General features: G+C 40.8%; 4 protein-coding genes across 5 annotated transcripts; 1 reads left to right on the top strand and 3 right to left on the bottom strand.

Annotated features, from left to right (window-relative positions):
* Positions 1-36,138: 36,138 nt before the first annotated feature.
* On the bottom strand, positions 36,139-45,673 carry atg4c (autophagy related 4C, cysteine peptidase). 2 transcript variants are annotated; one of them, XM_034531747.1, is made up of 11 exons: positions 45,510-45,673; positions 45,259-45,380; positions 44,126-44,209; positions 43,402-43,632; positions 41,376-41,703; positions 40,661-40,731; positions 39,374-39,576; positions 39,059-39,137; positions 38,203-38,279; positions 37,592-37,711; positions 36,139-37,192 (listed from the first exon to the last, which is right to left on the bottom strand). In XM_034531747.1, the coding sequence occupies exons 2-11, from the start codon at positions 45,332-45,334 to the stop codon at positions 37,025-37,027; spliced, it is 1,437 nt and encodes a 478-aa protein (XP_034387638.1). In that variant the 5' UTR covers positions 45,335-45,380; positions 45,510-45,673; the 3' UTR covers positions 36,139-37,024. The 2 variants fall into 2 exon arrangements, with proteins under 2 accessions (XP_034387638.1, XP_034387639.1); XM_034531748.1 differs by having other exon boundaries at positions 37,082-37,192; positions 37,592-37,673; positions 45,510-45,662.
* Positions 45,674-46,931: 1,258 nt separating this feature from the next.
* On the top strand, positions 46,932-93,804 carry dock7 (dedicator of cytokinesis 7). Its single transcript, XM_034530180.1, is given in 54 exon segments — positions 46,932-47,008; positions 50,187-50,286; positions 51,608-51,783; positions 53,595-53,663; positions 53,796-53,925; positions 54,030-54,242; positions 54,508-54,593; positions 54,696-54,762; positions 55,275-55,424; positions 55,733-55,813; positions 56,057-56,219; positions 56,671-56,813; positions 56,952-57,045; positions 57,178-57,340; positions 67,084-67,201; positions 67,475-67,545; positions 69,127-69,265; positions 69,516-69,617; positions 70,085-70,171; positions 70,891-71,122; positions 71,852-72,016; positions 72,678-72,847; positions 75,376-75,465; positions 77,185-77,280; positions 77,397-77,537; positions 77,851-77,964; positions 78,363-78,530; positions 78,979-79,118; positions 79,461-79,630; positions 80,247-80,422; positions 80,596-80,778; positions 81,269-81,428; positions 81,726-81,822; positions 82,532-82,549; positions 83,567-83,663; positions 83,768-83,902; positions 83,995-84,147; positions 84,797-84,955; positions 85,163-85,263; positions 85,379-85,571; positions 85,701-85,844; positions 87,878-88,009; positions 88,778-88,792; positions 90,969-91,094; positions 91,201-91,290; positions 91,401-91,556; positions 91,558-91,596; positions 91,598-91,639; positions 91,897-91,953; positions 91,955-92,041; positions 92,140-92,246; positions 92,598-92,713; positions 92,716-92,761; positions 93,497-93,804. Coding segments are annotated over 54 exon segments (6,351 nt in total). The 5' UTR covers positions 46,932-46,970; the 3' UTR covers positions 93,543-93,804.
* Positions 58,531-63,074, bottom strand: angptl3 (angiopoietin-like 3). The gene is made up of 7 exons (XM_034530182.1): positions 62,544-63,074; positions 61,840-61,950; positions 61,567-61,678; positions 61,317-61,430; positions 60,735-60,830; positions 59,852-60,124; positions 58,531-59,742 (listed from the first exon to the last, which is right to left on the bottom strand). Exons 1-7 carry the CDS (start codon positions 63,072-63,074, stop codon positions 59,558-59,560), a joined length of 1,422 nt encoding a protein of 473 aa, XP_034386073.1. The 3' UTR covers positions 58,531-59,557.
* Positions 93,805-94,384: 580 nt separating the features above from the next.
* On the bottom strand, positions 94,385-102,873 carry usp1 (ubiquitin specific peptidase 1). The gene is given in 11 exon segments (XM_034530181.1): positions 94,385-95,865; positions 95,867-96,064; positions 96,066-96,504; positions 97,063-97,264; positions 97,511-97,669; positions 98,025-98,731; positions 99,242-99,411; positions 99,639-99,740; positions 101,062-101,194; positions 101,887-102,120; positions 102,584-102,873. Coding segments are annotated over 11 exon segments (2,571 nt in total). The 5' UTR covers positions 102,709-102,873; the 3' UTR covers positions 94,385-95,763.
* Between the last annotated feature and the right edge of the window lie 1,077 nt (positions 102,874-103,950).

Below are 103,950 nucleotides of genomic sequence, written 5' to 3'. Positions count from 1 at the left end.
GTTAAGGTAGCTTTACTGCAGCGTCCCAGTGGCTCGACAGCTGAAAGTGCATCACATGTTCCTGAGGCGTTCTGGATTCAACAACTTCTAATAACCTCTGTGGCTCACCTGTCCTGTCATTCTCTCATAGTTTGCCTAAAACACAGGTAATGTCATAATGTATTATTGATATAACAAGCTGGTTCACATACAAATAGACAGTGTGGCTCTGATGTCAGTGAAGGTCCAGGATGTGAGAGTTGCCAGAGGGCCCTGACCCTCCCACAGTCCAATGGAGTGCATAGATCTGAGGTTAAGTCATCTGACCTGACTGGCTGGTCAGTCGCCTGCTTTTCCCCATAATTACTGCTCAGACAACCCAACTTTTTCCTCTTTCCTGCTCTTAAATCAAAACAAATCCATCCCTCATGCCCACCATAACCTCTCTCTCACAGGGCACTGACATCACCTGTACATATTGGTCTTTCAGAATCCATCTGTCAGATTCTGTTTGATTTATCAAATATAGTTAAAAGCATTTGTCAGGGATTTTGGCAGCAACTTTTCCGAAACAAAATTAACTCTAAACACCCAAATCTTCATGTGAGAGTCGCGATGTACAAACTTCATGTTTAACACATCAACTACTTAATACTGAGGCACTGAATATATGTATTTAGCATACAGAAAACATCCAAGTATAGCTGTCTATGTCCTGTCACCGTGGTATCCAAAATGGATGCTTCATGCTGATTTTTTTTGTTTTTGTCATCTTGGTTTTATTCAGTACAAGAGAGCAAAACCAAGAAATATGAGAAGGGGAGGAACAGGATTGCTGGTAAAAACATGACAAATGCAAAGTCAACGCAAGTCAAATTTGAACTCATGACTTAATACTGTATGTGTGTTCAAGCAGGACAACACTGTCAACTGTCAGTGCACCACATTATGCATTCAAGGAAGGGCAATACAAATCCAAACAGCTTGCTTCTCTCACTTGTTTATTCCAACATCAGACATGTAACTACTGCCGCCTGTCTGATCTTAAGTGGATGCAAAGCAACCTGGGGAGAGGAGGAACAAATAAGGACCGAAGGAGCAAGAAAGAGAAAAAGAAACAAAAGATGAATTAAGAGCACACGTCAGAAGAGGAAGAGATGATGGTGAATACATTGGAAGCAAGCAAAGGAGAAAGAAATGAAGTGAAAGAGAAAGAGCAGAATGGCTGCTGTCAGCGGAGGCCCACCACAGTGAAACACTAACTGTAGCGACAGGCTGATGAGTCAGTGTCTGTTTAAATGGCAGCTTGTCAGGCCTCCAGCTCTGAGGTGGGCTGCCGACCTGTCAGGGCCCTCGCCACATTAACCAGCTGACCCTATCATCCTTAACATTGCTCCGCCACCGAACCGCCTGTCACTAACTCTGCCATTTGGCTTTCCAGAGATCTGCCAGAGAGGGCAGGCACAGCCACCTCTTAGTGTTGTTTATTGATTTCTGACCCGCCGCTTAATAGTTTTCCCAGTCCCCCTGAATGGCTTTTGTAAGCAATAGGGTTTGTACATCTCGCCGATCAATACCTTTTATATTTACAATAAAATTGAAACGGCTTCTTGGTGGGTCTCGCAGCACCTCGGCATTTGTCATCCTTCTGCAAGGGAAAACTATGTCATTATCTGAATTAAAACATTTATTTCTGATTAAGAGAGTGTCCTATCTCATTAATTTCCCCCTTTCCAATACAAGGGGAATGGAATCCTATTGATTTTTGTTCTTTTTACACGTCTCCACTACTGGGAAGATAATTGAGAAGTTAGCCAGAATAAATGAAGTTTCTAGTCTTGCAGGGCAGCCAATACCTTGGAAATGTGAGGTGTTTTTGTGGGAGCAGGCCTTTAATTTTGTGCCAGCAGAAGACAGGGGGACTGAACAAATTGGATTAAGGCTGGGGAAGAGGGGCCCGGGAGTCTCAGGGGGAGGAGGGTGGGTGGCTGGGGGTGTTTCAACCCTCTTTGTGTGTGTGTGTGTATGCGTGGAGCGAGAAAACTCAGCATTTCAGTAACAATAAGACTGAACACCCCTTTTCAATCTTAACCCCACAAAGACGCCGCAGGAAGCGCAGATTAAAGCATCTTGAATCCAATAATGATAAGTTGCCTCACCCAGTTTATTGCTGAGGAAGAATTGAAAGATAGTAATCAATGCTTGAACTAGACCTTTTAACACAGAAGGTCTCATTGATTGAGCATTATCAAATTAATGAGATTGAATTAAGCTTGGATGTTTCTTGTGTCATGCTGCAGGGGACCTTGTAGTCAGAAAATACTTTTATTTTACAAACTAAAAGTCATCTGATTTTACAAAACATTCACCATATTTTATTATCTGGAATAATTAAATTGGTGGTATTGATGTTGATCTAAGAATTTATAAAACATTTTTAAAGAAAAAATACAAACATCCATGTTATTAAAGTATTAATTGTGAATGTATTTCCATACTGAGGGAGGTAATCTTATTTTGTGACAGGTCAGGATATCCTTGTACGTACGTTTTACTTATGCTTATGGTATCATATTTCTATTTTGCTCCGAGTGACAAAGAGAAAGAGAGAAAAGTCACCGAGTTGAAATGTGGTTAAATGTTGTGGCACGGCCAGTGTGCAGATTTTGAGAAGGCAGGGCCGTGTGGTCAGTTCCAGTTTGCACAAGCCCAGCGCAGCTGATATGAGGGTCGTGAGAGGGGTGACTGAACACAGCAATTGGACCTCACAAACACTGAAAGAGGCCAGCACCAGGCTACCTCTGATGCTGCCCGATCTTGCTTCGGGGACTGAGAGAAAATGTTGTCGGACTAAGAGAGGGCATCGTCCATCATGGCCCCAGTCCGCCTGTCAGCTGGCAGATTGTGGGAGAAAAGAGAGTGAAATGAGAGAGAGAAAGAAGCCCAGGAGTCCACCAGGAAGGCAATTGTAAGAGAAACAGGAGGAGAGGGGGAAACAAGGAGAGAAAAAAGGAGAGGAAGACAAGGAGAGTTTAGTCTCTCCAGCCATCTCACCGACTCACTTCCTGGCTTTCGGCCACAGAGCCCCTGATTGGACACACTCCTCTACTTCATCCCTCCATTCTTCAACCAAATCTCTCCACTCCCTCTTCCCATCAAGAACTCATCCCTCTTTACTCTCTACCACTACATCCCTTCATTATTTGGCCCTCTAAAGCCTGATCTCTCTCACTCCCACTTCGCCCAATGATCCCTCCGTCCTTCCATCCCTCCTTCATGGACAGCTGAATGTGAGGCTGATAGGCCGTGGAGCGAGTGGGGCAGCTGCCAGCGCCCTACAGCAGAACCATCTCTGACAGGCCACTAATTCAACTGACAGAAGAGAAACCTCTACCAAGCACCCAGATTTCAGGTCCGAAGAGAGGTGATGAAAAGTTTAGAAAACAGGAAAATGAACTATAGAGACAGAGGTGGTGGGTTACGGTCTGGGGAACAACATTCTCTTGCTTTGAAGAGAAAACAAGGAAGACGAAGAACCAAGATGGGAGTTCTAATGAGAGACTGGAAGAGAACAGAGGGGAAGATGGAGCGAAATTGTGTTTTGGAAATCTGCCTACCCGACAAAGGCAGAGAGCACTCTACATAATCAGTGGAGTTGAGAAGAAAGGGGTTTAAAGTGTTCAGCCTGGCTAGAAAACTGTAAAAGTTTCTGTCCGGATATAATTCATATTGAAACACAATAACTAAACTTGGCTTTAGTTTAGATAGCCACGGCTATCTCACCAGCTAGCGTTCACTTGACATAGCCTTCTTACTTTAGCTGTTCCGTTAGCTGTCTATCTGACGAGCGCACAGATCACAGAGCCAGACGGCAGTAACTCAGTTTATTTTAAATTAATGGGCAGTATCTCCGTAAAAAAGGCTAAACATTTATTTTAAGTGGGCTGGTCATTGTTATCATTCTCGGCAGTATAAATACCATAATATAGCTTTCACAAACAATCCTGTCAACACATCTCAGTCAAAGATATAATAAATAGTTGATACATTTTGTATTCTACATTGTGTCAAAATGTATGAAACATGTAAAACATTGTTCAATAGCAGAAATACATTATTCCTCCTCTGCAGTAGACCAGGCATTAAAAACTACCACACCACCTCTTTCAATTTGTTTATCTGTATAAACGTACTCATGGCCCGGCCAGGAGCAGTGTTCAATGAACAGCTTAATTTGTGGATGCATTTCTATGCCTAGAGTAATCTAAGGAGGGATCCAGAAAGGTTGGATACATTCATCACAAACACAAGCTTAACATAAGTGAAAAATTACAGGATTCCCAATGACCTTCCAACCAATCAGGCCTGGTAATTACACTCATTCATTACGAAGGAAGGGAGAGATGGAAGAATACAGAGATGACCCTTCAGGACAACAAAAATGTTTATAGATGGGAACAAAGAGGAACATGCTAATGGATTAGCTATCTGGCTGGATGGCCCTGAGACAATACAGAATAATAATTTTAACCTCTGCAGAATTTTACATGAGAATTTCTATTTCAGCCGTGCATGGCAAACATTACTTTCTGTAGGATAGATGTTAATGTTGCTACACATCAGAAATGCCACAATACTTGTATATTTCCAAAATCATGTATTCTATGGAAATATAATAATGATATTATAACAGTCAATCTGCATTTAATGTAACGCCATAATTATAAGCATAATTGCAAGTCAGACCATGCAGATATTGTTTCAAAGCTTATACATAAGTGACTATTTTGGATTCTTTCAATACATGTGATTTTCTTCTTAGATCTTTTGGTTTTGTGTGTAATCATGGCATTGTAATACACTTATGTTTTTGTAAGCCTCAGTTATGTGCTGTGACTTTGCAGCTCTGTGTATGTGCCGCATAGGCTCTGGTATTGCAGTGTTACTATAGTTTAATGTCAACACTTAACATTTAATTTTATGTATTTTTTTTTATTTATACCAAATAACAGTTTTTAATCCTTACTCAATGTTTAAGTTCTCCAAGTTTAGGACAATTGTTTACCAATCCACATGCATAGGCTGCAATGTTCTTGCATTATAATTATTTTATAATGAATATATTCTTCAATATTTGTTTATGTATTTTGCGTTATTAAAATGTTTAAGGTAGGTCTGGAGGTAATAATAATTTGTATTCATCATTAGTCTTCCAATCTTTTTTGGATTAATTGGTTGATCTTTTTCCCCATGAAATGTCAGAAAATAGTGAATAATGGTCATAAAAATGTCTTTAAGCCCAACTTAATGTCCTCAAAGTTCTCGCTCAAGTTTTTTCTGATCAATTGCCCAAAACCCAGAAATCATCAAATGATTCTGCAAAATGTAACCAATCCAAATAGTTACTTACTGTTTGAATAATCTATTAATAAAACTTCTAATAATTTCAGCTCCAGTGAAAAGTAATCAATAGTCATGATTGGTAGCTGGTGATACGATTTTGTGGTTAGGGGTGTTTGGACTAGAAATAGTTAAAATAAAGGATAGCAGAGTCGATGGCAGTGAAGGCAAAAGTGACACTTTATGCAGCATCTAGATGTCGTTACCTTATAGATAGCTGTGTGTCATCAGTGGACAGTCTAAATAGAGTATGGTGTAATAGTTAAATAATTGCATTTGATGTGTTGTATGCTATCTTAGGTTGTGATCATGTGTCAGCTCCAGCTCTCGTACATGATTTCACGTTAACTCGATTTTCATGCACCACTAGATTGTTTTTTTCCTTGTATTTTGCTTGGCTAATAGCTAAAGCACCCATGGCCCGCTTATTTCCCGTGCACTAACAACATGGAGATTCCTCGCTGACTTTAAATCGAATCACTATCAGGCACAAATAGCAAAATGCTCTCACTGAACTTTTCGATTCATTCCATTTCGCAGACGATGGTATCTGACTGCTTTTCTCTGATTATGCAGATGATATTACTTTTTTTTTCTTTGTCGATATGTGTTTAGGTGTCATTTGCAGTGGATGATGTTCTCATTGCTCAGTTTACCGCGCCCATAATAAGATCACCTGTGGTATGAATACATTTTCCCACTCTGCTCGTGTATTTGGATTTGCAGGGTAAATGAGTTTCTCTCGGCCTCGGAGAGAGCAAGAGAGACAGAAAGAGAGAGAGAGAACACATCAAGCACGTTCTTAGATTCACTTTAGAGCTTGACACCTCAGTGCTCGGTCAGTAAATGGCTTTTCTACAGGAGCAGGTGGGGAAGGGGCTTTTATGTGTGTGCGCTTGCATCAACATCCATGGATATCTCTGTGTGAGTGGCTATGCAGCTACAAGACTACGTGTGTTTTCTCACGTTTGTGTGTGTCTTTTGTAAGTGTGTCTGCGTCAATGTGTGTGTTTGTGTGTGTGTGGAGAAGACACATTTCACAGCCACATCAACATCTATATGCCCTCTTTGTATTCCAGCCTGCCCCCCCCCCCCCCACAAGAACATGCTTCAGCTGTCATTATTCCCTGTCCATCCACAGAGAAGTTATAGTTGGCAAAAAACCCATCAGGTGGGCAGGACAATGGATAATTGAGGTGATGATCGGAGCTGTTCAAAGACAATTGATAGTGATGGAGACAGGGGTAGCGGGGAGCTCAGCCGGCTGACCGAGCTCTCTCGGGGCTCGGGGAGCGCCAGACCAGAATGTGGAATAACACACAGCAAAAGGTACTGCTCCTCTCCTATAATAAGTCAAACTTTGTTAATTAATCAACCATATTCAGCTTTCAACCAAATAAAAGGCATTTTGTTCTGTTTTTATCTTTTCTTTGACAACAGCAGTACAATATGTGCTGGCCCACCCAGGGCTTTATTAATAGCCCAAATCCCCTTCGCCGAGCCTGCCTCAATCACACTGCAACATATTGAACTAGCAGAGAAAGCCATGACCTGAACATCATATTTCCACCAGCTCCAATCCAAGTGACAAGTTGCCAAACTTCAAAATCTTCCAGAAAACCCAGTTAAGGCAAAGCAAGTTGTAAAGGCGTTTTTCATAAGCCGAGGGACAAGGGAGAACAAATGGAGGTTATTACTTTTCTCTATTCCAAATAGCCCCATGCTGTCTGGCTGAAATAGGCCTGGCAAAAAAATGTCTGTATATCTCAGATCCATACCTGACTTCATACCTCTGGATTTTTCTATTACCCGCTGGCACCTTTTTTTCCTTCTTTTTCTCCATTTCTCTTTGCCCACACGCAAATGTTATCACCTAAATTTCATCAATTGTGTACATATAAAATCAGGCCATAATCTTCACACGTCAGCTGATTGAGTACTTTCAGGAACATGTATCTCTAAAGTCCTTGGATGTCTTTGCTGAAAACTTTGGATTCTGCCAGCAAACATATCCGTGGACTTTCTGAAGAGTGACGATTTTACCTTACTTGCATGCAGGTGTTGTGTTTCTTTGAATCGATGGGTGGTTGGAGTCCAAGTGCACAATATCAATAACTCCATCACATATATGGTGACACTTCACTCACAAAATAAGTCGTAGACACACACGGTACGGATGCAGAGTATCAATAACTCTCTCATTCGTGCGATGACGCACACACGCTGTCACACACACACGCTGTCACATAAGAGACACTGTATCGATAACTCAATATTTCAGGTGTCAGCCTTGTGTGGTGTGCCATGCCCTTTGTGTGGCGGAGGGGGGAGCAGGTTGGCAGCAGAGGACAGGGAGGGACACTCGCTGACAAGGCCGTCACACCTTTCAATACCTCCACGCAGCCTGTCATTAGCTTGTCGTGTGTGTGTGTGAACTCCTGGCTTGAGCTGGCACAGTCAGCAACTATCGCGCCCATTCATTTCCACCATAGTCACAGACCTCGTCGTCTTTACATTCTGCAGACTTAAACTTAAAGCTCGCTGATCCTGGGGGGGCGACCCACTCTAAGTCCCCCTTGTGACTCCCCCTACCTCCCTCCCCACTGCATGATCCTCCACCAGCTCCTGAGTATTGACCCAAGCTGTCACCCTGGCCGGCACCCCTGACCCCCCTCGGCGGCAGGGGATCCATGGCGAGGCCGAAGGTTCAAATGATTTTCCTCCACCTCCCGCCATCCTGTTTTCCCAGTGAGCTGATTGCTAATGGCAACATTATAAAAAGGGCATAATGGAGATTCCACAAACAATTTGCCCCTTGGATTTGCGAACCTAAATATCTGCGTAAGTTACAAAAAGGCGATGGATGATTGTTTTGTTTGTGTTTGCTCACACTGTGACGAGAAAATATCTGGTGCTTAAAGACTGAGGCAAAGATAAAGTGAATAATTTAAATAGTAATGTAATGACTGCATTGTTCACAAAAAAAAAAAGAAACTGCGCTGATGGGGCACCCTGGTGGTTTCAGGAGATAACCATGTCATCACAGTGTCGTCCAGACGGAGACTTTTGTTGCCCTTCATCCTGCATTTCTCTCCCTTAGTTTAGTTATCTCACTATCCATTATACAAATGTTAAAAATGCCCAAAAGGCGATATTAACATCAGGCCTGTGCTGATGTTGAACTGCTGTACTGAGAAACTTTAGCACTGAAAGGGTCAATAAAATATACTCAGAGAATAAAAGTTTGCTTTGAAACTTCAATTTTACAAAAGGAAAATGCAGAAGTGGATACAAGAGCCTGTCTGACGATAATAAAACAGTCCCCACAGTCTTTTATCTTGCACATCGCGGATTAATGTTAATGTAAGTTTCTCTCTCAGCGCAACCAATAACATCCTGCCAAATATCCTAAAAGAATCCCCAGAGCAGCCCTGATGCTCCTCCATTACATGCCTTATAATAGCTGCCTGAGATATATGTATTTATGTGGCAGGAAATAACATCAGAGTGAATTGCCATAACAACTTTATAAATCAGGCAGGCACAGGGATGTCAGGTACGGGGGAGGGAGAGAGAGAGCGAGAGGGAGAGAGAGAGAGAGGGAGAGAGAGAGAGAGAGAGAGAGAGAGGCAGTGCCAAGGTGGCGGTAACGCTCATAAGAGGTATCTGAGATGGCATCCATCACCACTGTGCAGTCATACAAGAAAATGGGTTAAACCTTGGTTTGCCACAGTGGGAGCAACCCCTCTCCTTAAAAACACTGGCCTTTCTGCATCTAATCTGAAGTTTCAAAGCAGCCACACCATCTACGTTGAACCTACTGGTCCTGCAGGTCGTCCCGTCCCCCATCCGTCCAGAAAAACAGGGGAGATCGCCCCATAAATCAAAAGTTACAAACAGACTTTGCCATGTCATAACTCTTGCGATGGGCTTGTCCGTTGATTGATTCCTATACACACATACTGTCTGATTACCATAATGTGTTGTTGTGGCGAAAATTCTGGCGGCATGGGTGAGTGGGGGAGGGGGCTGATGGGAGGGTGGTGTTGGTAAGGGGTTTGGGGAGGGGGCGGGGGCTTTTTGTGAAGCGAGCAAGAAGTAAATAACAAATGGCCCAGACCCCACCTCATCCGGAGTGATTTCAATCCAATGTTCCATCATAGCTAGTGGAGAGAGGCGAGTGTTTGGGGTTTGGGCTATCAATTACAGATATGTGTAGGCAGGCAGACACTATCATTTCGCTGATTGTCACCAGTCCACCGCAGTGACATCAGGAAGTGATTCATCAGTCTATTTTCTGTGACACCCAGAGAAAGATGACATGCTAGGGCTTGTGGAATTATGGGGGGATCCTGAGAGAAGGGCTCTTTAAAATGCTCGGGGGGCAAACACATACTAATGCAGACATTTAACCTCTCTCCGCCAGCAATTGCTCTTGACTGGCTCGGTCCATTCATTCATTTCAGTCTGGCTGTTGATGAAACTATCCGTTCTATTTGTTCACCGACGTGTCAAAACCTGTATCTGTGGGACTGGAGAAAACACTGAAGAGTGCCTCCCAAAAAGCTTTAGAAAAAAAGTGACATTTTAACATCCATATGAAAGAAAAAATATGTATTATTATTGTAAATCTTGTATCATTAGAATAGTTTTAAAAAAATATTGTGCAAGACAAATACTCAAGCTGTTAAAGTTGACATAACCAAACTGTGATGATAGGACACTTATTTCAGAGTATTTATTATTTAAGTCAAGGTAAAGTTAAAATAATAAAATTAGGCATTATTAATTATTTATATTTACATTTCAAATTTGTCTGCCTAGAAATATATGCTTTTCTATCAGAATGAATTGAATTACTTCAGATCATCACATCATCTGCTTTTATTTTAGTACAAACTAGTTCACTCACTTTACAGTAATTATATTAAATAGCTTTAAAAAGTAATTGATTTCCATAAACTCCACCAACTGTTCTTCAAACCTTTTATATGCTTTGCCAGAAATAACGAAACCCAACAGGACATTTTTTCCGGAGCCTATGGTAACATCTCCACTAGTTTGGACAGTCAACAGTCAAAATACCCATATATATTTTGTTTACTTTCACATAAGACAAAGAAAAGCTCATTCTCACATTTGAGAAGCGGAGACAAGGGAATGTTTGGCTTTTTTGCTCCAACAATTAAAAAGAATGAATCGATTATCAAAATGAATAGATGCTTTTAGATTTTGATCAATGCTTGATGATTGCTGTCAATCGACTAATCACTCGACTCATCGTTTCAGCTCGAAAAGAGAATAATAGAGAATCATCAAGAGAATATCGGTGCGTTTGTATAGACACTCCTGTGCCTTGTTTTACTCGCAAGTCATCCTTCCTCAGAGATTCATACCGAGCTGGCAGTAAGCACAGATGATACCAGCAGGCCAAACTTTATTCCTCCCCATTGCAATTGCGTCTGTGGGCAGTGACTCTATCAATCTGCTGGCGGTTGGTAAGATTGCCTAATCCGGTAGCCAAGGGACTCTTATCATCAGTCTGCCTCTCTGTGTGTGTGTGTGTGTGTGTGTGTGTGTGTGTGTGTGTACCTTGTTGGTGGGAAATGTATGTACTGCTCCTCTGCTTAACATTGTCACCCTCATTTGTAAACACAGTCATCCATCAGGCGCCGGCCCCCCACTTATCCAAACAGATGAAGAAGGTGTATGTTCTTATAATTTGCTCTCATCTCAGCAAGAGAGGGAATAATAATAATCTCTCCCTGATGTACAGTTGCCCCCTCCTCCTTCTACTCCTTTTTTTTCCTCCACTTTCATTCTCTCCTCTTTCCCTCTTTATCGCTTGTGGATAGTGTATTAATGAAGCAGCCTAATTTGACACCCCACCGCAGCGTAATGGATTAAAATGCAACACTGCCATCCGTCTGCCAGCCACAAATAAAGCATCCAGCATAAATATTGTAATTCATACCTGTAATAAGAATCATGGTGGCTCCTCTTGCCTGTGGGATAATAATCTTAACCTGCTGATGTCTTGCAGATTGGAAAAATCTGTGTGTGTGCCTGTGTTTGTATGGGTGTTTTTGAATTCATGCAAATAATGAGAAGATGGACTTCCACCATTTATGTAAAACGATGCAAATGTTGTTGTGTTCTACTCTTTGAACCCATATTATTTGTTTGTGAGTCTTAACTAACCTGCATATAAAATATTAGTACACATATTGACTTATCTAATATTGTTATATTGTTACTATATTATATAAGTATTTTCCTCATTCTGTGTTCCATTTAAAACATGTCTTTAAATCCTAAATGTCGCTTAACATAGAAGCAAAGTAATGTAGCAATCATTAAAGTTTATGTTATGTCAGTTTTGTATGGACTAAATACTACAATACCGTGGTTGCTATTGCTATGGACACAAAACCAATCAGAGCAGTTGAAAATTTGAAATGCTAGTTCTGGGATTTTGAACAAAATACGGCTGCATAGATGTTGCACAGAATTGAAAGATAATATAAAAGTGGATTGATTGGAGCTGCAGATTGTGCATTGAATATAATTTTATTTTGGCAATTATATGTTTTCTTACTGAAATGCACCTTGTGAGTCACAAAAAATGTGTATGTACACATAATTGCACCTTGTGTCAAGAAACCAGTGTATATATATATATATATATATATATATATATATATATATATATATATATATATATATGATGTATATATATATAGGAGGTGATGATCTTTGTTAGGATAGAGTTGCTGAGGTATTTGACCTGACCTTGGTTCCCAAAATGAAATGTTCCATACATTTGGTACAGTTTGAACATTTCTATGGCTTGTTGGATATGAATATATATATATATATATATATATATATATATATATATATATATATATATATATATCCATATAACAAAGATCATCACCTCCTCCATTTCCACTTTTATTTCAATCCCACCTAATCATACTTTTCTTTTTGCTCTTTTTAAATCTCGATCATCGTGTTCATCATCAGCAGCATCATCATCATCATCATCATCATCATCATCATCGTATAGCCGTCCTCTTCACAGCAGGTGTCTTGACTTTAACAACTCTTCTTTATAAGCCGCTCAGACCGTCAGCGCTTTAGTCACGCTCTCGCAAGGCGCTTTCGTCCTCACTCCTGATAAGAGCCGTTGTGTTCCCGGCTTTGTCTGTTGCCAAACGTGGTTTACACACTGAGATAGTCATCTTTGACAACTTTATGAATAGACCTATGACACGTGGCGAGCTGCCGGGCAAAGCAGTTATGAGGGGAGATGTTGTTGCCATCTGTTCAGGCTTCTAGAGAACCTTCAAAGTACACTCTTGTATCTTTACAGCAAATATTTCTCTATTACAGTTGCTCAAAAATAATCAATCTGAAGGACTGCAATACCAACAACACTGTTAATTTTGGATCTATACATGTATTGTTCAAATGTTAAGTTATATGCATTTAGGATGAGGTGATGCAGGTGATGCTGGGTTGCAATCAATTAATGCTCAATTTCCGCTCTTGCAATACATTTTTACCACACATTACCTCATAATACAGCATATTAAATACTGTTTATAGAAGCTGTAGAATTGAGCTATGCATTAAATCTATTGAATGTAAATGACTTCTTATGTTTTGCACCACTGCCTCAAAATCAGCCTATCCCCTCAACCGCATTATGGTTGACTATTGTATTCAGAAGTGGACCTCTAAGCACTCGTACAAAGAGGGCCTATCCCAACCGATGCTTTCTGAATAGCAAACATCCCAGTGCCTCCATTTGCAATGTAGATGTGCGTGTGTGCTCTCGCTCTCTATTGAATTGTTTTCTTAATCGTTTCCTTTGTGCCAAGAAGTAAAGAAAACAGATTGTGTCTGAAGAGCATTGGAAGTGCCAATGACCCCTGGTCACGACAGCAACATTAGGACTGCCAGAACAGCAGATAAAGAGCCAGACGGGTCAACTACTCTGTCCTGCCATGATTGCTAGCACCAACATTTTCCTAAAGGGAGACCATTCGAACATTCTATGTAGTCTCTTCTTGCATTGTAAAGAATATTAACTTGTCATTTTAATTAATTGCTAGTTAGTTTCAACACCTCTGCTCCAGCTCCTGTCACACCTTTTTTCCGGTCACTCTCCCTGAATGCCCTCTGCCAAAGGGCAAGTCTTCTCTAACGTCATATCTCGTTCTCTAATGCTGTTATTCAGCATCCCATCCTGTAAACATTAGATATTATTCAAATAGGAGCCAATATTTTCCTCAGAGAAAAGGCACATCCGCTACTTATCAATGTACCGAGCACTGTAGCAATGTTGAAAAGGCCAAAACGTAGTATGATTGGAGAGAAACCTAATTGCCTTTCAAACCCCTGTACCACGTTCTATTTATTAATCTGAAAGTGGTTCCACATCTTGGGGATAATGAAAATCTCTTTTCTAAATATGTATGCAGTGAAGTCACAACATAATAGGGACCTGGTGAAAAACAGGAGGCAGCAAGGCGGCTGAAGGATGAGGCGCAGGCTCCACAGAAAAGAATCTTCCCCCAGCAGAAATTGGTTTAATTAATAGGACATTTTACATAATGATTACAGTGTAATTGCACCGACTAGCAGAGTGTCATTAAATATATCCTTGCTCCTTTACAACACCCTCCAGCTAAAAATAATGAGTTACATTGGAAATCACTATGCAACAGGTTAATAAATAACATTTAAGCCCATACAAGGCAAGTACTTATAAATAATAAATATTTGCCTTTTGTAATTGAAGAAAAAATGACTGCCTCTTTTATTTCCACCACCGCATACTGCTTTGTCCTGTTGTGGCTGTTCAAAGGAGATTTTCCCATTTTGTCCCTCTTGTAAGTGCTGAATAATTTATTTGCTGGCTAATAGTCAACACTGTCAACACCCGGTGGTTAAAATGTACCTGTGTCCAGATAAATGCAGCAGCAGGCTACAACGCGATTATTCCCTGCTTCCAGATATTTTGTTGGATGCAGTCCCTGTATACACTGCAGTAAATCACCAACTTCCAATTACCTTCCTCTATAAAACAAGGGTCGTATTCAAATCAGGCCCCAAAAGAGAGAGAACGAGACAGGGACAACTGAACCCATGCCTGGGGGTGCTGACTGAATGTGTGCATGCATGAGTGTGTGTCTGTGTCTTTGTGGAGGGGGGTTGGGGTGGGATTTGTTTCTTCATTTAATACTTATTCCATTTTACTGCAAAGTGGCACTGCTCCACTATCCCTGAAATAGCGTTATCATGCTGGCTGGGTTTTCATTGGCTTCAAAAGTTGGCTACTGAAATATTTTCATTAGTCTTCCTTCAACTGCAGAGCCAAAAGTTTCTCTTGAATAATGTCCAAGGCAGCATGAAAGAGTTAGATATGCCATGATCAAGTGCCATGTTTGCAGAATTACCAAAGCGGTGGTAATTGTTCTCAGGGGATTGTTGTGCTGTAAGTGGATCCATCAATCATTTTTATGTATTGGAGCTCGGTGGCGGATATTTGAGGCCCCGCTTAAGTCCTTGCTACTGTTGGATGATTATCTTTCTTCTTGATTTTCAGGAATTCTGAAAAATGCTTTGAAATATTTTGGAATTACACTTATGGTTATAAGAGTTTTATAGTAACATACTCAAAATATTAAACTTCCATTTGATGAAAGAAACTATTTGATTTTTTGTTTTATTATTTGGAGCGTGTATTGTTTAATGTTATTGCTAGTAGAGCTCACTGACGTCCAAAGGATTTCTGGTCATATCTCTGTATCAGTTTATCAATGGAGCAACAGGATTAACTGTGTGATTACAATTTGCTGTCTCTGTCTTTTATGAACTTTCTGAGCACATTTTAGTGTGTGTGTGTGTGTGTGTGTGTGTGTATTTAAGTGTATGTTTATTTTTGTGAGATAGATGTATGCATCAAGGACAAACATCTGTTTACAATGTAGGTAGTCTCTGTGCATTCATTTTCGTATTAAGTTGAAGGTTGTGTTGTGGGATTAAGTTTGAAGAAATATGACTTGATTGAGTGTACATTAAACAGTATTGGAGGAACTATTTACATCCTTTAAACAAAATGTAAAGGATCTAAATAGTTTGTGTTATTTTTAACTAACAATAAAAATAAGATATTAACTAAACAAGTTGAATATTTACTTGTGATATAGAGTATGCATAAAATGAAAATTGAAAATCTTACCTCAAACTGGAAATTTGTACTCAAACATTTGCACCTGAGGTAATCTCCTTTGTTACAGTACAGTACTGACATGAAGTCTTCATGTTTTTAACTCAACAGTACAATAATACAACGTTGCGTCGTCTGTTAATGTGTGTAACACCAACCCGGATTTCCAGGAGGTAAAATACTGACGTGTCATGGCCCTCTGGCCCTCTGGCATAAACCCTTCTGCCACAATATTAGACTCTCAGTGCAATTGCTCTGGATGAGGTGATGTCGTATCAAGAGCAACAAAGTCTCCATAGAGAGGAGGATGAGGTGGATGGTCACACAAACATTGGACTATCACGCAGGAGACTGCTGTTAGGGTCCTGTTTGAAACCAAAAGTCTACATTGACTTGATTTAAGTTATATAAAATACTTAACTGACAACCAAAATATTTTACTAAACCTAATCAAGTAGTTGATTAAGTGATGTTGAGGCATTAAAATGTGACGACAAGGGCTCCCGACCAAGTGGTGAGTAGAGAATGAGAATTGAGAGGGTTGGTAAAATCCATGTTGCTCTCTTTCCTATGCCTCCCACCTTCAATGACCTTCGTGTCCTCGCATCACCAATCTCTCTTGTCGTCTTGGCTCCTCTCCTCCACATCCTGCTATCCTTCTTGTACCCATTAAACTAGCACAGAGGGTCTGATGAATGTCTACCCAGGTATCATCATCACACATGCAGATTTCCCCTTGAACACGATTCCCTTTTGATCAGCGCCTCTGTACAGCGGTGGGTAAAAAACATTCAGGATGCTCTCTGTGCCGCTCGCCTCCCTGCCTCTGAGTGTATTAAATAATACCCCGTTTCCACACACACACACACACACACACACACACAACCAGCCGCCTTCCCTCCATACCTATATTCCGGCAGCAGACACCATCAATGGATTGCATTTATGCAGAATGCATCAATAACCGGAAAAACTAAGAGGCCTTGTCAGGGACGGGGAGTTGTCACAGGCACGGGCAAACGATACGCGGTGCTCATCTGAGCTGCAATCAGCCCATAATCTGAGTATACATCAGGCCTCTGTGACATGGAAATTTCCTGCTCCTCCGCTCTCATTTTCAGAGGCAGTAATCACAGGGAGAGGCGCTCAACCTCACAGAAATGTATAAATAATTTTCATTCAAACATATTAACAGTCAAAATACCAGAATCCATCATGGCGGTGCGGGGAGCTTCTTAAGAAGCAATCAGGGCCTCTGCATGTGTTCTTTGTCTTTGGCAGCTGAGAGACAGGGCGCAGATTACTTGTGCGAGTCCTGCTTTGCATAATGGCCTACCCCCTTGGTGCTTTTAAACTTTCCTGCCGATCCATTACGTTTACCAAGCCCAGTTCCCTGCCTGTCTTTAATATCATGCTTCCTTGGGAAGAAGATCTGGACGAGGGTTTAAAGACCTTTTTATTAAGGCAGGCATGTGGGCCTCCATCCATCTTCCCATACCGGCAGACACGTTTATGTTCCGTGGACGGGTTATGTACCGCCATCTTAAAAAGCAAAAACTTGCCCTTTTTACCACATTGGGTAAAAAGGAATTTTGGAGACGAGTTGGTAGTTTTCAAGGTTACCAGGCCCGAAATACCCTGAACAGCAGTGGACTAAAATGTCTCTTAAAGTGTATGTTGTGTGCCATCAAGCTGTGTCAAAGGATATTATAACAAATTTAGATGAAAGAAAACATTGGACCTGTATAGAGATCCCTTGTGCCGCCATGGATAGTGTCATAAAATGGCATAATCCAGGCATAACACCATCTCACTAAAGTACAGCAAAATATCCCTTTTTTCATGCCAGAGGAGAAAGAGGATGTTAGCGCAATTCACAAGAGGTGAAAATTAAGGCAGTTTGAGCTTGGAAGCCACCCGAGCTTGACAGGACATGGGCTGCAGTTTTATGTCACGTCGTTTATCTGCAGTTTATATTTTCTATGACCGCATTGTCTTTTTCAAGAACCTTTGGAAAATACACAGGCTGTAAAAACAGCCACCTTTTGTCTGCGGTGTACCTCACAAATGCTAATGTTTTTGTAAGTCACAGCCTCTTAATAATCCACAAACACTTTTTGCAAGATATTTCTTTCTAATATCGGTTTAAATGTCTTTCCTAAGCAGCAGATATGGGGTCAGCGGAGGTGGAAACCTTATGGAAAAATAGAAGAGTAATGAAACATTCTGAAAATGGTGTAAAGCTAGTGAGGGATGCCCTCATCGTCTACGATAAAGCACACTGAGGCAAAGCAAACACCCATGGATCACAACCCTTTTCATTACAACAGTAAGAGGATCCATACTTTCCATTTCTCACTATCAGCTTTAAAGGGTAAAACCAAAACTTTAATGTAAAGTTCCATAATAAAAAGAATAATAATGGCTCTCTGTGTGCTTACCGATTAATGGATTGTATCCTAGCTGTGTGTAGTCAGAGAACTGAATATATTCTTCTCGAGCTAGAATTAAACTGAAAAATAGACATATGTTATCTTTAAATTAAAAGATATGGTACGTGCACCCTGAACTTGAAAGTCAGGGCTAACAGTGTTTACCTGAGACGGAACAGGAGGGTGGGTGCTACGCGTCTGACAGCACGCCGTTATCAGCTGTAACCGCCATATAAGCACAATGCACAGCGATGACCGTGAGCTAGCCAGTGGAGCACGCTCACTAACATTAACATGCACTAAAAGCATGTGCTGCTGGCCCGGCTATGTCAACAAAGCAAGGAAAATCTTGTATAACAAGACACACAGAGGGAGAGTGACTTAATTCTCTGCTCAGGTAGACATTACTTAGACATCAATTTAGCAAATAGTTGTTTGTTACTATATTAATGCTCTGAATGTTAATACAGCTCCTTTAAATTGCAAATCAGGACGGCATCGTGAAAAATGTTCGCTCTTGTTACATCTGTTATTTGCGCCTCCCCCTTTTCCCCCTTTGTCCTCCCCTCTCTCTGGCCCTCTAGACTATAAGGGCAAGAAGGAATTATAGCTCAGTGAAGTGCAGTGGCAAAGCCCCAGAGATTCATAGACAGTCTCAATGATAAAGTCCAATCCGGGAGAATTGCTACTAGTGCAATAACAGCGAGAGAGGGTCACAATAAAGTTTAGTTTAATGACAAGAACAAATAACTTTAACATTTGGCTGGGGCACTGAACCCCTTCCCCTGGATCGCATCTGATATATCAGCGAGCAACTGCCCATGACTGCCGGGCGATTGTGCTCGCCTCTCTAGCACAAGTGATGCATGCTGGGTCCCGTGGCAGGTGTCCATTTTATAGACTTATTCAGTTTGAAATGTTGGACACTGGCTGCGGCTCGAGCTGGGGTGGAGAGGCCTGGCTAGATTATTGTTACTGCACAGTTGAGATGTTCCCGGCATCTGTAGTGCTATCTGGCCCTGGGACTCTACCTAACTGTTAGCCACTGAATAGCTAACAGACAGCGTTTGAGGTGATATCAAGGCTACTGCTGCAGAGCTTGGACAGAGTCCTGAGGACAGGGCCACTTAGCCTCTAATCACCACACAAACGACACAGAGCTGAAGAGAAAGTCTCAGGGACCAGCTGTTGGTCAGTTTACAGCCGTGGCAGAATGCAATGGATTTTTCATATTAAAACTAAGTATTATTTTCATTTACCCATTATGTTCTCGATGATTCATTGTGTGGGATAAAATAGTGAAGAATGACAATTACAATGTCCTTAAATCTAAGGTGACGTCTTCAAATGTCCGACCTTGTCTCACCTCCAGTCCAGTGTCCAGTTATAAGACACATCTTCACATTTGAAGAAGTGAGAGTAGGTAAAGTCTGGTAATACATAACTAACTAACATAATTAACTGATTATCAAAATAGTTGCTGAATCATTTTCTGACAATTGACTAATCAGTTCATCAACTTTTCCTTTTAAATAAGTTGTTAATTAAGTAGCAAGAGCACTTTACGATTGCAGCTATCAGCTGTAATTAAAGACAAAAAAAACTTTTTTCTCTCAAGCTGTACTGTCTTGCTTCAACATGTGAACAACACAAGCATGCACGGTGCATTGATAAGAACAATCTATATGGATCATAACAATATTCAATTTGCAGCCACAGCACCCTCTGACAGGCTACTTGGCTCGCGTGAGTGATGAGAGCCGATGGCCCTGAGGTGTCGCTGATGGCTGCATGGGGCTCCCGGACAGCTGTGGCTGTATCAGGGGGTTCAGGCCAGCAGCCATATTGTGAAAACTAGAAGGAGAGGGTGCCATGCGGAGAAGGATGGTGGAAGATAGACACCGTGCACAGGATCACTTTCCCACACCTGAAATGATGGGCTTGGATGTTGTGTTCATTTATTTGATTTGAAGGAAATATGATCAATATTAGGAGGGAAATATTTGAAGAGAAAGAAGGCAGCTTTCAGTAACTCAAACATCGTTCAGGAGAGCATTGCTTGAACTCGTCTTAATGCCGAGGTTATCTGTCTGAACTCACTCATCCCAGAAGTCCTGTTGGTAATTTGTTGCCACATTTCTAGTTTACACGGCCTGAAAAGACCCATTCAGGGCAGCTATTGTTGAATGCAGGCCTCATATGCAGATCCATTTGAAGGGCCATTATCCAAAAAGAATGTGGGAGACAAAGTGAAGACAGGCTCGTGACAAATGATCAACCTGATAATAGGCTGTAAGACACACTTACCATGCTAACAACACGCCGCACAGAACGTACGCGCCCCCCGTTGAAAACAAACAATGTGCTTCCAATCGATCATCGTTGATCCGTGTCATCATTACCCCTCGATGGCCACGCGGACATCAACATGACAATGCAACACGCAGGATCCGCTTTTAGGACGATAGATTATTAGGCCTATCATAGAGAATGTGGCACACATCTCTTGTGGAGCATTATAGCCGGTGTGGACGGTAACAAACAAACAGATTTCTGTCGTGCGCTCTCCGAGGAGGAGACCTGGCTGAGCAGAGTGTGTGTACGTGTGTGCGTGTGCGTGTGCGTGTGCATTGTGCCTATGTGGGTGTATTTGTATAAGTACATGTTGGAAAGCTTTGCGGGTGAAATGTTGTGCTAATTCTGCACAGGTTGGGCTAATGTCGAGCCCCCGGGTCCTGTTCTGTTGGCAAGCTGATTGGTGATTAGAGATATAATTAAGAGCAGCTTTGACACAGGCGCTGTCCTCCACCTCCTCATGCTCCTTTGTCAACCCCCCCCCCCCCCCCTTCTACACACATACAGACACACACTCCAACTGCCCCAGCCACCCAACCCACAAAGCCCCCCAGGCCACTTCCCATCGCTTTTTATGGTGCTTCCTCCATTATCCGACAACAAAAGGAGTCCTCTACACACAAAACCCCAGCCAGCTGTGTGCCTGACATGATGGGGAATACACAGCCTCTCTCCAGCGACAATAAAAAGAAACTTGAGTTTAAACAAAAAAAGTTATACCATATTTGCTCAGACTAACTATGATGAAAGGCAATGAAGACAAGGGCTCCTCATGTAGGTATCAATATAAATATTACTGGAAGGTCAATTAATATGTAAATTAACTCCTCCATTTAATTAGCTATTTAACTATTTTCCAAGGCATGGACATATTAAATCATGCTTAAAGACCCCTCTAACTAGCCTCCTGACAATAGTGCCAGGGAGTCGTGGGCTCATAAACTACCGGCTTGACCTATAAAGAGCCTCGAGTCTGCTAATTCCATCTCAGCCTAATTTTATGACTTGCATAAAATAACCATAGTGCAGCTTTGTAGCTGTAAAGAGGATATGGGTAATAAAACGAAGCCGGGGAAAGCATCAGAAATCTCCTCTTCACTAGTGTCCTCATTTATTATTCTATTATTCTTTGCAGGGTACCGGGCTCATGTGAAAGACAAATGACCTTATTATATTAAATAATTTGTGAGGATATTAACCGTTAATCACACATAAACAGCATTTAACAGGTATTGATTTTCCAGCGCTCTCAACAGCTTGTTAAATTTACGTCCAATAACATGATAATAGATAATCAGGTGAATGATACTCATTTTTAGGGGACAAAGGAAAGGTAATGGGCACCACTGACCCTGATTTCACCATATCTCCTTATCCCACTCTTTCATGACCTTCTAACAGGTATTTGACCTTGAGCACATCACAGTGCTCAAGGTCAACGGCTCTCTGCTGATTGTCAGTGACATGTCAGACATTGTGTCCAGCCAGGGAATCTTGTTTCGAGTCACAACATGTGCTTTTTATCCAGGGTTTGTAATAAATATGTTGCCATTGTGCAGAGATTTAAAATAAAAGGCTATTCCAAAGCAATTATTGCTGACACGATTAGACAACAGATCGATTAGTCAATCAACAGAAAATTAATGAGCAACATTTCTGATAATAAGTATTTTTTTGGTTGCATATTTTTAATTGTAATTACTTTCTGTTGTTCTCTGTTTGTATATGATAGTAACCTTTTTAGACAATAAAAACTAGTTTGAAAATGTCACCTTTAACTTTAGATTTTCTGTAATGAGCCTTTTTATATAATATACACATTAATCCCCCGAAAATCTGCAGATTAATAAGGGATGGAAATAACTATTGCAGCCCTGAATTGATCCTAATAGTTTTCATTGTGTGTTGCAATACTGAGCTATTATTCGGCTAACTTTATAAATATAATTTCTTAAATGGTATCAATTTAACTGGCTGACTTGAACCATATAAAAAGGACAGGAAAGACCAGTAGATAGAAGAGCAGACGCTATGACACAGGTTGAGTTGAAACATAGTCTTACATCCTGTATATAACATGCTTTAGCCTGCTGAGTCACAATGATGACCCCACTGCGTAGCTTTATCAGAGCCAACAAACTTTGGCTGAAAAGTTGATAACTGTTTCTTTGTTTCTGAAACAGTCGAACACTTCATCAGAGGCATCACTTTTTTGTTTGGCACCGTTGACAGCTGTATTTTGATCTCCATGATTACTTTTTGATGCAGCTCCCCCCCCCCTCTCCCCCCCCCCCCCCCCCCCCCCCCCCCCCTCCTGTGTGTGTGTGTGTGTGTCTGAGAGAGCGAGAGAGAAGCCTGTGTGTGATTTCTCTGGGTGTCCTGACCGCCCGCAGATACCATTTAGGTTTGAGAAGTCCTCTGAGTTGCTGTTGGGGAAGCTGACTTGCCACAATAATAAATTTGCGGCAGGTAGCAGAGAATAGCAAGTGGCATGCAAATCCGTCTTGGTGTCCCTCTGGGGCCCCGGTGCTCACTGCGGGAGAAAATGAAGCCATGCCGCTCCAAACACTGTGTCTCTTTCTCTCCTGGGCCTAAAGTTAATTTCAGTGGCGAGAGCCAAATAGGGTGTCGACTGGTCTCTTTGCTCCAGCCATGTAGACACACCGGAGCGTGTTCCAGAGATGGATATGTGAGAGGATAGACTCACACTACCTACCTGACACTGGCCCTCTTGATTCATTATGACAGGCCAATCTTTTATTAGCCCGAGCTTCGTATTCAAACCCTATCAAAAAAAAGTGAAGAAGCGGAATTTTCTCTAGATGAATACAGCAGATTTATTATGCAGCACCTCCTCCCCAACCCCCCATATATAGAGGCATGTAATTATTAGCCTCATGTTTTTGACAGGTCTGGTTAGCAATCTGTTATTTGATATCCATGTTAACTGACACTCCTAGATTGACAGATATAACCACACTAATTATAATTTCAAAAGAGATATACTCCGTCGGACATTTCTTAGCGTACTGACCGAAAGACGGGATAAAAAACATCCCCGTTTTTACTATCGTGCACATATTTCAGAACAATAAATGAATACAAGACTGGACAGTACAGTAATTTAATGACTGTGTGGCAGTGCAGGCCCAGTTTTATAGTCTGCCTTCAGCTCTGTGAGCACATCCACAGCTAAATGAACATGATAGGCAATGTTCATCTCCTCCTGTTGTTACAAGATAGCAGTTAGGCTGCCTCAGCAAGGATATGAACCGGGGCTTGAGTTCTCACTGTTTATGAAGCATAAAACAATATTTTAATTTGGTCAGAGGATTTCATTTTTTAATGATGTATGAGCACACATCAGCTAATGAAACTATCTCATTACACTTGTCATTATACGTCCTCTTAAAATGTGCAACTATTGTCCAGATTGCAGTCACGTGAGCAGGTCAGAAATTCAATAAATAGTCTCAGCAATGTAGAGAAACTTAAATGGCCAAGCAATTGCTGCAAGTCCACAATAAATTTAATCAGCAACTATTTAGAAAATGTATTTATTATTTATTTTAATAATAATTTCATTAATTCCAAACATTCTCTAATTTCAATACTTAGTTTTGAGGAACTGCTGCTTTATGATTGTACATTGAACATGTTTTGGTTTATGATTGTTAGTTGGACAAAACATTTGGCTTCAGGAAACTGGGTTGGGAATTTTTATACTATTTATTTTTTTTACTTTTAATAGCATAATTAGTTATAAATCAAGAAAATAACCAGTAGAATAATCGATGAAGAAAACAATCTTTAGTTGCAGCCCTAACAATACATAACAATATATGTGATTGTATTAATACTGATACTGTTGTTTATGTGGTGGTAGTAATTGTCAGATGTTGTCTCCTTGTTTTTTATGATTGTCTTTTATTTATTCATTATTAGTTTTGCAAAACGCTATAAAATATAATTTACTCTGCCTTATTTTTTCCTTAAATGAAACCATTCATACTACAATAGCAAAATGCATCATTATGACTGCACCTAGGAAGAGTAGTGTGATTGGGCCTTTTTGGTCCCTTCACTGATCACAAAATAAGAATTTCCCAGGCAAAGATATTCATCCACGGAGGTCGGCACTGTCCGCAGTTAAACAAATAAATCTGTGAATCAGCTCTGAGTCCCATCCGAGTCTTTCAAAAGGAATGCTTTTGTAAAATAGGTCCAGCCTCTGCATGACAGGGAGCTGGCTAGCCAGAGAGTCAGACTTGTAGTGCGGCTGATTCTGAGGCTTGTCTGTGATGGTGTTGGTGGATAGATGTGCCGTGGTGTTGGGCAAGAGGGGTAAACTGTATTGATCCTGATCTAGTCTCATTTTTGTAAGCAGACGGCATTTCACGCTGTGTTTGGGTACCTTTTTGATGGCCCCTGACAGCCTCTGCTGAACGCTGTCGGAGGCTATTTGACAGGCTGGACAAGGGTGGGAAGAGGGGGAGGGGGGGGAGACAGGAAGGAGGAGGAGGAGAAATGGAGGGAGGCAAAAGGAGGAGGAGGAAAGTAGCTGTTCAGCTCAGCGCCGGCTGGTTACAATCGCTTCAGCCTTGGAATCAATTCCCTCTGTTTACAGACCATTTCACAGCCCTTTACCTGTAACATCACTTGTGTCAGTCCCATTAATACCTCCAGATGTATAATGGTTGAATTAGCATAATGGCGAAAGCAAGGCCCTGGACTGTGAACACACAGCAAATGTCAACATGTTCTCTTCACTAAGCCAATTAGAGGCCATTAACAGGCCTGCTGGGCTGCAAACATCATCAAAGTTAAAGACAATTCCAGACAGCATCTCTCCGACCCCCTTTTTCACTGATGTAATAGATGGGCCATAGAAACTGAAATGTTAGTAAACAGTTGGCCGGCTTAGACCTCTGCTGGTTCATCCTCAGTCCGCCAGTGTATTCAGTGGAGGTAAATTGCTGCAGATATATTAACTCCAGTCTACCTGGTAGTATCATTGTGGTGCTTCTCAAGGCTTAGCTTACCGTTGCTTGTGATGGGTAAACTGTTTTGGATTTACAGTTTTCACAGTGTTTTTTAAAGAAGCTAAATTATTATATTTACTTGCATGAATGCAAAACATGACCTAAAATCCTATTTTTCCTAATAAAATCATAACACACAGTGTGGTAAAGACAAAAAGGTAGGCAGGCATTTGCAGATCATTGATTCCATCATGCTTGGCAACATTTTTATGAATTCAAATGCATATTTAGATTTGGCCAATTAACCTTTTTTCCATTAACTGCTTAAAACAATTAACTCAATTGTCTTTAGACAGCTGGTAGTCTTGCATATGATAGCAAATTAGTGAGATAATGAACACAGTTTTAAGATTAACACCAGATAATAAACACATTACGTAAGAAAAATGCGTCCAATTGGAGTTACCTGACAATCACCACTAAAGATTTTGAGTAATGCATACGTAGACAACAGATTTACCATGTACACATACATTTGAGCAGTGTGCTTATACTTTCACTGTATCTTCAACATATATCCATTGGCCATCATATAAAAACTAAAAGACAATAGTGCTTGTGTTAAGTAAAGGCCTTGAAAGTTTTGTCACAAAACTGCAGAGGCAAGCAAGGCCAAGAGTCGAGTGTTCGTGACCACACATCATCCTTACGACCTTCGGGAACAGTTAGCTGTGTACTGGCATGATTAAAGTTCTCATGAAAAGCTCTCAAGATGTCAACAGAATGCGTGAGCTTATCAACATTATACAGAGAGTTGGTCATGTTCCCTTAAACTGTGATATGATATTTTGAAAGTCCCCTAGAATTATCACATAATTACATTATGTTATGTGTAATGCCAAAACAATGCCAAACCATATTTTACAGTCTCCTTTGATATAGGATCAAACGTCCTATTAAACCTATTACATTTTATTTGTATAGGAAACAGTTCTTTGCTTTAAATTCTTATTCACTCGCATTATTTTAACTATGTTTATACATTCTCTTTGATTCCGGCCTGAAATGGTATAAAACCCAGTTTGCATCCCCTCTCCAAGAGATTTTTCTCCCCATCGTTCCCACGTTGACTCATGACAAATTGGTCACTGCCTGGTGGGCAGGTCACCAACAGCCCTCACCTCACGTCTGCATCAGGATGCAGCCCACTGTCTGCTGCCCCGCTCGGCTTAGCTCAGTTGAGCTCTGCGGCCAGCGCGCAATGATAAGTCACCCAGCCAGCCAGTATTGATTGGGGGTCCTCGAGGCTTATACAAAGGCAAGGAGGAAGGTGACTGATTGTGTTTTACAGAGAACATTATCACTCCACTTAACGCAGGAGGGCCGACAGAATTTCCGCGCCCAAGAAATGGAGACGACCACCTGGGCTGGGAGTATATGACTTGACTCACTGAAGCGCTAAGTCCAATTTGAAAGCCAAATTGTGAGGCTTGGAACAAAGGGGGAAGAAGAGAAATGGTTACAGTTTGTCTGGTGATTTTTCTCCCTTTAGCACTGACCAGTCCGTACAATACTACCTTTCTATTTTCTGCATTTTCTATAAATTTATAAAAGCACTGAAACAAATTGCCTTCTTTTGGACGTGCTCCGCATGCTCTCGCTTCACAAGCTGCTACAACATCAGGCTTTGTCTCATTTCTCCGCCACGCATTAGGTTCTTTTACTGCGTCGGGTGGATGTAGAAGCATAGCCCTGGATGACTTTGTCAAAAGTAGGCTACAGAGAACAAAGTTACATGTATAAATCTATTCCTTATGGGAATTTAAATAACTTTTTATCTTGTGTTTTATCGCCTATTTTTTACAAAGAGGATTTATGCTAGAGCCTTTTATCAATTCTGCTTACAGATTACATGTGGATCATTGTGAGAGCTGCTCCCTCTGAATGCCATAATACACAATAGAAGATGATCACAACTGATAAAAAAAACTGCTTCAAGATGATGTGTTGTTGAGTCTCAACCCCTTTCTTCAGATGTGTCCCTCTCTAACTCTGCATCTCCTCTCCCCTCCCCTGACTATCGTTCTTGATCATTTTCAGCCTAAATAAAGCTTGCACTCTCCCCGAGTAATCAGGCAAAAGTATCAGGATCTAATAGACTCACACAAGCTCCCTTATCAGCCAGGTGCAATCTGAGGCTGCTGCCGCTTAACAGGGAATTAAACATTTTTCCATGCTGCTGCCAGCACTTTAATTGATTGATGTTAAAAGTTTGGAAAATAAAAGCCTAGTGCGTCAAGCGCGGCACTGCTTTCCAGCCCCTACTGGACCCCGCAGAGAAAGGAGCCCTGAATTAGAAGTGGCACCTCACATTTTCAACATCAGCCGACCCTGTCATCTCAGTCCAGCCAGGATGTATGTGTGTGTGTGTGTGTGTGTGTCTGCGTGTGTGTGTGGGATGTGTGTCTGCCATTTCACATGGAGAGCAGCGGCTGAAAGACACATGTACTCGAAATAAGGGAATCAATAGAACACTTAATGAACAATTAGGAGAACAGCTGTAGGCCTGTCAGACTCCCATCTGTACACAGATCTACTCTGAGAGAGGGAGAGCGAGAGTGAGGCCTCACTACAGCACAGAGGCTATCGCTTCAGGACATGTGCAACCCCCCTTTAGCCCATCTACATCCATTTACACCCTGCTCCCTCCATCAGCTCCACGCTGTGAGACCCGGGCCCAATTTAGCCAAGCACACCTCCATCTCCTTCCATCCCTCACCTCACATTAGTAGGACAAGCTGCTAAAGATATGGAAATGGCACAGGACATCCTTCAGACGTGTGTCAGGTGAAGGGGGATCGATAAATTTGACAATCCATGGCATTTAATTAAAATTGCTGCCGCAAGCTAGGCAGTTTGTTTTTCTGTGTGGGACCCAGGCCGGCGTTTATTGCTCAAATGAATACATAAGTGTATTCATAAGCACACCGTACATTAAATCCACCTCACTCTTTGAGATGGGTTAGGGGGCCTTTCAACTTTCAACGCTGAGCGAGCACCCGGACAGATGAAATTAATATCTCCACCTCTCCCCCCAGTGATTTTTAACATATTCTTGATGCATAAAGAGATATCCTCCTCAACGAGAGCACTGACAAATGAATGTCGACCACAGTCAGCTCTCCTGATTTGCCTGTCTGTGACAGTGGCGACCTTATGTGCCAGTCAGGACGAAAAATAGTCAACAGTAAACGTACACTGACAGAGGTGTTGAATAGATAGGTTCAGCCTTCGCCTGGGCGTCTGACGTTTTTACGTGTAGATCAGCAGGCTATGACTGACGGCTATTATGGTTAACTAAGCACAGGGATCTGAGAACAGTATCAGAGGATAGGCAAAGTCTGATAATTGACCTTGTACGGCCTCTCCGTCGTTCTTTATTAAAACTTCATTTAAAGAAGAACAACCCTGGGTGGCTGCTGCTGGAAACTCTTTATCTCTCTCTCCCTCAGCAGCCGTAATGGATTACATAGGAATCCATTATGCACTCCACACAAGAAAGAAGTAGGGCCCAAGACCTGCTTAAAAATATATTTTTAGTACTGAAAATTAATGCGTTCATGCAAGCCAGTGAATCATTTTAAATGTTCTTTTTTAGTATATTAGGTATATGTGTTGAAAAGACCTATATTTCAATGAGGCTGTGGGCCCAGTGGTGTGAGATTAATGGGCATACTAATTTATTCATGATTTTAGCAGTGTCGTTATCTGTGTTTTTTCTTGTGCTTGTTGTATTGTATTGTATTGTTTAATAGCGCATACTGCATGCATTGGAGTCTGTGTCTGTTGTTGTGGAACACATCTATCACACACTTCCCTCTCTTACTGAGTTTAATAACTTACTGACTTACTGAGGAAATAATCTGCATGTGTGCTCCTCTAAAACAGTTGTCAGGCGACATGCACACACACACTCTCTATTGCAACTACCGTACTCTAGACTATATTTAGGTCTAAATCCGTATAGGTTGTACCACACACCCATTTTACCTGCTTATATCTGCTGAATCATTGCACTTCAAAGTGGGAATCTTTTCTGATTTTGTCAAATTGTGCCTGTGTTTGAAAGTGATAGTGTAGAACAAATGGAAAGAAAGAGAGTGGTACGACATGGTCCCTTATCAAAATCAAGCTGGGGAGATTAAAGTGATACGTGTGTACATTCTGGACAGGCAACATCTGCCAGTTTGAGAGCAAGAACACTGGCATTAACAGAACTTGGCTACCATTGTAAATAAAAAGCGATGCCAAAGACCAGATACGTTCCATGTCACAGCAGGAAAAGCACTGCTGTAATTAAGAGTTTCTGTCCACGGTTAATCTTGCATTCTGTAGCAAACCTCATATTATTCTGGGTGGCTGCATGCTCAATGACCTCTCGTGGTTGTTGTGACGCACACTTTCTCAAAACACCTTTTATTGCCTGTGTTATAATGCCATTGACTGCCTGCTGACTCCTTATTCACTCCTACTCTACTGAGTGCACTGTTCTAAGTAACTGTAGTTGTTCCAGTTCCTGGGCCTTGCTATTATGCATACTGGCTAGTTGTCATGGCGCATTGATACACATGAAACAGTCGTCATCGATTTTACAGCATCTGTGCTTTTCTTGCTGTTAGAAAAGTCCAAATGTCTGCTGTGATAAGGTTCTGTTGGGGATGTTTGTTGTCTGGTCGATCCAAAATGTGGCAATACTACGAGGCTCTAATCGGACAAGTTAACACAATTAATTCAAGGAAATGTTTTTGTGAATGCAAACCATGCCACATCGGTTTTTGTGGAGCAGTTTATACCCAAACTGAGGGGGATTACATTAAAGTGAGCACTGTGACAGTTAATATGACAGTTGCTCTCTTTTTTGGGTCCAAGTTCTAAGACGAAAATAAGGACAACCCAGACCGGAAAACAGCTTGGTAGCAACCTGTCAATCAAAAGGTAGCCAAGTCCTAAAGAATACCCATATATTACACTCTAAATGGGACCATCATTCACTAAATGAACGTCATGCTGTGTTGAAGAAGTCTTGAAACTAGCGATTGAGACCATAAACCCATGTTTAAAATGTTTTCTAAGGTAATAATATAAGTGGGAAGTCGGGTCATTTTCTCAAAGACTTCTATACAATCGGACTATTTGGAACCAGAGGCTGCTGGCTCGAAGAGAGAATGCATGTTTAAAGCACTACCACTTTGGATTCACTTTTCCTGCCTATTTTGTCTGACAAATGTTAAAAAAAACTAATATATTCAGTGTACAAACATAAAGACTAGTAGAACGAGTACACAAATCTAATTTAAATGGCAAAACATATTGAATTAATTTATGTAATATCAAACTGTTTGCCAATAAAATTAATCAATTAGCTTACCTATGAGTTAGTTGTGGCCTGTCATCATCCTGACATTTCTCTCTCTCTCTCACACACACACACACACACACTATGCTATGCACACTCAGCAGACTGCAGCTTTAATATTTGCCTTGGACAATGGTCCACTCATTGTCCACTCAGGAGTTTCAAAATACAGAATCATTATCAGGTGTATAATTTTTTACAATTCTAATTTCTGCAGTATTAAAAGGTTAGATTGCACCATTAGGTTGACTGTGAGCACAGGTGCTGATTAAGTTGATTCACTGAGGCAATTACAGCCAGATCCCCTTTAATTACTGTGGGTTTTATTGCAACCGTGTGGTAATGGTGCACAGGGCCTGCAGGAGTTTTAGATGGAGATGAGATTGCAAAGTATCACACATAGACACAATCTACACAGGATGGAGGATACCTTTCACTCATGTGTGCACAGACGCACGCACACACACACAAAAGGATCTCTGTTACACACTCATTCACAATCACGCATATACAATCATTTTCATTAGGCAGTCATTGGACAAAACTAACAGGCCCCAGCATTGCAGAGACTGATGTTAGTTACAATCCAGGAGTTAAGTAGAGAAATGACTTGTGTCTTTTAGTGTGGTTGTGTGTGTGTGTGTGTGTGTGCGTGTGTGTGTGTGTGTGTGTGTGTTTGTGGTGGATGATACACACTCCTAAATTCATAGCATGTCCTGCCATACACATTTACACACACAGACAGGCTGACACCCTCATAACCTCCACCCTCCCATTCACACATACACACTTGCCACCCTGCTCCACACAGGCATGCAATAAGAAACAAGTCGACAGCTACACAGCAGGCAATATCCCCTGCCTTCAGCCTCTGCGCCTGTTTCGGATGCATCTGGTTAGTAAAAGCTGACAGAGGGCCGGCCATGCCTCAGAGGACAACAGAATGAGGAATTTCTGCGTTCCTCCACATCACCCCTGAGATGCAGGAAACAGAGGAGTGCCCCCGCCCCCCAACACACACACATACACAACCTGTGATGTGCTCCTAAGATCCCCTGTCACCAGGAATGGAAATCGGAAGTGGCACACACATCCGTTATCTAAATGTTAACTCCAGTGCCCTTCTTGTTGTCACAGACGGGCAAGGTTAGCCAACACAAGAGGAGCTTTGCTTTGGGCCTCTGCCATGGTACACTCCTCTCAGTAGGAAGAGAGGAAGACTGATGCAAAATAATCACAGGGAAAAGAAAATTCAGCCCCCTCTCATGAGGCATTATTTAGGTAAAGTGAAGCAAGGAAGGAATTTCCACACTGATCTTTAATGCCACATAGTACATTTATTTGTTTTTTGATTGCCTCCCCATATTAAATTTAAATGAACAATAATTAAATTATGTTGACGTCCTCAATGACCTTGTCCGAGGAGTCATTTCAATTTGAATAATAATGATTTACATCAACAACAGGTTCTAAAGTGGCTTTTTCACAGCAGCTTGCCGTCTTTTAGTGTAGCCATTGGTTTAGGACCAGGACCATGACATTACATGTTTGATTGTGTCTTTTGTTAACTTTATTTTGTGCCTACAAAAGTCCATCCATTCTCTTCCTACTTGTCCCAGTCAGCGACCCTGTGAGCCAACATCTACAAGAGAACACTTCAGCAATGAGTTAAAGGTGCAAGAGTCGAGATTTGGAGCATTTCGATTGCCTCTCAACGTGTTGACGGTGAGCCAGCGGCTCGTACTTTGGGCTCGTAGCTGATTGGCTAACAGCACTAACTATGGCAAAAGTGCTGACAGTGTTTACCTGAGGGGGGACAGGAGGATGGGTGCTATGCTTCCATGAAGGCGTTATCAGCTGTAGCTTCTGTGTGAGAGCAATGCAGAGCAGCAGCCATGAGCTCACCAGTGGGGCCCTCTCACGTGCACTAACATGCAGTAAAAGCAGGCCCTGCCGGCCCAGCTATGTCTACAAAGCTCGGAGAAGCTGGGATTACAGCACACACACTCTGCTCAGGTTAATATTATTCCACTGTATTTGTACATAGCAAATAGTTGTTTTCTGCAATATTAATGTTCAGAATGTTATATACAGCTCCTCTGAATCTGGGTAAAAGGTTTGAATTTGCGAACACTCATACTATTAAGAATGCTTTTCCACAAATGATCCGCAAAATTACATATAAACTAATCAAATTGAAAGAATGGACCGTGTTTCACTACAACCTTTGTACATGCCTTTAGCTTTAAATTAAATAATAATTAAAGAATACATAATTTTTCAAAACAATAAAGCAACGTAACCAACCGACAACTCACACTATGAATACACTGAAAGTCAATAACTATTGAATAAGTGAAACATCTATGATGAGTCTATGGTTCATCAAAAGGTCTCGTACTTCTTGCCGCCATGTTTATTTGGAAAATGGCACTGGTGATTCCTAAAAGAATATGTTACGTGAAGCAGTTTTATGAAATATGTCTCTCATGTTTGATTCCCGCGGTGGAAAAGGTTGAAGAACCTTTGACCTTATATGTGCTGTGGGTCATGTTCACGTGGTGGTGCACCCTTCAAGCTCCTGTCCTGGGTGGTGCTGATTAATCGCAGCATTATGACATCAGCCTGGCTTCAACCCAGAAGAGATGTGTGAGGCATGCAATGCTTCAGCACTTCTCCAGGAGCTCCTGTGAACAGGATAGATAGGGGATGAGTTGGCAGAAGGAGACGGGTGGAGACGAGTGGACAGTTGGGTGGACAGACTTGAGACTCTGAATGCAGTCTGATGCAGCGCAGGCGGTATTTACGCTCCGACGGCTGCAGGATCTGGGAGACGGATATATTTAGCCGCCTAGAGATATCACGCCGAGATGAGATTTCAAAGTGAAGTACCTGTTTGAAGATGCATGGCATTCCACAAGGGTGGGCAAGGGCTACTGGGTATAAATCTAACACCCCTGCACCTGGTGTGAAGACAGAAGAAGAGAGTGTGACACCCACGATTTAGAATGACTTAAATGACGTACATATGTAAAATACACACTCATCCATATAAATGTACACACCACTCATGAATGGAAAAGACTGTACACATCACTTTTGAGCTCCTTCACGTCCACACAGCTTCACACATTCACACTCTCATACACAGACTGTGCATATTACATTTTTCTTAAATCTAATTCTTCTGGACGTTCTCAGTGTCATCCATCATGATCTGATCTTGGCTGCAGGAGATCCTGAGAACCACGAGGTTAGAGCGAATAGAAACAACACGTTCTGGTGTATCACAGTCACCTTCTTCAATACACCTAAAAGAGACCGCCTAGAGATATCATCAGAGATATATTTTAATTATATTGTCAACCGTTTTATGTGTTGACACTGTTGGCAAGAGATGCAGAAAGCTTGGCACATCCCACTCAGTACTGAGAATATGCTTATTGTCCATACACATAAATTAAGAAGCACCTTATATACATTAAAACGGTACCATTCATTTCACAGCTAAATATATGATTACTCTTGTCTTACACGCACTGATGTTTAGAGATCTGCATCCATTGTTTTTCAACCTTAATTTTAAAGAATTTTTTTCACAGGTTTGTCAAGACTTTTAAGTTGTTGACAAATGCATGAAGGTCTTTATTGACAAAGAAAATGTTCTCTTTTTTCCTTTCGTCGTTCCTCTTCCATTTTCTGTGTAATTTTGAAGATAACATCGACAAACTCAACGTTTTAACAGCTTATCATGGTAGGCTATCAAGATTCAACCAGCTGCCTCCCAGATCACATCTTTGGTTAGTGGCTAAAGTCCCAAAGGTCTCCTTGTCCTAGGGAAGCCTGTAGGACTAAATCTAATCAGGGGTTTATCTCTAATACAGGTATGATCTTAAGATATGAGAAGGCCCCTTCCCTGTTGATCCCTCTAAGGGCTGCATGCCACAAGCCATTTCCTCTTGCGGATGACATCAAAATAAAATCTTTATTGGGCGTATCTGGGTCTTTACATCCATCCATCTGTGGAACATAGGAATGACTCTCATGGACTCCCTCTTTGTGAGGAATTTGCCCGGCTGTAGATTAGATTTTCAGGAATCTGCAATGTCAATGACACTTTAGGCAGCTGTGTTAAACGCATGGTGTACGTGTCTGTGTGTGTGATCGGCTTGCTTTGTAAAGCCACCACTCGCTTATTGCATTTCCCTCGAGCCGGTGACTCATTAATCAAATATTCATACGTCCCCTGTAAATACATGGAGAACACAGACAACCCTCAGAGCGCTGTGTGCCCCCCAGCACAAATGCTCTTTCATGTTTCAGGGAAAAATCCCCAAATGTCTCGCCCCCTCCCGACGCCTCCCTCCTGTCCATTCAACCCAAAGTTGGAGAATGTCGCTGGTCCTTTGCTTCTGCATACTTGATGTTCCCTCACTGTCCACACAGCCGCTCGACCGTCCATAAAAGAACAAATCGAAATGGACGAGCACACAGATCAGACGGGGGATCTAAATGATGCCTTTATGTGTTTTGCCGTTGCTTCTCCGTGGTGGAGAAGAGAACAGATGAAGGATTCTTCTTTGTTTCTGTCCATCCATCTTCACCCTTGCCCTTCTCACATAAGGGACAGTTCCTTCCTTTAAAAAGCAAGGCTCATCATAATACAAGAATTTGTATTGTACAGGAAAACAGTCCGGCATAGCTCAAACTAAGGGGGAAACACAGATTATCCATGGTAACAGAGCTTTGCACACAAGGATATTTTCTTTTCCTCTGCAGAGGAACACAATTGCTGCCAGTGTCACTGGGTCACATTTTTTCCGGTCCCTGGTTAATGGTCTGTAGAGATGGTTAGCACGTACGATTAGTTTTAATCTATTACATTTGACCGGGAGGGAAAGGGATTGAATGCATTTCAACACGCCACTTTTGCATGTAGCGCTGAAAATGAAGCAACATATTTTTTTTTACTCTACAAGAGTAAAAATGCTCTTGTAGAAAATTAAATGCTTCAAGTGGACCCAAAAGAAAAGTCAAATATTTTAACTTCATTCAACTTTTTTTGCCTACAATGTTAAAAGAACAACAACATTAGACACTTTATTAAACATATTATACAATTAATTTATTCAAACAGAAATGCATGGCTTGTAATGCAGGAAAACACCTGAAAAAAAAGCAACCTAACTGTTAGTGTACTTCGTCATTTCTATTTTGTTAAGGTGTAGATACTGTAAAGGTGTTTTGTAAGAACAGCAACGGATAAGGTAGTCACACACTGCTGATGGCTGGAATGGAGGGCGAAAGAATCCAAAGTAAGATGACACAATATTAAATGTTAGAAAAACAATTTTTTATTACTTATTGCATTACAAAAGTGAAGGTTTGAAATGATAAAAATTAAATAATTGGCCAAATGTGTTAATTGCACACAATATTGATTTGGAAAGTTGATCCTAGTATGTCTGTCTCTCTGATGACGACATATTTTCCAATTCCCTAAATCAATTTTATGTTTTCACTTCAATGTGTGTTAGAATAATATGTTAAATACTTTAACATATTTTAAATATTATATTGTAACAGGTAATTTGGAAAACTTACTTGGCACCATCAAGAGCCCTTGGCCCATATTGCTTATATAGCTTTTACAATACTCCTCTTAGCTCAGTGCTAAACACAGAAATGTTTCTCTAAATACTGCAGATGTATCCCCGTGAAAGGATTTTGAAGTGGACCAACACCATATGACACCATTACGTTGATGTGGTGTCGTGCTGAACTGGACCTTATGGACATTATAAGCCATTGAGACTTCTTCAACATTATGCACCGTGTAAAGCATTTCGACCCCAATATCTCACAAAAGTGGACGCGTTGATATAACCGCTTTCAACAGCTTGCCTCAAGCTCATATAACAAGTACATGGTGCAAAATGAAGAGTATTCCTCTTCTACAGATGACGATGCAAAACATCTTAAGTCATTGAATTAAGCAGAGGACCAGAAGCTTCCTGACTAAATGTTCAGCAAGCTCACATTTACAGGCAACAAATACCATAATAAGTTTCCAGGTCGTGTTCACCAAGTTACTCTACTTTTAGAAAGTTCCATAACCTTCGGTGTCACAACAGGCTCAGACACGAGGCTTTGGATATCAGCAGGACGATTCATTAAAAGAAGAAGTTCCCCGTCAGTAGTCCTTTAAACAGCGCCGTCAAAGCAGCACAAAGTCCCCGGTCGTGGTGGCCGTCCTGCGCGGGTCACGGATGAAGGGCCATTCTCTCTTCTCCGGGGTCAGGCCTGCAGACAGGTCGTAATCTCTGCCATGACCTTGCATGAAAGTGAACGCGGGGTATTTGTCCCTTGCTGACGGCTGCAGCACCTGGAACAACAACAGACCAGTGTTTCAGAGGAGTGCTCGTGTTGCACCGTCCTGTGCACTTCATAACAGTTTGCTTTGAATTTCATCACTTAACCTAACGAGTGGCATCTTATTGCACCTCAATTATTCCCTTTTAGACATCAGTATATTCATTCTAATATAATTTCTTTAGAGTCTGGTTTACAGCATCGACCCAACATGTTGACGGCTAAGGGAAGCAAAGTAAGAAAAGATTCATGGCTAAATGGTGCCACCTAGTGGTCACCTTTTATCACACTGATCACACATTTGCAGTGCACGAAACAGAATTAATATAGCATCACGATAGTAATAATTATTGTGAAATGTTGGTGGCAGTGAAGGGATTTTAAGGAGTCCTGTGTTAAGGCCCTTCCCTACCTTAGACAGCTCCTGGCTGATTCTCTCATAGTCTTGAGCACTTCTAGAGTAGAAACCGATGGTGCAGCTCGGGTCCATCTTGCTGAAAGGCATCTTCTTTGGTGAGGGGCAATGATATGACTACATAAAAATAGACCAAATACATCAGAAAATATTCATCAAGCTGAAGGGCCAGATAATGTGTTACAACTGCGGGGCATACATACACTACATGGCAGCGACAACAGCGAATAAGATGTATTCTGCATCATTTGATGAATGAAATCCTATTTATCTGCTGTCACAGCATCCATAAATGTACAACTCTGGTGTGTTGTCACATTGTATGCCACTGAATGCAAACGCATAAAACTAAGTTACTATACAGCCCTGTGCGCAGATTTTTATTTATGGGTCCTGAAATATTCAGGCTCACAATACCTGATCTGGTATTTGCCGTATTTCTCTTAAGTGGCAGCTTCACACATCTGAGCAGCAAATAAATCAGCAGATAGGGACTTGGTAATTGGGCCGTGGGCTGCTTTAAGATTCATACCCTTAAGTACTAACAGAAACTATTAAATTCACATTACTGGGGCCCCAGTCAGCTCGTCTGTGTAATTTCACATTACCTGGAGAGGGAAATCGCTGGTGCTGACATCCACAAAAGACTGACAGTAATGAGGGTCCATGTAAATCAAGCTGTCATCTGCAAGGACAAAACAAAAGACAAGTTATTCAAAAACATCGGATTATTACAAAAATGCGCTTCTCTTCAATTTCTATGCAGAGTAGCTCAAAGTCACCCGCTTGGCCTACTGTTAGGCTTGTGTGCGTCAAATATGCCTCCCAGAAGGTTGTTGCTTTTTAATATCCACCACGGTGGATTAAATTCTGCATAATCAGATGCGTTTGTTCAAGCACATTCTTTACACCCACAAAAAAAGAGGTTGTCATTTAATTTTTGTGTGGGGAAATTACTTTTACAAACACGCAATTATACTCGGCCATTTGCATATGATAAATGCTGCGCTGTGCCGCGCCTTGGCAGGGAGAATGTATTGCTTGTCATTTAGACATCATCCACCACTGTATTTCAAATTGGTAAAATGTAAATGCGTAAATATTGACTGCCAAGATGTACAACTGAAGGTTCCTCCTGGCTGCTGAAGGTGATGAAGAGTGGCTCACTTTGGGGCCCGGAGGAAATGTAATGCATGCCTCCTATGGAAATCAATTACAGCTCACAACTTGGGAGGTTTACTTGTGATAAATGGGTGAGGCTTTGATGGGTCAGAGAGAATAAAGTAAGCCCTGCTTCACTTGCTTCCATCTCCACTCCTCTCCGTTTTCCTCACGCAAACAGGAATACATTAACTTACTTTGTCTCTGCACATAGGAAGGGTATATTATGGAAAATAATCTGTTATTCACACCAACCTCTCTCTGTGTGTGTCTTTCTCCGTTTTGAATTAAGCTAAGACTAACCTTGAAATCCTACAAAGTAGCAGGCCTGTTTGGGCTTCCCTCCGATGATGCCAATGCAGTACTCCAGACTCAGTATGCTCTAAATGCAGAGAAATACAAAGTACATCTGACTGGGAGCCTAAATACTTTCATCGTTTCCCCACATGCTGCATTTCAAGTACAACAGACATTTAAAACTCATCAACCCCCACAGTAACCTATTCACAAAACAATTACTCTGACTTACTTTTTACCCCTGTGAGTGTACTGTACTGTACATGTGATCAAACACCAAAAGAGTTCAACAAACTACTCTGACCTACATGTATTCCTCACCTTTGCAAAGTTAAAATAGTCCGGATTTGTCTTCTCCCCTCCCAGCCGCACAGGGATGAGGATGATGACAGCTCGGCTGTCCGACAGGGCGGAGGCCGACACTGGTTGGTCGCTGTGTTGGGATGGAGGGGCGTCGGATCTCTCAGCGGAGACCTGCCCAGCTCTTGGTGCCCTGTGGCTATCGATGACATCAGCACTGTACACTGGAGGATCAATGACACAAAGGTCACTTGTATGTTTCCATGTCTGCCCCATCAGTCAGTCAATCTATCTGAAATTAAAAATAGTTAATGAACAGAAGACTATTTATATTATTTTGTATGCGATAGACAGCTCTTATTTCTCATACAAGTGTGTCTCATAAATGTCACTGTTTTTTAAAATCTTGAAATATTTCACAGTATGTCTTTAAATGTCTGAATGAACAGCAAACACTTTTACTTACTCATTACCCAATCACAAATATTTAAAAGCATATTCTTCTTTTCCCTCTGAAAAAATGCTTTCATTCTGTTTTGGCTCTGTCTGAACACACTCTAATTGCCACACCTAGGATACTCGTTAATTACATTAAGGCTGCAACTGGCGATTATATTTTATCACAAGTTAATATATCAGTTACTTTTTTTTCAATTCAATGTGTAATTGCCTAATCTCTAATGAGTCAGAAAAGTGTGTAAAATGTCCATCAAAGATTCTCACAGTTCAAGATAATGTCTCCAAAGAGATTCAATTTGTATTCTTATAAAACAGAAACAAGCAGCAAATCCTTCCATTCTGAGAAGCAGAAAATAGTGCATGTTCAGCATATTTGACTGATGAATGACTTTAAAACAGAACAACAGATTTTCTAAATTATTAACTTTGAATTTGATTGACATTTGATTAAATCCATTTTGTACAGACGGTCAGGGTGTCGAAAGCGCACAAGTTGAACTCACTCCCATTTTCTCTCTGTGACTCTCTAATATCAAACTCGTAACACGCCGAGACACTCGCTCTCACACCAGCTTTCTTCTGCTCTGGCTATTGAGAAGACAAACATGAATCAAAAAACAAGTTATTGGGGTTAAGAAGAGGTTGGAGGGGGACGTTATAGATTTGGAGTTGATGTATTTGTTGGGTAATAGACACAGTGAGCCTCCTGTCACCCTTCTAAGCTGCTCTGTGGTCTCCCAGCGGCAGAGAGAGAGAGAGAGAGAGAGAGAGATGGTGGAAAAAGAAGGGTCAGTTTGGGCGTTTTGCCCAGTATCCTGATTTTATAAACAGCAGGCTCATCTTTCATACCTGTGCAGTCCTGGGAGACATAAGCGGTTATACCCGCCAAGCCAGGGTCCGTCGCCTCCTCGACAGCCTTCCTAAGAGAGAGACAGAGGAGAGAAGGAGAGAGGAGACAGAGAGAGTGAGGGGATAAAAATGCTCACATGCCGGGTTTATGCTAAGGTAACATCAGGAGTATATACTTGATATTACCATAAAATTAATTGTAAGAGTTATACAGTAGCAAGTTCCACAAGGATTTATAACAATCCTGCTGGCTCTTAGTAACATCTGTACATATGGATTTGTTTTACACCTTAAAGTGTGTCAAAGAATACTTCTATTTTATTTAATCCAATGTTTTGCCTTTTCATCTTTACTAAAATACTTAATATAAATGCCCCCAAATTCTGGCTGAAATAAAAGGACATTAACATTAATAGTGTGATTTAAATAATGTATCTAGTAAAAATAACTGGTTTTCTCCAATATAAATGTCTGCTTGTTTCATTTTATACCTCTTTAAAATGCAACACTTTTACAATCAATACTTTTTTAATGAATGAATTACATTACTAAATGATGGTTAAAATAAACATAAATAAAACATTGTGTGTATTAATCAATAAACAAAAATGATTGTTAATGTTGTAAGCAGCAAAACATCTATACGTGACAGCCAGAAGTTGGGTGCATGTGAAATGTGAACTGCAATGTTTAAAATAATAGTTACTCGACTTACTTGAGGATGTGTGCCACCACAGCAGGCCCATACCAGTCCCCTGCCTGTTTCCCCATCGTCAGACCCATGCGAACCAGCCTGTGGAGGCCCAAGTGAGCCGAGGGGCTGTCCCCGAACCAGGACACCAGAGTGCGGTGGTACATCTCTTTCAAATGTGCATCTGCCTCCTCTGCGGATCCCCGGGCCTGGGCCTGGTGCATGGGCGGTGATCCTTGATCGGAGGGCCTGGGGGAACCTTGCAGAGAGGCCACCAGACGCTTGGCTGCAGTGGTAGTCCACGTCTCTGTGTCCAAAGGCTGGAGCGTCATCGCCTCCGACCAGGTCCAGTCTGTGGAGGAATAAATCAAGTCAAGTTTAAAAGTTCCCGATGGATACAAATGTTATGAGGCTAAAGAGCTGTACTTCTTAGCCTATGGATGGTCCATGGGGAGACCAATATCCTATACTGCATTTCTGTGGATGCAAATTTCCACATGATTATTTGTCCTGTTGTGCTAGAAATCACTAATCAAGACTGCAATAAATTATGAATTATACATTTGAAGGTCATACATAATACAAATCCCCATTTAAGAATGTATCAATGTTTGAGAAAAATAGTCTGCCAAATAGTTCTAGAGATGAGATTTAACACACAATATTGAAGGAAAATAAAAAAAGATAGAATAGCATAGGTTCAAAACAACTGTAACATGACAACATAGAAAAGAGATTAACAATACATAGGTGCAATGCAGGTTTTATTTGTAGTGCAGGAAAAGCTTACAGGTTTTTAATGGAATATACGATTTGACCAGATATCTCTGAACCTGATTATTCAACACATCAAAGTTCAATTTAGAGCAAGCAAAAAGTATTTCAGAACTTGTGAAATGTAAGGTTTTTGCCTTAAACAGACAGAGCCTTGCGCAGTAACAGAATAGGTGTCATTCTGTTCAATTATAAGTTTGAGTGTCCCAGTATTTCACTTTAACAGTGCCTTAGCCTTACAAACAGGGTGGGAGCCAAAAGGCGGAGAGAAGGGGAGTGGCCCAGGCTATAAAATGGGCCAGAGTGGAGTCTAAGGCATTAACAAAATGACCTTGATCCAAAGTGAATCAAAGTGAAATTGATCAATAAATATCCTTAAGTAGCCATTAGTCATTTTATAGAGAAATATTTCATTAGTGACATATTTTAGATTGGACAGAAGAACAAGTTTTAAATATTGTTTTCTAAATGACTGCATTAAACTGGCAGTCATTTCATTATGTGGACCGGTAAAGTCTAGGACACTTCAGAGACAATAGATCTGACAAAGATATGAGGAATTCACTCATCTTAAATGCTTCGCATCAACGAAATTAAACTTTCTCTTTTAGATTGAGGATGAGGAAACCGTCTAGACTGGCTACAAGTTTAGCTTCCTGCTTAGAAAAGTGACACTGAACTGAAAGGAAATAAAGAAAATGAACATTGGATGCAATTGCAGTGCATTTCAAAAATACCTACAATGATCTGTAGTCGGATTTACTTTTGCAATTTCTTCATAACTAGGACAAACCATAGATTGATGTTGCCCACATCTCCAGCCACTGTAGTTACCATGTAGGATCAATCTCTGTATCTTTAGAAAAATGCTTTTGTAAAGTAGTTAAAAAAAATTAAGACCCGGGAGCTTAAACGGTGTAAGCAATCTCCAAATATCTACATTGGAAGCTTTTTTTTTTTTCACAACCAAATTGTCCATCTAGCCTGAGGATTCAAATCAGCTTCCTTCCAGCCACAAGCCCTCTTCCGTCACCTTTTGAGCAAGGGTTCCCAAACACGTTGGCTTGTGAAACAAAGAAATGTCTCTGTGTGACCCCTGGTGAGGTGTTTAATAAGCGTGGACGTGAGGAGCAATTTAACCAATTTGCCAAATAAATGATTTAATTTGAAATTTGAAATTAGTAAAGTAAAGTCAGGAAAGAATAAATATATTTTGCATTCCCGCCTGTCCCTTTGATCATCAAGGGTTTGACCATAACTCCATCACTCTACTCACCTCTGCCCAAGAAGTGCAGAATAAGTGCCTGAGCCAGCATCATCTGCCCGGCTCTCAGCATGCAGCCCCAGCCGCAGTCAGAGGTCAGGGTGGAGCTGGGCAGAGGAGGCAGCTCCTCCCTGTAGGTGAGCCACACTCGGGACGCAAAATCCTTGCGGAAAGCCTCGGCGTTCCCCATGACCGAGTCTTCATTGGAGCCTTCATAGCAAGCTTCTGTAACACTGTCGTCATCTGGAGGCAAACAAATGACATGTGACCCACTGAGAATGTACAGATAACTATTTTCATCTCGTGACCTATGAAGATAATAAATCTACTTGCTCAAGTTAATCACGTATTCATTTGAAGAATCCTATTACTTTCTCTGTTTCGGACCTAATGTGAAAGCTTGTGTCTCATGTGAAATCAGATAAGTGCACAGTGGACATTTTTTAATTTCTGCGAAAGGGCTGTGCACCAATAAACAATTATGACCCAGGTAATATTTTCCCACTCTTATATCCTGGTTAACGGCCTGAATGGCGATGCCTTGATACTGGTTTTACACTGCTCTGTCACAATTTGTGATCCCTGCATATTAATCTGAAATGTGTGTCTTTATGTCCTCACCAGACCCCACATGGCTGTTACAGTACCATGTCAAACCTTTGGATATTTAGAAATTATAGAGAATGCAGTCCTTGTGTAAGTTGGTATTTTATCATTGTATGCGTGTGCACCATACCTTCGACCTTAAAATGGTAACATTTTCCGAGGAGAAGCACCGGGGAATTTCTACTGAAGGAGGTCTTTGATTTCAGAGCCCAACCTAAGATACACAATAAAGAAGATAATATGTTACGATTAAGTTGATGGTTAAAAACAAAACAAAAACAATTGTTCTATTGTGACGACTCTTTTAGCTGCTGAGCTGGCTGTGTCTCTGTGTCTTGTGTTGCAGATGACAGTAAATGTGGTTGGGTCATTGTTACGGTGAATTGGGAACACCTGTGCCCAGTGTTTCCAGTCCTATAGCAGCTCACCTTACCTGTTCCATGGTGTATTTCCTTTTACCACTATATTGGTCTCCTCTTGTTATTTGCCATGGCACTATTTATGCAGTTGGCTGGCGCACCTCCTCTACAGCACCCATTATTCAGAGATCTGGGTCAATCCCAAGATTTCTACCTACTTACTCTTCTTATACAACTTACTACCCATTTTGCTTTTCTTCCTGTTACTTGAAAAGGTAGATAATAACCATGGTGTTTTATAAAAACAAATGTAGTCTTACTGAAAGAATCACAAACTGGAATATACAGAATGACATCGAGCTATTTTAAGGGCTGACTCAACAGCAGTATGTTGTTGTCTCATTGAATTATGATGCTTGTTTTTATTTGTGCCGACTCTTGTGTCTGCAGTACATGTTGTTGATCTCTCTCTGTATCTACTTTGACTTGTGTATATATATACACACATGGCATGTTGTTGTACATAGTATTTATTTCTTTATGTTTAAATGTCTTAGTTCAGCTGTGTTGTCCCTGTTTTAGCTGTATGTCTATTTCCCTGTAAATTTGTATTGGAACTTGCACTTACTTATACTTACACTTGTTGCGTAGGTATAATGAAGGCAACAAAAGGTCAAATGTATTTTATGTGTAGACATACTTGGTCAATAAAGCTGATTCTGATTTCACTTGTACATGCCTGTTCCATTTTAAGTAAAGTAACTCAAGTCAAGAACATAAGATTGAAAGTTATGTGGACGGTTTGAAACAGCAGAGCAGTAATGCATGAGAAATAAAGTGGAGACAGTGAGTGAGTGTGTGTGTGTGTGTGTGTGTGTGTGTTGGCCTGAAGCAAATTACTTACTGTATTTCACATTGTGCCACGCAGACAAGAACTTTGTCTTCAATGTTTCCACCTCGTCGCTCCCTTTATTCTCCATTCGGACCAGCAAGGAATGCAACCCATTCCCACACTGCGCACGAACCCTAGTGCACAACACACATAAGCGCGCACAGAAGAAAGTGGGGATGGTTGGCTGTACCTGTATCACTTCATAAAGGAAGATTACATTAAATCACAGGTCGCAGTGAGCAAGTCGTTACCTTGGAACTTACCTTTGAACTTCCAGGTTTTTCTTTCCACTTCCTGCCACCTCGTGGCTGTGCAGAAACGTTACAACGTTGTATATTGTTGTAATGTCAATAGTTTAACGTGGTGTATCGCCCATGACTTGCAGCTTAACTTGAACCTGCCCTGCGGTCTCCAATGTTTACACATTGAGGAAGTAGAAGTGAAAAAAACGTGATCTCGCGGTGTTTCCGCCAGAGGACGCTCGATGTTGAAATTGAGGTGTCCCGAGCGGGCGGAGTTAAAACAGTTTGCCGAGGAACGTTCCGCTCGTTTGAGTTATTCCTTGTGACAAAACATGCTTTATTGTGTAAAGACCCAGTCTGTGATAAAGACCGGCGGACGAATGAAGAGCTGGAGGCGTCTATCTCATCCAAACACATTCATCACGTCACTTCTAATTAACTCCACCATTCTAATCATTAACCCGTGAATGAATAACCCATCATTCAACATGCGCGGTCACATCACACACCAAAATAAACATAGGCATTTTACCATGGCGATATTTATTTTAACTGATCACTTACAATTACATTGTTTTGATTATTTTTCTTTCTTTAAAAAAAGGTCCTATTACTGATAGTTTTATTACTGAGCATTATACCAGTTGCCATTCATAACTTGTTATACTGTGGAATAGATATGTGTGAATTGTGTTTTTTTACGGGACTTTACATTTTAAACATGTTTTGGTTAAATAATTACTAGATAAGGAACATCTGATATTATGTATCTATTGAAGAGTGCTAGGCGAATAAGGCTGATATTGATTGCTTGCTAAGTGAATAAAGTAAATATAAAAACCCTTTGACAACAAATAAAAACATTACTGAAAGTATACATCTATTATAATCTGGCGAATGCAAACTAATTAGATTTGTAAAAACTAATTTGAGAATAGGAAAAAAAACGGTTCAGATAAAACATATTACAACGGTATCCTCTATGTGGTGGCCACATACACGTCCACTTTGTATTGCCTAGATCGGACACATGGCTCTCATATTCCTCTTGTAATAATATACAATATTATATCATATTTGTCTAATCTCTCAGGTAAAATCACAAGGTTAGAAATGAAAAATGACAACATAGAAGTGCGGTCTGTCATAAAATGGATGTCTACGGTGGCCAGATTTCAAGAAGAAATATTTTTTTTTAAAACAATGAAAAAAACAAATGACATTTGTAAGGGTGACATTTATGTGAAATCGATGAACATCTGTAACAGCTGTCCCGCTGTCGTCGCTATATTCCTCACATTACGGTGCGCAACGGCTTTTCTTTGGGTGTGTTCCGTTGCGAACCGTTACTGCCTTTACGGTAACGCTCCCGTTCTCCCGTTCTCCCGTTCTCCCTGTGGCTGTGGCGAGTGATTGGAAAGCGGAGTCTCCCTCCTGCAAGCCTGCCTGGGAATTTTTTTAAGCACATCAGCGGCCACTGCCATGGCTGAACGCCGCGCCTTCGCCCAAAAAATCAGCAGGTAAAACGACTCGAGACCCGGAGACGAGCTCGTCAGAGGCCCGCCGAGCACTTCGTCGCCTTTACGGCGGTCGCCCTGAGACCACCGAGCCCCGTGAAGGAGGCCCTGCTCCCAGCTAGCGAGCTAAAGATGCTCAGACCCACCCAGACAGACGGCGTCGCCGCTAGCCGCTCGCCTCTCTCCCTCCCCCTGAATGCTAACAAAGGGGGGAGGTGTTACATTGTTTAAATACACGTATGTTGTCAAAACGACACGCGGGGTTTCGCTCATTTCCAGCAAAGAAAGGGACTGTAAAACCCGTTAATTTGAGACAGCTAGCTATCTTTCTCGCCCCCCCAGTAACGTCAGCTAACGATGGGGAGCTAGTGGGCACCAACGGTGGAGATGAGACTGAACTTTTAAGTTGTGTTTTAAGCGAGAAGATGATTGTAACGCAGTAAGGCTGGGAACAAAAGCCTCCATCAACAGCTCATACAGATAGCGATGTATTAATCTCCTCCCTCGGACAGATCAGAGTCCGTTAATCTCTTTAACAAAGGTCTTTGTGCCAGCTGTCAAACACCAGCTTCCCAGGTGATTAGTAGACAGCCACCCCACCAGCATGTTTAGCTGATCATTGTATTTACACTCAAGTCAATCTAGTCTCTTGGTTCGGGGTTTTCTCTGAATCAGTGTCGGACATCTTTACTGGATGGAATAAATCGACACCCTTCTGGAGAGATTATCATATGGTGATATTCAGTTTTTTGGAGAGGAGGAATATCTGTTGTCACTTTTGTTTTCTGTATGGAAAAAAAGGTATATGCATGATCTCTGTTTTCCTCTCGTAGGCATGTTAATCTAGTTGAGCCCAGGTCATTTTTCAACACATATTTATGGGTTGGATTCTGAAGTTGTGTCTGCTGTGGTCGTGCAGGATGTCCACCTTTTGAGAGTTTCGTATTGACTTATGTGGATTGAGAATGCCTCATCTCAAGGCAGGTTGTTGACACAGGATGAGGCTGAGATGTCGACTTTTAGTCGGAAAACTTTCTATAACATAACTTTGCTCGCGGTCTTTATTTACATATTGGAAAGAAGTGCCTCAATTCTAAATTTTTTTTTGCTGAATTTTTAGGAATGGAAGTTAGTTAGCTTCTATGACATGTTAAGTGACATTAAGTGACTAAAATGGCCAGTGACTTTGTCCAGAAGTTTACATCACATGTCTCAGTTGACTGGTTCTCTTATATTCTGATCTTCAAATTCCACCATTTAATACTTATTTACTGGGAGTTATTGGTGTTATTACCATCTCCTAGATAGAGAGGGCTGTTTGTTTAATCAAGTTATTCGTCCGTGTGGTAGCCAGTGCTGAGCAAAGGTTTGGTGAGAGGCATTGGGAAGGACTGTGGAATGTGTTTGTCGGTTCGGTGCTTTTGCCTTTCTCCATTTATGACAGCGCTGCTCTGCAGAGGCCACTGGATCTCTACTTCAGTACGTTATCATGTTATTCAAAATGAAGTTGGGCCATGCAGCTGCCATTGTACCTTCCTTCTGAAGGAGATAAGCTTAAACCTCCTCTATTTTGCAACCTTGTATTTGTGATGATGGAACAGTGATGAACGCAGCACTATCGTGGCTTTAGGGAAACCAGACTCTAGTCGGACATTTGTGTTTTTGCAACATTGCTGACTGGATGACACCTAATCCTTGCTCACCACCATTACTGTAAACTAGTTATTGTGATATTGCTTTCAGGATACTTTCAGAGAGATGAAGACAGGCAGATTGTTGGTTATGACGCAAAGTGTATACACATAGTTAATCATAGTTGTTGTAGCCTGTGTGTAGCCTGTCTAACATCACCATGTGTCTTCAGTGTCTAGCCCTTGTCCTTGGTTCAAATGTGTTATTTGTTTGTGTCACTTTGGGCTACTTGCTGCGTTGTTGTTTTGTTCAAGGCAAAGGTCTGAGTGGTTTTGGTGGTTGCGGTGATTTAAAGGACCTGTGTATGAGCGTGAAAACCGTAGTTGTTGAACAGCAAGAACTATGTGCTGACCACTGGGGTCCAGAGGTTTTTATTTGTGTCTTTCCTCCCTGTCTCGGTGTAATATATGATTTTGTCCGCAGCGACACATTAAGACTATGAGACACAGAGAGAAAATCCTAATTGCGTGTACAAAAAGTTTCATCTTGAAGTTAGGTAGCCTAATCTTTAAAAACTTAATGTATTTGAGGTGTGAAGGAGGGCTTTCAATATGTTAATTTATTTCAGTTGAATAACAGTAATAAGTCTCACAAGACATCAAGTGTCACTTTGGATTGAAACCATGAAATATCTCACAATACAATATTCTTTCAAAATATTCGCCACTTTGTTTTAACATTGCACTTCTTCGTGTTCTCCAGGAATAACAGTTTGATACTGAAATGAAGGAATATTCCAATCTATTACTCTTTTTCCTTTTTTAATGCCCTTTTTGCAGCAAAATGCTCAATATCACTTATTCTTAGGACTGAAAGTATTCGATTGAATTTGAAGGTAACATTTGCTGTGAAGCTCTTCTGTTAGCTTTAAGTTTTCTGTTTATTCTCAGCCATAGGGGTGCAACAAATAACACAACTGATAGTGTGGTGTAACTTGTATAACTGTGGATACAGTGGCCCCAGAGCTGCGATTGTTTTCTCTTTTGATACGCACACAGGTGGGTTTCTTTCTTTTTCTGCACACATTTTAAATATTAACTTTTTGTTTTGTCGTTAGTTTTGTCTTTTTTTAAAAAAAAGTTCACAGTGTAGAAAGAGACAGGAAACAAGGTCAGAGATTGAGGTACGACATGCCTGTCTTGATTTTGCTTAATTAAGCCTTTTTAGGTGTGTATTTCCCTCTTCAGTTACACAGGTAAATATTCTATTATGGCTGTGTAATAGAATATTACCTTGCTGTATCAATCATAATGTATCATAGCTGAGTGTCTTTCAGCATTGTGTTTTGCAGAATCACCTGTATTCTCCCATTATTCTTATGGCCAAACATTGTTACAGTATTGCTTTGTTGTGATTCTCAGTCCTAATAACGAGCCCTAATTATGCCAACGATGTCTAGTTTGTGAATCATTTCAAAGACTTTTAGATGCAGTATTCCCCCTCTCTCTTCTTCCCTCCCTAAACCCTCCTATCGCTCCTCTGTTTGCAGGACTGTGGCAGCAGAGGTCAGAAAGCAGATAGCTGGCCAATATGGGGGGTCCCCACAACTATTCAAAAACCTCAATGTTGGGACCGCAACAAGCAACACAGTGAGTAGTCTCAAAGCCCATTGAAAGGCCATAGCCCAATATTGATATCATGTCTTTGATCATCAGACGAGTGTGACAGCTGCTGCTACTGCATACTCTGAAAACAAAGCATAAATTACAACGACAGTGTCTCAGCTGTCAACAATTGAGACACTGTTGATTTTTCACATTTTCCCAAATACAATTCTGGTGTCTGCTATGTGGTACAAACACACACACACATGCCTTGTCTTTGTTTGGGTCTAAAGAAACCACATACTGGGCGGGTTGGAAAACAATGTCCTGTGCCCAACTCGATAATATATGCTTTTTAGTTTGACCATTCTTCAGATGTTTTTATTTCTCACTGCTATTGCTCAGTGTGTAGCTCTAGAGTGCAGATTTTAGTTAAATGATAATATTTTGAAGATTTACAAGGGTTGAAATGTAGGTTAAATGTTCGACATGCATCATCACATATTGATTACTCAATTCAGCTCCTTGGTCCTTTTATCATATCCAGCCTTTTCAAATGTGTGTATTTGAACAGTAGTGATACCTGCTGACATTGGTCTCACCACAGTAGTACAACCTAAGACAAGAATGCCAATTTCTTCTTACTAAAAGGGCTGCACATCTGTTGTTTATGTTATGTCAAATACCACGAGGGTTAACCATTGATTGCCCTGCTCCCCACATCCACTTTCTGCTGCAGTGTTTGCTACAGCCCTGAGCCACAACACCAGCAAATACTCCCCCTCTCCTCCCTAATTAGGGCTACAGTTGGCTTTTAATTAAACATCTAAAAGGTATTTGTGTGAAAGAAAGCCGGAGACAAACATACACACACATAAACTGAACCCGCCGAAACAGAGATTCCCCATGGTTCGTCATTTTAGAAACAGAGTAAGACCAGCGAAACCCTTAGTCTAAGCGTGTAGCACACTTGCTAATCTGGTTACTTGTATCACCATGATGGCATTTTAAAACATTTCCAAAGCACAAACATTTCTTTTTTAGAATGGATTTTCCTAATTGGAGGTTTGGAAAGATGACCCTTAAGCCAGAACTGTTCTCTCAACAAAAATAAAAGAAATCCCCCTAATATTTTGGACCTGTTAGTGGTGCAGATTCATAGAATTACTAATATTACACAATTCTGTTTCTTTCCTCAGATGTTGTATGGGGAATCAATCCCCTAAAACCTTAAGACTTTGACAAGACATTTATGTACATTAAAAATAAGAAGAGGTGCAGACAGGAGAACTGAATAGCTGACAATGTCTTCACAGCTAATTCACTTTTCCCATCCCTCTGATTTCCCCCTCTCATCGCTCACCAGGTTCCCCTCACAGAGGCAGTGGAGCCAGTGGATTTTGAGGAGTACCTCATTACTCACCCTCCCATCGTTGAGTCGGGTCCTCTGAGAGATCTGATTGAGTTTCCCCCAGATGATATTGAGGTCATCCACACACCCAGGGAGTGTCGCACAGTTGCGCAAGCTGTCCCGGAGGAAGGGTAAGGGTGCTGTGCGGGTGAAACCCTGAATGTGGTAGTGGCAGTTGTGGAGTTAAAGCAACTATATGTACTATCATTTTGTGGTGACTTTGGTGGCCCCTGTGGACAAGGCCGGTAGTGTTTTCCATGAGCACCACAACCTCGAATCGTAAAGACCTTGATCACGTGCACATTTGTTTTGGAAGCGAGTGAAAGAAAGAAGAAAGGTGGTCATGAATCGCTTTACTCACTTCATTAGACTCGGCTCTTATTACCTGGTGCAAGTTGGTCATCATGCTCATAATCACACAAAGCTTTGCAGTGACAAGTGCAACTAATGTTAGCTTATTTTTAGCCACCAACGTAAAATGGCGATGTAAAACCACATCTCACAATCATACATTTTGTGAATTTAATGTTAATCACACCCCAAATGAAGAAAGCATTAACTAGCTATCACCCTAGCGGTCATCTTCGCCACCAGGAGACTACTTCGCCAAAAGGAGAGCGGATTGCAGCTCCAGAGACATAGCTTCAATTAGTGGCAGTTGCTGCGCCTGGGTCTTAAGGGTCTTTTACACAGAACGCAACAAACCCATTATTTCCAAAGGCGTGTGTTAAGCGCCATGGCGTCTTTTTTCTGTGTTGAGCAGGGCAAAGCGTGTTGCTCGTCGAGCACTAACTGTGTCCTATGTACAAGGTGCACAAACTGAATGACGGCAGATACAGACAGTTTGCTGGTCCCGGACTGCACCGACTCCCCGCTGCACACAGTAAACAATCTGTTGCTGCTGTTACACAGTAAACCCAGTAAACCCTGATGACCACCATGATACTAAAGCTACAACAAAACACTTTGCCCACGCTACTAAAAAAAATCCTACTGGAAACACTGCCAAAGTTTTTCATAAATGCGGGCACGGGAGAACCAGAACCAGGACTGCCTGGGGCAAACTGTTAGACCCTGCTTTAGTTTTTTAAAGGGACTCTGGTACTCCATAACACTACCACTTTAATCTGCAGGGACCACCAAAATCACCACCAAATGAAAGTTCCTTGTAGGAGCTTTAAATGTATATACTCTTTAAAATAAATACACTCAGTAACTTGAATTCATAAATATTCAGCAAATAAATTAAAGATAATAAATACCTGATTCTGAATTTGAACTGGAATATTGCAATTTTTAAATATATTATGAGCTGTCTTTAGATGTACAAATTTAGAGCGTGATAATTGCTCTATTTCCCTTTTCATTTACCATGTGGTTCCACTTTTCATCTCTATTAACATTTATATGATAAAAACGTCATAATTTGCCACGTTGCCCTCTTCAAATTATATGCCACAGTATGCCACATGGCCATGAGGGTTTTTTACCTCCACTTTCGACTCCATGCTGCACAGTGCTCACAGGGAGTTTCATTCGTAAAGTAACTTAATCATAACAATCACCTTCTATCGAAAGAAATGAAAGAATGGTGTTTCTGTGTAGGCTATTATCGTTTTATTTTTTTTTATTTTGACGTTATTGCTTTTGAACTTTTGGAGGTTATAGTGACTTCAGGAAGAGGCGGACATTTTTCAAAAGTTTGCAAAATAGTGTTGTTCAGTCACGTCACTGCTGAAGATGAAAGGCTTAATGTCATTACTTACTGTAACTTTGGCTCTTGCTATGACAGAAGAGGCGACTCAAACAATGCAAGAAGATTAAATAACATCAGCCTGATAGCCTGTCATCTTTGTTCACTGAGACTAATGTGTTTAAAGTCTGACTCTCGCTGTGAACAAAGAACTTGTTTGTTTGATTGATTGAGTCTGTCTGGCTTCAGGGACACTGATGCTCATGTCAGAGACTGTGTGAGATCCTACACAGAAGATTGGGCCGTCGTCAACAGAAAGTAAGGCTTCACTGTGTGGAAGTATTTTGTTTTTTAAAATCCAATTTCACTATTTAACTCTTTAAAATTGACATTATAGCTGTAAAAAGTTATGACTACATTGAGCATTAATAGGACTGTTTTCTCGGTTAGATACCACAAGCTTGGTACAGGCTTCAACCCCAACACTCTGGACAAGCAGAAGGAGCGTCAGAAAGGCCTGCCCAAACAAGTGTTTGAGGCTGATGAGATGCCAGACAGCAGCAGCTACCATGATGACCAGGTACTTAATCATTCAGTGGTTCAAATGTTTTTTTCTCCATTTGTCTGATCTCTATTTCAGATTGATGATAGAAAAATATGTTGTTGTTGTTGTTTGCCCTGTAGGATGACCTGAAGCGGCGGTCGATGTCTATAGACGACACCCCGCGTGGCAGCTGGGCCTGCAGCATCTTTGACTTGAAGAACTCCCTTCCCGATGCCCTCCTCCCTCACCTCCTCGACCGTGCCCCCAATGAGGAGATTGACAGACACAACGAAGAGCATCGCAAGGCCAACCGCCACCGCGAACTCTTCGCTCTGCACCCGGCCCTTGATGAGGTAGACTTTACCCGTTTCATTTGGCTGGAACCCTTTTCTGCTACTATGTACATTTTGTAATTGTATGTAAAAGTTCTGTAAGTTACTCCAGGTAAGGCAATACATTCAATATTCTGTGTTTTAAACCAGGATGTCAGTAATCTTCTTTGTAATTAAGGACATTTTTTGTTTTTCCACACAGCATGAACTTTCACAGTCGTGTTGAAAAATAATTGACTTATATTTGTACTTTTTTTGTATGTGATCTACCTCTGTGAATGTATAGGAGGAGCCCATTGAACGCCACTGTGTGCCTGAAGTACCCAAAGAACACTTTGGCCAGAGGCTACTCGTCAAGTGCTTGTCCTTGAAGTAAGTGGCGGACAGCCCTTTTCAGGGCGAAAAAATGCCTTTAACTCTTTTATTTAACTGCTGCTTTCTGCTGACCCACTCTTTTGTCCTCTCCCCTTGAAGGTTTGAGATCGAAATTGAACCGATATTTGCTAGTTTGGCCTTATACGATGTCAAGGAAAAGAAAAAGGTAAGCTGCTATGCTTTCCTCAGTGCCTTCTCAGCCCTGATTTGTTGTGTCACTTCTCCAAAGCATTAACATGGTTGGGAGGCCAACATGAATTTGATGAGTGGACTATAAAACTTTATGTTGTGGCCCTGTTATGCTTGTAGGAATGCAGTTAAATCATAAACTGTAACCATGTATCTATCTGAAGAAGATCACCCGCCGCTGGTTCTCTCCACTTCCCTTTAACTGACAAACACTAGAGGGTAGCAGTTGCCTTGATAAATAAATCTCTCGTATATATTGCTCTGCACAGGAGCTCCATTACTTTAACAAGTGGGTCATTTGTTACTGATGTGTTATCATGTTTGTCAGCCACTACAAGAAAGAAATCAGGTTGCTGTAACACAGCCAGTCACTCAAAAATGATGATTGAATACAAATGGCTGTCATGGTATGGACAATGGATTACATTGAACATGTATGTTATGATTGTGTTATAACCACCTGTCTGTCGGTTTGGATGTGTCCCTCAGATATCGGAGACCTTTTTCTTTGACTTAAACTCTGAGCAGACGAAGGGGATGCTTCGTCCGCACATTCAGACTGCAGCCATCTCCACGCTGGCCCGTTCTGCCATATTTTCCATCTCCTACCCTTCTCAAGATGTCTTCCTTGTCATCAAGGTCAGACAGTTATGATTTATCTTCCTTTGTCTAATTTGGGCGAATATATAGATAATATGTCTCAGTGTGTAAGACGTAAGAATTTGTGAAGATACAAAACACTTGCAGGCTAGATTAGTTGGGAAAGTTTTCCCAAGAATCTCGCCTACAATGAGGGGGTACTCTCCACTGTGGGAAACAAAATATAGAAAAGGATCTTGGACCAAAAGTTGAGTCGAGCCAAACTTTATAGTGGAAATTAGGCAGAAGTTTGATCATTGGTTTCTGTGTGTGAGGGAGGTAACTGCATGTATGTCCTTTGTCTGCAGCTGGAAAAGGTACTGCAGCAAGGTGATATTGGAGAGTGTGCCGAGCCTTACATGGTCTTCAAAGAGTCAGATGCTGCCAAGGTATGATCAATGTGAATGAGACGTTAAATGCCACATAAAAGCTTTTGAGGCATGTCTCAGGTGAATTATTATAATACTTATACAGATAAAAAGAATGTTCTATTTTATCCATTATATTAGGCAAATGTTCATGTTTTAAAATGACATCGCTGTTCCAGTCAATGCAAACCTAAATGTTGTACAATTAATATTCAAGTTTTATGAATGAGTGGATACGTAAACTGCATGTTTTTTTTCTTGTAGAATAAAGAGAAGTTAGAGAAGCTTCGTGGCCAATCAGAGCAGTTCTGCCAACGTCTTGGCCGCTACCGCATGCCATTCGCCTGGACCGCCATCCACCTGATGAACATTGTGAACAGTGCTGGCAGTCTTGAGAGAGACACGGAGCTGGAGATGAGCCTCACAGGTCTGATATTGCCTTTTAAAACAACTCTTTAGATTGTAACTGTAAACATATGGTATCTCAGTTTGGGATTTTCAGTCGAGATACAGATGGCGATACCTGGGCTGTGGGCTGAGTACCGATCTGATGCCAGATATATTTCCTGACTTTGTAAAACAAAATGTAACAAATACATACACGCATAACGCTCATGGGCCAACAACAAATAGCACAAGGGAAATTCAAACAGAGAGCAAATCATCATTCCATATTGATCCTTGGTGTGTTATTTTGAGTTTGACCTTTGGTGTTTGTCTAACCGTTAACCTCACAGGAGGGTATCTTTGATGCTGATTGTGGTGGCTGCCGTGTGGTTGCTAGGCAGATCAGAGAAATGTATGTTCTTTGTCACATGGGACCAAAATATGGAGAATTTAAGTTTGAAAAATGTTGTTGTTTTTTCCCTTGTGTACAGAGAGAAAGGGCTCATGGTCAGAACGAAGGAACTCGAGCATCATGGGAAGGCGTTCCCTGGAGAGGACCACCAGTGGAGACGAGTCATGCAGTCTGACAGGATTTAGACCTGCAACACTTACCATCACCAACTTTTTCAAACAGGTCTCCACAACCACATGATTATAAGTCTGATATAATACATCCGACTTGTTATGTATCAGACATATATTATGTTTGTTATGCACTGATTAGGCTGCACATGCACAGATAAATATGGTTATGTCCTGATGTGAATTTTAGGAGGGGGACAGACTGAGTGATGAGGACTTGTACAAGTTCTTAGCTGACATGAGAAGGCCTTCTTCAGTGCTGAGGAGACTCAGACCCATCACAGGTATAATCATGTTGATTGAGTCAATCCTGTGAGTAGTTGTTAATCTGAGGCTCATGTTTCAAATAAATATATCACCTTTTCTCTTTCTTTACCTCCCTGTACACTCGCTCCCTTTCCATTCTGTCACCACAGCCCAGTTGAAGTTGGACATTTCTCCCGCTCCAGAGAACCCACACTATTGCTTGACCCCTGACCTTCTGCAGGTCAAACCTTACCCAGACAGCAGGGTACGCCCCACCAGAGAGATCCTGGAGTTCCCTGCCAGGGACGTCTATGTGCCAAACACCACATACAGGTACAGAAGATTACATTTTGAGTGTGGAAAACTGAGCTTTTGTTTCTTATCTTTCAGTTTAGTCAATTTTGTCTGCAGAGTATATTCATTTTTTCAAGATAAAGCTTTCTTGTCAATAGGTTGCACAAAATACAAGCTGTTTTGAACTGTTTTCATTATAAAGCGACTCTTGAATGAATTGATTTGGAATTTTAATAGTTGCTTTTTTGGAAAATATTAACTTATCCACAGACTATAGAGGGATATTACCAATAGCAGCTGTGGTTTTTCTCTTAGGAGTTATATTGATTGCCTGTTACAAAATATAGGCAAATAGAAAATAGGCAAAATGCCACATGCTCCATGAGCCGGATGCAAGAACTCACTGTCGTAATCATTTAGTCCGTGAAGGACAACAACCTCAATCAAAGTCTAAACACAACTTAAAGCTGAAGGAATCCATTCAAATCAAATCAAGCTTTGCACAGTGATGTCTAACACTGTTTTGTTAATGTTCACTACTTGGTAAATACCGGTGTACTGCGTACATATTCCAACTGAACAAGTGCTATTTCTGTAAAGGTCACTTTACAGTGATGTTGTTACTGCCAGATGTTGCTGCTGACATGACCTTGCTTCCACTGGCCTTGTTTGTCTGCAGATAACCAGGTGCCTTCCTATTGTAGATTAACTAAGGCCAGACCCAATTGAGAGCCAGCAGAACTAGGTGAAAGGAAATCCAAATCATTGCATTCGTATTATAAATGTTTTTTTAAATCATTTAAATGCCAAGAAATGTGTCTGGGATCACAGTTTTTTTTTTTACAACTTTGTAATACGTTTCCTTTGAGTATATCTATATAGTGACGATACTCTCTGAGGTCATAGAGAACCTGAACCAGGTTACTAAACTTGATCAGTAAGATTATTAGCTGTAAGCAGGACGATACAGATCCTGAGCTGGAAAACAAAATGGTTATGCAGATTATAGCAATGTGGAAGTTTGCGTATTGTGGCATCCACATTTTGAATTAATATATTGTTTTAGCGATTGTTTAAACATTTATTTTAATGAGTATACTGTCTTACTGACTGTGATGACAGTAATTTATCTTACATACAGTACAATACTAAAGGTTCTTGGTTTTTGTTTTTTTCCTCTGAAATGCAACACAAAGTTATAGATCAACACACAAAACATGGCCATGTGAGACATTTAGACAATATTTTTATTTTGACTTCATAAATATGTTTTTTTTAGCATATATCTACTTATTAGGGTGACGTGTTAGTATGAGCCACATTTACAGTACAGTTAGTTATATTGTAATAATGGACAAAAGTCAATATGACTCAATACACTTGGAAATGCACAGAAATTATGTTTTTCTAACAATACCAGTAGAAGTCATATAATAGCATGAAATGGTTTAAATACTTTACAGAGTAAAAAAATACAAACAAACAAAGCAAAAACCTTCATCATTGTGCTGCCAAAGCTTTTTTTCTCCAATGTTGTTGAGTATTTGTCTGCTGACATTGACCCCACTTTATGGATTGTTTTCCATCAAACTAGAGATGAATCAGTGTAAATGAACTCGACAAAAATGGCAATCATGGAAAGAAAATCACCAGTTTGGACACATTTTGAGATGTTAGAGAAGCAGTGTTTCTCTTGAACAATGACTTATATAAAAGCATGCCTTATGCAATAACCTGTTGGTACATGTGCCCCCTGGAAACATGAAACAGTTTTACGTCACAAAGATAATATTCATTTTAAATAGTTTTTTCAACATAGAAGCTGTCGAATACATTTAAGTTCTCTGTTCTAGCCGAGCACTCTCCGTTTTTTACAATTGCTTCAGAATCTCTACATAGTTTTCTTTCCTACTGCAGCACTGTAGCATTTTCCAGCGAGCTCTGAATCGGGTTGCTGATGTTGATCAATATGTCCATTTTACAAATGATTGCAGATGTTGCATAATGCCAATTCTACTGTCCTTGCTTGATTATACCCAATAGGTTAATGCCCTGTGTGGGATGGTTGCAGCATTGCAACAGCTCATTCCAAAAATGGTTTGCAAGCAATCAACTTAATGATGCAGATCAACTAAGAATTTTTCAGTGTTACTTCATGTTCCACTTTAATATAGCTTTTTTGGCTGAGCATTAGATTTGATCAATGTTTGTGAAACATGTCAGTAGTGTTGTAAGAAAGGGTATGACTTGTGGGGTTCAGTTGGAGCTTTCAGCAGTCGGGGCTGGTCGTACGCTGATTTTGGTCATCTTGAGGGAATAGGAGGGCCCTGTGCCAGGCTTCCAGTAAATGCCCTTCCTTCTCATAGAGCGTCCTTTTGCCCTCAACCACAAATACTTTCCATTAAGGTTGGTCTCTCTGCAAGCATTGAACCACCAACCACCTGCCAAAGTCCCAGGACGAGAGACAGACGTTATATAAACATAATCTGGTCTAAACAAGTTGGTCTTACGAAAAGAACCATCGCTGAATCATCCCTTAAAACTCTTTACCTGTGTAAGTGCGAGCGCAGTTGGAGTTCCGGTGGTTGTCATTATTTCTGTCTTTAGTGGAGAATCTCATGCCGGTTCTGTTGGCCATGGCATCAGGCAGGTCACCAGAGAAGTGGCTGACATGAAGGCTATAGCCCTTCGAGGTACCCTCCAAAGAGAAGCGGTACTCAGCCCAGTGCTTCCCCTCCTTCCAGTCCTCCAAATCAATACGCAGGATGTAAACTCCCTGCTGAGTAAAGCTGTGGATCTTCTTTAAGCCCAACCAGAAGTCGTCTGCGTAACATATTAGTCAGTTTTGATCTTGTTAGGATGTAGTTATTGTATGTGAAACAAACATTTGTGTCTGTTAGTAAATTTACAATTGACCTCAAATGGGAAATTCCTGGGAACACATTTTGTTTTTAGTATTGATAGTTTTTCTCACACTGCTTGTCTACTTGTCTCCAATAAACTTAGAGACACCCATCCGTAATCAGAGTAATCAGTAATGGATTGCTGCTCCAAACTGCGAGGTATAATCATTAGGTAGGTAGTAGAACTAAAATGCATGGCTGCAGGAGCCTTTTTCTTTTGGAATGTGGCATGACTGCACCTACCATATGTCTGGCTGTCTGAGCCAGTAAGTGTCACAGGGAACACTGCCAACACTTGTAATCAGGCAATACAGGAAGTCACTTTTTCAGTTCAGGACTGATATGTAACAATTACTGTTTCCTATGACCAGGCTTACAGGAAGTACTTGCAAATGTCCCCCCTTGACCATAAAGTCTGTTCAATTTAAGGTGGTATCCAGTGTAAATACTAAATATATATATCCAAATGTGCATAGTTTTGGGAAATGGCATATGCTGAGTTCAATGCAAAGTTAAAAAAAAGTACTCACTTTCCAGATCTCCAAAGCCTTTCTCATACTTGTCCCATGTCTTGTCAAAATCCACTGAATCATCTGCCCTGCGTTGGATAACAGTTGAACCCCCATCTATAGAATTGATTAGCAATACATTTCAAGTCAAGTTATTGTTGTACTAGCAACACAAACATTTACACAAAGATCAGAAAGCTTCCTTTATCATAAGCCCTTTTCACACAGCCCACTCAAGGTGGGAATGTTGCCAGTTATTCCGCCTCAGCTTTCTGTATAAAAGGTACAAACCGAATAGCGTGACTGAGTTGTTATGCCATGAAGGCGGCAGCACAGAGCCAAATCCACGTCTGTGTATTCAGCATGCACCACACACACACTAGGAGTCAACAGTGTTGTGTTCCACCCCATTGTTTGCCCTTGTGGATGACCTGTTGCTGTGGCTATCTAGCTTGATAAGCTTTTGTTTATTGTGCCTCGCTTGTTTATTGGAAACATGCATAAATGCCAATACTTCATCTTCTACATTGTAAGCGCTTGTGAATACAGAAACAGTATTTTGTTGCTCATACGTAGAGCTCCGATTGCTGTAGTCTCACTCACCTGAACCCATTTCGCAGTAAACATTGAATGATTCAGATTGGTTTGGCTTGACGACATAGATTCCACTTGTTGTCTCTCCCTTGTTAAACAGCTCACTGCAGTCTCTTGGGAGGTCTGAAACACAATTAAGAAAATCTAAATGCATGCATTCAAATTTCCCCAAACAGTTGCATTCTCCTTTTTAGTTTTGAGTGTTTAATATTTATGCGAACATTTTGAATAACTGATGATGCATTTGAATACATGTTACCATTCAAGTCCAGGTCAGTTGAGTTTCCTGTCAGATATTCAAACATATCAGGCGCTGCAGGGTCTAAATCCATTGGCTTATCGACTGTATCTTGAAAGCTGTCATAGCTGAGCTGCAAGAGAAGAGCAAACACATCTGTGATGTTAAATGATCTTGTGAGCTCTATAAACAGCAGTTTCCCGTCCATTCTCACATAAAGCACGTTCTCACTGGGAGCAGAAGTTGGGCCTTTAAAGACTAAATGTAATGAACTCCTTTTGAAGAGTTGTCTACCCTTTCCTCCAGGTTTATAATCTTGTTTTTCTGGTTGTCAAGCTGATCATGCTGCTCCTTCACAGCTTCCAGCAGATGGGTAATTGTTTTCTCTTGAGATTCAATCACTTCCTGGAAAAAAACACAACAAAAGCATTATTCATCCATACGTGCACCTGTTGAGTCACATGAATCCAACAAATTGTTAACTACCGGTTTTCTTCAGCATATATTTTCTTAAATATATTGTTAATTCTATCAGTAATAAAATGGAAACCAAACAGACTATTAGCCACGCAAAACAACAGAACACACAGATGACTTTTCAATAGGTCGCCTTGCTTTTCTAATGCCGGTTATCATTCGCATAATGCTATAGCCCATATTTCTCACATGCCGTATTTTGCCTGATGTCGAAGTGGACTTACAATAATACAAAGGTGTATCAATAACCACTACAGTAATACAGGAATAGATTGCTGTCATATGACATTAAATGTTATCACATAGGACACATTTAGGTTGGTGCTATTTCAATTATTAGATTAGTCGAATTAGTAGAATTAGTAAAGTACATGAAATGCATTTAGTTTTTCCTAAACTGGATTTAAGAGAATGCTTCGGTGCAGTTTTTATTTGCTCACTTTTCTCCCATTGCTGTGTACGTGGCATCCACTGACCGATGCAAACTTGAATAAGGATCTCAGTGCAGACTTGCTGCTTACCTTGAGCGTGGTGATTTCACTCAGCTGGTCAACGGGGATAATGCTCTGCGACAGTCCCTTCAGCCGCTCCTCGAGGTTTCCCACCTTGCTCTGCAGCTGTACGCGCTCCTGAAGGATGCCGTTGATCTTAGAGTTGATTTCCAGCGACAAGTTCTTGATCTCCTCATTGTTGGCCTTCAAGAAATTGGTGGTCTTCTTCAGCTCCTCCTCCTCCTCCTTGATCTCAGACGTGACCACTGAGAGCTGGGAGAAAGAGCGGTCAAAAATGTTCAACTTTTGGAAGATTTCGTTGATTTGGCCCTTGGTCTTGTGGACAAACTCTCGTAGACTCTGGCCCAGCTGGAGTAGTCCGTTTGCAAGTAGGCGAACATCATCCAGCATGGCAAAGCGAGACCTTTCCTCGGTTGGGCTTGCTGCTGTGGCAAGGGCCTGGGTAGGCAGGGTGGGGTACTTTTCTCTACCTAAGGACTCTAGAGGGATGGCAGCAGTTGAACTAGTGAGCAGCAGAAACAGGCAAAACAGCTTCATCATGACTTTTTTGTCCAAGTCTGGATTTTGAAATAACTTCGACCACCGCTCCAGCTTTCCCCTGTTTTGTGCTCGACTCGACACTCGTTTCTCTCGCTCTGCCTATAACCCTGACTTCTTTGCTGTGAAGTGAGAGCAGCAGGCTGCCCTGTGTTATATACTGCCCTCTCAGTAGAGGAGGGGGGATTAGCTGATCATTAAACTCTACTATGTTTTAACTCTGTACCCCACCTCCTCCCAAATCCCCCTCGAGCCCTCCCTCTCCCGAACAAACAAATCACAGCAGTGAGCAAATGACATATACCCCCCTTCTCTACTACCCATTTAACCACAATCCCCTCTCCATACCACACCCTACCCTGTTCTCCATCTGTGGTGCAGGGCTTTAGCTGATCAGCAGAAAGCCAACAATGGCCACCACAGGTCTTTGATGGATTGTCAGACCGATCAATCTCAAACCTTATAACCCTGCACACACTTTGCTCTGATTGATAATGCTGTGTGTAATTAATGCTCCTGGGTTTGATTTAGCATCGTGCTGAATCAGCCCAGCACCAGTCTCTCTCTCTCTCTTTCTCTTTCCTCCCCCCTCTCTTTCATCCCCCTTCTTTCTCTCTCTGTCTAGCTCTCTCTCTCTCTCTCTCCCCCCATCTCTCACTCTGTGGTGAGGGGAGTGAGGTTGAGCTACTGGGCATGAATGATGTTGGAGAGTTTGGACAGTGTGTACTCATCATCTTGATTGTATTGCTCAACCCTGTCATTTTTTTAATACCACCAGAAATGAGATGTGGTATATACAGTTTACTGATTAACATGCAGCTTTGTAAGGATCGTTTCATTCTGTCATTAAAAACAATCTTTATGGGAAATTATTAGTAAGTTGTTTGATGCAGACCTGAAATGTTGGTGAAATATATCCAGCTTCATAGAGAGGGAGGAGGAAGTGATCAGTGAAATGACTTGGTGTCGTATTAAATTGGAATATAAATATTTAGACTTTTGGCACTCATTGCTGAGTGAAGGCCTTCTAGACAGAATAATTGCCATGTCATGCAGTCATTTGATTTAGTTTCTTATTCTTAAAGGCAGGTATAGATCAAAAAGGTCTTGCTTGCAGCTTTTACATTTCATTTAGCTGACACTTTTATCCAAAGCGACTTACAATCATACACCGTAGACACAGCTACGGGGAGCAATGCAGGGTTAAGTGCTCAAGGACACATCGACTAGGACTAGTACAGCCAGGTATTGAACCGCCGATCCTCTGATTGAAAGACGGACCCACAGTCGCCCACTAGCTTGCAGCTGATCACTTTGAATGCAAAAGGAAACTTGTCACAAATAGCAGAAAATACAGGGATATGGTTTAAAATGGAAACATGTTGGCGCTACGGCTGTTAAAGTCCTTGTTAATATACCACACAGTCATCTTAATGAGCTTTCTCTAGTAATTTGCGGTTTTAAAAATGGATTAGCTCCGTTCTCTGTAATGAGGGAATGCTACTTTTTTCTATATGGACAGAGCATAGAGAAAGGGTTCTATAGTAAAGAAAAACATGGAATGAGTGAATGTACCAGGAATTTGCTTGATCAGCATAAAGCTGGTACTGATATTCAGTATCCGTCATGCCAGCACAGCGGTTAGCGGCAAGGAGGTTGAGGGTTTGAACCTGACACGGCCTGCTGGGGCCTCTCCCTGTGGAGCTGGCATGTTCTGTTAAAATTAGAATTTTCAACCTGATAAATCAGCATTAAACCACCTCAGCAGTCTGTTTAATGTCCACTGTTTTGTGCATGTTATGTTTTGTTTTTGTGTCTTGTTTTGTGCATTCTTATGTGTTACTGAGATACAGAGAAAACATTGTGGACACTGTTCTTTGTTCCATGGTTGGATAGTATGGATACCCTCCACACCCCCATCCTTTGTTAACCACAAGGTTAAAATGTCACGTTCACTCACTATTGTAGCACCTAATTGTCTGAGTCAGTCAGTCATCGACTGTCTGTTTATTAACAGCCGTGATGGTGTGTGGCTGGTAGTCTCTGTGTGTGTGTCATCGTGGTAAACTGTGGTCCTGGAGACACTTACTGTAGCGGGAACTACTACAGAGACTTTTTCAGTGCTTTGCCAGGTGTTGACTCTGTCTGTCTGATTACATTACATTACATTACATTACATGTTTAATTTAGCTGATGCTTTTATCCAAAGCGACAATAAGTGCATTTAACCATGAGTACAAACTCAGAATAATAAGAATCCAAAAGCCAAAACTACCATAAGTAATACAAATACCATAAGTAAGGGCCACTCAAGTGCTACTGAAGTGCTAATCGTTTTTTATTCAAGGTATAGTCGGAAGAGATGGGTTTTTATGTTTCCGGCGGAAGATGTAGAGACTTTCTGCTGTCCTGATGTCAATGGGGAGATCGTTCCACCAATGAGGAGCCAGCACAGTAAACAGTCTTGATTTTGTTGAGTGTTTAGCTCGAAGTGAAGGAGCTACGAGCCGATTGGCAGAAGCCGAGCGGAGTGAACAGGCTGGGGTGTACGGTTTGACCATGTCCTGGATGTAGACTGGACCCGATCTGTTCGCAGCACGGTACGCAAGAACCAATGTTTTGAAGCGGATGCGGGCGGCCACCAGTAACCAGTGATTGTTGTGCTTTTAAGAAACAGACACTTGGCTCCATATTAATTTAGAAGTGTGTGTGCAAAATCAGTGTGAAGTGTAAACAGGGTTTCCTATAAATAATTTTTCTGGTGCTGCTAGGTCACGATCAAGTGGTATTTTTGACTGGGCCACAGAAAACAGCCCCATTAATTATGGATTTGATTTGAACATGCATCCAATTGGTCAGGATGAAACATGACAAAATGAGCTGTCCATACAACTTGTGCTGATGTTTACAATATATGTGAAGAATGCATCCTTGCAAGGTGGATCATGTTATTTTTTATTGTGAAATACTTTATCTGCTTTGTAGTGAGTGTTTTTATACATTTGTTGAGGGTGTACCACATTTTTAATATCATGTTGGTGCTCCTTCAACATTACCTGTTACCTGGCCTACTATTGAGCTAGCAAAACCATGACTTTTATCCCTTTTATGTAGCCCCTGAGTGGGAATGATGTGTAGCCGCCATCGTACAGTTGGGAGTCTATTGAGAGCTGCCAAGTTTGCTTTCACAGTATTCATGTCTATTGATTAACCAACGATCAATCTGATGGGATGAACTGACCAATCAGTGATACTTCCTCATTGTGCTTATATGGGGATTTCAGATGTTCCACAGTTAAGTCATCTTGGGGTCTTTTTAGTTCAAATTCAACAACCCTCTTAAAAGCTGCTTGTTATTGTTAGGACATGCAAGATAGAGAGCAACGGAGGACGGGAATGATTCTAATAATCAGACCAAAGAGATTCCCACGCTTCCTTGTCAGTTGTGGTTCCAGCTGTGGTCTCTGTGGGGCCGCCCCCTACAGACTCAACTACTTCACTGCGGTTTGTCAGCTGATCCCGGCTGACTTTGCACTTCCTATTATGCAGCCTCCTCCCACTTCCCATCAGTGTTTTTGACAGTACAGATCCATAACCTTTGGTGTCAATGATGACAACAATAATAATCAGGATGGTACAATAATAGTATTTTATTACAAAATGGTATTTTAAACAATTTATTTCCACAAGTTGATATGTGTAGCTGTCAAGTTGTGCGGCAGAATATACCAAGTGTACAATGAAATTCAAATGATTTATATGATTGTTAATCTTTTGATGACCATTGCTCAACCTCTAGTCCTGTCATGCTATAGCTACTTTCTGTCGTATATTAATTATACATAACTTATATTTTCCTTCATACTATCAAATATCTGTCAGACTTTGAGTACCTTGTTTGTGAATATTAACCATGCAGTTTTATAGATTGACCCTTGGTGCAGTTAATTAAATGACATAATGTATGATGTGCCTTGTTTTCTCTGTGTCTGTGTACGTGTCTGTCTTTTAGGAATCTGCTGTATGTAAACCCTCAGAGTCTTAACTTTGCCAACCGCCAAGGCTCTGCCCGCAACATCACAGTCAAAGTGCAATTTATGAATGGAGAGGATCCAAACAATGCAATGCCGGTATGCTATGATGAGAAGTTAAAGGAAACTACTATTGTTTTTGAACTTATATTAGTCTAGTCGGTCATCTCAGTACAACGTGTTGCTGTGTCGACAACTAACGGCGTCTGCCATTTTATAGCCAGGTGTGAGGTTGTATGGCAACGCTTTGTTCTACAGCTGTGTGCATGCTAGCAAATATGCTCTTGGTGAATACTCGTTTACAAATGATCACGATTCATTGTAACATTGCTTCATGGCCATCTGATTGTCAGTACTTCTTTTATCCCTCAGGTGATATTTGGGAAGTCCAGCTGTGCAGATTTTGCTAAAGAAGCCTATACTGCTGTGGTGTACCATAACAGGTAAGCTCCGTGTCCTTTTAATAGTCTCTACAGAGTGCTGCAGGGAACCTATGATTTGGGATGGTGATGAAACAGTTTTAACTAAAGCTCTATAGCAACAACAATCATTATGTCCAGTATTTTCATTACCATATGATTATGTGATGATCTTTCTTTGTAATAATGAGGTATGAAAATCTGACATGGCCTTGTATTCACATGGTCTCCATGATTGTCACGAGATTGATTTGAAAATTCATTTCACAAATATCCTTCTTTAATTGAACATCGCCGTAACGTCTTACACCTCCTATTACACCTCTTATTACCCCGCCAACCTTTGATGGTGTTCATTAAAGAACCTTCTGGATATTGTAAAGTGGTGTCCTTGCCCCAAGTTTCTTCCGTCTCTACATAAGAGATGAGGGGTCTCTAATATTTTATCACCACTATTGGGTGTTTTTACGACATCCAGCGGTTTGTCATTTGGCACCCAGGGGTCACACCTTCAAGGCTAAAATTAATCAATCTGTGAATAATGTACCACTGTGACCAGGCCCACCATGCATCAGGACTTAAACCAGCCCTCAGAAGTGCTTCTAGGTAATGGTCAATTACAGTCTGCTTTTCACTCAGAAGTGGCACAATATTTCTCTTGTCTAAACACCTAAAGGAACACACGAAGGAAATTGAGCTTACGAAGAAAGAAAACGACTCTCCATTATGAGTAATGTTTTGCAATCTGGAAAGCTTCCACCTTTGTGCTGGTATCTACTTCTGGCTTTGATGCAATGTGCTTAGCCAACAAGCCGTTATCTTTTTCTCTGTGATAAAAGTGGCTCCTAGTGCTGTATTTTTCTGTTTCTTGTCCGTAGTCAAATAGTTTGTTTCCATGAGAAATGAGGGCCCCTCTGTGACTTTTCTCTAAGCAGTTTTGATAATCTTCTTAAGGCAATGCTTGTGGGCTTTTTGATTGGCCTGCTGTAGTTGGGGGTTGTTTGTTCCTTGGCACTGGCCTGAAAGACAATGTTTCCTCATGGGGGTCTAAAAATAATTCAGTTTTGATGTCTTATGTAATTTCTTTCTTTTCATATATCACTCGACTTGTCTCGAGACACAGATTCACACCTTATAAGGAGGCTCAGCTAAAAATATAGTATATAGAGCTTTCAATTGATTTTCATAGTTGTACACGCATTGATGAAAATGTACTGAGTGCAAGTCTATCGGTCCTCTGTCAAGCAATAGTAGAACCCTGTAGATATTTATGACTGACTTGTCAAAAACATGTTCTGCTCAGTGCACACCAGTACCGAGGAGGCATTAACCACAGAGCAAGCAATCGGTAGGGAAAAGCAGTTGCACCCTCGTTCCTTGATGCGAACACATTTAGTTTTTACGGGGGAACAATTGAACTGGTATAGCAGAACAACCTAAGGTTTAAGTGGAATGCCAATGAGATGAAAACCTGTCTGTGTCGTTCAGAAACACATCTATTATGAGTGGCTATCTTTCCTAATAGATCAACTTATTGATTATAAAGCAGCTTGTAATATTGTTGTTGAGTAGCTTTATGTCGTTGTTACTAACTGCTGTCAACAGGTCCCCTGATTTCCATGATGAGATCAAGATCAAGCTGCCTGCCTCCCTGTCGGACCACCACCACATCCTCTTCACTTTTTACCACGTCAGCTGCCAGCAGAAGCAGAACACACCCCTGGAGACCCCTGTGGGATACACGGTATGTGACAGCCAGAGAGTTAAGCAGAGCAACTCTCAGAGAGAGTCAAAAGCCAAAGAAAGAAAATGTGTTTCAAGACGCGATTCACAAGCACACATGCTCTACTTGTCTTTATTTATTTATTTATATATATATATATATATATATATATATATATATATATATATATTAATTAAGAAATAATATTTTCCTTTGCGTTTTTTGTCCTCTGCGTTCTCTTTCGATTTATTTGTTCTTCCCCTCTTTGTAGTGGATCCCCATGCTGCAGAATGGACGTCTGCGGACTGGTCATTTCTGTCTCCCCGTGTCTCTGGAAAAACCACCACAATCCTACTCTGTTCTCTCACCAGATGTAAGATACAGTTTTTTTTTTTTTTTTTTTTTAAAGAGTGCGAGTGTGTTTACAGTATGAAGAAATATATAAAAGAATGAAAAAAAAATTCTGAATTTGATAAAGATGTATATGAAAGGGGCAGTCATAATATTGTTTTCCAAGTGTGCAGTTGTTGCTTTCCAGGATGCTCCGTAATGTTCTAATGCATGGTAAAGAAGTGGTGTCATGCAGACGGCCGAGGTTCAGAGTCATATGACTGCAGGATGATCTCAGGATGCCTCGGAGTTCTATTTGTAATATGACAAACATTGTCAACACTTAATAACCTCTTTGTTTAACTTTTGGGTAAGATGGAAAGGCTTTGGCTTTAAACCTCTTTGATTTAAGGACAATCTCAGCCTTCTGAGATCATACATTTGTATTTCTTGTAAAATGTTAATTTTGCCAATGCAGCACGTATTTACTCAGATATTCCTGTACCTTAGGTTCCTCTCCCTGGGATGAAGTGGGTGGACAACCATCGGGGAGTATTTAATGTGGAAGTTGTGTCTGTTTCAACCATCCACACGCAGGTAACAGTGCTATATAAAACCGTGTTTTGGGGGTATTTGAGGATTAACCTCCAACACGTCTCATCCTCTTTACTCTTCCCATCTTCCCTGTTGATATCATGCTTATGAGCAGAGGAAAGACATCTGCTTTTAAGAAATGAAGAAGAGCAATTTTATTGTAACAACAACAGTTGCCGTTGAATTAGTTAAGCATCTCACAGGTTATCATTTAGAATCGGTGAAGAGGAACAAACACAGTGTTTTCACATTTAACCAGTAATTCCTCCACAGCACCAGTTCATTTGTGGGTTGAAGCTCGCCTCGGCAGTAATTTACTGAGGTCTACTCCATCTCTGTGTCGGCTGGGGTGTGGGGGGCTTGACTGTGGTCCCTAGGAGCCTAACTCAGACTAATGTGCTCATAAATCAAAGCTCCTGGCACAGATTAGACTTGCTGGATTCTACAGTGTTCTTGTAGTAATGCCAGGTTTGCGGTTCACTCTGGTGAGCCAAATTACAGATGAGTAGAACCAAGCTTACTTTTGTTTGTCAACTTCCTTCCCCCATTTTCTCCTCCACCTATCTCTCTACCTTTAACACTGTTATATATTTTTTTATCTTTGTTCATTCATCTATCTCTCTTTCTTCTATTCTCTTGCAATCTCTCTGTCTTTCTATATTCCCTTTCCAGCATTGCGTTGCATTTTCTTTGCCAACCAATTTTCCCGTCTCCCTTTCCAGGACCAGTACCTGGATAAATTCTTTGCCTTGGTTCACGCCCTGGACGAGCACATTTTCCCAGTCAGGATAGGAGACATACGCATCATGGAGAACAACCTGGAGGCCGAGCTCAAGTCCAGCATTGCAGCGCTCAACTCCTCCCAGCTGGAGCCAGTGGTTCGATTCCTTCACCCTCTTCTCGACAAGTTGGTGTTGCTTGTAGTGCGGCCGCCACTAATTGCTGGGCAGATAGGTATGACATTTCTTTTCACTTCACTACAAAGCCAGTGATCGCACAGTGATCTGAGACCAACTTAGGGCTGATGGTAAATCTGCAAAGTAGTCGGAATTGGTAATGCTGATGAATTTAATGTGTATGTTTTATAGACAAGTATTCTGTGTGACATACAGTATACATATGACTGCTTTGGATGGTTAAAATTAAATGTATTTAAGTACTGTGAGGAAATTGTCTTCAATTGAATTAATAGGAATAAATATAAAGGAAAAATACAAAGAAAGAATTGCTACAAAATCATAGTTCAGCATATTCACTTGTACAGTTCTCACTGTATTCCCAGCACATGCTTCTTATGATTAACTTAAAGTTATGTATAAAAGAGCATTATGTTTCACACAGAAAATGAATACATGCAAAGGTCATGTTTACAAAAAAGAAACTTTTATATTTTAAAGGACTCCGAGACAGCCATCTAGATCATTACATTCCAGGAGTATTTGATTATATTATATTCATTGTGTATGTGTTATATGTATTTGACAATATTTTGGAGACATTAAAAGGGTCTAAATATTTATGCAAATATGTCCTGTGTGTTATGCTGTGTACACACACACACACATAAACAAACACACACATACACACACACACACACACACACATACACACATACTGTAACTTTATACGTAGCCGTGTATTTATCCATCTCTGCATTTTTGCACTTTGCTTCTGTGTGTTCAGTGAATCTGGGCCAGGCATCCTTCGAGGTCATGGCTTCCATAGTGAACCGGCTTCATAAGTACTTGGACACCAGCCAGGACATGCACGGCCGTAACGGCCTGCTGTCCTCTTACATCCACTATGTCTTCCGCTTGCCCAGCACTGACCCCAATAAGCCCTCTCAAGGTATTTTACTGTCAATAAAGTTAATCAACTCACATTTTTCTTCATTCTATACCGGTTTTTCTATTTCTCCTTTTTAAGTTAACTTCATCCAACCTCCAACTCACCTTCACTGGGTTTCTTATTACATCAACCCTACCTGCCATAATTTTTCTCCCTCTATTTCTTTTTATCTTTTTTTTTTTTTTCCTCCCACATCCATTTTGTCTTCTGCCTGCCCAACACAGACCCCAACTCATCTGTAACAGGTAGATATAGCCCACCACTGTACATCTTAATCTGTGCGCAATTATTCTCCCCTCTAAATTTAAAATAACGTAATTAATATTCCACTTTGGTGGAGCATTTGAGCTGTATAGATTATTTCCTGCAATCAGTCCTGTAATAACTAACTAACCACCCACTGCCAAGACTCTTTGGTTGCTTCATGGAACTATGACCACTTGTGAATGAATACTCTTATGACCTTTGTGTTCACCTCATGCAAGATGAAGGGTTGTGCTTAGCTTTGGATAAGGGTTGGTACAAATTCAAATGAGGCGCAATGACAGCAGAGTTAACATGCAATCATCATGTCAGTGGAACCACAATGAATTGGTGGAAGTAGTTTCCCCCCCATCACATCCCAATTGTTTCATTGTCCTTCCTCTGTGTGTTGGTCTAGGCCCGGGAGGGTTGGGAGGTTCAGTTCACTATGCTACAATGGCTCGCTCAGCTGTTCGACCAGCCAGCCTCAACCTTAACCGCTCCCGTAGCCTTAGCAACAGTAACCCTGACATCTCTGGTACGCCCACCTCTCCTGATGATGAGGTTCGCTCCATCATTGGCAGCAAGGTAAGGTCACCAAATAATGTCTTTGGTTATGCATACGCATAAGTTATTAATGTTTTTTGCCATATTTGGTTCACCCACACTGCATGCAGATGTCAGATATCAGGGTTAAATATGAAGTAGTCCAGCAGCCCTCATTGATGGGTCATGTATTTTAGACACGTGCATGTTAAGTGATTGTACTGACCTCTACTCTATAGTTCTTAGACCACATCAAGGCAGAGGCCTACCATGTGCACACACTGACACTGACTATTTTATCACATGTAAACTGTATAACCAATGCGTAAACATAAGATTGGACATCTTATCTCTCTAACCGCTGTAACAGCCATCTGACACACACACACACACACACACACACACACACACAAAGACAGTGCTCAGTCTATGCAGGTTTTGAAAGTCATAAAAGACGTTTAGTTTACAGAAAGCAGATGCTGTAAGGAAGATAAAATAGCACATTGTGTCAATTGTCGTTAACAATATCTTCACTCTTGACTGTTTTATCTTGCCTTGTTTTAATCTCTGATTGCCCTCGTTAAATGTGTTGGTTTTTTTCAACCCAAAGGTACCAGAGCAGTGAGTGAATGCAGCCCCTTGTTTGATGAATGTTCCCTTTGCTGCTAATACTTAACTAAACCTTTCTTTTCTTGCCTCTGAGGGAGGGGAAGTTATTTATTACACGGAGAAAGAAAGGGAGAGAGACAACCTGTGGTGCTTTGCTCATCTGTGGTGATGATTTGGATTTTAAATTTACTGACAGCTAACCGGTTTTGGGCCCTTGGCATCTACCAGCAGTCCTATCTTCTGAACCTCTTTAACCTGTCGTTATTCCTTCCCCCCTCCTTCCCCCGTGCTGCTTGCTTATTCCCTTGCTTCCCGCCTGCCTTGTGTCCTTTGACCTTGGCACGCCTAGGGCTTAGACCGCTCCAACTCGTGGGTGCACACCATGGGCTGTAAGAGTGCCCCCTGGGGATCCAGCCCTGGGTCTGCTCCAGAAACCATGCAGGTGGTTTTATGAATGACCCGTCCTCCACTTTGCCTCACTACAAAAAACAACTTGCCTTATTCACCTTGAAGGAATACTGTGATATTCAGAGTTTTGGTTTATTTTTGTACTTTGTCAGAGTTACTGAGGTGAGAGGTGTGCCATCCATATTATTGTTGTGTCGTCATGGTCACATCGTGAAGCTACTTCCGTAGGTTTGAAGTCACTCAACTATGATTGCCAACCGTCTATCTCTAAAAAAAATATTTCTAAACCATAAACAAAGTGACTAGTGTACTACTAAGACATAAAAGACCAAAACTTCAGAGTATTGCAGTATTCCGGTAAACTTAAAATCACGACTCTCCCATGATCCCATACATGGGAGTCACAGCCGCCTCCATGACCCTCTATCTCTCATGCTCGAGTCTCAGGTGTCATCCCTCTTCACTTATCATATCTAACACCTCCCTTTTTCTCAGTACTTGCATGAAAGACAGATAGCTAAATTGGCACTGAATTATTTTGATTTAGAGTTGTTCAAGCAGTAATTTCTTGGACAAAGTAGTCCATTGTTGCTAAACGCTAAATCAAGACGCACTGTGATCTTTTCATGTGTGTATATTTGGAGTTGTAGAGAAAAAGAGTACTGTTAAAAATAATCTTCTGCAGAGGACTATTTTTTATTAATTATATTTCCTCTGTTATTTCCTCTTCTCCTTTTTGCTTTTAACACAGTTATTCACTCCCTCTGCTTTAACTTCACAGTCTCCACTCTCACTCTCACTAATAAACACCACTGCATGACTTTCTACTTGCCCTACATAGCATTCATGTTGTCGCTGGAGCATGGCATATCTGTGAGTGTGTCTGTCTACATGAGTTTGTAAGCTTCACTTTCCATCGTCATGTGATGTTATGTCCTTTTAAGTTGTCCTGACATAATCCATTATTTAATAATTTAGTGATATAATAAAATCAAAGCTAGATTGCAACATTAAATGAATTGCAGCAACATTGACAGAGCACGTACACTATCAGCATGTAACCTGTGATGGAACATTGTGTTAGTCTACCTACCAAAGAATATACCTTTTTAATATTGTAATTCACCCTTTAGCCATTTTCCTTCTTTGAAGTATTGTATTCACCTGGATCGATGCAGAATGGCACATCATTCAGCAACGGCTGCAACATCAATGAAGAGAAAACTAAAATGGTTTTCTTTTCCTTGATGTTACAGCTGTCTTCACTTGATATTGTGGCCCTTTATGCAGCCATTTTGCACCCCTCCTTTTTAGGCACTCAAACAACCAATGTATCTGACTGTTTTATATTACGGGTACAACTCTTTTCAGTGTTGTGACCCTGTCCTGTGTCTTATTGTTTTTGTCTTCATGTGTGACAAGAGTGTGTAGTGTGCGTGGATGCGTGTGACTCAGTAGACACATCTTCCCCGCGTGCTGAAAAGGTGCGACCCCGCGCTCCTGTTGCTCCTGCACTAACCTTGTTGTCACCGTTCCATTCATTCCACCCATAGGCCATGGAGCGCAGTGGCAATCGCATGTCTTCGCACACTGAGAGCGCCAGTTTCTTGCAAACTTTAACAGGACGGTTGCCCACAAAAAAGGTAGAGCCACTGGCCCTGGGGGAGGAGCCAACCCCGCCCACCTCTGTATTCGCCTCCTCACCCGTCTTGTCTGTGGATGTGTGCCTCTGGATTGGTTGATGTTGTATTTGGTGGTTGTGAAGTCTGTTGAATGCCTCTTGTTCTGAATGTATCAATACGTTTTTCATGTGACATGAATGTTGGTTGTAGTCTGGCTAACTTAGTCTGGGAAGTCTCCTTTCATTGTGCACAATTCAATGGGTCATTGGGTGCATATGGGTTCTGTTTTCGTATAAGAGAGGCCAACGCAGTTTGCCTTCCAATCAGTTAACAACAACCCTACATATTGGGCCAGAAGTACAAAAATGTTGTTAGTTAGGAAGCTATCGGGATACAATCTGCTGCAAAGGTTTCTGATATTAAAGACGAAGTATCACTGAAAAAAGATTTCAGGTTATTTATGCGGAGCAATACTGACTACTTTAAAGACATAGAGATAATGTTTCTAGTAAAGGATAAGGATACAAATAGAGATAATGTTCATTAGATTAAAAATGTGGAAATGAATCGGCGCCTGTTGCTTCCTAATCTTTATGCTTTGTCAACATGATTAAGGAAGACTTGCCAGACTGCACACGACTTGGTGTGTTAGCCAGACTGTGTTAGCTGTTGGTTTTGCATAAAAGCACACACCTAAATAAATGCAAGTTACTCATGCATATTTCCTAAAAGAAATGAAGAATAAATTCTTCTCCCATGCAAAAAAACCTCTTTCTCAAGGATTGCTCATATTTCAACTTCACACTCAACACTGGGCTTTCTTCGGTCATCAGTAATTCAGCTGCCAGACATTCAGTAGTTGCGTCACACACCCAGGTCGTATAACACTGGTGAAATGCACTCTGATTCACTAGAAAATATATATTATGCTGTTTAGATAGATATGTTTAGATAAGAAACATGTTATGTTATGATTCTAACTAATTTTAACCTAAAATAACTTACAAGAGGCCCCCAAAGCACTTGATAAGTATGGAACTAAACTATTTACTACTTACTGTGTTATTCTACTTTTGAGAGAAACATTGTACTCTAATTGTACCACCATCATATTTTAATGGGAAGCGCCCCCTTCAACCGAGTTAAGTTCATTTAAGTACATTGTGCTGATAATGCCTCTCTTTCACTCTTCACTTGAAGTAAGAATTTGAAGGCCGGACTTCCTGTGCGGTATTAATAGTTTTAATATTAATAGTTAATAGTTGTACATGTAAATTGCACCAAATTGTGACAAAAATTGAGACACCTGTCGAGTGTGAAGTAGATCCGATGAGCAGTTCTCGAGATGTACAAAGAACGTACCGACAGACAGGCAGACAGATTCTTTACTTAATAGTTAGATTATCCGTAAATTACATCATGAAATACATTAATTTGCATGGTGACAAGAGTGCATCTTTCATCGTTTCACAAAAATGAAAGTTGTTGCACACGACTGTAAATGATATGCTTTTTATTTATTTCATACTTTTAATGAATCTTTATGTTTTGAGTTGGTAACCCTTACTGTAATATATATATATATGAAGGTTTTTCTTTCCTTTTAATCAAGTGTAATTGTCAGTGTGTCCCTCAATGTTCAGTGTTCAGGGTCTCACATCCTCTCTGTCTGGCTTTGTTGCCTCTTTCTCTCCATCGCCACTTATTTGTCTCTGTTTTCTACTGTCCTGTTCTCCTCAGCTCTTCCATGAAGAACTGGCCCTCCAGTGGGTGGTGAGCAGTGGGAGCGTCAGGGAGGGAGCTCTACAGCAGGCCTGGTTTTTCTTTGAACTCATGGTAGGAAACCACACTTGTACACCTAAAACAGCTCGGACTCGGATGGATGGATATGTCTCGTATAGTGCACAGTGTAGTACTTTTCACATGTCAATACTGATTGCCCTTTACCACAGGTTAAAAGCATTATCCACCACCTCTACTTCACTGACCGCTTAGAGTCACCCAGGAAGAACCGTTTCCCAGAACGCTTCATGGATGACATTACAGCGCTGGTCAGCACCATCTCTGGCGACATTGTGTCTCGCTTCCAGAAAGTGAGTAAACGCCAGGTGAACTGTTACCCATCAGCACGCGGTTGGAATGTCATGGGGGTATAGAGACTCGGGGGAATAGACATACAGATGAATCCCTTAAAAGACATTTTAAAACAGATTCTACTGTATTTGACAACTTTGTTTACACGTTATGTATGCTTCTGGCTTTCATAATGTGTTTATAATAACTTTGCCACCACAAGGGATCTTTTTGATCTGTTTGTTTCAATGACTTTTCACAGTAGAAAAGCATAAATCATGTTCAAACCGCCAACTCTGGAAACCTTTTAAGACGTGTTTCTTATCCAATCAGGACCTTGAGTTGGTGGAGAGACTAAACACTAGTCTGGCTTTCTTTCTCAACGACTTGCTGTCAGTCATGGACCGAGGCTTTGTCTTCACCCTCATCAGGGCATACTGGAAACAGGTAAATGGCTTATTTACATTTACAATTATCACATAAAGTTATTTTATTACTGTCTTTTTTTTTTATAAAGAAGAATAATTACAAGTGAAGAGAAAAGTATACCTGGATGGCTAAATAACAAAAAACAGATTGTCAGGTGCCAGATATTGTCCTGTTTATTTATATTCTGGTGCTGTGAAGCATACCTTTTGTGTTATTCAGTTTCAGATGTATATACTGAGCATATCCGGTTTCCTCACAGCACTAGGAATATATTAAGATCTAAATTGAGATGATATTTCAATTTTTCAGTTCTTTTCACACACACAATTTTGTATTTGTAGTATGTGCATGTATGTACGTATATGTAGTATTCTGTAAACAAAATGTAATTCATTTGTACGGTTTCCTCTCTCCAGGTGTCCACAAAGATTTATGCTCTGCAGAACCCAACCCTGGAGTCTTTGAGGCTTGATTTCTTGAGAATTGTATGCAGCCACGAACACTACGTCACCCTCAACCTGCCATGCAGTCTGCTGACCCCACCTGCATCACCTTCCCCCTCCGTGTCTTCAGCAACTTCACAGGTCAGACATAAAGTGATGTTGGGGAATTATAATACCTGCACGCCAATTGGCATGCACCCAGTGATACAGTCCTTAAAACAAATTGTGTAGAGATTTCCTGTGCCATGGGTACTGCTATACTAGCTGCAATTTCTTAACAACTGAACCATCAACAGTGGTGGGTGGGGCGAGGCTCGATCCAGAATTTCTCAGTAAAGAAGAAATAGACGATGGGCTTCTAGCTCCTTTTCAGAGTTTTGTATTACTATTTATTGGGGAAAACCACATTAAACAAAATTGGGAATCGTAGCTTTGACATACTGGGAACTTTAACAATTCTAAGCCTGTCCAATATAAAAACATTTGATTGTCTAGTCCGATCTTAACACCAAGACATGTTTCCTTCATTTAAAAAGTAATCATGTCACATATTAATGGTCTAGTGTGGATGTTCTGTGTTCTCCCACAGAGCTCTGGGTTCTCCACACATGTCCAGGACCAAAAGATAGCCAACATGTTTGAGCTGTCTGTCCCCTTCAGAGAGCAACATTATCTGGCCGGACTGGTACTGTCTGAACTGTCGGTGATACTGGACCCAGACAATGAAGGGTTAGTTTGCTTTTTGGATGCACTACACTTCTGAAGATCGTTTTACCAAGAAAAAGTTAATGTCTGAGCGAGTGCGAGTTGAAGGCTCATTTATTAATGGGTGTGTGTATCTTCCCATTTAACTGTCAAATATTGAAAAGGAAGGAAAGTGATATTTTCAGGTTATTGCCTATGTATCTGTTGGTGAGAGATAAGCCTGTTTGCATGCTGACATGCATTCAAGAGAGTGAGTTAAGGTTAAGTTTAATGTGGCTCTCTTGTTCTCTCACCCATTGTGCTTTTCACATTTTAAATTGAAAATACCATACATCCTTGTTCTTTTCTCCTTCTGTTTGACTGTAGAATGTTTAGCCTCCATAAGAAAGTGGTGAGTGTCGTTCATAACCTGCTGTCCAGCCATGACTCTGACCCACGCTACGCCGATCCTGAGGTCAAGGCCCGAGTCGCCATGCTTTACCTGCCTCTCATTGGCATCGTCATGGAAACACTAACACAGCTCCATGACTTCACAGGTAAAGATTAGGAGCTACGTTAAATCTACAGTAAACGTTTGTTGTTCAGTATTTAGTTTGGTATCTTTATCTTGTTTCACTCGCAACTTTTAAATGTCTGATGTTATATCCAACTGTTTGCTTCCTACCGGCCTGGGAGCAGCGCTCCTATCAGATCCCAGAGCAGCTGTGAATGAAGCATGCAGCATTGGGGCTCGAGGTTCTCTCTCTTGAGACATAATGTGACGAAATGCCAAATAACCTTAGCTATTCAAACAAATGTGATGGCAAAGTTACATTGTGACCTGCAATAGCACATCCTTTGGAACTCAAAAGGTTATCATTTTGACCTGCAAAGGATGTTGCACAATAATGTGCCTGATCTCCAACCTTAGTTCATCTCTGTTGCATTTATTTTGCTCTCCTTTAACCCACTCGTGAACTTGCCTACCCTAGACCTGGAGGTTGTATTTAAATGATTACATTATTGAAATAATTTTCCCCCCATCAATGTTCATGAACCCCACGCTTTTTGTATTTATTACATCCACATAACATTTTCACAAGAACTTCAGGACAAACTGTAATGCTCCAATTCATTTGTAAACTTTTTTATCTCTTGTTTTTATGTCACTAGAGTCCCATAACCAGTGGGGTCGGCCAGGTCCCCAGGGAGCAGCGATGGGCGGCAGTGGAGAGGAGGCAGAAGGAGAGGGTAACAGCCTGATCAGCCAGACTGTCGCTATGGCGATAGCAGGCACCTCCACCCCCACTCCAATGTCCCGACCAAGCAGCTTCTTGCTGAACTCGCAGGTTTGCCACAATAATCTGCAATTAATTAATGGAACAGTCCTGCGACTGGTCATTGTTACACAATCTGAAAGAAACACAAGGCCGTCATTTCTCATCATGCTAGTTGTAATCGTTTCGCTTTGTTCCTCCATGTCCTTTGCTCCTCATTGATTCCTGCTCGTCCATCTCTCCAGGCGAGTCGGCAGCACGGGAGCTTCTCGGCCGAGTCAAGTCGTAGTCTGCTTATCTGTCTGCTGTGGGTGTTGAAGAACGCTGATGAGCTGGTGTTACAGAAGTGGTTCACAGACCTGTCGGTGTCCCAGCTCAACCGCCTGCTAGATCTCCTCTACCTCTGCGTCTCCTGCTTTGAGTACAAGGTAACATCAACAGTGACTAGACAGACTGATACACCCTATATGGTTGTCAGGGGCACACAGAGGGCCGTTAGCTATGTTAAGTATGCTCGGCTATCATTCTATGTTCTTTTACTTTCACATCTTACATATAGGATGTATTTTAGGCTGGTTTCAGTTATGTTCACTTTAAAAAGGACCTTTTCTAAAGGATTATTAGTTAGCACTATCTTCCTGCATTTAGAACAAGCTTTTCTGCCATTACTATTTGTTGCTGCCTGAAGGTGGTGATAAAATAGTAAAAGCAGACAACTTGCTGCTCTCCATGCTTTAATCATCAATTTATTTCTGTGTTTCCCTTTCTGCTGTGCTACCCGCTTGCCGTTTGCTTTTCTGTGCTTGCACATTTGCTTTTATGCCTCAAACATGCTTTGCCTGCTGAGTGCTGTGGTGCAAATAACTTCCTCGCTGTGTTCTCTGTCCGTCCACTCATCCTCTGCCTCATGGATACAAGGCCCATGTTGTGTTCACCATGCAGGGGAAGAAGGCATTCGAACGGATGAACAGCCTGACCTTTAAGAAGTCCAAAGACATGAAGGCCAAGCTGGAGGAGGCCATACTGGGCAGCATCGGTGCCAGACAGGAGATGGTGCGACGCAGCCGCGGACAGCTAGGTAGGGAAACACATTTCAGCATGTGCACATGCACTCGCAAATCACCATGTTTAGGAAGCACACACAGATGCATACACACTCACAAAGTAAGGCTAAACCAATAAGTACGAAACAAGGAGGCGGTTGTGTCACTTAAAGACAAACACACAATGTACCCTGCTCTCCACTCACCACTTTATTTGTATTGTAGATCGAACTACAGACATTCAGCCAAAGTCGGTCACATTTCTCTGTGTACACACATAACCTGTTTTCACCACTAATAAAAAAAGTAAACAATCCTTCCCCACCATTTAGAGCGGAGTCCATCTGGCAGTGCTTTTGGCAGTCAGGAGAACCTTCGATGGAGGAAGGACATGACCCACTGGAGACAAAACAGTGAAAAGATGGACAAGTACGCTCCTTCTAATATTTAATCCACTACTCAAATTCTTACTTTATGTCAAAGAAAAACTTCAAAGATACTCCCAAGACACCAGAGCTGATTATTAACTAAACTGTGTTTTAAAAAAAAAAAATTGTTTTCTGAAGGCACACACACACACACACACAAAATAGAGTACACAAAAGAAGTATACAACATCCATACATGTTATGAAAATGCCCATCCCCACTTCAGCTGTGCTTTTCCCCTCAAGTATAATCTGTCATTTAGAAGCATACACTGAAATAAAAGATTTAAAATGATCATCCTTGTATCCTCTTTATCAGGATATTAATGCTACAGTCCATCTAGTAATATATACAAACCATCAACAAGCCAAATCTCTCTATCATGAGATTTGAGATCAATTCCATTTTTCACAAGTTTCCATATGTTTTTTCATTTTCCATACAGATTTCCATTGGAACAGAATCAGACTTATTTAAATATGATTACCAAAATAATGTTCATGTTTGCCCAGCAACTGCAGATATCTGTGCAGTCAAAAGCTACAGTTTTGTATCTTATGTCATTTATTTTGTCAAATGATGACAAAAGATACAATGCTTAGCTTTTTTTGGGGTTTGAAATTAGATCTTTGTTCTTGTAAATTCAGCTCCAGCCTTTTGTTTTTTCTTAATTTCCATTTGTTCTCTCACATTGCTGTGTGTTTATGTAGGAGTCACAGATCAATCAGGTATTGTATGGTCCACCTTTGCCGTGTGCTCTTTTGAATTCCCTTCTGCTTTAGTTCCTCATTTCTGGTGTATTCACATGCTTGTGGGCAGCTGGTTGCCATGGACACAGGATTAATTTGATGAGATTTCCTCCTGATTAACTTGGCTAAAAACATGTCTTGATTTCTTAATTAATTTGGTTTTGGGTGAACCACAGTAATTATTCTAGTCACTGATGCACCCATGTTGTGATACATTTTTTCTAAATTCTGACTCCCTAACTTCATACATGCACATGAATGCACCAACAGAGACCCCATGTTTCTGGTTCTGACCATTGAACCCCCCCTCCCATCCCATAATTCCCGCTGTCCTGGTAACAGTGTCTGTCTCAGGGTTGGTATTGGTTGCAGTGGGTCTTTTTGCTTTTTAACCAGTGTGCTTCTTGTTTGGGGGTTCTGACTCATGTGTCTCCCTGGTTGTTGCTGCAAACATAGCAACAGCTCTTGTTTGTCATAGATTCTTTGTTTAGTGAGATTCATAACTACTAAAAGCCAGTCCTGTTATAGTTTCATACTCAAACACGTACATATACAACATTTAGCCCTAGTGTTCTACCCATAGACCAGGAATGGATTACTAGGCTGTTCTTCTTTAATGTTGAAGCCTCCTTATATAAGTTGTAGGTTTGAACTAGCTGTCTACACGGTCAGCAGGCATAATGCTTAATTATTAATCATTAATCATTTCAATAGTTTGAGGTCTGTGTTTGAGGTTAAAAGATATCTTGCAGTGCAACATTTATTTAATTACAGATAGACACAATTTCTTTATCAACGTCGGGCTGTTGTTGTACGAAGATATCATATATATTATATACAGCACATACCTTTTTCCTCCACTCAGATTCCTACATTGTTCATGACTAATGTGGTGATTGGAAGCTTATGCAACTTTCAAGATTGAACATCATCAGCATCGCAATTTTGGAGTTGTTAATCGGTTTGTGATGGTATTTTCTGGTTTCTTGGTTGCAGGACCAGAGCTGAGTTGGAACATGAAGCACTCATTGATGGTAACCTTGCGACAGAGGCCAACGTTATTATTCTTGATACTTTGGAGATCATTGTACAGGTATGCAAGTGACCAGGACTTTCTTGATTTGCCCATGCAGAATACCATAACATAAACCCACACATGCTCCTATTACAATTGCATATGTTTCACTCTCCCTTCAGACGGTATCTGTGACAGAGTCCAAGGAGAGTGTCCTGGGTGGGGTGCTGAAGGTGTTGCTCCACAGCATGGCCTGCAACCAGAGCGCCCTCTACCTCCAGCATTGTTTTGCCACACAGAGGGCGCTGGTGTCGAAGGTATCTCTCCTTGACTTGTTATTCTTGCAATTTCTTCCAGGACTTAATACTTGTATTGCCTCAATTTGTGTATATTTCTCTCTGTTGTGTAGTTTCCTGAACTGCTGTTCGAGGAGGAAACGGAGCAGTGTGCTGACCTGTGTTTGCGATTGCTAAGGAGCTGCAGCAGCAGCATAAGTACCATCAGGGCCCACGCCAGCGCCTCCCTCTACCTCCTCATGAGGCAAAACTTTGAGATCGGCAACGTAAGTACTGAAAAATGTAAGAGTTGGACCTTAAAATGGCGTGTTGTCCGTTTCATAGCAACATTTGTTCATGAACCTGGGATGATGAGGTTAAAGACCTTTTGGAGCGTAGCTTTTCTACTATTTGTCAATAGTAAAGGTTGAACATACCATTGCCTGTAGCACAATTGCCTCAATAAATGACCTCTAATTGAATTTTAAATGTTGTCAGGTTGTTCATAATTATCTGCTATTATTACCTCCACCAAGAATGGTATGTTTACGGTTCGGTTTGTTTGGCAAAAGAATAACCCATAAAATGTAAGAGCGGGTCGGAATTATAATTATATAATAATAAGATAGGTCACGGCCTTAACAGAGGTCTGCGCTCTCAGATTGCTCTTCTAATGATTCAATTTGTTATTATGAGGAATTATTTTTACTTCTGGTTCGCCATTTATTAGCTATGTTCTCTATTGGTTTATTCCTTTATTTTTCATTCACTTTACATCCCCCAATTTAGTACAAAACCAAACATTGCAATCAGCCAATCTATTTAAGGCCCATTTACATGTGAGCGCATCATTTCCTTTCGTTATAGCACAGGCAGACTTTCAGACACCTTTCAAAGCCTTGACAACCTTTCTTCTCTTCGTGGTTGTGCTTTCAGAACTTTGCAAGAGTGAAGATGCAAGTGACCATGTCTCTTTCTTCGCTGGTGGGAACGTCTCAGAATTTTAACGAGGAGTTTTTGCGTCGCTCTCTGAAGACCATCCTTACCTATGGAGAGGAGGATCTGGAGCTGAGGGAGACTACGTTCCCAGACCAGGTACAGAGTTAGCCATCAAATGCTTTAGTTGTCTTCCATCTCAGTGTTCGAGCACTGTTGACTGACTGACTTGATGATTGATTTTACTTACTGAATTGACTGATTTTTACTTGTGTTCTCCACTGCACCTTGATTTCTGTGAGATAAAAGTTCGAGCTAGCAGTAACTCGAGGTCTTCATTCTTTTTTTTTCTCTTTTACTTTTCAGGTCCAGGACCTTGTGTTTAACCTGCACATGATCCTGTCCGACACAGTCAAGATGAAGGAGCACCAGGAAGATCCTGAGATGCTGATAGATCTCATGTACAGGTACAGAATACACACACACTCAAGCAAACGCCTTTCCATCACCTACAAATGCATTTCTGCACTGTGATCATTGTCACCAAGTTGTTTCTATGCATTCATGGGTGTGTGTCTCCAGGATTGCAAAGGGTTACCAGACGTCACCAGACCTGCGGCTGACGTGGCTTCAGAACATGGCTGGAAAACACTCGGAGAGGAACAACCATGCTGAGGCCGCTCAGTGTCTGGTGCACAGTGCTGCTCTGGTCGCAGAATACCTGAGCATGCTGGAGGACCGCAAGTATCTGCCTGTGGGCTGTGTTACCTTCCAGGTGAGGAGAGCACTGGCTACATGTAATGTGTGTTCACATGCCTGGCAATAGAAATGTCTGCTGATATGCGTGTGTGTGCCTCTATTGTTCTTGTATTTCTTCATGTGTACACGTACACGTGTGCTCCAGAATATTTCCTCCAACGTGCTGGAGGAATCTGCAGTCTCTGATGATGTGGTGTCGCCAGATGAGGAGGGCATTTGCTCTGGGAAATACTTCACCGAGATCGGCCTTGTGGGACTCCTGGAGCAGGCTGCTGCCTCTTTCTCCATGGTGAGAAGTGGAGGAGGATGGATGTTGATGCTGAGGATGTAGTCTGGGATTCTGAAGCAACCGGCTTTCTTTTTCTTTTACCAAACAAATGAACTAATGTCACTTTGAGTGATTGTATTTATTCATTCTAACTCTTCTCATCAGTAGACCTGTAAACAAAGAGTATTGTAAGTCTGTAGTCACAGGTGGCCCTAATTCTGGCTTTTTAAGTCAAATGAAAATCTATAAGTTTAAGCTGAGGTGTTGTATTTTTGAATGAGTGACTGTACTAACATACATACATACATAATAACATACATACATACTAACATACATACATACATGCATACATACTAACATACATACATACTTACATACATACTAACATACATACATACATACTTACATACTAACATACATAAATGCATACATACTAACATACATACATACATACATGCATACATACTAACATACTTACATACATACCAACATACATAATAACATACATACTTACATACATACTAACATACATACTAACATACATACATACATGCATACATACTAACATACATACTTACATACATACCAACATACATACATATTAACATACATACTAACATACATACATACTAACATACATACATAATAACATATATACTTACATACATACTAACATACATTCTTACATACATACATTCTTACATACTAACATACATGCATACATACATACTAACATACATACATACTAACATACATACATATTTACATACATACATACATACTTACATACATGCTAACATACATACATACTAACATACATACATACTAACATACATACATACATACTAACATACATACATATTTACATACATACATACATACTAACATACATACATACTTACATACAGGCTTACATACATACTAACATACATACATTTCCAGGGTGCCACACATGCATACTAACATACATACATACATACTAACATACATACATACATACATACATACTTACATACATACCAACATACATACATACATACTAACATACATACATACTAACATACATACTTACATACATACTTACATACATACTAACATACTTACATACATACTTACTTACATACATACATGCATACTAACATGCATACTAACATACATACATACTTACATACTAACATACATACATACATACTAACATACATACATACATACTAACATACATACTAACATACATACTTACATACATACTAACATACATACTAACATACATACTTACATACATACTAACATACATACATACTTACATACATACTAACATACATACATACATACATACTAACATACATACATACTTACATACATACATACATACATACATGCATACATACTACCACCATACATGCATACTAACATGCATACATACATACATACTAACATACATACATTCTTACATACTAACATACATGCATACATACATACTAACATACATACATTCTTACATACATACTAACATACATACATACTAACATACATACATACATGCATGCATACATACATACATACTAACATACATACTAACATACTTACATACATACATACATACTAACATACATACATTCTTACATACTAACATACATACATACTAACATACATACATTCTTACATACTAACATACATACATACATACTAACATACATACATAATAACATACACACATACTAACATACATACTTACATAGATACTAACATACATACATACTAACATACATGCATACATACATACTAACATACATACATTCTTACATACTAACATACATACATGCATGCATACATACATACATACTAACATACATACATACATATATACATACATACATACATACATACATACATACATACTAACATACATACATACTAACATACATACATACTAACATACTTACATACATACGTACATACATACTAACATACATACATACATACATACATACTAACATACTAACATACATACATACATACATACATACTAACATTTGTGTCGGTCTCCCTTCCAGGCAGGCATGTATGAGGCGGTAAACGAAGTGTACAAGGTACTGATTCCTGTCCATGAAGCCAACAGGGATGCAAAGAAGCTAGCCACCATTCATGGTAAACTACAGGAAGCCTTTGGCAAAATTGTGCATCAGGTAAACACACATACATACGCCACACACGTACACAAAGTAGATCTCCTCTGCCACACCAGAATCCAGCAGTTTGAAGTGTGAAGCTGAAACTGAATAAGAACTCAACAGGAACAACCCAAAACCTTACTGACACAGTCACATGAATGTTTTGCACAGGTGCACGTTCATCACCTAGTTGGTGCGTTTCTTCCAGCAGGATTCTATGATAGAGAAATGGGACAAAACCAAAGTCGAGCCACAAGGAGCAAAGTTTTTCATCTTCGTTCCCTCAGAACACGTCACGTTCTTTAAACAAATAAGGCAATGGCACCGCCAAACACAACTGGAAAACCAGTTGGAAATATAGTCATGTTGCCTAGCCTTCACACAAACACAGCTTTGCATGGATTTGTTATTTTGGCATTTTATTTCCAGTTTGTGTGTTTATTTAGATATACTCTGTGGAAGATTGTGCATGCTCGTAATGTAGGAAACAGGATGCATGAGGCGTGGGAAGAGACTTGTGGTTTTTTTTTCCTTAAAGGCCAGTTGTGTGACTCATAATCAGGATGTCAAGTTACGAGCAAGTTGTGGGTTACAGACACAATGAAACCATATCCTTATACAATGAATCAAGGATCATTTTCTGCCCGTCAGAGATCAGTCGTTCTCGTAACCTGGATTAGTTTCAAAGAGTCCAATCTTCTTGCTGTAACATCAAGTGTGTGTGCGAATGCCACACTGTTCTGTGCGGTCGTTTACGTGTCCTGTATTCTCTTTGTCACACAGAGTACTGGCTGGGAGGTAGGTGGCTAAACAAGTTCCTGCTTGGCCCTGCTCATGTTGTTTATCTTTTCGTGTTGTTGTTTTTGTTTACTCTCATCTCTTTATTTGCTAGCCGTGGGCATTCTGTTGCTCTCTTTGCTTCGTCACACACAGCCAACCTCATTAACATCTGCAGACAATGTCCCACCCCCCCCCCTCGCTGGGGACACCGGCAGCAACACCCTCGATTCCTTCTCTCCTCCCTCCTCTTCCTGTGCAAGAGAAGCGTGCTCTTACAACGTGACCGTGTTGGCAGGCTGTGCATGGGAGCCACACAGTGCCACTCGGTCTCAGTGAATGCATCACCTGCACAAATCCGCACTCTTCCTGCCTTCATCTTCTTGTCTGCCTGCTGGTGCGTCAGTCAGAACGCGCTCGCTGGCGGCTGCTGTCGCACTTTCACCTCCATCTCATCTTCAACCACAGGGCTCGATTTCAGTGCACTGTTTTCACGCGAAGGGTATCTGTTAGCTCCCCTGTTCTAGCCATTGGCCATTGTTTACACACGCCATTAAATGAGCCTTTTAAAACACAAGGTGTTGCAGACTTGCATTGGGTCGAAGCTGGGACCAAATTCCCGAGGCAGTCAGGTTTCAGGAACTCACAGTAATCTCAGGATTACTTGATTTATCCCTTTTTATTTTTTATTTGATTTAGTCTTATTCTTGCCCTTTCTTTTAATAGTTCAAACAAAATCGACCCCTGATATTGTTTCATCCATTCAGTTCTTTTGTTAACAGTATTAACCTCCTGAGTTCTCATGGTTTGTTGCATGAAGGAGCACTCGTGTTCCTTTTGGTAATGCACTGAGAGTGCATGTTGTGTTTCTGGCAGTTGTGGATCTGTTTTTTTCTCACTTTGTTTTTCTACTTTTTGTCATAACTGTCTGCATGTTCTGGATCCTCCGCAATGACTTTATGTTCTTTAAAAACAAATCAATAGAGATATTTATCTACTGTGTGTGTTCTCTGGAGGAAGCCAATCCTCATTAAAATGTGTTCTGTTTTCTCCTTTTTGATTTCCCTGGTTGCCGACCCTTCCTTCCCACTTTACTTAATTGTGTCTTGTGGTAAGTTCCTTAGTTTTCGGGGCCTTTAATGTTTTATGTTATTTTTGAACGAGCAGTTTGTACAAATACGGTATGATGGATTTATAAGATTTTGCCCCAGGTTTGCAGTTACCAAGAGGTTTTTTTTAAAAGATCTTTTACTGGAGTAACATGCCAACCTGTGCAACTTGTCCACAGCGTCTCCCTTTCTTATGTTGTACACACTCGTACACTCCCCACCTGTACATATGTATCAGTCCTGCTGTGTTTTCTGAGAGTTTCAGGATTTCATGGCAATGTTTTTCGTCACTAGTACGTCTGTTCTTCCTAAAATATCACCTCGTGGGTTGAGTTCAGGCATCCGGTTGAAGTAGTTGCTCTTGTTTTCTCAGGGTTTCTTGTGTTTCCTGTCACTGCTCATGACTCGAGCTCCTTTCGTAGCGTACTTCTCTCTTGCTTTTAGCTTGGCCTACTTTTCTCAAAGCAGGCAAAACGCAGTCATAGAACATAATGTACGTACATGCTTGGCAAAATCAAGTTGATTTCAATGTATTAAATGATATTCCTGTTTAGTAGTATCTGTTCGACTTAGAGTATTCTGCTGGCTGGTTAATGCTTGTTTTAGAATCGTTATTTTTTTTCCTGATGTTTCGCCCTCTGCCTGTGACCCTGACGTGAAAACCAGGGACCTGCCTGTCCTCTGTGTACTTTACCATTGTAGAGGTGGAAAAGCTGTCAAAACAATCCTATAAACCTGGAATTTATTCAGCGAATGCTAATATGTCACACCTGCTTATTACTGTGTGACTGCGGTTTCTATTAACTAAATGTGTGGATGATAATGTGTGGTTGATGTGTGGTTGCTTCCTATCTGATACATCCATATCTTCACATCCATAGAAAAAGCATTCAAACACACACGTCTAAGCTCCAGCAAGGTGTTTGCACTCTGTAAACAATGTATCTCATTCTAACTGATTTGGACAATTTAAAAAGATTGGTTTTATTTTGACAATCTGGAGTGGAATAAACACGTTCTTATATGAATTTCATTTCTATTCCTGCTCAGCATTAACATTTCTCTCCCTCTGATCGCAGGCTGGAAAGAGGATGTTTGGTACGTACTTCAGAGTTGGAATTTACGGTCCAAAGTTTGGCGACTTAGACGAGCAGGAGTTTGTGTACAAAGAGCCCGCCATCACGAAGCTGGCGGAGATTTCTCACAGGCTAGAGGTAAATTCCACCATGAGGCCTCTAGATTCTCCTGTAATACCACCATTTTTAAATTTTTTCCTGGCCATGTGTGCTTTTAGTAAGAACTAAAGAATTTTCTTCTCAGGGTTTCTATGGAGAGCGATTTGGAGAGGACCAGGTAGAAGTCATTAAGGACTCTAACCCAGTGGACAAGTGCAAGTTGGACCCTAATAAGGTTGGTGTTGGGCACAATGTACATTGATGTTAGTCTGAGAATCCATCTTCAACAGAGGGAACACGACCTAAAACCTTAACCCAACCAAAAAATGTTGTGAATTTCTGTAGGCATTCATCCAGATCACATATGTGGAGCCGTACTTCGACACGTACGAGATGAAGGACCGCATCACTTACTTTGACAAGAACTACAATTTGCGACGTTTCGTCTACTGCACCCCTTTCACTCTGGATGGGCGTGCCCACGGCGACCTGCACGAACAGTTTCAAACGCAAGACCATCCTCACCACGTCCCACGCGTTCCCCTTACATCAAGACACGCATCAACATCATCCACAAAGAGGAGGTGGGTGAACACCCGTCCACAGGAAGCAACCCACCTGCTGACGCTTTTCTTTATGTCCCCGTTTTAGTTTGTCTTCATTTCTTCTTCAGACATCCAACCAAATCATTAGTAAAGATTTGCATTTTTATACATTTTTGCTAAGCAACATACAGTATCTTATCTCCAGCTGTGGGAGGATGATATTCAGAAAATTAAGCGATTGTAAAAGGAAAAGTGTTATCCAACTCTTGAAGCAGCTTGTATCCATCACTTTCCAGATCATATCCACACCCATCGAGGTGGCGATAGAAGACATGCAGAAGAAGACTCAGGAGCTTGGCCTTTGCCACCCACCAGGACCCTGCTGATGCAAAGATGCTGCAGATGGTCCTCCAGGGATCAGTGGGCACAACTGTCAACCAGGTAATGTTTTTAAGACGTCACATTAAAAAAAGTGTTATGCGAGGAATTCATTAGCATAAGTAGAGTTGTGGAGGAAGAGTCACGTCTGTTTTCCTCAGGGTCCTTTGGAGGTGGCTCAGGTGTTCCTGTCAGAGATTCCCAGTGACCCAAAGCTGTATAGACACCACAATAAGCTACGGCTCTGCTTCAAAGACTTCACAAAGAGGTATGGACTGTGAAGGATGAATCCACAGGCGCCACACGTCCCAGAGACTTTGCCAACTGTGGATTTAACACAAAATGATAAAACTATCTGATCAAAACTAGTGTTAAAAAGCTGCTGTTGATATGGTTTCATGGGTTCAAAAACACAGCACTTAATGGCTAATTTAAGAACAGTTTTTTGCCCGTTTGCTGAAAAGTGAACGTTTAACTCCATTTATAGTTCAGCCTTAATTAACATGGCCAGTATGCCGTCATAAGCCTTGCTACGAAAAAAAGGAGCAAGGCAAAGATTCTCCATCATCTCCATCTACAAGTGTAGCAAGACAAAGCTTGTACATGTTGTCTGCCAAAGGTGTGAAGATGCCCTGCGTAAGAACAAGAGCCTGATTGGTCCAGACCAGAAAGAGTACCAGAGGGAGCTGGAGAGGAACTATCACCGGCTGAAGGAGGCGCTGCAGCCCCTCATCAACAGAAGATCCCCCAGCTTTATAAACCTGTGCTTCAGGTCAACTCACAGGTAGGCTGTTTCTGTGTGCGAATGGAGACGATTCAGTTGATCAATCCATTTAGCTACGATAGCGCCCTCCCAAGGTACAATATGCAAGAATTTCCTAAAACAACAATGTATGGGACTCAAAGTAATCCCTCTCAATAACCAAGAGAAGTGTGTGGTGGTGTGTGTTTTCTCTGCCTGTGTTTGCTGTTTCCTTCTTGTGGGGGTGTGACCTCCAGCCCTTAACAGCATGCAGGTCTTCTGACTCACTGAAAATACAAATTATTTATATATGTTATCACAGTGGTGGTTCTATCTTACAATCAATCGACAGCACATGTAAGTTGAAGTGTTTCGCTGATGTAACGGATTAGAAGTCAAGTTGCGATGACTTCCTTAAATGTATGGAATTAATTTCAACTTCATGGATTCCTGCGTAGACCCTGCGATAGGTTTTGGATGTTGAAGTTAAATGAGTTTGTTTTTGCTTCTTCAATAATCATGCAGCAAACGGACAGCTTGACAAGGTTAGCTTGGGACTTTCAGACTACGTTTTGTGATCCTTATCTTTCCGTTTCCTGTCTTTGTGTTATTTTTTAGCTTTACAGTCTTGCTATTCTCACAAAGATCACCAGCTTTAAAAATGCGAAAAGAAACGGCAGATTAACCAGCCTCCATGTTGCTAAAATCCAGTTAACCCCCAAAGCACTTCCTGGTCAATGAAAATGAAAACATCTTCTTTTTGTTCTTCTTGTTTCCAGAGATTCCTTCAGCCGAATGAGTCTTCGCAAGCTTGACCTTTGAAGATAAAGAAGAATACAGGCGCACAAACATAAACACACACACACCACAAATTGCAATATTAATTTATTCTCGATTGTAAATAGGAGTCTTTTGAAGGTCGGTCAGTTTTTCAGATAGCATGTCAAAAGAAAGGCTAAAAGTATTGCAGCTTGGTACGTCATTCCAGTGTCTTAATTTGTTTACATCCAAACTGTTACACAATCAGAGGGACATTCAAGTAGATCTTAAAGATTAAAGAGATGCCTCGGCATTTAGAATCTTTCTTTGCTGGCCATTTGTCACATAAGGGGACACGTCTTTATATGTCCTTATGCTACTACTACAAATATGTCAGCCTCCAACTTTTGAACCCAACAGAATCTACTGGATGTACACTAATGAGCCACTGAATACAAAGAATGCTTTGAGATCCCTTTATTGGTTAATTAAAGTGCCAAAAAACACCTTCCTGCTGCTGATCTTTGACAAGTGTCTGCAGAGAAGGTGCCATTTTAAAAGTCAGGTGTCTAACGACGTACCGCCAGAAATCTATTCAATTTCATGTGTGCACTTTTTTTGATGGTGTAGCAATGCATTTTACAAGTAAACGGTATTCAATTGATGGGAAAAATGCTAAAAAGTGGTACCATTATTTATCATGCTTTAACATTATTTGAAAGAAGTTTTAAAGTTAGGTACTTTGAACATCCTTGTATTATTTTATGTAGTTGTTTATTTAAAATATTTTACTAAATAAATATTTTAATGTTCCATTTGGTGTATATTCATATTTGTGTGTTGATGTAGGATTAAGTTTATGGAGATAAATCAGTTGTGAATGGGTGTGAATGAGTATCGCCAGATGAAGGAAATAAACTTATTGCTTTAGAATTGACCTGCCAACATGAATATAATTACAGCTGTACAACACGGCATATGGTCCATAATGGGTATTAATCACTAAACTAAATAAACTAACTCAATCCCCGAAACCCTGATTGGATTTATAAACACTGACGCTGTGGAACCTGAGACTGTCACTCAGTATTTTAACACAATCATATTTTTTAAACAAATATATCTATCAAGTACACAAAAACAATAGTAACATGATTATTTGTGTGTTCACAGGCACACATTCTGAGAGCAAAATCCTTTTGTGATAACTTTACATTTTCTTGTTTGGAATGATTGTGTTCGACATGCTAGTTTTAAACGAGCCTGCCATTGATGGAGGAGGTTTATTCAATTACAAAGTCAACACATTTTGTTCATTTTGGCTATTGTAAACACAAGTATTACAAACTTCCAACATTGGACATATAAGATAACAAGCAATCAAATCTACACTTTTACATGCGTTGGTCTCACATCTGTTCCTGTGCACTCTTAATTCTTGTCTTATTATGGCTCAATTGTGCAATGTTTATTTGTTTGGCCCAAAAATACTTCTTGAAAACAAGGCAGGTCAAATGCATTCAGTCTCACTGAGCGGGCATTTGACCTTTCCTTCTCTGAACTATTTTTAAATAGGAACGATAGCGGATTAAAGAAATATACATATTAAATATCTTTACTCTGAATTTGCACCCTGCAATAACTTGAGTATTAACGAGAACCAGGTATAAGCTTGGTATATATTAGATAAACATGAGTGTGTTTTTATCAATGTAAAAATATGCCAGTGTAAAAGGTTATTACATAGATGACTTACATGTCAGTCTTTAGAAGAAGAAAAAGGCATCAGTTGCAAAACTTTCTTGGCAGTAGGCAAAGGTTTTGTTCCCTTACCTCATGAAGCATATTTGATATTGCTTTGAAATGGAAAAAGATTTGGTTCTTGTTTTGGCTTTTAGTTGAGTAATCTATTCCAAACATGCACAGCCGTAACAGTCTCTTGACATACAAATAATACATTTTAGAAAATAAAAAAGGCATAGAAAGAAACTCAAATAGTAAAAGTTCTGTTCAAAAGTGCTTTTCCAATTTGTAAAAAAAAAACAAAAAAAAACCTAAATGATAGGACAGATCGCAAAAGGACAGTTCACGAGAAGTCACATACCAGAAGAAGAAGATGTAATTCCCATTTGACTAAATATTTCCAAAACGTAAATAGGTTCATGAACATCTGAGTCTCAGTTTGATTGCTAATGTGGCAGCTGCAGTGTGTTTGGCCACAAAATGGTAATTTGTCTTGGTGTTTAGCTACAAAACGTCTGCCTGGCACAACCTGGTGTCCATGTCAGTTTTGGGGTCCGGGCATCCTTCTGTAGAACAGCAGGTACGGTGTTGACGAGGAGGACGTCTCAGGAGAGCAGGAGAGCAGGAAATCTTCCTCCTCAAAACAGACGCACCTCGGAGTCATCAAACAGCAGCCATTTGCCCTCATATTCAAGGAGGCTGTTCAAAGCCCGCCGCTCTGTGGCCTCCCCTGTGGCAGAGTCTCTCACTCCAGCTTCCTTGTTTTGTCCCGCTTCACCATTTTGGCTGTTGATGGGTTTCCTCCGTTTGGATCCATCTGTCGATCCACTGTTGGCTGCTTTTTTCCGAGTGTTTGCTGTTGCTCCCGAGTTCACAACTAGTCAGACTCCTCTGGCCACCCAAGAGTCCAACTGCACCCTCTGACAACTTCTTTCCTCCCGTTTTGCTGCTCGCCAAACTCGCACCTCTCTGTCCCCTTGCGTTCAGGCTGAAAGACACCTCTCCATCATCATAGTCCAGACATTCATCCTTCACTTGGGTTTCCACCTCCTCTTCCGTTTCTTTTCTGTCCCACAGCTTCGCATCTTTCAGATCAGACATGCGGACGTAGGCCGTGTAGTGGCCGCTGCTGATGGTGACGCCACTGTGCATGACCACGGCAAACAGTCGATAGCGTTGGCCCTTTGTGGCCGAGGACCGGGTGCACCACTCCTCCAGAGACAAGGTCAAAGGGGTTTGTAAGGGAGTGTTGACCTTGGACAGACCTGCATATGGGTCCACGCTAGAAAGAAAAGAAACAGGGATGAATAAGATCTGTACCAGGATCATGACACTGGATTCAAAAGGACAATTGAGGTTAAACTGTTCCTGTTGTATTCTTGTTTACACATATTGTAAACAGATGACGCCTTGTATTAGTCACAAAAAATATTGCAATTCATGAACAAAAAAAAAAACGTCATTGTAGTAAATATAAAAAGTAATTGTAAAAAGTCATACTATAGTCATAAAAAGTTACACGACTACATGTTTATTTAAAAACAAACGTAATGGACAGAAACACCTTCCACCGGTTTTCTTTCCGTTCTGTGGTGTTTCAATGTCGCCGCTTTAATCAAGTGTCAGTTTTAAAATAGCTTCGGGGGCCGTCGGCTACATCGATTCATCACAAAACAAAAGACAGACGACAGGATACCTGCCGGTAACTATTTTCGTAATCCATTCGTTTTTGCAGCCCTACTATAATTAATCTATAATATTTTGGAAGAAAATAATAAAAGATAGCCGACAGAAAACTGACAGAAATGGGAATGAACGTGTTAAAGATTCACCAACTCACTCTAAACTGTTGGCGGCGAAGCGCTTCAGGTGAATGGTGATGACTTCCGGGGTTTTGTCAAACAGCAGACTTCTCTCAGCCTCCGCGTAATGGTGACATGTCTCACAGAAGTATTTGTCCTCCCCAACAATGCGCTCCACTGACGCAAACTGAGCGATTGCCCATTTCAGAGTCTTCGGTCCTGGTTTGGGATCAGGAGAAACTGGAAAGAGAGGATATCAGTTATAGGATGAGTTATATTGGTGTCATTGTGGTCTGGAAGAAAGACAAAAGATTGCCTTCAATTTCTATTTGGTAGAAAAGAACGCAATAAAAGCCTTAAAAGTGTCTTTGCGTAATGAAGGTCATCATTTAGAATGACTCCACAACCATGCGTCTATCAATCTATCATAGTACGGGACTTCTTTTTGAAAGGAGTTGTCGTATTGACAGCAGTAAAGGTCCTTACCCTCAGAGAGGTCGTCTGGGCTGCTGGGTTCGTCATCGAGTACTGGGACACTGATGTCTTGGAAGTCTTCTCTCCTTTCCGTGAAGCTCTCACACTCCAGACAGCGAGTCCTCAAAACCAGTTGGCCCTGGAACAAGTGCTCCATCAGGTCCAGGTCCTCTGAATAGAACAGAAATATGGTATTTAATGCCTGAAGTTGCATATATACTAATGCCATCTGATTTTACAGGGCAGAGGTTAAATTCAGTGAACAAGAATCTGTTGTTATCTCCCGTCTTCCCTTCTTATTTTACCTTCTGTTCCAGTTGTTTGAAAGCTGCTTTTAAAATACAATAACCCATTATGAAACACAATAAGGCAATATACTCTGGAAAGCGTTTTCAGGTGCCATAGATAAATATAATAAAATAACTTGGCTAAATCCACATTGGCACACTTTGGTGTAAAACAGCTTTCCTTGTATGACAAGTAAATAACCAAATGTCTGAAACCCTGATGACTTCTCATTTCATACCATGAAGTTTCACTGGCGTCTCAACTTCAGCGTCTTTTTGTGGCGATCTCTCTTCACTGGTCTTCTCATTCGGACTTTGCTCCACATTCAGCTCATTCTCCTGCTCTGGTTTGTTCTGGTTCTTCACAGAGCTGATCTTTCCCACACTGAGGAACTTGGAGAAGATACTAGGTTGTTTCCCAGAAGGCCTCAGCCAGCTCAGCTTAGACTTCTTTTTTCCTTTCCCCTCTGCCTCTTTAGATGCCATGTCACCTTTCCCCTCACCATCACTGCCTTTCTCCTCCGCCCTATTTAGTTTCTTCATCTTTTCATTCTTGGCCTCCTGATCCTCTTTGTCTCTGTTCATCGTGATGTCACTGATGGACTTCCTTTTGGACCGGGTGAGGGGTTTATTATCCTCTTCTGCATCAGATTTCTTAGACTTGACAGATTTTGGCTTCTTTTTGGCATTTCCCACTTCAGTGTCACTCTTTCTCTTGCCGCTGACTTGGCCGTCCTCTTCTGAGGGAGTTGTGGATTCTGTTGCAGATCTGCTGGATCCCAATTGGACATTGTTCTCAAGTTTAACCTCAGTCTCATTGGCATCCCTCTCCAACTCCTGCTCTTTCCTGATGGTGGCACAAGCCTCTTGGATATATCCCAGGATGCACTGCAGCACCTCTTGGGCATCATGCTGAAGATAGCCTTCATACATGGGGTTCAGCTGCCTGCAACCCACACAGCAGCCACAATTAGTTAACTGATGGAAACATATATTCATATATACATTTGAATGATTTATCAAATCAGACTACTCAAAATATCACATTTGCTTGTTTAACCCTCAGGAATGTGAACATGTGCTTCTATTCTTGTTTGTTTTTTATACTGTTGCTCAAATCAAATATGTCATTTCACACACCAGTTTAAGTTTTTTATATCATTTTGACAATACATTTAATTAATTTATGATCATTAAAAACAATCCATCCTTTCATTTTAAATACTCTGCGGTGCGATTGTAGGTGTTTTATAATAAATGTCAAAACAATGACATAACAGAACATGTTATTGTCTGTTGTGCAAAAACACAATTTGCTTGTGATTGTTACTGTAACAGTGAATACATAGTTTTGTCCTACATTACTCATCACTGTGTAGAAATAAGCTAACGTACTAATTTTAATGCATCATGTGGACAAACATCCAAGCAAAAATGATGAGAATCCCAAGGTTACCTGAGTGTGTGGAGTATTTTTCGAGGCGGCGTAGCGAGTTCTCCATCACTGAAGCTGTCGGGGTTTAACAGGAAGTTGGACTGCAGCTGCTCCACTGAAGTTATAAGACTGTTGAAGCTCCCAAGGAGCTCAATTTGAGCCGGCAAAGCATCAGCGACAACTTCTGACTGCTGAGAGATAAAATACAAACAAAAGAATTAAGCAAATAAAGAGATTTTAGAACTGTCACTCCACTTAGAAGGTTGTGATTGACTGCACTATGTTGTAAGACAGCCCTGACATTATGATTTTGAATTAGTGATGTTGATGACATACATTTCTAAAGCCATTGTTTGTAAATGTAAATTTCGAAAAATAATTAATTTAATTTGAAAAATCCAGTTTTTATCGCACCAACCTCTTCACTTTTATCAGTTTCTTCCTTTGGTTTGTCTTTTCTTTTAGACAGGTTGTACAGTTTCTTTACTCCTTCTCTGACCCCTGGGCAGTAGTACAGCACCTGCAGACAAATGATCAAACCAACATTTTCCTTACAAATACTGAAAACTTTTATGAAACTTTAAAGACTGCGGATACCTAAATGTCAATGCAGTAAACAATAATAACACAAGTAGTGAAGTAATACAACAGCAAAAAGTCTCCTGCTCATACTGCAAAAGAGCTTGGCTCATTAACTAACCAGTTGCCTCAATGTTGTTTAGTTGTCCAAACACTATTGTATGTTCTTCCTTGAACAAGAAAAAGAACAAAAAACAAGAGCTGTTTGGAATAATCACTCCACTCCACTCCACTCCACTCCACTCCACTCCACTCCACTCCACTCCACTCCACTCCACTCCACTCCACTCCACTCCACTCCACTCCACTCCACTCCACTCCACTCCACTCATCTGAAAAATTACAGAATGTTTATTGATTTTCAGCTCAGCCTTCAACACAAAGTCCCCCATGAAACTGATTGGTAAACTTAGCACTCTGAGCTTGAGTACCTTACTCTGCCACTGGTTATTAGACTTCCTCACAAACAGACTTCAAGCACCTCCTCGACTCTAGTGTAGAACGCCAAAGCCCCCCGGGGCTATGTGATCAGACCCCTCCTGGTCACGCTGTACACCCACGACTGCTACCCCAAACAAGAAGAGAACTCTGTTGTGAAGCCATCGGATGGATTACAAACAGCAATGAGACTTCATATATAGAGGACAACCTTGCAGAGTGGTGTTCAGAGAAAAAACCTAGTCATCAATGTCAGTAAAACCAAGAAACAGATTTTTTATTTTAGAAAAAAAATAAGGACGTGAAGACACACACACACCCCTGTCTACATCAATGGAGCAAGTTAGCAGCTTTGTAGTTCCTGGGAATCAGCACCACAAACAACCTGACATGGTCCTCACACATCTCCATCTTGGTTAAGAAAGCTCATAAAGGCTGTATTTGAGGAAACTTCAAAAAGGCAACATTTATGTGCCAAGTTATTGTCAACTTTCACAGAGGAGCAACAGAAAGTATCCTGACTGCAAACATTACAAACTGCGATGGGATGTGCACGGCCCAGAACAAGATGGCTCTCTCGTGGGTGTTTAAAACCACCCAGATTATCATTGGTACCCATCTACCAAGCATCCGTGATATTGGTGAGAAGAGCCTGCCATGATATTAAAAGACAAAACCCACACCAGCCACAACCTGTTCACCTGCAATCTGGAAAGAGATACAGTATCAGCTGCCAAACCACTAGACTTAAAAACAGCTTATTTCCTCTGGCTGTGAGACTTCTTAATACAAATATATGTATACATAGTCTGAGAAGGACCCACCTGTAAGATACTGTTCAAATAGCAGGTGTTGCCCAAGTTGTTGAAACCCACAAATGGCGCCGGGCTCTCTCTCTTCTCACATGACAGGAGAAGGCCAGGTGAGGCTGGACATGGGACTGCCTGATCACAGCTGCTGAATAGTGAAAAAACAAATAGTTTCAAATTAAAAGAAACATCATAACCTATTAGTTACTTGTTTGATTTTGCAGATGGACAATATGGTTGCAATCTCTATCCTCCATTTATTTATTTTAAAACAAACTCTTAACATGTACATATCCAAGCATGCCTTATTTGTATTAATCTCAGTAACTTTGTAAACTGAGATTTGTAAAGTATTGTTGATTATAATATCATTCAACATATTGGTTATCTAGGTTAAAAGGACTTTCAGTGGTCATTGAGGTTTCAAGGCATCCCTTGCATACACTATTTACTCCGGGCTTCTCATCTTTGTTTGGCTTATGACCATGCTGTCAAATTATAATATAAATAAGAACCTATATCTGATATTCTGTTTCTCAGAGCCAGAAGATAATGATTTAAATAAAAAAATAATATGCAGTTATAACCAAATACCAAAATATAAGATATCCCTGTCTACATTTACATTAACTTTACCTAAAAAAAGGCTGAGAATTTAGTTCAATAATGATTGAAATTCTATTAAATGTGTTAGAATGTAATCTTTAATCCGTGGCATGTTTTGGGCAATGAGTAACACAGACACACAGCATGAACAGACTATTCCTCAACAAAGTAGGGTAAAACGGCGTTTTGAACTTTGCATGACCCCAGATAAATCACTCACTGACAGAGACCCACCTTTCCTCAGGCTCCACTTGCTCAACTGGTTTGGGCTCATCTGCTTGAGGTTCAGAGAAATCCAGAGCCCGTTTAGTGTCTTTCTTCTGGAGGAACTTCAGAGACAGTTTACTCCTCCTGATGGGGCTCCCCAGCGCCGCCACCACATTTCCCCTCTGCAGACCTGGCATCTTTATGCTGGCAATGTTGCCTCGGAAGATAATTTTCTCTACAGAGATGCAACAGCGCACCTCACTGGCAAGAAAAGAAAACACAAAAAGTAATTTCAGCGGACGCCATCAGAGTTCAACGAGAACGAAAGTGAACTACGCACTGCGTTTGGTTGTAGTTACATAACGTTTACTAGCTAACGCTAACTGGTTAGTTAAGTTACACTTAAACTAGCTACTAAGTAGCGCTAGATACAGTTAATGTAGGCAGGACTGGTTCAACCGACTGAACCACCAATTAAACACGTTAACGTTAGCTGGCATTGATCATTTTAAATAGAGCAGTTTACATTAACAACCGTTATCTAGCTAACTAGTTGGCTATAATGTAGCAAGTAGCGCAATATAAACGGCAGTTTGCAGACAAAACTGGGTCAAAACGTTGTGGTGAAGGAGTAAAAAGGCAGCACGCAGTTTTTTTTAAGCGTTCGCGTAAACAACACTAACTTTGAACATCCCTACAGTGTCTACAGCTCGTGGACGCTCACCTAAATGAGTGATTCCAGGTCAAAGTATAATATATTTCACGGAGTATCCAGTCAAGTATGTTTGGCGATGCAAACGGTGCAGCAGAAGTTGGCGCTTTTTCCTGCTGGAAGACCGGAAGACCCATAGGCAGCTATGCCGCCGGTGAAACGCCAAAAAATATCCCGCAAAAATGTCCAAATACGGGTCATCCCTAGTATTAAACGTATTTCAGACGTATACGTAACGCTTGTAAATTAGCGTATGTTTGTAAAATTATACAACCAGAAATAGTTGCATTTTATATATCAGGCTTAAATGAGTCTCCTAATTAATGTAGGCCCCCGTGGGCCACATTCAGAAGCCATTTTTGTGGTCCTTTACCAAGCTGCATCAAGTTAGATCGCATAACACCAGCAGTGGTAGATTCTGTTTTCAAAGAATGTAAAGACGTTTTAATTGTAGTTTTGTGCAGATTTTACTTGAAAGTCTACTTTAACATTATTGTATGGCTACTTAAGTAAATCAAATGAATAGTGTGTTGTAAAGACAGACCCCATAAATACATAAAGTATATATATTTTTTAATCCATGAACTTTTACACAATGTAGAGCTCCGTATCAAGCTGCTTCATATATATTTGTTGTGGGTTAATTTGTGTATGCTTTTCAATACATTGAATTGATTATGAGAACTCTTTTCAACAAGACCGCTGCTAGTTTGTAAATCAGAATAGCAGAAAACACATTCTCTGTACACTGTTGGTTCGAAAATGATATCAAGTGTCAACAGTTGATGCAGTGTATTAGGCGCATAAACAGTCACCATTAAGGCTACAAATGTACAATTGACCAGATCCCAGATGTTTAAAATTGAAATGAAAATGACATTTCAAATTAAATGAAAAGTGTCTTGGCCCCTTGTTTGCTGAGGAAGCAACTGACCAGTGGTGGAAGTATATTTGCATTAACAGTAAATGTTATGTTGCCACTCTAAACACGTTTAAAGCTGAACAAATGGTTAGACTTGGTGTGAGGGGCTACTTGGTCACTGTTGGAGCTTCTGCAGATCCATTTGAGTAAACTATTTCTCCATTAGGCCGACATGGCGCTGGGGAAAACTGATAAATGCAGTCACAGGGAAAGGACAGAAGTTGGGTTTACCTTAGTGCAGGGTTTTGCGACTTTTATTTTGAAGATGTTAAACGGAAGTGTAGGCTACTTCTATTTCGCCTGACTTGACAAAAGTCATCTTTAAAGAAAAACACTTTGTGTATATTTTAATTACCGGGACGTGTGTCACGACACTTGCTTTGTAATATACTTTTGGAAGACGTTTATTTTGATATAAACAAACGAAACCAAACAGCTCGTCTCCGGCTCGGAACAG

This window comes from Cyclopterus lumpus, chromosome 4 (assembly GCF_009769545.1).
Source record: "Cyclopterus lumpus isolate fCycLum1 chromosome 4, fCycLum1.pri, whole genome shotgun sequence".
NCBI classification, from domain to species: domain Eukaryota; kingdom Metazoa; phylum Chordata; class Actinopteri; order Perciformes; family Cyclopteridae; genus Cyclopterus; species Cyclopterus lumpus.
This window is presented reverse-complemented; position numbering and strand designations above follow the sequence as displayed.

What these genes read in the sequence shown, in the direction of transcription:
- atg4c (XM_034531747.1), bottom strand. Translation starts at nt 45,334, where the DNA reads ATGGAGAATAAAGGGAGCGACGAGGTGGAAACATTGAAGACAAAGTTC. An exon ending in TCTGCACTTCTTGGGCAGAG is followed by an intron (nt 41,704 to 43,401) that starts GTGAGTAGAGTG and finishes ATTCCTCCACAG; the next exon opens with ACTGGACCTGGTCGGAGGCG. An exon ending in TCAGCCAGGAGCTGTCTAAG is followed by an intron (nt 37,193 to 37,591) that starts GTAGGGAAGGGC and finishes TTGTTGTTCCAG; the next exon opens with GTGCTGCAGCCGTCAGCAAG.
- angptl3 (XM_034530182.1), bottom strand. Translation starts at nt 63,074, where the DNA reads ATGATGAAGCTGTTTTGCCTGTTTCTGCTGCTCACTAGTTCAACTGCT. An exon ending in AACTGACCTGGACTTGAATG is followed by an intron (nt 61,431 to 61,566) that starts GTAACATGTATT and finishes ATTGTGTTTCAG; the next exon opens with ACCTCCCAAGAGACTGCAGT. An exon ending in CTGCGCTCGCACTTACACAG is followed by an intron (nt 59,743 to 59,851) that starts GTAAAGAGTTTT and finishes GGACTTTGGCAG; the next exon opens with GTGGTTGGTGGTTCAATGCT.